A 120,988-nucleotide genomic window follows, 5' to 3' on the forward strand; every position below is an offset into this window, starting at 1 on the left:
TGAAAGAAAGGCCTTTTCAAATTCTATAAAAGCAAGACAAAAGGGTAGATGATACTCATTTGTTCTACTAATTATTTCTCGTAGTGTGAAGATATGGTCACCTGTGCTAAATCCTGATTGGAAACCAGCTCGCTCAATGGGTTGAGCCTGGTCGAGTGTAGTGCTCTATCTGGTAGTCAAGAACCTAGTGAAAACTTTTTCCACTGTGGAGAGTAAGCTGACAGGGCGATAGTTCTTTATACCTTTGGTACTACCTTTCTTATGAATTAGAATTCATTTTGCTTTATTCCTATCTCTTGACAATGTTCCACAGTGCAAACAAACTGAAAATATCTTAGCTAAAAGACTTATGTATTCCTCATCCATCAGCTTTAGAATATCGACTGTGAGGTCACCACTACCCTGGAGCAGTCCCTTTTTTCATATTGTCTATTGCATGTTTGACTTCTGATAGGAGTGTTTCTTGTATGTTCCAACTTTGGCGTTAAAGTCTCCAATTATGAATTTGTAAAAACAATCGTTGCCTTTCAGACATTTGTAGGAAGATTCTATCTCTTCATCTGAGTGAGTAGACATAGGTGCATATGCTTGAACTATTTGCATCTTATACTTGTTTGATATTTTTATGACCAAGCGTGTAATTCTGTTTGAAATTCCTTCTAATACTGTTATCTTGTCAACAGTGGTTTTGTTTACTAAAAATTCAACTCCATTGTATTTTCCATTTTGTTCTCCATAGTAACATTAGATATTCCCTGAACTCAAGGGAACGCAGTTTTCGCCTCTAAGGCGCACTACACTTAAACCAACAATGTCCCAGTTAATTTTCTCTAGTTCTATTAATTTGACATCTCCCACTAGCCTATGACAATTGTACATACATATTTGAAGGCTTTGTTTCTCTCGTTTTGTAGATTTAGGATTTTGTGACACTAAAGCAGCTCCCACCTGTAGATCCGAACGTGGGGCTATTTTAACTCTGGAAAATTTTACCTTACTGTCACACATCATGACTCAAAGGTGAGAAGTAGAATCGCCACGCTTGCTTCAAAACGAATAGGTGATATAACTTTCCAGGCCGCCCCTAACATGGTGTACAGACACCTTTGGCAGGCTGCTCCTCTGGAGTACAGACGCTGCTTATGCATGAGAAGTATTGGTTGGAAAATGAAAGACCCCCAACACTCGAAACCTAATACTGCCAGGGTTGGATAAGAACAAGAGTTGCCTGAGGATGGCGTGATAGTAAGTATAGACGTGAGGGGCCTGGCATAAGTAAGTGGAAACAATGCCAGGGCTCAGCTTGGGGCCCCATGGTCTCCAGCCATGTACTCAGTAGGTGTGAGTCCTCTGGGGGAAATGCCACATAATGCTATTGCAGAGTACAACTGAAAAATCTGTGTTAAAGTACCATATAGCCAAATATAAGGGTGCTTTGAGCTGTAGACTATGTTTTTGAAATGAAGATTGTGCCAAGGCCTGCTTTCTTATGTTGTGTTCCTTATCTGGGTAGGATATGATAAAATAATTGTCTCAAGTTCAGCAGCTCTGTATGGCGCCCTTGAACAACATTCCTTTATGCTGCACATGGTCCCATGATGCCCCAGTCTGAATGATATTCCGAACAGAAATGTGAATGAGCAGAGCAAACACCGACCACATGCTTCCTGTGTCATCATAGCTGGGCATGTGAAGTATCGATATTTGTGTGTCGATTTATTATATTTGTTTTCGATACTAAGGAAAAATATCAATGGGCACATGCTAGTCGTTTGAGTGATTGTTGTTGAGATTTTCTAACTACAAGCACATATTGTCTGTCAGCAGATTTTCCCTCACTTTCGAGAACATCGGCATCTGACTGTGATGTACAGCAGTCGCTCCAAGATGGTTGCTAACAGTTTAAGTAAACATTGAAATAATGACATTTCTTCAAGAAAAGCATTCTATTTTAAATGGACTATCGCGATCGTAATTTCGGTTCCAACTAATTATAAAGTTTTCATTGATCTAGTCATTTTATAGCTCACTTTACATTTCTCATATTTTTTACAGTGTTTAATTGATTTTTTGTCATCTTGATGATAACTTTTTAAATATTTTCGCTCATAAAATTCTGGACCCTGTTACACGTCTTATTTCATATTTGTACAATATATGAATTCTCACTAGGAGCCCCTACTGGCCATCCTCTGTCCATGCCCCATCTGGAAAAGAATCAATAAATTCTTGTTTGGCAACAAAGATACCAGAACTGAAGTCCAAAGTAAGGAACTTGTGGATCACATTTCAGGTAATACGCTAGTTAAGTGAGTTAGTAATTGCTACCCACCACCACTCACAAATCACAAAAATAGAAATTCTTCTATAGAAGGGAGGGACTGATCAAGGAGAAATTTCTTCTTTCTGTTTATTAAATTTACTTTGCTGTCTGTCAGACATCTTGTATCACTGGGTGATCAAAATTTTTGGTTGCAGCATTGAGTCCCCTGTAAGTGGAGTAATGAATGTCATTTTTTCCTTCTGGTATTGTAAATATGTACATCATTGTTCCTTTTCACTGCAGTGAATTATTTATAACAATCTTAATGAGAAGAATAAATACTCTGTGAATTAATAGTCATAATGCCGAACTACTTAAAGAGATGCCTACAAGTTGATCATATGTAAACAGCACTTGTTATTCTTACAGAATGTCTTTTAGCAATGAAGACTTTCTTTCTTTGAGGGAAGTTACCCAAAACACTATTCCATGTGACATTATTGAACGAATGTATGTAAATCATCTCAACTTATTGATGTGTATCTCCCCAAGATTTTCTAAATGCAAATATGATCAACCTAAGTTGTTTTAGGAGTTCAGAAGCGTGGTTTTTTTTCAGTTTACATTCTCACCAGTGTGTACTGCTCACAAAATTATAAGTTTAGCTCTATTAACTATTATTTCATTGTGGGTTACAAAATAATGCCTCCAAGAACATTATTTACCATTTATTCCTTGGCTTTATGTATGCTTGGATTGATTACAATAATACTGTCATTTGCTAAAGAAGTAATTCTCCTTAAATGGAAGGTCATTTATGTAGTTCAGGACCGACAGTAGAACACCATAAATGATTTCTCCCCTGATTACATTTATTGAATTATTAGGTAAAACTTTCTGCGTTATTTTGGTTAAATTTGACATTATTCGTTAGTTGCCTATACCATCAATTCCATTAAACCTCCGTTTATCTATGAGAATATAATTATTCAAGCTGTCAAATGCCTTAGATAGGACACAGAAAATACCGAACATTCTGATTTAATTTAAGGCTGGTAAAATTTGGTGAGTGATTGTGTAAATGGCATTCTCAATTGAGCAACACTTCTGAAACCCAAACAGTGATTTACTGATGATGTTATTGTTGCACAAATGGGATACTATTCTAGACCTCAACCTTTTCAAAAGTGTCAGTAGTGTCTGTAGTGAAAAGGGTCAGTAGTTCATTGACATCTCTCCTATCACCTTTTTGTGGAGTGTTTAACAATGGTATATTTCTGTATCTCTGCTACTGTGTCCATGATAGTGTGCATCCTTTTCACTTCGGTACTTATCAAAGCACATGCACGAGTACGATATATGAGAGAGATTTGTCAGAGCATGTGCTTTTATAAGTGCTGAAGTGATAAGGAATACCACTCGATCCGTGATAAGAAGATTGCAGATCTGCATTGATGCCAATGGTCATCATGTCGAACACCTTCTGTAAATGGACGTTCATGCCACCTTTTTGACCTTCCTTGACCTTCAAAGACCTTACTGTTACTCATCATTGGACTTGTCTCCACAGCCACTATCAGAAAATAGGCAACAAACTGTAGCATGACATTAAAAAAAAAAAGATGTTGAGCTGCATATCTCTGACGCGACGCCACCTAGCAACAAAAGACCAACATCACATTATATGGCCCCCATTGTCCCATGCAACTTTTGTCCCAGAAACTTTCCAACTCCTATTATAATTTCAGAGTTATTCTTCGTGGCAATAGCTAGTGACTCACCCTGTATATATATATATATATATATATATATATATATATATATATATATATATATATATACTCCTGGAAATGGAAAAAAGAACACATTGACACCGGTGTGTCAGACCCACCATACTTGCTCCGGACACTGCGAGAGGGCTGTACAAGCAATGATCACACTCATGGCACAGCGGACACACCAGGAACCGCGGTGTTGGCCGTCGAATGGCGCTAGCTGCGCAGCATTTGTGCACCGCCGCCGTCAGTGTCAGCCAGTTTGCCGTGGCATACGGAGCTCCATCGCAGTCTTTAACACTGGTAGCATGCCGCGACAGCGTGGACGCGAACCGTATGTGCAGTTGACGGACTTTGAGCGTGGGCGTATAGTGGGCATGCGGGAGGCCGGGTGGACGTACGGCCGAATTGCTCAACACGTGGGGCGTGAGGTTTCCACAGTACATCGATGTTGTCGCCAGTGGTCGGCGGAAGGTGCACGTGCCCTTCGACCTGGGACCGGACCGCAGCGACGCACGGATGCACGTCAAGAACGTAGGATCCTACGCAGTGCATCATGGTGTGGGGAGCGATCTCCTACACTGGCCGTACACCTCTGGTGATCGTCGAGGGAACACTGAATAGTGCACGGTACATCCAAACCGTCATCGAACCCATCGTTCTACCATTCCTAGACCGGCAAGGGAACTTGCTGTTCCAACAGGACAATGCACGTCTGCATGTATCCCGTGCCACCCAACGTGCTCTAGAAGGTGTAAGTCAACTACCCGGGCCAGCAAGATCTCCGGATCTGTCTCCCATTGAGCATGTTTGGGACTGGATGAAGCGCCATCTCACGCGGTCTGCACGTCCAGCACGAATTCTGGTACAACTGAGGCGCCAGGTGGAAATGGCATGGCAAGCTGTTCCACAGGACTACATCCAGTATCTCTACGATCGTCTCCATGGGAGAATAGCAGCCTGCATTGCTGCGAAAGGTGGATATACACTGTACTAGTGCCAACATTGTGCATGCTCTGTCGCCTGTGTCTATGTGCCTGTGGTTCTGTCAGTGTGATCATGTGATGTATCTGACCCCAGGAATGTGTCAATAAAGTTTCCCCTTCCTGGGACAATGAATTCACGGTGTTCTTATTTCAATTTCCAGGAGTGTATATATATATATATATATATATATATATATATATATATATATATATATATATATATTGTGTGTATGTTTGTGTTTGTTTGTTTGTGTGTCTGTCGACCTGCCAGCGCTTTTGTTTGGTAAGTCACATCATCTTTGTTTTTAGATATATTTTTCCCTCTATTATATATATATGATTAAGGAATTTGTTGCTAGTGCACTCGAGTAGATGTAATTTCGATGGATTGCTCACGTGCTGTCTGCGATATGTAAGATATAAGAGAATCTCAGACAAGAGAGCGGCGTTGTATGCAATAGGAACTGTGTAGTAGTATTTGGTAGCGAGCAGTCTGGTGTATCGTGTTGGCTGGGCCGGTCGTGTGGAGCGATGGCAGAGCCTGAGCATTGTAGTGTAAGGTAAAAGCAGCGTCGCGCATTTGTAGTACTGTTGTGTCAAGTCCGATATAAATGTTTAAAAAAAATCTCTTAATAATAATCTTTCTCATAATGAGTAACATTTGACATTCATTCATTTCAATTTAAAGAATCTACTAATTTCTCCAATCCATGGTCATGCCTTTTACTGTAAGGAAAAAGCAATTGTTTCTTTTTGTACATGACAAATCTATCGGCCAGCATTGCACTGGACTGTGCCAGAAAAATTTCTTATAGGAGCAGATATATATGCGTTATCCGGCGACCTTACTGAGGTAAGAATTTCCAATTTATTCAGAGTGATCTTTCAGGGCCATGACGCAGCGCTGCTGACGTCCAAAATTTAAAAGTTTAAATGTACAGCCAATTAATGAAAGGTTATAAGTGAGGCACAGTTTTATTGAGAGATTAGTCACATTGTGTTAATGGTAGGTTGCGGAATTTACCTGTTGGTAGGTTACGCTAAATGTGAATATTATTCATATTATTTTATTATGGGGAGGTTACACTTGATGACAACCAGCCAGAATCGTATTTTATTTGTGAATTTCTGAGAAGAAGTCAGTTATACTATATCTGCTCTTATTTACACTACTGTTAAAGGTAGTTTGCATCTGGCGCAACGCATTTACTAATTTGTCACTCTTTCGTTCACAGATCATCGGCAATTTATTGCTCTTGGTTGTCACTGTAATTGTTCCATTTTGCTTTGTCTTTGTTTGATTTTGTGCTTATCGCTGACTTGTCAAAATGCTGCGAAAAAGTGCTAACAGTACATCGCGTTCCATAATGAGTGAAAAAGACGACTTGAATAATTTGACTGATAATACTAGCGACACTCAGTGTCTTAATGATAATCCTCCAGTTACAAACAATCAGCGTCTAATCTAAATGATGAACAAACAAATTCAATTGTGTCCACTGTAATGGAATGAAAAACAAGATAACAATTTCAAACAACTTAATGAAAGTTTCAAAGAGTCAAATTAAAACCATGACAGGTCGTTCCAACAAATTAATGAAAAACTTGACACCTCTATTGAACAGATTACAGGCGTTGTGGAGCAATGTAATGAAACTAAAAAAAATTACATCAGTAAATTAAGGCACGCGCCAGGAATAATAATGAAGAGATATGCAATACACATGGTACCACAACTAAATTACTTAGAGATGAAATTAAAAAAATTGCTCTGACCACTATAGGACTCAACTTCTGAGGTTATTAGTCCCCTAGAACTTAGAACTAATTAAACCTGACTAACCTAAGGACATCACACACATCCATGCCCGAGGCAGGATTCGAACCAGCGACCGTAGCGGTCTCGCGGTTCCAGACTGCAGTGCCTAGAACCGCATGGTCACTTCGGCCAGCAGTCGCTAAACAATGTTCTGAAAAAGCAACACAGCTACGTGACGAGTTTAAATTAATGTCATCAGAACTTTCATGCACACTGGATGCGAAAGTAGACACAAAATTTGACCAACAGAACAGCCAAATTGACGAATGTTTTAATCACCACCTACAAAACGCGTTACCGTAAATTCATACAGGAAGAAAACAAAGTAAAGAAACAAGTCATGGAAACAATTACTGTACAGAGACATGAAGATAAGCGTAAGTTATTTACGAAAGCAAAAACATACGTAGACAACAACGTTGCTACAGTATCCGACGAAATCAATACTATCAAACAGTTGAACACTGAAATGCATGGTGAAACATCCGATCTAAAAACAAAAACAGATACTAATATTCAGACTTTGGAAAATAAATATAAAGTAGACTTTCAGACAATGACTAACAGACTCGAACAGTTAGAATTAATACAGGATCCCGATGCCATTAAAGCAGACGTTAAGAAATTAAACAAAACCACACGTAAAATGCAGAAACAATATAATGCTTATGACACTAAAAACGGCTATCTGGTAAAAGCACTGACTGAAAAATTTTATGAATTGGCCAGTTGTATTGACGTTATCGAAAATAACAATGACGCCAAATCAGATGATACGTCACCAGTTTCGTTTAATCAGACACGTAAATTCCAAAACATACAGCAAACAATCAGTTGGTAGAGCACTTGCCCACGAAAGGCAAAGGTCCCGAGTTCGAGTCTCGGTCGGGCACACAGTTCTAATCTGCCAGGAAGTTTCTCACACTCACACAGCCAGGATAATTTAGGTAATTTACAGAGAGTACGTGACTTAGAATCGGAACAGACACAGACAAATAGATTCTCATACACTCCTGAACCTGTTCAGACATTCAGAGACTATAATTTTGATTACAAGCACTTCCTATCCATGAGAAAATTTAAGGTATTGAAGAATGACAGAACACAGATTCACCCCTTGGACTGGATAGAAGAATTTAGCTTTGCTTTCCACCAACTTGGCCCGTAACATACAAACTTGAATTTATTTGCAGTTTTTTGGAAGGCGAGCCGGCAACTTGTATGAGAGCGATTCCGAGACAATGCTACTCAGTAGAAGAATTTCAGAATGCTTTTCTGTCAACATATTGGTCGAAGACGACACAGCGTGGAATCAAGGATCAAATAATTAGTTTACCGAATTATGAGAACCCAAATTTTCCCATTGTCACGCAATTTTTTGAACACATGGTCCAACAAAACCAGTATTTAAGTGAGCCATTCAGTGAATCTGCACTTATCCAATTGTGTATTTCTAAATTACCACGATCATTAAGAGTATCACTTTTAACAGGACAGCAGAAAGAAAATATTTCGGCATTTAGAAATCTGTTACAGCTTTTGGAAGTTCAGCAATCAGACTATTCTTTCATAAACAAAAATTTTTCACATCAAACCAAGGCCAACAAACATATACTCATTACGATCAACCACGCTATTTCAATAGCAAAGGAGATAGACGCTCCATGACTGACAATCACCACAATTTTAATAAGAGACAAAATTTTAATTATCAGTATCATCAAAATTATCAGCAACAGCAAACACATTTTGGCAACAATAGAGGCTTTTCCCCACAACAGCATCAAAACCAGCCGGATAACATACCTAACCAACAATGTAGTCTGCAAGGTCAACCAAGTTTTATGTTTCGCCGGCTACACGTATAGTGTTGGCTACACAATGCACAGCAACAAGGAAATCACTACGTGCAGAAGACACATCATGTCAATTCCTATCGCAACGCGCTGTATAGTAATGACTATCATTACAGACGTAATAGTAATGAGCAGAGTTTTCAGCGTAACAGTCGGTCTTACCAACAGCAGAATCATCCGCAACAACAGATTATCATGAATGAACCACACAGTCGGTATCATCCCGAACCTAATACGTCAGGAAGGAATAACAGAACAGTAGAAATAGTCGAAATGCCACAGCATCCTCCCGCAAATAACAGCACGTCAGAAAGAGTTTGACTAGATACAGTACAGAATGAATCTTCCAGCAACGTAAGCAATACTTTTGACAGACACACTCTTGTTCACGAAAATGTTATGACTTTTGACGACATCCAAGACACTCTTTTGAATGAAAAACCAGTTATTCAAAAAACAATTTCCCACCCTGTCATTGAAGTAAAGATTGGATTATCCAAATTTTCAGCAGTAATCGATTCTGGATCACCAATGTCAGTTATAAATGAAGAAACCTTCAACGAATGTAACAAAGAGAATATTTATCCTACGTTACCATTAGGCAAAACTAAAGTAAAAGGAGCAATATCTAGTAAAGGAGTAGATGTCAAATTACAGACACATTTATCATTTTGTATTGCAGATCATACATTCCACTCAAATTTTTGGTTTGTTCCCTTATCGACATCAGACGTTACTTTAGGTACGAATTTTCTGGTACAACATGACGCAATTATTGAGTCTCAAAATTCATATTTTATGTTAAAGGATGAGAATGTACAACTGGCATTAGAATTTCAGCACGCTTTATCTGCAGATGAACAGGCAATTAATCGAACAGAGGCCTTTTCTACATCGCGTAACACGGACTGTCATTCCACATTGTTCACAGATACGTACGTACACAACTTCAATACACCAGACGAAGCCGACTATGATGTTATGCAAATGATTTCTGAGAAGGTAAAACAGAGCAGTGCAAATACTGATGACGAACGTATTCAACTACGCAATATTCTTTTACAGCAAGCTCCAGTTTTTGACAACATCCCTGGTACTATGTCCGGTTTCATGTAAGAATTTCAAGTTAAACAACACAACACGTTTAAATCCAAACATTATCCCATCCCGTATATTCACAGAGAACAAGTTAAGAAAGAATTGCGAGCTATGTTTGACCAAGATATTATTGAAACGGCAGTTAGTCCGTACATAAACCCGCTCCAAAAGGATTAGATGGATCACTTCGCCTCGTACTTGATTCACGTCACATCAGTGACATTATTATTAATGAAACAGATCGCCCACAGACACTGGAAGAACTTCTACAGAAATTTTGTGGTGCTGCTATTTATTCCACATTACATTTGAAGTCGGGATTTTGGCAAATTCAGCTCCATCCGAACTGCAGGAAGTACACAGCATTTCTCTGTTTTGGTAACTGTTACCAGTTTTGCAAATTATCGTTCGGTTTACAATTTCTTCAGCAGCATTTATTCGCGGTTTGAATAGTATACTTCCGACAGAACTTAAAGACAGAATCACAACATATGTAGACGACATCCTTATTGCAGAAGCTAACTGGTCTGAACACAATTTGTTCTTGAACAACTGTTGCAAACTTTTCGTGCACAAAGATTGACAGTTAATCTTAGTAAATCGCACTTTGGCAAAACTTGTATAAAATTTCTTGGACATGTAATTTCAGCAGAAGGTATTGTGCTGACCTGGAAAAACTTCAAGCTTTACTTGACATTACTGTTCCAACGACGAAGAAACAACTATGCAGCTTTCTGGGATTAATTAACTTTTTACGTAAATTTATTCATTGCTGTGCTTTAGACACCTCTAGATTATGCCACTTGACAGGAAAAACGCTATATGGTCCTGGGATAGCCAAGCACAGTATGAGTTTGTTAATCTGAAACATGCCTTGTTGAATGCACCACTTATCACACCCAGATCTTACCAGAAATTTTTCCATTGCCACTGACAGTTCTAACACCGCTTTAGGCGTACACATTTTTCAGAAAATTTAAGAAGACGGTAATACAGTAATTAAAAACATCGCATTTTCAAGTCGCATTCTGTCACCTGCTGAACGCAATTATTCTGTTACAGAACTTGAAACATTATGTGTTGTATGGGCATTTACAAGATTTAGGCATTTTCTTTATGGAAGACATACTACCGTTTACACAGACCATAGGGAGCTATACAGTTTTCTTTCCACTAAATTTACACATGACAAATTAAGCAGAGGGAAACTTTATTTACAGGAATTTAATTTTACAATTGTTCACATTCCAGGTACCCAAAATATTGTAGCAGACGCACTATCCAGTTCTCTCAGCAACAATCAACAAGACATCGCAACCAACTTCTGCCAAGCTAATTCTAGCGTCCTGTATATTCAACAAGTTGCAGTTGAACTTTTCATTTCGGCGTCATTACGAGACATAGCACAAGAGCAGAGCAAAGACAACGTATTGAAAGAAATTAAACACCTTTGGCAAGATAGGAATAACGTTACAATTAGAAATCGTTATGCTGTACGCAATAATATTGTTTCGCCGCTCTCATCCTGACAGCAACAACTGGCTGTTGTGTATTCTTGACGATCTTGTTAACAAATTAATTTGGTATACTCATTTAAGTTACGCACATTATGGAACCAGGAAATGTTTTCTTATACTGAGACAGAACTGTTATTTTGCCAACACGGAAAAACGTATTCGACGAGTTTTAACGTCATGTAAAATCTGCCAGAAAGCTTAATCAGACACGACTTCACATATTCCTCCATTACATCCCATTATACCCGTTAAGTTGAGACACATGGCCGCTTTAGACATTTTTGGTCCAATTCCCAGAACTAATAGAGGTTTTTGCTACATCTTTGTCGCTGTTGAACTCACTTCGAAATTTGTTACCTTCACTCCCTTACGCAAAGCTACTGCTAAGCATTTGTAAAACATTTTCTATTTCATGTAGGGCATGTATTGAAAGTAATTTCTGACAATGGACCACAATTTCGATCTGTGATATGGACACTATGTTACGAGCTAGAAACATTTCTCCAATCTATATATCCAGGTATCACGCTTCTTCGAACCCTTTGGAAAGACTGATGAAAGAAATTGGTAAACTATGTAGAATATACTGCCATAAAAAAACATATTGATTGGGATACACATATTCTCTCATTCCAGGATGTAATTAACTCCATACCAAATGAATCTACGATGTTATATTGAAAAATGTTGAACCACCCAACAAAATTAAAGAATTACTATCTTTTCCTACATCTCGTCGACTACACCACCATGAAATAATCGACATTGCACTCAACAACATTAAACGTGCAGCAGAGCGCCGGAGAAGACAAAAAAAACAGGTATGTACACGCCGTGACTTTCACATAGGACAGAAGATGTTAGTACACACACATTATTTATCCAACAGAGGAAAAAGTAAATGCAGTAAATTTGAGCTTATATACGCAGGTCCATATAGAATTCGCAGCATTCCTCACCCTAATGTAGTACACGTCGAAACTTTGAGAACCAGAAAAAGCAAGGGCACTCACCATATTTCCAATATTAAACTCTTTATTGAATGAACATACTTTATGGTTTGTCGCACTGTAATGCCATTTGCAGATATTTATATGAACACTTACTGATGATAATCATATTTTTTTCCTGGCAAGTTCCTGGCATGGTAAGGTTAGCAGGTCGCTTTTCTTGTCATTATATATCAGACCGTGCACATTTTCCATTTTTTGTGTATGTATGATTGTTTTCCTATCGAAAGTAGAATTTATCTCTGTATGCACTATGAAATCTTTAAGATGTAAGAAACACCAGTTGATTTTGAGATTTTTGCCTTATGATATCTCAATATCTTGACTATCCTACATTTTTTGCTGCTACATTACGATACTGTGTGTAAATTTTTTGTACTTATTGTCTAAGGTTGTGACCTATTACCTTTTCTGTCATGCTATGCTGTATGCTTAGTTTATCACTAGAAACAAGTTTTTATTTAATGAGTATATGATTTAAATGCAAGATATTAATCCATATTCATCGTTTTCAGAAAACAATACTGTGTGAAAGAAATAAATTAAACAAACCACAGTGGTTTACTATGAAATGGGAATTTCACCTTAAGAATGAAAGAAAGAAAATGCAATAACTTGTCATGAAGTGTAAATGGATCAGAATTGACAAGCATTAACAAGAATATACTATACACACTGTATAACAGCAGTCTTAACTAATTATTTTTCTTTCGAGGCGATTTATGCAAGCTGTCAGACAGAACAACACATGTTAGTTTTAGTGATGAAATATGCTAGAATTAAGAAACTCTATACTATGAATAGTTGTATGAAGTAAATGGTAATATGAATGATGAATAATGAGGTGTCTGTTTTCTTGCAGATGATACAAAATGGTGCTGAGTAGTTATATGAAGAATATGGTAATATGAGTAATTAAGTTTTTCTTTGCAGATGATGATAATGATGAAGTTATGGTAATATGAATAATGAAGTTTTTCTTTGCAGACGATAATAATGATGAAGTTTAATATATTTTCTATTAGTTAAGAAATGCTATGTAGTTATTTAAGTATTTGTTGCAGTTCCTTTTGACAGTATGTCTTATGTCGCATAGTATAATGACTGAATGTTTTGGGAAAGACAGCTGGAGTACATACATACTCAGTACACGTTTCATTACCTGTTAACCCAAAGTTTACTACTTTTCAGCATAAAATACATTTTTTTTTCAGGTCAATAATCCATTTTGTATTTTTTCCAGGAGAAACTTTTCATGGTATATTAATATGCTCTAAGTAGTTAATTATAAAACCTGTTCTAATACTTGCATTTTTTTACCCAGTTGTGTTTATCATTTATGAATATGATCACATGTACTGTACTTGTTTCATAACCTTGCTACAGCTGACTCATGACGAATGACATTATCAATCCTTATTTCCAGCAATAAGCCAAAAGCAAATATTTTCATGCCCCAGCTAATGACTATCGATCCCAATCCAATGCATTGCTAGCACAAAAAAGAAAGTATTACCAGTCCCAACTATTACCAGTATATAACCAAATAATGCTACCAGTTTAAGATAGATTTCTAATCCTAAATATAATGCAAATTTCTCTGTTGTATTGAATCCATTATATCTATGTATTATTGGACTACAGACCTTGAGTAATAGTTCCAATGTGTTACATTTTAAATATGTCTTATGTCACTTGCATGATATCTATAAACACTAACAGGTTGATGCTACTCGAAATAACTCTTATTTTGAATGATGACTTCTGAGTAATACTGAATAATGTTTTGTAATATGCTATGCCAATAATTACTGTAATGAGAAGACATGATGCTAATAATTAATGTAATGAGATGAAATACATAAATGAATACCAAAGATTACTGTAATATGATGACTTATGGATAAATGCTATGCCAATAATTAACTCTTGTTTTGAATGATGACTTCTGAATAATGCATAAAAATTCTTTGTAATTGGTCAATGAGTGCCAATAATTACTGTAATGAGATGACTTATGATGCCAATGATTACTGTAATAAGATGACTTATGAATAATGTTCTGTAATACTCCATACATTCATAGAAATGTTTAGTATCTAGCCAATGAGTGGCAATAATTACTCAAATCGGTTGATACACTAGTGTAATTCTGAATTATGACTAGCATAAGACTTAATGTGTCCTTCACCTTCTGACCTAATTACCACCAATTACTGCAATATCTGTAAGTCTTGTCGATCCTCATGATCATGGAGCACTATATTTGGTTTTTGCACTAATTCTACGTTGATGTAAGAGAATGGATTCTACAAGAATGTGGTGTTGACATATCAAGCTGTCCACCACCTTGAATGATGGAGATATTATTATGGTCCTACTGTTTGGTGTACCTAATGTACTACCAAAGTGACAACATACAATATTAATGCAATATTTCAGTGTCTTGGCTACACTGATAAATACTTCAGGGAAGAGAACGTCAGATTGTCTTACTTGTTGTTGTGCTTCTGTAGAAAGATATGGACTTTCAGTGCAGCTACATGCAACCTACTGTGCTACAACCATGTTGCTATCCTTCCCCATTCCTTTCTTAGTTCTCGTAAAAATGATTGACTTTTACAGTGTGTGTGCACTTCATTTCATTTTTTAATATGGTCAGTTGTCTCAAATATGCTAAAGACTTTTACAGTGCATGTGCACTTTACTTCTTTTCTTAATGTATCCAGTTCTTGTAATATGCTAAAGACTTTTACAGTACGTGTGCACTTTATTTCATTTGTTAATGTATTCAGTTCTTGTAAAAAATGCTGAAGACTTACAGTGGGTGTGCCCTTCATTTAATTTGTTAATGTGATCAATTCATGTAAAAATGCTAAAGACTTATACAGTGCATGTGCACTTTATGTCATTTGTTAATATATTTTGTACTCATTGTGTAATCATTTTGTTATTTCTTAGTATGTTCTGTACTCAGTCCGTGTGCACTCTATTTCATTTATTAATATGTTCTGCTCTTATCAATAATGTATATACTCTGTGACTGTGGACTTAGTAACTAAATACATTATAGGAAAATTTGTTGCTCATGACAAGTCCAATTGACTCACCATCGCTCCCAAATTTTTGCCTTCCCAAGGGAGGGTTATGTAAGAGGTCCATGATTAAGGAAATTGTTGCAGATGTAATTTCGATGGATTGCTCAAGCACTGCCTGCGATATGTAAGGTATAAGAGAATCTCAGACCAGAGAGCAGTGTTGTATGCTGTAGGAACTGTGTAGTAGTAGTTGCTAGTGAGCAGTCTGGTGTATCGTGTTGGCTGGGCCGGTCGTGTGGAGCGATGGCAGAGCCTCAGCATTAAGTAGTAGTTGCTAGTGAGCAGTCTGGTGTATCGTGTTCGCTGGGCCGGTCATGTGGAGCGATGGCAGAGCCTGAGCATTGTAGTATAAGGTAAAAGCAGCGTCGCGCATTTGTAGTACTGTTGTGTCAAGTCCCATGTAAATGTTTAAAAAAAATCTTTTAATAATAATCTTTCTCATAATGAGTAACTTTTGACATTCATTCATTCATTTCAATTTAAAGAATCTACTAATTTCTCCAATCCATGGTCATGCCTTTTATTGTAAGGAAAAAGCAATTGTTTCTTTTTATACATGACAAATCTATCGGCCAGCATTGCACTGGACTGTGCCAGAAAATTTTCTTATAGGAGCAGATATATATGCGTTATCCGGCGACCTTACTGAGGTAAGAATTTTCAATTTATTCAGAGTGATCTTTCAGGGCCATGACGCAGTGCTGCTGACGTCCAAAATTTAAAAGTTTAAATTTACAGGCAATTATTGAAAGGTTATAAGTGAGGCACAGTTTTATTGAGAGATTAGTCACATTGTGTTAATGGTAGGTTGCGGAATTTACCTGTTCGTAGGTTACGCTAAATGTGAATATTATTCATATTACTTTATTGTGGGGAGGTTACAGTGTGTGTGTCCGTGTCTGTGTGTGTGTGTGTGTGTGTGTGTGTGTGTGTGTGTGTGTGTGTGTGTGTGTGTGTGTGTGTGTGTGTGTGTTCATGAGTGTGGGTGGGAGGTGTTTGCACATGTATATGTGTATATAATCTAAAGGATGCCAATAGGGTATATATGCTTAAATATGAATAACAAATAAATGATACTAATAAAAAATTTAATACAATGACACTATTGCCTGCAGCAAATATGTCTATATAAAAAAATCAAATAATATTTAGAAGGTTATGCATAAGCCTTTCTACACAGAAGTGCCAAAGAAAGTGGTATAGAGATGCACACTCAAATACAGTGACATCATACAGCCAGAATACAGCACTGCAGTCTGCAATTCGCATATAAGACAAGTGTCTAGCGCAGTTGTTAGATCGGTTACTGCTGCTACAATGGCAGGTTGTCCACAGCTCGTGCTCTAGTGGCTAGCATTGCTATCTTTGGATCACAGGTTCCTGGGTTCGATTCCTAGCCGGGTTGTGGATTTTTTTTTTCCCAGGGACTGGGTGTTCGTTTTGTCCTCATCATTTCATCCTCATTATCATCATTAGTGACAGTGGCTTGACTAGACTGTGTAAAAAATTAGACTGTGAAAAAACTGGGACTTTGTATGGGCACTGATGACCGAGCAGTTGAGTGCCCCACAAACCAAACAAATAATCACCCACAGTGGCAGGTTATCAAGATTTAAGTGAGTTTGAATGTGGTGCTGTAGTTAGCGCAAAAGCAATTTGACACTGCATTTACGAGATAGCGATGAAGTGGGAATTTTCCCCATAAGACCATTTCATGAGTATCGTGAATATCAGGAATCCAGTAAAACATCAAATCTGAGGCGAGACAAAGATCTTGCAAGAATGGGACCAACAATGACTGAAAAGAATCGTTCAGTGTGACAGAAGTGCAACCCTTCCGAAAACTACTGCAGATTTCAATGTTGGGCCATCAACAAGTAACAGTGCACAAACCATTCAATGAAATATGATCTATATGGGCTTTTGGAACCGAAGGCCCCCTCGTGTGCCCTTGATGACTGCACAGCACAAAGCTTTACGCCTCACCTGTGCCTGTCAACAGCGAAATTGGACTGTTAGTGACTGGAACCCTGTTGCCTGGTAGGCCGAGTCTCGTTTCAAATGGTATCGAGTGCCTGGACTTACACGGGTATGGAGACAACCTCATGAATCCATGGACCCTGCATGTCAGCAGGGCACTGTTGAAGCTTGTGGAGGCTCTAATGATGTAGGGCGTCTGCAGTTCGAGTGATATGGGACCCCTGATATATCTAGATACGACTCTGACAGTGACACATACATAAGCATCCTGTCTGATCACATGCATCTGTTCATGTTCATTGTACATTCCGACTGACTTGGGCAATTCCATCAGGCCAATGCGACACAACACACGTCCTGAATTGCTACAGAGTGGCTCCAGGAACACTCTTCTGCGTTTAAACACTTCCACTTGCTACAAAACTGCCCAGACATGAACGTTATTGCGCATATCTGGTATGTGTTGCAACATACTGTTCAGAAGAGGTCTCCACCTCCTTGTACTACACTCCTGGAAATTGAAATAAGAACACCGTGAATTCATTGTCCCAGGAAGGGGAAACTTTATTGACACATTCCTGGGGTCAGATACATCACATGATCACACTGACAGAACCACAGGCACATAGACACAGGCAACAGAGCATGCACAATGTCGGCACTAGTACAGTGTATATCCACCTTTCGCAGCAATGCAGGCTGCTATTCTCCCATGGAGACGATCGTAGAGATGCTGGATGTAGTCCTGTGGAACGGCTTGCCATGCCATTTCCACCTGGCGCCTCAGTTGGACCAGCGTTCGTGCTGGACGTGCAGACCGCGTGAGACGACGCTTCATCCAGTCCCAAACATGCTCAATGGGGGACAGATCCGGAGATCTTGCTGGCCAGGGTAGTTGACTTACACCTTCTAGAGCACGTTGGGTGGCATGGGATACATGCGGACGTGCATTGTCCTGCTGGAACAGCAAGTTCCCTTGTCGGTCTAGGAATGGTAGAACGATGGGTTCGATGACGGTTGGGATGTATCGTGCACTATTCAGTGTCCCCTCGACGATCACCAGAGGTGTACGGCCAGTGTAGGAGTTCGCTCCCCACACCATGATGACGGGTGTTGACCCTGTGTGCCTCGGTCGTATGCAGTCCTGATTGTGGCGCTCACCTGCACGGCGCCAAACACGCAGAAGCGACTCTCATCGCTGAAGACGACACCACTGGAGGCGGGCTGCACGATGTTGGGGCGTGAGCGGAAGACGGCTTAACGGTGTGCGGGACCGTAGCCCAGCTTCATGGAGACGGTTGCGAATGGTCCTCGCCGATACCCCAGGAGCAACAGTGTCCCTAATTTGCTGGGAAGTGGCGGTGCGGTCCCCTACAGCACTGTGTAGGATCCTACGGTCTTGGCGTGCACCCGTGCGTCGCTGCGGTCCGGTCCCAGGACGAAGGGCACGTGCACCTTCCGTCGACCACTGGCGACAGCATCGATGTACTGTGGAGACCTCACGCTCCACGTGTTGAGCAATTCGGCGGTACGTCCACCCGGCCTCCCGCATGGCCACTATACGCCCACGCTCAAAGTCCATCAACTGCACATACGGTTCACGTCAACGCTGTCGCGGCATGCTACCAGTGTTAAAGACTGCGATGGAGCTCCGTATGCCACGGCAAACTGGCTGACACTGATGGCGGCGGTGCACAAATGCTGCACAGCTAGCGCCATTCGAAGGTCAACACCGCGGTTCCTGGTGTGTCCGCTGTGCCGTGCGTGTGATCATTGGTTGTACAGCCCTCTCGCAGTGTCCAGAGCAAGTATGGTGGGTCTGACACACCGGTGTCAATGTGTTCTTTTTTCCATTTCCAGGAGTGTATTACGGACAGCCCTGCAGGATTCATAGTGTCAGTTCCTTCAGCACTACTTTAGACATTAGTTGAGTCCATTCCACGTCGAGTTGCGGCACTTCTGTGTGCTCGCGGGGCCCTATACAATATTAGGCAGGTGTATCAGTTTCTTTGGCAATCCAGTGTACCTTAACGAATATGCTTTGGTTTCCCTGTTAAGTAGAAAGTAATGTTTAAAAAATCGGTTGTTTGTTCTGCCTAAGCAAGACTTTTATTGTCAAAAATGTTTTGTAGTTAAAATTGTGTTATCAGGTTCTTTTTATACACAGGTAGGCCTTTTCTTTGATCAGATATAAAGAAACCTCAATAATTTATCACTCTGTAGACCACTTGCAGAATTATCTGTGGTGTAAGATTTTTCAATGTGAGATTTCTGCCCTCTTGTGCGGAAGAAAACACAGATTTCGAATCAAGAACAAATGCCAACATAAGTAACTTCAAAGTAGATACCCTCGCTGTAGCAAGGGAGCTATACAACTTAAGAAAGGCAGTGCTTACAGACTGTATACTAGTCAGGTTCCTTTCAGACTGTGCTGATACCATAGCTCCACATTTAGCAGTCATATACAATTGTTTGTACTTAGAAAGATCCATACCCAAAGACTCGAAAGTTTCCCAAGTCGCAATAATATCCAAGAAGCGATATAGGAGTTATCCATTGAATTACGTACCCACATCACTAACGTCAAATTACAGTACGATTTTGGAGTGTATACTGTTGTGCCGGTCCTTTGTGAAAGAGAAACATTTATTTATGGTTGACATGAAAACGAACTGTTATTCTGTGTACAAAGGAGTAGTTAAAAATATTAATTATCTCTCTGCGGCCTACATGAAAAGCACCATCGATTTTCACGATAATCTATGTGTTTTAGTAAAGATACTTTAATAATTAAAACAATAGAAACAGATTTTCATAATCTTTTTCCTTTGATTCATATCTACCTAAGAGATGTATGTGGATGGAGAAGTATGTATGTTGTATTTCTGGCAAATATATGTTGATACTAATAACCAAACTACTTATTTCAGTTGAATTGGCATCGCTACATGTATTAGAAATTAACTGTTCATTTTTTCAGACATTAATAGTGTTGTAGAGCCCGAGTTTTAGTTACTTTGTTGGCTACAATTTGCAAAATGGTAAATTATTTTTCAAATTGCCCCAATACTACATGGCGTAAAGTTAAAAGGAAAAGGGCTACAATTAATTTCTTGCACAAAACAGACTAAAGTCAAGTTAATTTCATTCGTTTTGCAAAAAGTGATGCCGACATAAACACAGAGTCTTCTGGTCGCTTGTTCATGGCTGTCTTTTGTTGAACTGTCAAGATTTTCACAGTTAAGAAGTGGTCACCTTTGAAATAATAGTAACTGTACACACAATACTTATTACTCCATGTGAACCTGCGAAACTAAATTATTATTCATGTGAGAAGACGTTCTATTACAACCCTTAGGTATTTCTAAAAGGAAAAGACTAATGTTCTTCATACTGAACTATTCCTAATTTATTTTATTTCATATAGGTACTCCAAAGTAATTTATTTATCGAACAATTGAATACAGAAAGCCTTATAGTCTTAACACTATGAAAAATAAAAACACTTGCCTGTGAAAAGAAGTTGTAGTGAATATGTACATTATAAATCGCCTCATAGGAAACGATTTATTGACAAGCAGCCAATGGAATTCAGTAAATATCGTTTTGTGAAAGACAACTAGCTCTTTATTCTCATGAAGTAGTGAGTGCTATCGACAGGGGACATCAAATTGATTATATATTTTTATATTTCCAGAAAGCTTTCGATATCGTTCTTCATAAGCGACTTCTAATTAAATTGTGTGCCTCTGGAGGATCATCTCAGTTATGTGACTGGATTCATGTCGTGTCAGAGAGATCAGGTAATAACTGATGGGAAGTCATCATATAAAACAGAAGCGATACCTGGTGTATCCCAACGAATTGTTATAGGCCCTCCGTTTTTCCTGATCTACCTAAGTGATTTAGGAGACAATCAGAACAGCCCTCTCAGACTGTTTAAGATGATGTTGCCATTTACCATATTGTTAAGTTTCAGATTATCAAAACGAATTGCAACATGATTTAAACAAGATATCTATATGTTGCAAAAAGTGGTAATTGACTTTTGGCCACGAAAAGTGTTAGGTATTCCACATGAGCAATCAAAATACTCTGCTAAATTTCAGTTACACGGCAATTCACACAAATCTAATGGCTATAAACTCAACTAAATACTTAGAGGTTACAATTATAAATAACTAAATTAGAACGATCTAACACATAATGTTGTGGCGGAAAGAAACCAGAGACAGCGATTTATTGCCAAAACGCTTAGAAAATGTATCAGGTGTAGAGAGTCCTTAAACTACACTTTCCCACACTCTTCTGCAGTACTGGTCTGTGGTGTGAAATCCGCATCAGGTAGGAACTATGGAGGACATCGAAAAAGTTCAAAGAAGGGGAGCTTGTTTTGTATTATGGCTAAGAAAGTGAGAGTGTGCCATGGTTACGATACATGAATTGGGGTGGAAGTCACTAAAACAAAGGCAGTTTTGACTGTGACAGGACCTTCTCATGAAATTTGGATCATCAAATTCTTCTTTGGAATGTGAAAATATTTTGTTGGAGCCCACCTACATGGGGAGAAACGATCATAATAAAATACGATAAATCAGAGCTCTCACAGAAGCAATGTGCCATAAAGAAACCTTTATTATGAGTTGTGATGAACTGTATTGGATCTCATGTAGATTGTCTTGTGGCAATGTCACAAAGAAAAACAAACCATTGGAAATAGTAATATGGGGCATTTCACTGATTTAACAATTCTCCATCAAAACATGCAACCAATAAAAAATAAAATATAACTATTAGAAGCTGAGCTCCAATCTTTGAACTGCATTGTAATTTGTATTACTGTGCACAGGTTCAGAGACACAGAAATCGAACATGTATTATCATTGTATGAAAAGGCAAACTTTTACTGCAGAACTACTTCAAGGTGTGGAGGATCATGCATTTATATCAGAAAAGACACGACCTCAGTACGGTAAGTGAAGACAAAGCACTTCGAAATATGAGCTATTGAATTAACATGGCTTGATATCATCAGGAAATGTATCATTTTGTGTGTGTATAAATCTCCCAGTGGTAGTGTGGACACCTTTTTCAGTAAATTAACAGAAGTTCTATATACAGTCTGAAGTTCAATGGTCACCATTAACATCAACACCGATATCATGAATTAATCCTTCCTAAACATCCTTCAGAGTTTTGGCATGTCCTTATTGGTCAATAGTGCAACAAGGGTTACTACAACGACTACATCAGTAATTGACCATGTTGCCATAAATATGACAGGGAAAAATGTAGCTGTAAAAGATCTCAGACTCTCTCTGTCAAATAACACCAGTAAAACAGGCATTGAATCAATCCCTTAAACTAGAAGCCTACAAATGATATCTATCAAAAATCAAAATATAAGATTTTTCAAAAGAACTAGAAAAACAAAGCTGGGATTAAATGTATAAGGAAACCAATGTGAATATGAAATTCTCTCAATTCTCAACATAGTGCATTAATTAAATATAATGCAAATAATTTAATTTTAGTAGCTGTATGTGCGGTTACGCAGTCTCGTAACCAGTTGGCCCTGAATAATATTTGTACGTAATCTGACTGCATAGAATAACAACAAAGAATGGAAGGAAATTTGTGTTAACACAATTAAATAAGTCCTCAGCAACTATAAAAGCTATGAAACAAGAAAGCATAAGTGTAACTGTTCTGTGTGTGGAAGTTTGATTCAACGTACACATCTGGCACGGTTCTTCCTCAATATGACAAGATGCTTTAAACGCCATTTACAATGAAGTAATTAAAAAAATAGAAATACTTTGATTGCACATCGAAACCAGAATTACACTCTAATACATGAACACAAGCCAGATGCTTTGTTGACTGAACCTATGACCAAGAGGCATTGTTATTTAGGACTGAAATAAAAAATTTCTTTACCTTCATATATATTGGTGAAAAATACACTCTGATCATTACAACATTCCCAATCGAATAACATATGGTGTCTTGCCCAACAGAACAACTAGTACTCTATCGACGTCTCAACAAATACAGATCACGACTACCTCAGAGCTACTACTACTCTCAGCAACTTCTCAGCGGCGACTGCCAGTGGAGGCGGCTGAATAATACTCTTTGGCGCAATCTCTGGCGCTGTGACTCAGTGTAACCACCTTTCATATGCCCCTCCTTCATGGGCTAGAATTTGATGGTATTTTTGCCAGCATTGGTGGTGAAAATACCACCAAATTCGTCAAAAAAAATTCAGACAAAAATAAAAGATAATATTAAATAAGTAAATAAATAAATTTTGGCTCTGCACTGACCCTTCAATAACCTAATATATAAAAAAACAGTAAGGAATACACATGCATGCATACATGTGATTTTACGTAATAGTTTACAGAAGTATCATGTGATTAAACAATTCAATCAGTAGCGTCAGCAATGACGAATAGGTGCAGGTAATAGTCTCATAACATTTCATAAAGAGTAAACACAAAAAATCAGTTTATACAAATATTCACATAAAATCCTTTCAATGGTTCAATAAACAAGTATAGTACTACATCTACATCTACATCCATACTCCGCAAGCCACCTGACGGTGTGTGGCGGAGGGTACCCTGAGTACCTCTATCGGTTAGTCGACAGTTCCAGCAGTAGCACACAGCAATGGTCAACAGGTGGAAATAGTCTCATAACATTTCATCAGCAGTATTTAAACAGCTCCAACAGTGGCGCCCAGAAATGGCGAGCAGGCACAGACAACATCAAGTGACATCATTCCAGTAGAAGCAGTTCCATCAGTGGCACCCAGCAATGTTGAGCAGGTGCAGACACCAACAAGTGACTTTATTTCAGTAGAAGCAGTTCCATCAGTGGCACCCAGCAATGTTGAACTGGTGCAGACACCAACAAGTGACATCATTTCAGTAGAAGCAGTTCCATCAGTGGCACCCATCATGTTGAACACAGGCAGGTAACAGTCCATAACATTCACTATCATTAATTAGACAGTTCATCAGAGTTCATTAGCAGAAATTAAACATTTCCAAGTGGCACCCACCAATGTTAATACGTGTAAGCACGAACAACAGTTTGAATGCACACACAATTGCTTTTACAAAATCATTATCAATGCTCTTACACTAAACATACAAATTATAGCAAACACACAAGTGATATCAGATAATTGTCATATTAACTATTACAAAAACACAAATGTCAGTAAACCTACAATATTTATGGGTGTCACTGCAAGCCACAACAATAAGTAAAATAATATTTATGAGGTAGGTCGGTACCAATTATTTGGGATTGGGAAAGGAAAACACACAAAACACACTCATCTTTCATCCACATTTAAGTACTACTGTGTAATTGAATAGTGTTAACTGTGTAACTGCAATTCTGTCAAAACTTGATGTTCAACATGTGTATCAAGTAGTAGTTGTACAGTGTATAACAGTCAATAATAGTTAGTCAACATCATAGTCATCATGTCAAGACCAATGTTTGCAAAGCCAACTTTTTCTGAACAACTGTCAGTGTGCCATGATATGCAAATACTTCCTTTCTCCAAAAAAAGTATATACTGCTTATTGATTTATCAAAGTGTGTGTTTGTAGACAATCTTCTAGTGTTCTAGTTTGCCATCTTCATCCTCCTTGTTCCATATAAACCAACAAAGAAATATGCTCCTCACTTACCTTACTTCTTATCCACCAAAACTCCAATAATCATCAGCATCACATAATCTTAATACTTTAATAATACCTCTTGAATACATCGACACATATAAACCTTATCACCAATATCATTTACCTTACCTCTTGTCCACCAAAACTCCAATAATCATCAACATTTCACAATCTTAATACTTCAATAACGCATCTTCAATAGGTCGATACATATACCAATACCATTTCACTTCCATAACAACTCTTTCCTCTAGTCAGTCTCCTCGAACAAGTACAGATAAAATCCTAGTGCAAACTTCAATTTATCATCCCATACAATCCACACACACAACCTCTGTGTAATCCATCTGACCCAAATCTTCTACTCATTATGAATTATAAAATACATTTTGGTGACCTTGTCCATCATTAAATAAAAGAAATGCATACATGACCTCTAACAACCTTTTGTTTGAATAACTTTCAGTAAGTAAGTACGAGTACGGAGTGTGAATGATCGTAATATTTCACAGTGTGTACACCACTTCAAGGATCAGGGCAAAACAGAAGCAAACATGTGGAGTATTTCTTGTGTCAAGTGTCACTTGCTATTTCAGTTGCTCATGAAGAATGCAGTGTAATAACTGTCAGTTGTCTAAACCTAGTGTTGGTATGTCATGTCGTTAGCTTCCTTCCTATTAGCGTACATTTATACAGCTTCCATGAAAACTCCAGCTCATGTGATTTCAATGATGTTTGTTGCACCAATGTCGTTCGTAGAATTATAGCAGTTCATTTTCTTATCTTAAAATATAAACCACTGAGCGTAAGCAAAACATGCAATAGCGAGTAAATTTACCAGTATAGAACAGAATGTTAGCAAGTGGATGTAGCACAATCCCTACAATGAGGCTCTGCCAAGCGAAAAATCTATAATTAATACCATAGTGTGACCTAAACTCCATGTTTGTACACTGTACATCAGCATTTCTATATACAAAATTAAAGAGTAGTTATGACAACAAAGCAAATGTGTAAATATGCAATCCATGCACAAAGCAGCAAATATATGTCTTACATAATAAACAGGTCATTAGCATCATATCAGCATAAGCAAATAAATGTTCATATGTAATCTTGATAAGTAAATATGAAGGCGTAAGCAGGAAAATCACAAAGTATAACCTACATACATAACCATATCAGCACGACCAATCAGATGGCAATTATAATTTAAATAAATAAGCACAGCAGGGACATAATAAAAAACGTGACATCAGTGAAAAAGCAGAGCAGCCAGGCGATGCATAATATACACAATTAACAATCCTGTTCATTAATCAATCATTGTCAAAATCAGTTAACACAAAGTATAAATCACGTAATCGTGAGCAGCAAATTACGTCGAAAGTATGTACCTAAGTGGAAATATGTTACCTGAAAAATAAACTCAATTAATAGTTACCTTTTTAGTTTATTACTTTCTTCTTCCTCCCCCATGAACCATGGACCTTGCCGTTGGTGGGGAGGCTTGCGTGCCTCTGTGATACAGATGGCCGTACCGTAGGTGCAACCACAACGGAGGGGTATCTGTTGAGAGGCCAGACAAACGTGTGGTTCCTGAAGAGGGGCAGCAGCCTTTTCAGTAGTTGCAGGGGCAACAGTCTGGATGATTGACTGATCTGGCCTTGCAACATTAACCAAAACGGCCTTGCTGTGCTGGTACTGCGAACGGCTGAAAGCAAGGGGAAACTACAGCCGTAATTTTTCCCGAGGACATGCAGCTTTACTGTATGATTAAATGATGATGGCATCCTCTTGGGTAAAATATTCCGGAGGTAAAATAGTCCCCCATTCGGATCTCCGGGCAGGGACTACTCAGGAGGATGTCGTTATCAGGAGAAAGAAAACTGGCGTTCTACGGATCGGATCGTGGAATGTCAGATCCCTTAATCGGGCAGGTAGGTTAGAAAATTTAAAAAGGGAAATGGATAGGTTAAAGTTAGATATAGTGGGAATTAGTGAAGTTCGGTGGCAGGAGGAACAAGACTTCTGGTCAGGTGACTACAGGGTTATAAACACAAAATCAAATAGGGGTAATGCAGGAGTAGGTTTAATAATGAATAGGAAAATAGGAATGCGGGTAAGCTACTACAAACAGCATAGTGAACGCATTATTGTGGCCAAGATAGATACGAAGCCCACACCTACTACAGTAGTACAAGTTTATATGCCAACTAGCTCTGCAGATGATGAAGAAATTGAAGAAATGTACGATGAAATAGAAGAAATTATTCAGATAGTGAAGGGAGACGAAAATTTAATAGTAATGGGTGACTGGAATTCGAGTGTAGGAAAAGGGAGAGAAGGAAACATAGTAGGTGAATATGGATTGGGGCTAAGAAATGAAAGAGGAAGCCGCCTAGTAGAATTTTGCTCAGAGCACAACTTAATCATAGCTAACACTTGGTTTAAGAATCATGAAAGAAGGTTGTATACGTGGAAGAACCCTGGAGATACTAAAAGGTATCAGATAGATTATATAATGGTAAGACAGAGATTTAGGAACCAGGTTTTAAGTTGTAAGACATTTCCAGGGGCAGATGTGGACTCTGACCACAATCTATTGGTTATGACCTGTAGATTAAAACTGAAGAAACTGCAAAAATGTGGGAAATTAAAGAGATGGGACCTGGATAAACTGAAAGAACCAGAGGTTGTACAGAGTTTCAGGGAGAGGATAAGGGAACAATTGACAGGAATAGGGCAAAGAAATACAGTAGAAGAAGAATGGGTAGCTCTGAGGGATGGAGTAGTGAAGGCAGCAGAGGATAAAGTAGGTACAAAGACGAGGGCTGCTAGAAATCCTTGGGTAACAGAAGAAATATTGAATTTAATTGATGAAAGGAGAAAATATAAAAATGCAGTAAATGAAGCAGGCAAAAAGAATACAAACGTCTCAAAAATGAGATAGAGAGGAAGTGCAAAATGGCTAAACAGGGATGGCTAGAGGACAAATGTAAGGATGTAGAAGCTTATCTCACTAGGGGTAAGATAGATACTGCCTACAGGAAAATTAAAGAGACCTTTGGAGAGAAGAGAACCATGTGTATGAATATCAAGAGCTCAGATGGCAACCCAGTTCTAAGCAAAGAAGGGAAGGCAGAAAGGTGGAAGGAGTATATAGAAGGTTTATACAAGGGCGATGTACTTGAGGACAATATTATGGAAATGGAAGAGGATGTAGATGAAGACGAAATGGGAGATACGATACTGCGTGAAGAGTTTGACAGAGCACTGAAAGACCTGAGTCGAAACAAGGCCCCCGGAGTAGACAACATTCCATTAGAACTACTGACAGCCTTGGGAGAGCCAGTCCTGACAAAACTCTACCAGCTGGTGAGCAGGATGTATGAGACAGGCGAAATACCCTCAGACTTCAAGAAGAATATAATAATTCCAATCCCAAAGAAAGCAGGTGCTGACAGATGTGAAAATTACCGAACTATCAGTTTAATAAGCCACGGCTGTAAAATACTAACGCGAATTCTTTACAGAGGAATGGAAAAACTGGTAGATGCAGACCTCGGGGAGGATCTGTTTGGATTCTGTCGAAATGTTGGAACACGTGAGGCAATACTGACCTTACGACTTATCTTAGAAGAAAGAGTAAGAAAAGGCAAACCTACGTTTCTAGCATTTGTAGACTTAGAGAAAGCTTTTGACAATGTTGACTGGAATACTCTTTTTCAAATTCTAAAGGTGGCAGGGGTAAAATACAGGGAGCGAAAGGCTATTTATAATTTGTACAGAAACCAGATGGCAGTAATAAGAGTCGAGGGGCATGAAAGGGAAGCAGTGGTTGGGAAAGGAGTGAGACAGGGTTGTAGCCTCTCCCCGATGTTATTCAATCTGTATATTGAGCAAGCAGTAAAGGAAACAAAAGAAAAATTCGGAGTAGGTATTAAAATTCATGGAGACGAAGTAAAAACTTTGAGGTTCGCCGATGACATTGTAATTCTGTCAGAGACGGCAAAGGACTTGGAAGAGCAGTTGAACGGAATGGACAGTGTCTTGAAAGGAGGATATAAGATGAACATTAACAAAAGCAAAACGAGGATAATGGAATGTAGTCAAATTAAATCGGGTGATGCTGAGGGAATTAGATTAGGAAATGAGACACTTAAAGTAGTAAAGGAGTTTTGCTATTTAGGAAGTAAAATAACTGATGATGGTCGAAGTAGAGAGGATATAAAATGTAGACTGGCAATGGCAAGGAAAGCGTTTCTGAACAAGAGAAATTTGTTAACATCGAATATAGATTTATGTATCAGGAAGTCGTTTCTGAAAGTATTTGTTTGGAGTGTAGCCATGTATGGAAGTGAAACATGGACGATAACTTGTTTGGACAAGAAGAGAATAGAAGCTTTCGAAATGTGGTGCTACAGAAGAATACTGAAGATAAGGTGGATAGATCACGTAACTAATGAGGAGGTATTGAATAGGATTGGGGAGAAGGGAAGTTTGTGGCACAACTTGACTAGAAGAAGGGATCGGTTGGTAGGACATGTTTTGAGGCATCAAGGGATCACAAATTTAGCATTGGAGGGCAGCGTGGAGGGTAAAAATCGTAGAGGGAGACCGAGAGATCAGTACACTAAGCAGATTCAGAAGGATGTAGGTTGCAGTAGGTACTGGGAGATGAAGCAGCTTGCACAGGACAGAGTAGCATGGAGAGCTGCATCAAACCAGTCTCAGGACTGAAGACAACAACAACAACTTTCTTCTTAAAAATTACATTCTTCCTGAAATTTTCTTGATAGCAAGTCCTCTTAACATCAGACACACACAGAATTTACCTGAAGTTCTTAAAGGTTTTATACAACCGTATCCTGAAAAATACTGAACGTTAATAACATAATTCATCAAGTCACTATAGCTTTATACTGACTTGAATCAGAGAAATTAGACTGTGTATTTGTTTACGGCTGTCAGTGCATTCACACTGAGCGCTCGACCAGCTGTAGGTACGCGTGACGTAGGAAGTAACTGTTTACAGTCAACGACTGCCTTGTGCGGCGCGCAGACTTGACTGTTGCTTTGAGTATGTGCCGCTGCCTGAACACGCCGCGGTATCCTTGTATTCTCTGCGTGTTTATGTATAACTGTTAGTTTCTCAAAAGTATGTCATTCCACAAACGTTTTAACATTCGATATATGATGTATTCCCTTAGAGCGCCGTGATTTAAGAGTTTCTACTTCGACAATGTTATCATGAATAATTTTGCGAACCCTATATGGACCGTTACAAAGTAGAAAAAAATTGCGACACAAGCCTTTTCCTTTGTGAGACAAACGATGAGACGTAATTAACACCTTTTGACCAACTGACAAGGTTTTTAAACGACCAAGACGTTTCGCTGATTTCTCTCTTCTAGCAGCCGCAGATGCAATATTTTGTAGAGCCAGGTTGACAACTTTAGAGCCGCAGTTTCCGTGAAGGCGGAAAAGGAACGATTTCAGAAATGCGATTTGTCGGTGCTTTATTTTTTAATATCAATATAGGCGGTAAAGAAGTTGAATCATTAGAGAGTTCATTCAGAATGTTTTGAAAAATATGAAGATACTGATCCCACGTTCTGTGATTCTGATGACAATCAAGTCGACACAATTTATTGATTTCATCCATTTCTCTGAAGCGTTAGATTGAGGGTGGAAAAGTGAAATGAAAATTGGTTTAATCCTACGACGCCGTAAAGCACGAAGCGAAATTATAGAGCGAAACTGTGATACATTATCTTATATAACCTTATCAACATGTCCCACTTCTTTAAGAAAATGTTTGATGAAAGCATTAGATACTGATGAGCTGTTGCTTTGCGTAAAGGTGTAAAACACACATTTTGATGTCAATTCAACTGCTAGCAAAATGTACGCAAAACCATTAGTAGAACGAACCACTGGAGCGAACAAATCGGCTGCAGCCATGTCCTTTAATGTCGCTGGAATGATAGGAAACAACGGTGCTCAGTGAGAAATATTTGGCGGCTTAGCCTTTTGACATAATTTGCATTTGGCAAGAACAGATCGAATACGTTTTTCCATATTACTGAAGTAGCAATTTTGTCGTAATTTATGAAAGCATTTTCTGGGACCAAAGTGTTCATAACTGAAATGTGTATACCAAATCAATTTATTAACCCACTCATCACGAATGCAAACTAACCAAACAGAGTCGTCGACCGATTTTCGTTTAAAAAAGAGTATCATTGCGAACTAAATAATACTGTCTAATCGCTACGCTTTCCTTCCTCCTCCACTCCTCCTTAATGTCCTTCCAGATTGGATCCTTATTTTGCTCCTTAGCGATGTCCTGGAGCGAAGACGAAATAAAATTTTCAAACGCAACACCTTGAATATACATCAAACAATAATTGTTTTCTTTGCAGTCCTCCTCATCACTTTGTTTCAAACCAATAGGTGCATGTGATAAAGCATCAGCAATAATATTTGAAGAACCCTGTATGTAAACAATACTAAAATTAAATTCCTATAGATACAGTGCCCATCGTGACAATCTTCCATATATTAAGTTTGCTGACATAAGAAATTCCAGAGCTCAATGATCGGTGTATACCTTAGTATGTCTGCCGTACAAAAAGATGCAAAATTTGGTGAAAGCCCAAACAACAGCTAAGGATTCAAGTTCTGTAATCGAATAATTCTTTTCTGATTTAGAGAGAACACGACTTCCAAATGCAATAGTTTTCTGTACTACAACGCCGTTTTCTTCTATCTCTTGAAATAAGTGTGCACCTAGGCCTTTGTATGATTAGTCCATCGCCAAACAAAAATCTTTAGAGAAATCCGGATATGAAAGAAGTGGAGCAGCAACGAAGTTGTTCAAATTCTGATTGAGCTTCCTCATCCCAACATCAATTAGAATTCTTTCCAGATAGTTCACATAAACGAGGTGTGGCCAAATTGTCCAATCTAACAAAGCGTCTAAGAAAATTACAGACACCAGGAAAACGACGAACATCACGTTTTGTAGTAGGAACAGCATAATTACGAATAGCGTCTAGTTTCTCTGGATCAGGAATAATACCTTCTGTACAAATAAAATGACCAAGAAATTTCACCTGAGAACTACCAAGTTCAGATTTTTCCAAGTTCACTGTAATGCCAACTGTTGCAAAAATACGTAATAATAAATCCAAAATTTTGTTGTGCTCACTCCAAGAACGTTTAGCAATACGAATATCGTCAACATATGAAGTAATATTGTCACGCAGATGAACAGGTGAAATTTCGTTTAAACTACAAATGAATGCTGCTGAAGATACCGTAAGTCCAAACGGTAATTTCCGTCATTGATAACAGTTACAAAAGTCTAAAAAGGCAGTGTATTTTCTACAATCAGGGTGAAGTTCTATTGGCCAAAAACTTGCGCGCATATAAATCGTGGATAAAACTTTAATTCCATGGAAATGTTGAAGTAGTTCATCTAGATTTTGTGGACGGTCAGTTTCAGGAATGATGATATTATTTATCTGTCTGGAATCCAGAACCAAACGAATTGACACATCCTTTTTAAGAACGTCGTGTAATGGGCTGGTATAAGGACTGACTGCTGGCTCAATAATGCCTTGATCTAACATGCATTGAAGTTCACTCTTAACCTGGTCTCTATGAGCCAGAGGAATAGCGTACGTTTTTCTCGAAATGGTGTGTGTTCTTTTACTTTAAATAAATATTGAAAGCCTTGTATAGTTACTGTGTGATGACTAAATACTGTAGCATGTGACGTCAAAATTTGGAGCAGTTCTCTTGCAACGTCATCTGGCACTTCAGATTTAATTTATTAATTCTTCACTATTAATTATATCATCCATCGCATCTCTGTATCTATTGTTGTTGTCATGAATGAACACATTGTCATCATAATGCTCAGAGAAAACATCAGAAGTAAGAAACCTTAAACATTTTGCGTCTGATTCATATTTCGTTAAACACTCGAAAAATTTCAAACATCTCGGCATTCCGGCAACAGTCAAGTTCACACTTCCTACTTTAAAGTTTAAAATTGCCTTATGTGCGTTAAGAAACTCCATTCCTAATATAATTTGTGTACTGAGTAATGGAACAATAATAAAATTAGCAGAAAATTCGTATCCTTGACAAATGAAATTTAAGTTGGTCTGTTGTTTGACTTGCACACTTTTTCCAGAAATAGCTCCTCGAATTGTAGTTTTAGAAACAGGTAACACAGGACAAGCAATAGTTCTTACACATATACGAAAAACTAATTCACTAATGACATTCAATGGGCTCCCAGAATCTAAAACTGCAGTGAACTTATCCTTACCCACACATACTTCAATAACAGGATGTAAAAATGAGTCTACATTATTTTCCTTTTCATCTAGCAAAATGTCTCATGTCTTCCAGGCATACGTAGTGTAAAGTCGTAGTGTCATTACTTTCTGAACCGTCTATATTGCTGCCAGAAGCCGAAGCTACAAGTCATTGTCGATTGTTCGCATCACGTCTTTGATTATTCCCGTGATTTCGCGGATCAATTTCTACAATTTGCACTTGTCTCTCTGAATTTCTGTCACGCGGAGGATGCCAATTAGGTCCCTCCTGTCTGTTAGATGTAAATTCTTGGTTGTGTCTATTATTAAAATTTCTATTTTCCTGTCTATCTGCATGACTGTTTCTTGTGTTATTTTGAATGTCACTTCTGAAATTATTGTTATATCTACTACCCTGGTTATTTCTGTAGTAAGAATTTCTATTATTGTATGAATAATTTCTGTCTTGATGATACCGATTACTGTTTCCGTATGATTGATCATTCGGGCAGGAATTTCTGTTATTATAATTGTCTGTGTAATTTCTGTTAGACCGTCTGTTATTGTCATAAGGCTGGTATCTATTGTCCTGTCTGTTACATCTGTCATTTTCAAAATTACCGTTATAACGGCTGTTCCGATCACTATCCCTTTTCTCTGAAAATCTATTGTAATTACTGTTACTAAAAAACTTACAAGAAGTCCCGTCGTCGTTGTCATACTCAAGTTCTTGTAGCAACGTCTTAAAAGACTCAATGTCGTTTTTACATCTTCCGGCTAAAGCAATTTGTCTTATCGATTGTGGCAACTTAGTTAAACAAATGCGCGTTAATTCAGTCGGGCTATAAGGGTTAGAAAGGAATTGATTCTTTCGAATCATGTCTTCAAAGTATTCTGCCCGCGTGTGGAACTCAGACTGTTTAAAATTACCCTGCATAATAATATTATGTTTGACTGTCTTGCGTGTTTTCGGACCAATATGCCGATAGAAATGCATGATAAAAATCATTTACATTATTGAAATCTCTAATAAGTACGCGCATCAGCGTCGCCGGTTCGTTTTCTAAATATCCACACATAAATTACAGTTTGTGACTTAGTGGCCAATGTGGTGGAAGTGCGTACATAAATTGATCTAACCATGAACAAGGATGTATGTCATTCTTAGAATTGCGAAAGATCTTAAGTTTCCGAACAGTTAAAAAGTGTTTATAGTCAAAGTTTTCGCCTCGTGGCGACAAAGACCTACCGCGTCTGTCCCAGTCTGAATGTCGATTATTGTCAAGTTCGCGCGCCTGGCGCTCTCTTGTTGCTTCTCATAAATGAAATAAATTATTTTCTTCAAAGCCCTCTGCTATCTGTGATTCTAAATTTCTTCTGCTGTCTTTTCCTACGATTTCGCTTTCAATTTGCTTGACTTGCTTTTGTAACGCCTCAAATTCCCTTTTAACGCGTTCATTAAATTTTCCCTGATTTTCAACGTGTTTATTTATGCTCTGGTACTCTTCGGTTTCTGCAAATGGCAATGGAGCTGTATCGTCTGAATCTCTGTCCCCATTTAAACTAAGACTTGTCAATTTATCTGAAATCTCAACTCTTTCCGATAAGTCACCTATTTGTTCTTTCTGTTTATTTACGTGTTCTGTAAGTGTCGCGACTCAGGTTTTAGTATTGACACATTTAGTAGTTAACTGTTCATACTGTTGTGTTAGGTTATTTATTCAGTCATTTGGTACGGATTCCTCGATTCTTTCAAATATTTCTTCCTTATCGTGTGCGCGTTGTAATTTTAACTCTGAGAATTTTTGTACTATCACGTGATCTCTTTCTTCCTGTTCTGTATGCTGTTCCTTTTGTCTAATTTCTATTGAAATTAATCTATTATTGTGAGAATTCAGAATCGGTTGTACTTCTCTAATTTCTTTCTTTAGTTCATCTTTCAGGTTTTTAAAACATATCCCTATTCATGAGCCTAACCATGTTTCCATTGTTCCCATATCAGTTTCTAACTGTGTTACCAATGTTCCCATCTATATTTTTAATTCAGATCCCAACTGTTACCCCAATGAGTCTAACCGTGTTTCCATTGTTCCCATATCAGTTTTAATTGTTCCTGTTTGTGAACTCACTGTTTGTAATTCAGATCCTAACTGTGATCCCACTGTTTTAAATTCAGATCCCAAATTGAATATTGCACTCATCAATTGCTACATATTAACTGGTTCGAAATTCTTTTCGACCCTAAAATTTCCCGTATAACTAACTTCCTTCAGCATAGCCGTAAATCTATATGTGTTAAATACTATTTCAGAATCTTCTATCATTGATCTCGTATTCTGTGTATTTTTTGATTGAGAATAATTTTGAACTGGTTCTGGACTATTTTCCCGACTTATTAAACTGTTTTCTACTTCATTGTTCATTATACTGTTCTCATGCGTTGGCGAGTTCGCCATGTTAACAATTTCGTCATTCTCACTATCCATCATTTTTGCCTTTTTCATCGATTGCATAATCATTTACAAAACATACAAAACTCGTCCCTATACGAAAATTACACACAATATGACGCTTTATCACCAACAGTACTATTCACACAAAATGCTTCCCGACAAACACGATTAAATAACAACTGAAATCTTCATAATTGCACAAAATTGTCAAACCCCTATACCAGACATCAAAAATTAAATTCTGCCAAAATAACATTAAAAGGATGACAAGAGAGCTACAAGTGTTCAATTACCAAATCTACACATGCAATATAGACTACAATTACTAAACTACAAATTACTACAACAATATTACTGTCTGCTGTTTTTACTATCAAAAGAATTCCAAGGGACGATCCTGGCAGGATTAAATATAATGCAAATAATTTTAGTTTTAGTAGCCGTATGTGTGGTTACGCAGTCTCGTAACTGGTTGGCCCTTAGTAATATTAGTACGCAATCTGACTGCATAGAATAACAACAAAGATTGAAAGGAAATTTGTGTTAACACAATTAATTAATTAAGTCTTCAGCAACTATAAAAGCTACGAAACAAGAAAGCATAATTGTAACTGTTCTGTGTGTGGAAGTGTGATTCAACGTACACATCTGGCACAGTTCTTCCTCAATAAGACAAGATGCTTTAAATGCCATTTAAAATGAAGTAATTAAAAAAAAACAGAAATACTTTGATTGCACATCGAAACCAGAATTACACTAATACATGAACATAAGCCAGATGCTTTGTTGACTGAACCTGTGACCAAGAGGCATTGTTATTTAGGACTGAAATAAAAAAAAAATCCTTTACCTTCATATATATTGGCGAAAAATACACTTTGATCATTACAACATCCCCAATCGAATAACATATGGTGTCTTACCCAACAGAACAACTAGTACTCTATCGATGTCTCAACAAGCACAGATCACGCCTACCTCAGAGCTACTACTACTCTCAGCAACTTCTCAGTGGCGACTGCCAGTGGAGGCGGCTGAATAATACTCTTTGGCGCAATCTCTGGCGCTGTGACTCAGTGTAGCCACCTTTCAATAGTTTAAGTTGAACTTTGAAAAGGCATTTCCAAACGTATGCATGTCTTTATCAAAAACTCACAAAAACAGATGGATAACAGCAGGTATAAGAAGTCCTCTCAAACACTGAAACACTTCAGTTCCATAGAGAGATTCGCAATGATCCAGAATTCTTAAATTTCTATCACAGATATAGGAAGTTACTGATTGCTGCGAAAAGTCATTTAATGAGAAAATAATATATAATACAGAAAATAAAAGCAAAATAACATAGTGCTAAGGGAGGGGGTTAAGTTCATAAATGATCCACAACACTTAGCAAACTATGTAAACAAGTATTTTACAATTATTGCAGAGACTTTCCAGCAAAAAATCCCCAAAACAAATATAACACCTGTAAATAACGTTGCACTAAATAAAATGATGTTACTTCCAACTGCAGAGAATGAAGTCAATAAAACTGTTCAAAAACTAAAAAATAAAAAGTCAGTAGGCTTAGTGAAGGACTAATGTGTGTACTGAAACAATGCATAGGGATAATACAAGGCTTCTTAACTAATATAATAAATGAATCATTCTCCTCAGGGACATTTCCAGAGCAGGTAAAAAACCCAAGAGTTGTACCTTTGCTTAAGAAAGGTAATGCAGTAGACATAGAAAATTACCGGCCCATTTCCCTGCAGTCAGCATTCTCAAAAATAATAGAAGCAATTATGAAAGACAGATTAATGAATTACCTGAATAAATGCAATCTTAAGTGAATCATAATTTGGTTTCTGAAGTGGCAACAATACGGAGTTAGCTATAGTAGAATTGACAAAAGTTGTACTGGATGCTCTTGATAAAGATGAGTCTGACACAGGCACATTTTTGGATCTTTCTAAGGTGTTTGATACCATCAACCATAAGATTCTATTAAATAAATTAGAAGCATTTGGCATAATTTCGGTAGCCAATGACGTGTTTCCATCACACCTAACAGATAGGGTACAAAGAGTAGAGTTAACATACTTCAAATAGATCTAAACATTTAGTAAAACACTTATCAGAATCAAAATACATTAATATAGGGGTTTTGCAAAGCAGTGTATTAGGACCAATACTGTTCCTGATATATATCAATGACTCTCCCAGTAGTGTTATTCACGGTGAAACAATTCTCTTCACTGAAGACAGAAGTATTATAGCCACTGAAAAAACAAGAGAACTCCTTGCCGAAAAAGCAAATGAAACTCTCAAGGAAGTTTATGATAGGTCAATAAGCAATAAGGTGACATTGAAGATAAAGAAAATTAATGACATGAATTTCAGTTTGAAGAGGAAAAATGATAATGTTAAATTAAATGTAAATGGCACCTCTATAGAATGTTTAACAAATGCAAAATTTCTAGGAATGAATATTGATTCTCAGTTAAAGTGATGCGAACACACAAAGGTACTTGCAAGGAGAATGTCATCACCAAGTTATAGCCTCAGAATCCTATCATCAGTGTGTAACATGCAGTATTGTTTAGTGACATATTATTCATATGTACACTCAGTTCTTAGCTATGGCATTCTTTTTTTAGTTAACAAATGCATAAAATATGAACACAATTTTCTATCTCCAGAAAAGAGCCATAAGAATAAAAACCAAAAATACTCTCGGGCTCATTGTAAAGATCTGTTCAAAACACTGGGATTTTTAACAGCACCATGTTAATACATTTACCAGTCAGTTGTACATATAAAAAATAACATTGATAATTACTTCACAAAGAGCTCTGTCCATGACAGGCAACAAGAGATAGGGTCAACTTAGATTTACCAAGAAAAAATAAACATGAAACTCAAAACAGCATTTTCTGCAAGGATTAAAACTGTACTATAAATTACCAAAAGATATTAAAGAAATTGTAAAAAATACACTTATTTCAAAAGGCAGCTAGAAAGTATTGTTATGCAATACATTTTATACATTGAAGTTTTGAGAAGGTTTGAGTAAAAAAAAAGTTATACAAATAAATAATAATAGTAATGATTATAAAATATCCAACATTCCCCATAACACTTTCACTTTATGTTTTTTCCTTCTTCTTTCCTTGCTAGAAGTACTTAGCCCCAAGCTATGCATAGCATAGTACTGACACCTCTTTCTCTTTCTCTTTCTGGGCTCAACATCTCACTCATTATGGAGGGATGCTGACTCAGTTTTTCAGGAAGGTAGGTGGAATGTTGTGGTACGGAAAATGGCCCAGAGATCACCTGTGTGTTTGTGTGTGTGTGTGTGTGTGTGTGTGTGTGTGTGTGTGTTGTATACCAGCAGCAAATCTAATGGTTGTCTCTAACAAGAAGTCTTTAAATATATGGGTATACGAATTAGATTCTTTTAAATTGATCTATACTTGTAAACACTGTGGCATTAATAATTAATGTCCTTTTGACGCTGCCTTTGGTATTTACATAATTGGCTATGACTGACCCTACAGCAGATTTTCGACCTTTAGAATTGATTATACATACATATTTAGCGATAAACGTTAAAAATGATAAGAGTAAATTTATAGAATTAAATATTTCAAAGATCTGTTTATTATCTTCCCAGTGGACGCATATCTGTGGATCTTGTATCGATAGTGTTTGATCTGCGTAGTTGAAGCACAAGGAAGCCGGGAACGAGAAACGGTTCCGTCTTCCGCCATCTTTCATTGAAGAGTTAGGTTGAGTGTTTACGCGCTGGTAGCCTGGTGTGGGAAATACGCGACTTACAGCACTTCTGAAGGTACGTAGTAGCTTGTTTTATTTAGAATACTTACTTCTCAATTGTTTAGATTTGTATTCATATTTGATATTAAGTTAATTTCGTTTTTTGGATCCACTTATTCGTTGCACGCGCCTTATTTTCAGCCGCTAGTTTGTGTTATCGGAAGTAACGAATCTTTGTTAATGAAAAGTAAGTTTCGTTCCACAAATATGTTTGTTCTAATCAAATATTCTAGTTTTATGATTTTTATGGTACCAGCTTAGTAAGATTGATTGACCTTGGATAGTGAACGAGACGAACTCACGTGATTAGGCAAGTTGAATGCAGTGAGATGTTGGTCCGCTTGCTAATAATAGTAAAAATACTGTTGCAGACAAATTATTGATCGTAAACGGAATAGGGGTATAACGCTCTTGCGCTGACTTCGTAGGCTTAGCTTCAAGTTGGCACTTCAGTTTTACTGAAAAAAGCTATAGGAACACGCTGGACAGTTTTAATAACTTACTTAGTGAGAACAATTGAAAGGTGAAAGTAGTAGATTCGATATCATTTTCGGCGGTTTTGTTATTTTAAATTCGCGTTTTTTTCGGAGACTTAAAATTATTCTTTGTGATGTATTGTGTAAATGATCGGGTACGCGGGTGGAGGAGAAATTATCTAATATAGCTTGAAATCCAGAATGAGATTTTCACTCTGCAGCGGAGTGTGCGCTGATATGAAACTTCCTGGCAGATTAAACCTGTGTGCCCGACCGACAGAGTTAGTCTCGGTCGGGCACACAGTTTTAATCTGCCAGGAAGTTTAGTAGCTTGAAATGCTATTATGGTGTCGCTCCGAGGTTCCCGTTATTAGTTTCCTTCCTTGGGGAATCTGCTTGTAAGCACGATTTCGATTCTCATATCTAGGTAAAGGCATTGTAATTGTGCAGCTTTAGTTGGATCTAATGTGTGTTGAAATTCATATGGGGCATTGTGCAAGAGGTGATAAATTTCCAGCACTGTTACAAGCAACGTGCACTACCTTGTTCTGAGCTAATGTTCAGATTTCGGCTATTGTGAAAAGAGTATTTATGATAGTGTCATGAACTTTACAATTGTTGTGCTTTAAGCGTGTTATACCTATAATGTGCTTTTGGAACTAGCAAACTCTGAAATGCAACAGACTTTTTGTAAGGGAGTTCCTTTCACAAGCCTTGTGGCAAAGATGGGTGATCGCTATGGTATTTTCACGGAATATAAGTAGGCTATGGCATTTGTATAGTTTAGGCTTTGCAGGAAGGTAAAGTTCTGTTGTGAAAGGCTCTTTTATTATTGATCTTGTTTTCTTACAACCTAAATTCTGTAGAACTATGCTGTCCTCACTCAAGATTCCTGTGATGAAGGCTACAATAACTCATAAATGATTGTACTTCGTGCTCCTCTCAATTATGTATTGTCAGGTGTAGCCTCCTGCAGTCTCCAGTTCTAGTGGACAAGTGTGTGCAGTGGTAATGAGGTTATTTTGTTGGGCCACTGTCACAGTAACAATACTTAATAGAATTGCAATTAAGGTAAGTGATTATTGTTGTAGGGCTTGTACATTGCAAAGCAATCTGGGCTCGTAGGGTGTAGCAGACTCTTAATAGGTTCGATACTGAATGAAAAGGGGAAAGTATCCCCAAAATGCTGTTACTAGCACCTGATGTGTTGTAGCATGAGGTGAAGTGCCATTGATTCCAGAGCAATAATTGTCTACATTGAGCAGTTGTGCAGTGTTAATAGCTGCAGTGACATATTTTGGTATTTTCTTTTTTCTATGTTTTCAAGTCAGTGAATGTAAAAACAGAACTGGTTGTAGTGACATGTTGAACTGTACTTTGGCCTGAGATGTAGGTTAGATGGAAGATGAGTTGAAGCCAACAAATGCGTAATTAAAGATAAAAACACTGGTTGTGGTGACTCATTTGTAGCTTAGCCTGTCCAAAATGGTCCCGGCTGATACCATTGTATCCTCGTTAATGTTGAAAGCTGATGAGTTGTATAGTATATTCCTCTTTATCTGAGATCCTGATATAGGTGGATCTTGTTTCCCATTGATTACTACTATATAATAGTCTGTGACAGAGCATGCTTTACCTGCTCCACCCTCTACAAACACATGGGAACTAAGCAAGTATTGCATTGCTTGTGGAGGGAAGTAATTTGTTGACATTAGGTTCGTTTGAGCAGTTACCAGTTAATGCACATGCACAGCTACGATGTACGCAGACCTTTCTTGGTGCTTGCTCTGCTAATACACTTTTCATGGAATTTCGTACGTGGTGTGGCATCATGTGACCATGTGCAGCTCTGCAGCATGTTGGGAGATTATGTACTTCGAGCAATTGTTTCATAATATCCCACCCAGATAAAGGATGCAAATCAGGAAGCAGTTCTTGGCATACTATTATTTGAAAACTAGACTCCACAGCTCAGTACCATAACATTTTGCTGTGGGGTGACTGACAGTTTTTTTACTCTGCAATATTATGTAGCATTTTGTCAGGTTTACATCTACATAGCAATACACCTTTCTTGCAAAAAGTTTGTATAGCCAGAATGAAGGACAATAAATTTAAAGACTGTTCCAAAAGTGTAAAAAATTAACAAGGTTGTCTTTGAGGCAAAGAAACTGTACCACTGACAGTTTATATTCTACTCTCGGAATAAATATAAAGCCATGTGGGGAGTTAAAATGATATCGTACGCTGCCAGTCTACAATTTAGCATAGAATGGCATTCTATAAAGTTAAGGTGTAAACACAAAGTAAGATTACTTCAGGCCTAAAGGAAGAACTAGGCAAGTGCCTTGTGATTGAAAAACGCTTTCACAGAAGGCAGGTTTGTAAATTTCTGCTACAGCTGTCAATATATTTGAAGCAAAGTATTTAGTTCAAAACTACTGACCAAATCTGCCTAGTCAGCTTCAAGTCAGTGTTACATATGTTTGTACATATGTAGCATTAAGAAATCTTAGTATCATAAAAGGAACAGGACATCAGACTACTCCAGCACCATCGGAATTTCATAAACCACACAGAAATGCTTCATTTCACTCTAGTTTTACGTTTCTGTCCAGAAGTACCTGATAGCTTTTCTATGTGGTTTTCATGATAACCAATTTTCTTGGGGGTCTAGTATTGTATTCTCATGTTTGGTTTGTTCTTATGTCATTTGTCCCAGAAAATGAAAATTTGCACTTGAAATGGAACGAAGTTGAAAGTAGCCAATAGTGCAGAATGAAACACTTGGTTTAAAGTAAGCTGCCTCAGCAGGAAAAAATAGAAGCAAATTTCTCTACAAGAGAGACAGGATTGTCTTCATTAAGACATTAATGGTTGATTGCTAATTGTGTGGATATTGAAACTACTTATTTTGGTCTTTCATGATTATGAGAATGTATATTATTTCACTTGATAGCTCCGTCACAGAAATGTTTAGTTTTAATTTGACAGACTAGCAATATCATCATCCCCCCCCCCCCCACCACACACACACACACACACACACACACACACACACACACACCTTGCTCTGCACATGTGTGAATCAGGCAACTCGGGCATGGTAGAAAAGCTTTTCTGGGTAGTATCTGGCTACTTGCTGCTACTGCTCATGTTAATTCAGGTCTGGGCATGTGGATGAGCCTGCTGGCAACTGCTCAAATGAACCTATGCCTTCTGTTCAGGTGTTTGTCTGCTTGTGGATCTGCTCATTTGGAACTAATACACATTTCATTGTTTTTCCCAACTACTTTGATTTTGTCAGTGTCCATTGGTAAAACTTATATTGGGGTGATACTAGTTGGGCATAAGGATTTTTGTATCTTCAGTGTAGTATGTATTGATCATGTATAAGCAGTGTAGCTCAATTTTGTCATGAGCTCAGTGTAACTGGAGTGAACTAAAAGTTCTTAACTGCATAGCATTGCTGTATCTGGATCCATATTTCATACTTTCAGGTGATGTTCTGGATTTGTTAGGTCAGTGTCAGCCATGGTGCTTTCACTCTGTGGCTCTTAGGTTAGAACCAAAGTTTGTATAGTCCATCAGACAGTTCAATGCAATGAGGGGTGTTGAAAGTGATATTTTGTACTACCTGGATGATTCATTAGCAAGTTTCTCACAGCCTTAAGCACATTTTACATAATTGACATTGGCTCAGTTGACTATAGACAAGTGCATCTTCTGCTGTGCCCCTGTTGTTTCTCTCTTGTATAGTCTTGTCAGTTTTTGAATGGTCATTTTTGTGTACACATTAGTGCCGAATTGCCAGATAAATTTTTGCTGTGCAGTTTGGCATCTGAATGGTGAAAGTGAGGTATTTTCCTTTCTATGGAAAAACTGAAATGTAACAAGAAAATTGGGAACAAGCAATAAGAGCCTCAAGAAAAGATATACTTCATGCTGTTTTGTACCCCTTTTAGGTTGGAACAATTCTTTGAATAAACACAAACTTAGGGAACTTTTCAGTGTGCTTTGAAAACAAAGCAAACAAAATAAGGTTAAGGCCACAAAGTATAAAATCCTTTTTTGTTATAGAACTGAGATCTATCAGAATAGATTATCACACACACACACACACACACACACGTTGGCTGCTGATTTACATGCAGGAACAAGAGATTTTGAACAGGTCACTTTCACAAAGCAGGCTTTATGAAGGCTGCAGGATAACTTGAGTTGAAGACAACAAATATAGACTAGCTCATGCCCAACTGGATTTGCTTAAGTTTGTAGATGGAGGGGAGTCACTGGTGACAATTTTTTACATTACATTGACAATTCAGCTTACTTGCCACAAATTTTACTGGTTTGGCAACTGCTGATTTTTGAATGCACTAATGTTTAGTTTACATTGTCAGAATTTGGGATGTGGGCTTACTTTCTTGTTGTGGAGCATGTCTACCTGTTGATCACATTAGCTACTTACAACCAGTTGCTGACACCAACTAGGTCCATCAGAATGTGCAGAGGACTGTGCATTGCACATAATATACATAAAAGTATTGCTTCTATTTGTAATGATACAAGTTTTCTGAATTTCTTGCTGTAGTTGTAAGTTTAGCCGATGCTATAAATCAGTTACATTTCACTGAAGATCTTTGATGTCGCTGACTTACAACTAAATTGTCTTCCTTTAGGGTATGTGGGTAATGTAAGCAAAATTAATAAAAGCAAGTTAAATTTTGTTTACAGATTATTAACATTGTTTTATATGGAACATAAGGCACTGGTGCTAATTTTCAGCCATGTCACCTGGTAACTGCCCTCCAAATGACACATAATCAGTTGTATGTTATGTTGATATGACAATATTAGTTGGTGGAGCTAATGAATATAGAGGTCAACAGGGGTGTCCAATCCCACCTGTTGGCTTTGACCTGTGACGTAAGGGTGTTGTGGTGTGGAGTTCAGTTATGAGTGTGTTGTGATTGTAGATGCCGTCTTGTTGCTGTTGGTGGTGTGTGTATGGTCCACGTGTTATATGGTGTATTGGGTTCATTTGGATGTCTTGACTGTTGAACAGAAATTAATTTCAGTCAGTTAAAAATTAAGTTTCCATTTGTTATTGTTTAATGTTACTGGTTTAATGTTTGACTCGCGGTAAGTCTTTTAATGAAATTTGCGAATTCTTTTGTTGGGTATGGATATGACTTCAAAGTTTGATTGTGTATCTGCGGGCTGAAATGGGGGACAGCATGTTGTCTGTCATGAAGTTTCTACAACTTTTTGGGCTTGTGGCGGAGATAGTGAAATGCAGCGTATGCGAGGTGTGTGTTGGTGTTGGATCTTTTTTGTAAGTAGTCGTTTTTTGGGTCTGTTATCCTGTTCTGATTGGTGGGGTTTTCATGTGTTCTTGGATCAGTGTTATTTACTGCTTGCGTTGGTGATTGATGATTTGGTATCGGCACTTGTGGTTGATTTATGTATCTTACAGGAAGGACTCAGTTTAAATTTTTTAGGTATTGTCAGTTGTATTTGAGCTATAAAGGTCATGGGAAGTGACAGATTCCAATTTGTCATTGTGCGCTTTGGTATTGAGCTACTGTTGACCTGTATAGATCAACAGAAGTGTCAGATTAGTTTTAGTTGTTTTGTGGTATTGACAGTTTCGGTGTGATAATTTTTGGAGTAGTCTGTTTCTATTTTGTGGTATTGACAATTGCAATTCAGCTATATAGGTGAAGGGAAGTGACTGAGTGGTGTCAATATTGTAAGTGTAGAAGAATTTGGGAATTTTGTGTTTTTGTTTTGTGTGGTTTTGGGTTGTGTTCATATTCAGTTTGTCCCCACCCAAAAACCCCAATTTTGCACGTTGGTTCTGTTAGCTTGATTTTATTTTTGGAGGGAGATGTGTAGAGTATAATGTAAAGGTTATGGTAAGATTGAGCTGTAGCATAGTGTGAACACTATTAAAGGCTAAAGGGTAAATAAAGAAACCACATATTGCAAGAGATACGGCTTTTGTTAATGTTAAATAAATTACATTATCTGAATGTATGGGGTCATTGGTTTTCCCAAAGACATTTACATTGCTAAGGCTAATTAGATAAAAATGTTTCTTTTTTGAGATTGTTAGGTCTGATAGTATGTCTCCTTACACAGAAATGGATTATATGCATGTTTCTTCTTGAATATACTTGCTGAGTATAAATTTGTTTAGCATTGACGTGACGTGCTGCCTGTACGTCTACTACATGCTGCAGTGCTAAAGGACCTGTTGTTGATGTGTTAAACTTTTTAAGTTACATTCCATGTTATGCTTGGTTTTTAATGTGAGAGTAATACATAACACATGAATAAATTAAAGTATGGCTTACCTAATTGGAGTGCCAGATTGCTTTCATAGAAATGGGACCCGTTTCTTCCTCAGCCCAAGCCTGTACCTAATCTCATTAACAATTTTGTGGTGGACAGTAGTATATTTACATATTGTAGTTCTTGTAATGTCACAATATGATGCAATTTCCTAATAAAATTTCTTATTTATTGAGCTGTTCTGCAAAATTTAAAGTGAAGGAGAAAGGAAAGCTTTCGAAATTTAGGGAAGTCTATGCATATTGAAGAAAAGCAATTAAGGGAACTAGTCTATCCAGGAAGCCTTAGGTGACAGTATGAAACCTGCTTGACAGTGGGCAATGTTAATATTTTTTCCGTAGTCAGTTAAATGTGTGCAGAAGTGGTAACATGCAGTGTAAGCTGTTAACAAATCCAGTATTCTGAATATAGTATTGAAAATATGTAAATACAAAGTGTACTGTTGTCAGTATGTTATAAATAGTAAACAGAATTATTTATTGGTGAAATCATAGAGCTGAATTGGTAAATGCAGTTTTTTGCAGCAAAGTGAAAATTAAAATTTGTTTTAGCTTGAATTTGAGGAAAATACTGTATCTTTTGAAAAATAGTTAATACAGACCATCAGTGGCAAACCCAATCAGCATAAGTTTTAATGTATACACGCATGCACCCATGTGCCCACTACTGCTTCCAGCTAGAATTACTGGGACACAGGTCAGCAAATCCTGTGTGAAGCCCTGGATAGTTCTTCAAAGTCTGCACGAATTTTGTTCAGTGCTTAATAATAATTGTTGTCGGACTTGAATTTTCTCTCCATAAACTCTTAGAAGCACAATTTCTTTGCTGGCCATTAAGTAGCTTATCTCATGACATGTAGTTCTTTACAAAATAAAGTTCTCGTAAAAGACTTGGCTGGCTTTTTGTTGGGAGAAGAAAAAATACCCTTTGCCTTCACCAGAACTTCTATTTTTCTATGTGATTTGTTGCATTAAATTCCTTTCGAAGCTTAACACTTTTACCTAAAATGGTGGGACTTTGTTTACTTTGAGATGTGGATGTACAAAATTTTTCGGCTGAACAATCTTAATTCTGAATGAGCATTTGACTCACTAGAAGGCAGCAACAATACTTTCCTTTGGATTACTGAAGTTTCTTGTATTAGCTTATTAGGATACTTGACAATTTTTCTTAATTTGTGATTTAGACAGGCTGCAATAGCAGCAGTTTGTCATTTTTGACCTAATAATGCTATATTCTAGTTTTCTATGCTAGATATATCAAACTCCTACATATGAATTTTTTTCTGGCACTTGTCACAAACTGTGACTTCATGTTGCAAAGGTTTTATATCATCCATTGGGAAACATTGCCAGTTTTTCTAATGAGTATTGTGACCCTTTCTATGAAAAGGATAGAGCTGAAATTTTAAACATTTTGTAATACTACTTGTTTAGTTTCCATGTGTATTTATATGGCTCAAAAAGCCCTCAATACACAACAAAATATGTGTAACTGTGTACAGTGGAATTTTTCCTTGACCTATATAGCTGAAAAAAGGTTTCACTACAAAAAACCAGGCTCCAGTGTCATAATCTTGATTGAATACTTTTGTTAACAGTTAAGTATTCACAACCTATCTTTCCCAACTATTATATGATAAAAAGCATGTGGCACAACAGTACTACCCTCCTCAAATAAGACACTAAAGTTCTCTTGACTACAAAGCCCTGAAAGCACAATTGGTATACCCATTCCCTAAAATAGCCCGCACATTCTCAAACCAACCTGAGGATTACTGTACACAAACTGCTTCTTACAGAACTGACTCATCAGTTTAAATGACAGCAGCAAACCCACCCATCTTCCCCTATACTCAAAATACTCCGAATATGCAACAGAAAGAAAACCAGTGTAGCACAGCTCTGACTTGTGTGCACTAAAACTGAGAGATCTTACAACAAAAGTAATTTGTAAGCAACTAAATCTCTCTGCCAAGATTTCTTGAACCAGGTACCATGCCATATTGATTGCCAGATGTTGTGATGACACCACCATTTGTATATGTCCCTAATCTGATGCTGGAACTCTTCTCAACTTCCCAAACAAGGCACCTAACACTATTAACCCAGAAAGGTGCAGAAACTTTATGGGTGACAACATACTGTTGCCCAAAGCAGTATTTAACAAAAAGCTGATAATCTGATAAGCTATATCTATTGCTAGCAAAAGACCATAAAAATGTCTATCATTCTGCATAGCAACCCTAATGCAAAACCTGTAAAATACTGGAAAACCAACTCCCAGAAAACAAAGTACACTCTACCAAATATGTAATACACCACTGACTACCCAACTCAAACCCATGTTACTACAGTGATGACACTCAAATGAACCCACTAAAACACATTACACAAACAACTCCACATGCCAACATTCACCACCAGGCTGTGCCACCTAATGCATTACCAGATCTACACAATCAAAAATACTGCACCAGTGATGTCACCCACTGAAATGTTGTTGTGGGGTGGGTCAAAGCAGATGGATGGAATATGAAGTGTCCAATGATCAAACATCTGCACAGTACAGATATCAAACCAGTGCTGTCTTGTTTTGGAAAAAAAACTTGTTCAATACGCTTACCTGTACATGGTAACAGCAAAATCCTACTTCTGCACTAGCACTAGCTTTTTCTCTGGTTTGGTTTTCAGCAGTGTTAATTGTACAGTGTCATTCATCAGTATGAATAGATTTGACACATCTTGCATGTGGATCACTGAATTCAGTGGAGAAATGGCAAAACACTTGTTTTTTCCCAGTGTTGGCAACCTCAGTAGTTGCTGTATCTATAGCCTAATTTTAACTAGTTGTCGTGTGACATTTAATCTCCAAAGTTGGGCACATTGTTGCATCTAGCACTGTCTGCAGACAGCTGCCACAGGCAGTGATCTCTTCTGATAAATTGCTTTAAAGCCTCCATCTTCCACAAAAATTGTGTAAAAAAATAAAATTCATGTTGATGTTGGCCTCTGTAGTGTTTCACTATGTCAAATCTGTTCATAATTAGGAAATAGTGATGCTAATTAGATTCAAACAAATTAATTTTTTTACATTTATAAACAGCTTCAAACTTTTGTCACTTTGAACTAGTTCTTTCACAGTAATACTTTCTTCATCCATTACTGAAATCTCGCTTCGCAAAAAATATTGACACTTTCGTACTTAATTGTTCTGAAGGTAGCACTTTTATGCTGTTTCAATATTTATCTCTTTAACAAGCATGAAGTTCAAAGTATCTCCCGTATAAAGTTGTGTAAATTCTGAAATTTACATGTAATGTTCTTGGAATTGTTGAGCATGTCAAATTTTCTTATTTTTAAAAGGCCCAGTGATATGTTGATTAAAACGGAAATTTTTGCATTCAGGAAAGTTTCCTTCTACTTGCGTATCTCAAACTTATGCTCATGAAATAAATTTCTGTACACACAATGAAACACATTTAGTTGGGCTTAACTTGCCACACAGATGATGGGGGTAGCTGAACAGTATTTTGTCACAACAGGAAAGAGAAATTAATTGAAATAGTGAAAAACAAAGTAGTAAGCTTTTGTTTACAAAGTAGTAAGACGTTCATTAAAGTACACTGTACACTGCGTAGTATGAGTGGGAAGATAACTGCTTAATTCAGTTGGACAGTGGAACTGTAAGTGTTGCTCTTACTGACAATGACACACTATAGTAACACACCTTAATTGTTCTGTTGTCACAATGGTTAGGAAGTAATCTGAGCCCTTTGTGCCCCCTTCCTGTTTGTAATATATTTATCAGCTTTGTCCTCACATCTGGAAGTCTCAGGGAATTCTAAGTTTGAGTAGCCACTCTGTCACAGTATCTTAAATTTCTCTAGCCAGCAAACTCCTTTTTCCACACCTCACCCCCAGTTTACTTTGTGGTACCCTTGTCTTGTATAACCTAATGATAAGGAGTACCACACAGGACAGATTCTTTTCATTAACTTTTGAAGCAGTGTCTTTAGATAAAAATGAAGCCTTTTGAATTTTTAGTGTATGTGCTACAGTTAATTTTCCCACTGCCGATCACAGCTTCTATACTACTGCTGTTGGTATTCTGTCCAGCCCTTTCTAAATTGTGTACCACATCCACCCATTTTTCAAGCCATTTTATCATCAGACTTTGTTCCTACAGTCTCTAAGAAACTGGCATTGCCAGGCTGCAATATCTTTTTGGTCCATTAATAACTTGCAGCCAGAAATGGATTAATAGTGGAATCCTAACTTTATCAACTTTTTAAAAGTAAAATTTACTACCCTGAAATAGCTCTGAATTTGATACTCCCTGGAATAATAGGCATATATCAGATGACAAATCTAATCTTCCTGAAGAGATGAGATTTGTGATTTTTTTCTCAAGACTCCTCTTATTTGTCAGTCATTTCCAATTTGGATGACTTGCTTAATTCTTATTTTGTTAATTTGCCCTTGCAGTTTTTCAGACAGTTAAGTGACCCCCCACTCTCTCTCTCTCTCTCTCTCTCTCTCTCTCTCTCTCTCTCTCTCTCTCTCTCTCTCTCTCTCTCTCTCTCTCTCTCCCCCCCCCCCCCCCCCCCTCCATCCCTCCCTCATTATTACACATTCACACTGCTGATGACTTTTGGAAAAATTTCTAAGAGTGTGCGTCCTTAGTCTTTTTGACTAATTTCGTCTGCCCAAGAATCTGAGGACAGGCAGGCACAATGCTTTCGGCAGGGCAGTGCCAAAGTGGCAACACAATGCAGGCAGATCAGGCCCTTTTGGTGTATTGGTGGTGGGAGCTGTGCAGCACACTTATTACCTGTCAAGTAACAAGTTGAAACCAGACTGGAATAGTTGTTTTGATGATTGGATACAGTCCACAATGTGCTGAAATACTTAATATTGATTGAAGTGGTTACAGATCACTCAAGTACCTCTTTCAGTGATCTATTAATACTGGAGTGATGTATTGGGATCCAGGAGTTGCTAGTGTTTATTGTAAACACTATGTAATTGTTTATTAGGTAGCGGGTGAGGAAAGCCAAATCAGCAGAAGGGTTTCCTTAGATATTCACCAGTCATAACAATTTTAATAAGATTATCTTGTTTTATTCTGTACATTTTCAGGGTTGCACAGGTTCTGGGAATCAGGGAATTTCAAAGCCATTGTAAAAATTTGAAGACATTGGAAAATCTTTTTTCTCAGTAGATGAAATGGTTTGTTTACTGAGGCATTGTGCATCATTGCTGCCAGGATGCAGCTGAGTACATGTGTTGTTTCCCAACTCTCTTCCTACTGTTTCTCCCCTTCCTACCACTCCCCTCAGTTTGTAGTCAATGCTGTCTTCACTTCTTGCCACTAGCCTAGCAGCTGCTGATGAGAGGCAGGGAGGCATGAGTGGTTTGTTCGGCTCTGATTCCGAGACTGTAGACGGAGTGGTCGGAGACAGTGGCCGTGTGCATGTGCTGTATCTGAGTGAGTCTGCAAACGTGTGTGCTCTTATTTTCTGACAAACTATGGCTGAAAATTTAGTTGTAAATGTGACTTTCTGTGTGCCTGTCTGCACCTCAGCAGTCATCTTTATGGTGAGTTGCTATTTATCCTTGTTATTGATTCTCAGAATATTTGAAAAAGTTATCTGTTGCATAGATTTATCACTGGTCTAATTTCATCAAAATGCTGTCTGTGGCTTGTGAATATAGTGGATTTCCATGACAGGCCAAACTGTAGGCCATTTCTGTGGGTATCTAATGGCTTGGGTCTGCGGACCTGAAGCCATTTGGTTCCCAGTAATGTGTAGGCCTTGCGCGTGAGAGAGTTTCACTGGTTTTCCTGTAGGCTGGGTCCGTTTTTGTGTTGCCGATTTTTATGGTTTATCCATGGACCCAGGACTATGGTGCTCATCAGCAGGCCAGAGACCTTGGGTGTTGGATTTCAGGAATTCTTCTCCACATTCTTCCAAGAGGCCTACTTTTTTGAGGTTATTTCTGAAATTAGTGAAGGTATTTTAGCTCTAGTCTTGCGATTCCAAGGAAATGTTTTTTTTTGTCACCGTGTTTTATTGACATGAAATACTAGTGGTTGCAATGAAACACATCATTTGGCTTGGTTTCTTGATCTGAAACATTTCATTATAAAAGATGTTGTTAGTACTAAAGATTTCTCACATCAAGAAATGCCATCTGCTTGCAAGTTTTAGATATTTCCTTATTTGCACTATTATTTCTTGTACTACAGTTGCAAAGACATTAACTTACATGTTATACTTGAGATCCCTAAATTTGCCAGGGAAGTGCTAAAACATACCTGCAAATAAGGGAAATATCAGAATTTCACTTGGGTCATTCCAAGTCAAAGGGAAAAGTGGTTCCCAATTGACCATCTCCAAATCTAATAGAAAATGGTTTGGATGTTCCATATGTCCTTGGTGATTTCAGTTCAGTATCCTCAGTGAATTCTTAGGGGCTTTCAAAAAGGGGCAGTCACCTTTGAATCACATCTGAAGGTGCAAATGTGCTAAGTTTGTTAGGCCTTTTTTAAAGTTCTAGCAAACATTGTCATTTGCTTTAATATACACAGACAACTTTTATGCTGAATCACACCACGGTGAAAAATAAGGATTTATTCATACCTAAATATAGATACAAGCATCTAAAGTTTGTTAAACTATTGAGAGCCATGGTTAAACTATTGCTACTTTTCATATGACCAAATCATACCAAACTTAAGATGGTTATTCATATCTGATGTCTATATTGACCAGATTTAATTAAAATCGGAGGCCAAAATTTTCTACTTGCAAATTTTAGGGTAGTTTTGGGGCAATATCATTTTTGTCTTCCAGGCAGCTGGTGTGCTTTAAGCTTTCAAAACAATATTAAATATCTTTCATTTTGACAAGTAATAATACATTTCAAAAGTTATAATTTTAACACTTCGATGAGATTGAAAAGTGAAACATTTTGCTCAAGTCCATAATTTTTTATTGGAGTGTACATCAGTTTCAAACATTAATTTAACACATAGTATAAAAACAAGTATTGTACAAAACACAGCAAATTTGCAGAACAAAAATACTGAAGTCAATTCCATTTTTGGTTAAAACTTCTAAAATTTTGTTGGGCAGATTATGGATATCTGTATTGTTTTCCTGGTGATGCAGATAGTGCTTCTAAAATCGTGAAGATGTTACTCAGGAATCCAGCAGGTGTCTGCAGCAGTTGGCCAGTGGCAGGAACAAGCAGAACTGTGTGGGTCCATAAAGCTGAGGACATTTTCTTAATGTGAAGTTTCCAACCTACCAAAAATTGCCATACATACAAGAAACATACTGTCCTTGTTGTAAACTTGGACTTGAGACTGCTGGAATTTCGTCTACTTTGAAGATGTTAACTGTGAATGTTGCAGCATCATTGGAAACTCTTACTCTGTGAATACTGTAATATCATTGGAAACTGCTTACTCGGAGCAGATTACAACAAGATTCTCTCTTGTTGCAGATATTGTATCCCATGGTAAACTTTTGTTTCTTGATTGGGATAGATTTTTAAATTTCTCTTGTACATGAAGATTTACACTGGAATATTACCATCAAAAAATTTGAATAAATCATATGGAGTCAATCATTGGTTATCTAAGGCCCTCTGCACACTAGCACAGGCTTAGTCCTTTTGCTGTTCCCCAATGCCATCACAAGGCAATTTACTGTTTGTTCCACAAAAATTCCATTTGGCAGTGATGGCAAAATCCTGTTTCTGCAGGCATAAATTGATGCAACAGTTCTGACATGCCTCCAACATGTTGGTGTAGATCCATTGCGTGTATTCTTTTGGGTCATAGTCTTTAGAAGCCTCAAAGAAAAGCTTCTAGTTGCAGTTTTTTCTGGAAACTCCTCACTGTTGCAGCATGCAATTTCATTTCAAACTGCACACAGTTGTTCCATCGCACCCTTCTAGTAGCCTTGGATGGATGTTGCTGAATCCAACATTAATTTGACATTGATGAATTGTACACATACACAGTGAATGTGATCCTGAAGCACCAACTGTAATACTGTTTTGGCCTGAGCTCACAAAATTTTTAGAACCCCACTTGATTTCCATTTCACTTATAGTAAGCAATGAATATTTCTTTGTTACCATGGAGCAGGTGTTTCTGTTTGTGAATATTTCCCTATTTATTCTTACTGCAACACAATTATTTTTGCCTGGGTATAATGAGAAAACTCATCTTCAAAAAAGTGAATACATTTACATCATTGAGGTTTTCTCCTTTCTGGTTTGCAGTTGTTGCCAAATCCCATCTTTAGTTTCCAAGCCTCCTTTACCATCTTTGCTGAAACAGCAAATTCTTTAGCCATTTTTTCAATAATGCAACTATTTGGGGCCAGGGCCAAAATTTGAACTTTACTGCAATTGCTTGAAGTGTGAAGCTTTAAGTTCAATTAAGATATCCATACCTTTACAGGCACTCTTCTGTTTGTATCTGAGCAATAACTACTTCGTTCGCACCAACAACTGTGGCAATTGCTTTAATATTGCTGCCTTGGGCTGGCTTTCAGAACTTTACACTTTTTAGCAGTAAAGCATTATCCATGTCTTCAGTTAATGGTAATTCTTACCTAGCCTGGTGGATGATTCTTTTTGGGCTTTTCATGTCTAAACTTGGTACAAATTTTCTGACCAAGTTTAAAAACTTGGTCAGTCAGTAACTTCAACCTGTCAGGCATTGCAGTGGTTACTGGTGTTGAAGCTGCCTTGGTTACATTTTTTAGTAGCATAGTTACATTCCCTAAACCACAGGAAAATCTTACACTGTTAACACTCCAATTACACATTTTTGATTCGCAACTTTAAATTTTATTAATTTTTGTATTAATCAGTAATCCATTTTCCCTGTTTTTGATAGGTATTACTCACCAATATGACACACACACACACACACACACACACACACACACACACACACACACACACACACACACACAAAATAAAATCTTCACATATAAATTTTGGCCAGCTTTGCAAATTTATATTTTTCCATCTGAGCATCCAGTGATAATTACATTTGATATATAGACATCATAGGTAAGGAAAACTAGCAATGGTTGGTCAAACCATGACTCTGAATAGCAATTTTAGAGGCTTGTATCTGTATTTAGGTGTGGTTAAATCCCTAATTTTTGCCATGGTGTAATTCTGCATAAAAATTTGTCTGTACATTAAAGCAAATGGCCAAATGTTTGCTAGAACTTTTCTTTCAGGTAAACAGAATTTGACCAAAAACTACTCCAGAAGTACATGACTTTTTATTGTCAAAAAATTGTATAAGCTTTGTCAAAATTGAATAAACAACATATTCATAATAGAATGAAGATAAAACCACTGTTGGTCACAAGGTGGTGGTTCATTTTCTTGTAAATTTGTTTCCCTAAACATAAGAGGGACCTTATACATACTACACATCTAGTCAGGGTGAATTTGTTGTTTCTTGGAACTACATGCTGTGGATCTCCATTTAGCTCTTTCTGGCTGATATGAAATTTAGACTCAGACTTCTGAACAATAGGTTTCTTCTTCTTGAACTTCATAATGCTGCCCAGAGTTTGCTATTTTCCCCTTGAAGCCTCCAAGGCTGAAGCCACTAAGTCCTTTAACAATTTGAAGTATGATGTCATTAGTCACCTTAGGCAACTTCTTTATTAATGATGATAGCCTTCGCCACCATTTTCTGCTCTTTCACATACTCCCATCAGCTGGTCAAATTTATCGACTCAATTCATGCTGGCATTCTAATTTGAGAGCAATGGAGCAAGATACTTTAAATTTCCACCTTCCTTTCTAGTAACCTCTGCTGTTGGGTAATGAAAGCTTGAAAGCTGGTGGACAGATCTCTCATCTTTCCACTTCATCATACTCAGGCGTGTGTTGCTATTAATCCAATGAGTCACCCCATTTTATTTCCTTGTCACTTTTCATCATAGGTCAAGACATTCTACTAGGATTCACTGTACAAGTATGTGTTCTCGCAGATCTCAAAGGAGATCTGGGCTAGTGAAATAATTAAGTGAAATCTGCAGTTCTAACCTTTAATGTTTTCAGTGAAGTCTTTTGCAACATTTTCTCCTTACTTCTTTCCTACGACATTATCGTTCTTTCCACTGTAAATTTAAAGTTTCCCGGCATGGCCAGATTTGCCCGCTAGTTCCCGCAGCCTGTAGCCTTTTGATAAGCTTCATTGGCAAGCACTGTTTTAAGAGAAGATATTCCTTTAAATTTAATCATGGATTTGTCCACTGCCATACATTCATTTGGATTTAGTGCTTTCTGAAAGTTGTACAATTTTTATTAGGAAAGGATGCAACTTACAAAGTTTATTGTAGTTGGTGTGTCCTTGTGGCATTTTACTGTTGTCATTCAAATGTAAGTTGGTGAGACACCACTTGAAATGCCTCCTTGACAGCAGTTGACTCAGGTAACTGTCATGTACATAAACACCTGAACTACAGTTACCTCTAACTAGGAAGTGGTTTTAAGTCCAAGATATTTCTCTGAGAAAGTTTTTAAGTTTTCCATGGATGCTGTTACATAAGAAACTATCAAGTCAGATGACTGTTGCGCATACAAGTTTGCCTGAAACAAAATTAACTCCATATATATTAACTGAGGTGGTAATGGTGTACTTAACTCCACGATAAAATCACTGGGATCACACTGGGAAATAAATGCAGGGTCATCATCAGGGCATTGTTTTGCTCCAATTATGTTCAGTCTTAGTTTGATCAGCAATCTTAGATGGGTCTGATGCATTGTGACAGTTGGTGGTGCAATCACTGAAATGGAAGCTGGGCACTCATCCTCAGAATCACTTGATGTATCAGAATCAAAGAGAACATTGTCTGTAGTTCAGACAATACAATAAGAACTCACTGCTGTTACCTTTGTCTCGAGTATCTAATGATGTATACTCTGCAGGGGCTTTCACCATTTCAGACTTGGCTTCCTGGCCCCCTCATTATTACTGAAAAGTGGAAGTTGATGTATGGTGGTACATATTTTGAACTGATGAATCTACAATTTTAATAATTTCTCATTAATCTGACACACAAACTAATAAACAAATGCAGTTATATATTACATATGAAAATTTGTTGGAAACTTCCCTCAGCAGCTAACAATTAACAATGTGACATCAACAGTGCCTTCAGTGTTCTTGAGTTCACCTGGTGTAGGTATATGAAGTACTACTGCTGTTGCAAGAACCCAGTAACAACTGCCATCTGGTTAATACATCTAAGAACATGCCCTGCTAGTAGTTAATCTGCCACAAGGAACAGTTCTATGCATCCAGAAACCAGACTTGATAGTTAAGAAAGCCTAGAAAACTTGGCATATTTGCAACTTCATAAGTGATGTGGAGGTGAGTAGCCTCTTTCAAATCTGTTAAGAATTAACCACTGAAGATACTGAACTGAAATTTGGTATATAACCATGGACTACAGAACCTTCACACAGTTTCATAATGTTTGAAGATGGTGGAGTAGGGACACTTTTTAATATTGGTCCCTTTGATGTGGAGTGACCCTTGGGGAAATACGTGGCTACTGTGATAATGTGGTTTCCTTTAGTTGATTACTAATCCTCTTGTTTTTTTACTGTTTCTGGCCCATATAAAATTTTGCAACAAATATTGCTTTGCTAAACTTTTGTACTTCAGTGATCAGTGTACCATTTTGAAACAACTTTCTCTTTCCATGGTGTATAATAAATATAGCATTCATTTTTTGAATAGTTTCAAAGAATAATGTTGGCAGTTTGAAATTTTGTATTCTTTATACTCCTAACCACTGGAAAGGTTGTATTTGGCAAATGTTTTCAGTTTACAAATTTAGTGCTTTCCAGTGCAATAAATTTCAGTTACCTAGTTCATATCAGCAACTAAACTATTGCATAATAAGTTGTTGCAAAGACCAGTGGGAAAAATATTGTAAAAAATGTTTAGAAGTATGTTAAGGCATGTCCACAAGTAAAACTTTTGTAAGTGCTTCTTGAGCTGTTTACATTAGGGAAAACATGGCTGAGCACTATGGGACTTAACTACTGTGATCATCAGTCCCCTAGAACTTAGAACTACTTAAACCTAACCAACCTAAGGACATAACACACATCCATGCCCAAGGCAGGATTCGAACCTGTGACCGTAGCAGTCGCGCGGTTCCGGACTGCACGCCTAGAACCGCTAGACCACTGCGGCTGGCTTTACATTAGAACACAAACTTCAGCTGGTTTATGCCTGCAAGTTGTTGGGACAAGTTTGTCAGTAAGTTGCTGCAAGTACATGCAGAAGTGTTTCCACTAGATGAACCATAAGCTAGGCTAGTGGATGTTAAGTGCTGTGCTAATAATGAGGGCAGCTGCTATTGTTTATTAGGAAAACAGATGAAAATAAAGTTGAGAAACAAGAAATGTGTGGGTGAAGAAAGTGTTGTATGTATTAATCAAACTCTTCAGTGAATTAAAAATCTGAGGACCTCAGATTAAAAACTTTGCAGTTATTAAATTTGTCCATTGTATAATAAAATATTAGAAACCATGATACAAAAATTGACATCACCAAGGGATCAATTTATAATTCCAAGACTTCTGCAAACAGTATTTTTATTGCAAATGCAATGCATTTGAAAATAGGATACAAAAATGCTGCAAGGTATACCATAAAGAGGTGGCATTTAAATAGCTCCTTGATTTTTGCAAGCAGTCTTTATTGCAGATGTAATGCATAAAAGATAAAAATCAGCTAAAATTTATACACCTCTACTGTTCTGATGGAGCAGTCATCAGTTGTTTGTTGCACTTGTCTGACTGAGCAAATATATTTTTACATGCTTAAATTCATATTTGTGCCATTCTTTTCCACAGACATTTACACAAGTTGTCTGAGTTTGAGCAAAACTGCTGACAACTGGCAGTTTGGGTGGGAAGTTGTGGCAAGGTTAAAGACAACCTTTTCATTAACTCATAGAAGGTACTTAAAGTAGAAGGAACTTGCAACAGTTTGTTAGTTTACATGCATTTTTAGACCATTCCCAGGATACATTCTTATAGCTCACTGAAAAGCCCCCCCTGCCAAGCCAACTTTACCATTTTTCTATAACTTGGACCTCTGTCATTAGCCTTCAGTGTTTCTAGGCTTGTAGTATTTAAAATATCATGTTCTGTTACTCTAATTTTCTTGTCCTTATAATTGTTTGTCAACAGCCTAGCACATCAAAAGTTCTGGTTTCAGGTTCTCCTGAAAACAAATTTGATCCTCTGAAAAGTTTTCTCATTTGACTCAATATTGTGAGCAATGGCTGTCGCAATGAGTTTACCTCAATGTTGTACTGCATTGTATTTTTCTTGAGGCTGAGGACTGACTTCCTTAGTCTTATTTTATAGTTACTTTTTTAATATGCTAAAGCTATCAGTGCCTACCATGTAATCCTACCACTTTTTCTGAAGTCTTATTACTCTCAGCTTCTTTTTTTTTGTGTAGTGTGCCTCACATGTTCTTTCCCCTCATCCACTGCACTCATTCTTGTAATAAGGACTTGTTTCTTCTACAAAATGAAACATTTTATCATGCACTATTTGCCTTTCTGAAGCTGCATCTTCACACATGTTGGGACAAGTTTAATGTCAGTAATTGATTTTCACATCTTGGTTTATGTATGTCTTGTAAATTGGTGTACTTGTTGTAGTTCTCAGTTTTTTGTGTGGCTGGTACAGTCATCTTTGTAGTTTCACATTCTTCCATTTCTGCAGTTTTTGCATGTCTTGTGATAAATTCCTTCTTAGCTTTCTTGTATCATCTCAACTTCCTGTATTTTACTGGCATTTCATTTTCATGTGCTCCTTACTAACATGGTGATATAAAGAAAATTCATTTGGATATTAGATGGTCAAAAATGTTCCATTATTTTCAGTATATGGACTAATGCTCAGTATAATTTCATCTACATTCACATGATTACTCTGCAGTTAACAATTGTTTGGTAGAGGGTCCATTGAATGACCTTAAATCTATTTCTCTACCATTCCATTCTTGAACAGTGTGCAGAGAAAATTTAACACTTGAATATTTCAATGTGACCTCTGATTTACTGTATTTTATCATTTCTCCTTATGTAAGTGGCTGCAAACAAAATATTTTCAGTTGGTGTGGAGGTGGTTTAAGTTGGTGTTAGATGTTTAATGAGAACCTACCAGAAAAGCCTTTTTTAATTAACATTTCAATTTTGTGAGAAACAAAACAATTGGCTCTCCTTTGAATGTTTTTGATACCTTCTGTCAATCCTGACTGTGATCCCACGTTGCATAGCTGTACTCCAGAGGTTGAAAAGTGTAGGGCATAAAGTTTCTTTAGTATTCTGGTTGCATTTCCTACATCCATAATTGTGATCCATCTGCATTTTGTTAAATGTGCAGCTTTTTACAGATTGTTGGAAGTTGACACTTCATGGTTGCACTTGAATCCTGCTTGTAATATCTTCACTTGTTAGGAAGATACTTTCTTTGTAGATATAAGCTATTCCATTTAACATTACTGTCCATACCTAAACCACCCAAATTGCTTGCTTTCTGGAAGATGTCCATAGTTCTGCACATAAGGTATTTTCTGACATCAATTCTTTGTGGTAAAGATTGATGTGCAGTCTGTTTGGGAGCAATGATTGTGCACAGGTTTTTTGGCACTATTTGCCTTTCTGAAGCTGCATCTTCTCACAATTTCTCATTTTCTGAGCCTGTAATGCTGTTTCAACCACGTTGTAACAATCACCTGTGCTTTCATTTTTTTTGTTCATGAATCTTCATTTAATCAGCAGCTGAAAAACTCTTCAGCAGTTCTATCAGCAGCATGTTGACAGATCTTTAATTTCATTGCCAACACTCCTTTACAGGCCTTTAAACTGGTTTATTTCCATAATTGTCTTTGTAATTTCTTTCATGACTATTGTGTCTTTGTCATTCTCTTCTCCATTTTGTTGAGCTCAAGGATGCTTAGGTTGCTAAATTCCTGTAACATTTCCACCTGTTCTGTTTGTAGCATTCCACTTTTATACTGGTAAATTTGTCATTTGTCATCTATACATATATCACCTAACATACAGCCAAATGGGAGCCAGATTGTAGAACTGTGCATGCTTCATTTTCTGTGAAGGAATTGGGAGGTGGTAGTTTGATGAATCACACATACTGGTTTCAAGATTCTCTTAGGTAATTGATTATATCCATTTTTTGCCTTCAGGAGCAGTTTACTGCTGCTAAGATGAGTGTTCTTTCACCACAAGATAAACTAATTTATTCCTACCATAGCAGTCTGCTTACTTTCTGCTATGTGTAGGTTAGGAGTTCCTTGCTTTTGAAATGTGGTCAGGTCACAAATAGATTCTTGTGTTAATCTATGTGAAGCAATGTGACTAAGATATTTAAACAAATGGAGGGGAGATGTAAAGAAATGGTACTGTTTGGAAAGTTATTGTATTATGAATGAAGATGCTCATCCATGATGTCAATAGTTAGCTGCTTACTTAGGCTCCTAATTATAGTTTGTCAAGATTGTGTAACAGCTACATTCCCATCACTGGTTTGAAAAACTATTGCCATGGGAAGATGGCACCAGTGTACAAAATTGATAATGTGAATGTTTTATTAGTTTATCTTGATATAATGCTCTTATATAAAATAGGCTTTATGTACATAGGAAATCACCTGGCATTTTCTGAATTGACAGAAAAATTGAAAAAGTAAATTTGTTGGGTCTGGTAGGAATTTCAGTTGTTGCTTTCAGTTCAAGCAAAAGTGAAGTACTATTTTGACTCAGATGGGCCAATTAGGACTGACTGAACATGGTCATCTGTGTAATGGGACATTCTTTACCAAAGAATTTTTCTTAGGATGCAACATACATCTATTTCAGCAGTACAGTGAAGAATTCTGGCGTTATATTTCGTTCAACCCCGATAAATACGGAAATAATTTTGGGGTGCTAGAATTCGAACTTGGAAAAGGAGCTAAGTATACAAAAGCCTTACCAATAAATTTGACAATAGAGGAACAGATCATGACCATCTAGTGCAGAGCTCTTTTGCGTCGTTGGTAATGACGTCAAATAACAGTTCGGAAAAATCGTCCTTAGCAGAAAGTATGTTTTAACGAGGAGTGTGATAATGGCCGCTCTTGTGTTCAATTTTTTTCGTCAGAGGTTAAAAATTGAATTATATGGTTTTCGTGAGTGTTCAGTGTCGGCTAAGAAATCGATAAAATTTAGGTGTAGTAGACGTTGCCAAGTGGTGCTGTCACGCTGTACCTGCAAACAAAACCGTTGCTGTGGAGACAGTTGCTACGACAAAGCTCGGCCCTGCCTATTCTATTATTCAGCTTCGGAATGTCCCATTGCTTCACGAGGCCACGTAATTCGAAAATTCTGCTTCATTACGCTCTTTGTCCTGTAACATTCTATTAAGGACACTGAATTTTTATATCAAGTCACGTCATATTTCTCAGTTTAACTATGATTGTTGTAGTAGCTTAAGTTCGCTAAGTATTTCGAAAATAAGGCTAAAGTGGACAAACATGTGGGAAATGTATATGACAGCTAAGTCATAAACCGCAAATTTTTCGCATTTAGGACAATGGAAGACTGGACGGACAGCTAAGAAAAATAAGGTTCGCGGTGTTTTTGGTAAATTAGATGATGGTAATAAAGAATCCTCTATCTGAAATGAAGTTTACAGTTGGTGTGGACACTTTTCCTGTCTGTCAGAGGCATTGGAAGGTTTCTAATGCAGAAACATGCAAAATAAAGTCGTACTCACAGTAGTAATGAAGGTTGATGGTGACTAAGTGACGGGGAAGCTAATGTCAGATGGAAATGGAAGTGGTAGTTCTGATAAAGGTGTAGATATAGTGGGTGGTAGAGGACCGTGGAAATTCTTTGCTGCATACTAAGACACAGACGACGATCTAATGAAAGATAGGTTATGTGAAACTAAATTTCAGCAGTCAAGACGTGTTCCACTGTTTCAGATTAGATGGGATTAGATAGGTATTAGAACAGTTATTTTGAAAAGTACCTGAGATGTAGCCTTCTGGTTTGCGTGTATTTTAGTTGTAGACATCATAGGAAAGTGTTTTCCTCACCACAAAGGCTCCTCTTTGGAAAGTGCACGAGATACAAAATAGCGCCACCAACACCAGCAGCAGTTCAGAAAGACGTAATTATGTCCGTATTTGCAAAATAGTTTTGTCTTTGAACATAACTACTATTTGCAGAGACGTTACAGAAAGTATTATCTTAAATCCCCAAAAAGAAAATTCACTCATTAGCTAATTAAGTGTTTAAAAACTGCCCATACCACAATCTATTCTCTTTGAACCAACGCTATCGACTCGAACAACTTCATTGTTTTTTTTCTCTCTGCCCTCTCTCTGCCCTAGCTTGCACAGGCAACTAAATTCCATAAACATTCTTTAAAGTAAACCTAATTTTCAGCCCAAGACAAGCTACAGTAATAACTCCACTGCTGTGCGTGTGCTTTGTGTACTCGTGGAGTAAGTGGCTAAGGGTCTGGTCTGAATGGTCTCGCTCGGTAGCAACTTTTCCAGTGCGTCCAACTTACGTAAACCAAAATTAGCAGACGACAGTGTATTCAGAGATACAGATTCGCAAACAAAAGCAGAATGGCGGAGTTAATTATAGAAATGTCTAGTTAAATTGGAGTTAATTATGTTCAGTGAATGTCGGTCTAAAGTCATATACACATCGAAACAACCATGCCCGTTAACCTTCGCGCCGTGACTTCATAGAGGTTCATGGAAAGAACAAATATTTTCTAAGGGCTTTTGAAACACGTTTGGGTATTGGTGTTACCAATCTTTGTGCAGCGTCTTTCGATGATTGCACTCTCGTAACTATGGTATTTGTTCAAAGTTAATAAAGTAATTCATTATAAGCAAACATGACCAGATAAGATAAACAAGCTGGAATACAAATACCAATGCAGACTGTTTGCTTATACATATTAAACACTTCAGAAATTCACGAGGGAGACCATTATGAAAATATTTTACTGAACATAGGTTTTTGACTCTTCGCTTTGGGTGTGGAAGGCAGATGTTCGAATAATGTCGTACGATCAATGAATTGTGGCGTAGAAGGCGTTCTTATTGATTGTGCGTGTAGTTAGGCAGTGTGTAGCGTTTTTCGAACTAACAGTTGTTTGCGTGCGTGACGGCTGAGTTTGCCCTGTTGCCATGACGACCGACTGTTGTCGCTTCCTAGCGGCGCACGGCCAGAATATTCCTTCGCTCGAGTACTCACTAATTAATGATCCTCCTCCCTGTCAAAGGAAGTTGCCTAGTTATTAGACATTGGACGACTTTCCCAGAGCTGCCTGTAAGGCCATTACAAAGTCGATGTGCCACATAGTTCCTACAAAATATCTTCCCAAAATCCGTAGTTTCGACAGGAATTCAATCCAAATGGTTGTATATCCTTCGCAGTTCTCCATTTCCATAGCATTTTCTTCAGTTACAGGAAAGAAATTTGTTCATTATCGAGAACAAGACTAAGTAAATTATATTTCACGCACACATCAGTTATGCTAGAGATTGTTGCTCGAGTATGAGGTGGACTTTGATAGTTGCTTAAAATGTAGCTGTACTTCAGGAAAGTGGGCTACTTAAATTTTTACAAGGCTTTTGTTCATAGAATTTAGATTTGGTAGGTCCATTAATAAGCCATGGCTATTTTGATATGAAATACATCCGAATCGACTTCAGTTCTTCTGCTGCTTATCATAGTTGGCAGTGGAACTTCCGTTTTGAGTAGGCCTTGCTCCGAAATCTTCAAATTGTCTCCAGTATTTGATGCCACCATTTGATTCGGAGAGCGTAGATTTGCCTGGCTGGTATGGACACAGGATAAGGCGGAGACGAAGCCTGTTTGCTTGGCATGCCGGATCGATGTGGAGCACGGCTCGCGTGACACCCGACCCTGGCCGCCGGCGCCACAGTGGCGGCCCAAGCGCATCAAAAAAGCCTAGCGGTTTGCCCGCGTCTGCTAGACGAAAGCACTGTGGACTTTCCCAGGGCTACAAAAACCAGGGCGTAGTCTTAAGATAGTCGTATGTCGATACATAAAGAAACGATGAAATGCGCTTCATAGTTGTCGGTGTAATTTTTTTTTTAAATTGACTGTTTACTTACCCATGTATAAAGCTCTAATTCGGCCTTAGGCGATTGTAAAAGTTTCCAGCCATTTGAAACATAGTATGGGAATATGCTCCAGGCAGTCAGCGTAACATTTACTCTTAGAGCGTGCCCTTATCCTTATTGAAAGATAATACTAGAAACAACCTGGGAGCTTTATTATGAATTAAATATTTCAGATTTTACAGGAAAAATCAAATGTAGTTACGAATCAAATCTTCTGTTTCATAGTGGATATAAGCTAAAGCATTTGAATGGGAAGAACTTTATAAATGTGTAGTCTGTTTGGTAATTTAAATCCTTTAAGTGTGAAATGTCACACTGTGTAAGTATCATGCTGTATAGAAATAAAGCCATCAAATAGATCCAAAGTTTCTTATTGTTCTGAGAGAAATCACGCTTAACTTTGTATGTAGAATCTGTTTTCACTTAAAGATGAGTGATAGTTTGCATTTATGAGCTGTGGTAATAGTAACTAAAAAAATTCCCCTAGATGTTCTGCTGAATAAAAAACTCAATTCCATCATCCATAATTATCAAAACACTCTAAGGTAAAGAAATTCTACACCTTTTGAAGACTAGTCAGTTTGCTGAACTTGTGAAAATGGCCCAATGGTATTTACTTCTATGGTGAAGTATGAATTTGGCCTGAGCATTTGTTAATGTTAATGAAAATAGAAATCTGTGGTGTAATACTAGCTTCTGGGGATACGCTGCTCTCTACAGGAAATCGCTTCTGTATTTGAGAAACTATTTAGGCTTTCATGGCTGCTCAGTACTGTTCGGCGATTTTTCTGACGTGATGTGCCAGCACGAGTGGCTGGCATTGTCACAACTCCACCCTCTGTTGCTGGTGCCAGACGTCGGCTGAAGAGCAAGACACAGCACTCAACAGGCAATTTGTCAAATGAGTCATTGAAAAATAATTTTGAATATTTACCTGAAGTGGTTGCTTTCAGCCTTAGCATGAGGTGCCCCATTGTTACGAACGCTTAAATGTCGTTTGCAAAACAAGATCGAATTTTACAGCCACAAAGACATGTCTGGAGCCTATTTGGAGAAAAAGTACAGTATTGGCATAAAATCGAATGTGCTTGTATTAATAGGTTGAATATAGATACAGATTGCAGCACTCAACGTGCTAACATTACAGTAGTTACGGTTTTCTACAGTGCAATGCCATTCTTACCTCTTTGAGGTAGAAACATTTGAATATTTTGAGAGTAAATATTTCTGCATAGTGTATAACGAGACTTCAGCGATACGCAACAGTACTGAAATGTGCAGTCGCCCATTTACTACAGATATATGAACTTGGAAACAAGAAGTTTGCCTTTTAACTAACGTAACCGAAGCTAAAGAAAAGCTACGGACTTTGCAACTGAAGCGAAAAAACTTCCAGCATGATGCTAGAGGTTCTCTCCCATCGGCGAATACATTTTACATTTCACTACAGTGCCCTCGCACAGATTTAGTGTGATGAATGTAGGGTTTCGCGTTTAGTGGCTTCGGTGATTCCAGAATGCAGCAGTTGGAAAGCTATTTAGAGTAACAAAACATCTGAAGTGTTGACGTGTTCTGGCTGTCAGTTTGAAGCATGTAAGTTGCGAGTTAAAAGCTCGGGCCACGGTTCGCTGTTTCCAGTAAGGCGTAATCCTTTTGATTTTTCCGTACATTGCCCAAAATCTTACCCTTTTGTGCGAAAAGTTAAACTTCGAACGGATATGGTGCTTTTTGAATAATATAATGGAAATGGAGTGAGTGAAATTTGGTGTCGAAGTTCATTATTTCCTGTTTGTGGTAACTATATGGGCCGTTCCAGACTTTGTTTGGAAACCCACCCCAACTCGTTACCATGGAAACTGGCGTATATAGAGCACAGCCCGCTAAACAATCAATCCTATGAGACGACGTTCCCCACCACTCCGCTCTGAAAGTGGTTGTACTTCGGCCTATCAGGAGCTGGAAAGTCGCCGGTTCGACCAATAAGAGTGCTGCGTGTTGCTGTGGAGGTGGATTGTGGCAGCACATTCGCCGGCAGAGCATTCTGCAGGTGGGAGTCGTTGTTTGAGGTGAGGTGTGCGATGGATGAGGAACATATCCTACTGTAGTGTGCACTGATGACGATGATAGTCAGGTGAGTTTCTGGAATGCAGTCACAGGCGAAGATATCCTTTGTCTTTGGCACTGAAGGAAACCTGTAGTTAGTTCATCAACTAAAATTCCTTTACAGTATTCTACGAAGAAAAAATTTGTTGACGCAGACGCTCGGTACTGATCGAATTGTGAATTGTTGGGTATTCCACTATGAAATTATCATGGTGTTACCACTGCTGAGTTTTAGACCCACCCTAATCTGCTAGTCATTAGATAAATGAGTGTTTAAAAAATCCATTTACTGCAAAGTTTCATTGTTGCAGATTCACATCTTCGACCTTCGGCAAGACGATTCATTCCTGCTGTTACTTTACAACGGAGTAAGTTGGTAAGTTACCTTTATAGAGTGCATTCAAAGTTTGCTTCATTGCTTAAATGTTCCCATCAGATCACTGCACTCACAACTTTAAAACTTAGAAACTAAAGACAAAGTAGTAAATGCAGTTTAGTTTCTGAAGCTTCATTTCTATTCATGGACACTTGGCTGATTGCCCCCCAGTCATTTTAACTGTTTTATACCTTGTTTGCCAGGCTTCTGCTGTGCGTTAAAATTCCAGTTGCACAGTCATTTAACCACTAAATTCTTCCCTATCTGGTCACAAATGCGAAAGAGGTTCCATACGATACAAATGCTTGGACATGTCTGTTTGCATATGTCCTTGATTGTATGTTGTGAAGCTCATGCTCTAAGTTTTTCCTTTGTATATTTTAAAATAAAAACTAGAAAGCTAATTAAATCTGTTAAGTTTCACATAATTTATCATGGAATAATTTGTCAACTACGGCATGAGTAACAGTACTGTCCGCAACTTGCGCATTGTCAAACCTCTAAACTTAGTTGCTCACGCAACAGTCGAATTTATGTGCGTAATTGTTGGAAGAGTACCTTAGTTTTTCTCCTCGACGGTATCGACTGCGGTTAGGCCGCATACAGGGAGGGTCAGCGCGCGCACAGTGTAGTGGCGGTAGTGTACTGAACACTAATGGTCTGAGGATAAAAGCTTTATCGTTTAGACAGCACACATGAATCTTAATTCTGCTGTATGAGAATCCTGACGTTAAGTGCCTCTTCATCCCGTTCCAACTAGATTGCAAGACACTGCAAGTTAGATTATTAACCAAACATATTCCAGTATTTGCTACTTGTACTGGTGTCAGTTTTCAGTGACTGGACACCGTTAAGCCGCCTCAGATTTGCGACTTCCCCGATAGACAAATACAGCTGTGCATTAATGTTAAAATTGTAAAGTTTTGATGAAATATTTTCGCACAGCACAATTCTGGGCGAGGATGACGTTTCATCTGTTTTTTCATGCGCAAATAATATGTGGTTATTGGAATAATGGATGTTTAATGCGGACGTCAGAAGCGTGTTACACTTCAGGTTTGGCGTGTGAAGGTGCTTTAATAAGTCCAGAAAGCGAAGGTTTTCTTACATATATACGATATACTAATCTGAAACTAGATTTCGGGTTTTTGCTTTACCGTAATTTTGTAAATCGACCCTTTACTTAGTTACTAAATCACAACGGGTTTCCTTACTGAATTTTGCACCCATTCAATGCACCTTGGACAAAGAATTTCATATCACATATTTTAAGCTTACGTATTTCTTATGCAGCATTGTTTACTGGTGGCGAGTTCTTGCTGCGAACTACCTGGGAATAGCGCCGTGTCATATAGTTTATATAGAAAACTACCGTAACGGTAGACGTCAAAGCTTTCCGAGCGACCATAATTGTTCGCCTCGCCGATAATTGCAGGCGTTTGGTATTTAACTAGCGTCATATTGTAGTAATAAATTGATAAAGAATGTAGTTGTCTACTTGATTTTACTAAGTGCCAGCGACCCGTAGGCAAGCATGCTTTTCGTGGCTGGCGCATTTGCGTCTGCGCGTGGCGTAGACTGATCAATACTTCTGCGCCGCGCCGTCGCCTCTGCTGTTAGTATTGGCGGGAAATGAGTGGTGGGGGGAGCTAAGGGGGCGGCACACCTGGCGCCGTCTCCTCTAGCTGGTTTGTCCGCTGACTCAGCCTTCGCCCTTGACAATCGGCCGCAGTCAAGGCACTTATTGCGCTTAGGAAGGAATAATGCAAAGCACTTACCAGTGCTCACTCCTTAATTATCGGCAAAAATGATAATGAACGCTAGCGAGTGAATTAGACTTGCTGGACGATTTTAAAATATTGTCTCAAAAAGGGCATAGTTTTTAATACCACTAAAGAGAAAAAGTTCTTGTGCACGTACCTGCTGCACAAATCACATCGCTTGTAAGAGTAATTTGCTGGCAACCTAATGCATTGTTAGCTTTTCTTTTGGCTGGCAGGTGAAACCCGGAGTAAAGTTTTTGCATATTACACAAGTGAAGTAGTGTTGTATGATGAGTTGACATTCTGATTAGGTATTTTTAACTTTGAAGATCCTGTTATATTTAAAATTGTACCACTATCCAGCATCAATGTAAATCCTGCCATACTTAAAGGGAATTGTGTTTAAATGTTTTTGCTTCAGTGGACTTCAGTGTTGAAGATCAGAAATTTTAGTACCAAATTGAGTATTCTAAATTAAGATGAAATGTGTACTTCTGCTTAAGATGCTTTGTGGATTGTGTGTTATGGATGAGTATTGTGTATTTGGTCTAGAATGGTTATTGGATGGAAGGTGAAACTTCAGTTAATTGAGAAAACAGTTGGATACACAGGGACTGTTGTACTAAAACACATAGTATCCACTTAAAGGACATAAACAGTGGATCTCTGAGAGAATAAAAATAAATTCCTAGCAAAAATAAGTTAGTGCCATAACTTTTTTCACATTGACTAGTTTTCAGTGATGCTGCCCAGGTTGATAGTAACCTTTGTTGCATTGTGGTTGCCAATAGCTGAGGCTGTAGGCAAGCCTTGTCATTCCAGATGTTAGAAACTTGAGTGTATCCAGTTCTGTGCATAGCTATTTAACACTGCAGGGTAATGGATACATAAACAGGCACTGACCAAATTTGTACAAAATACTTCATACATCAGAGGGGATCAGCAGTCCTGTGTTCCCACATTTAAAGACTTTTCATTGTGTTTGTTCAATAATGTTTCATTTGAAATGCTGTAGTAAAAATGGAGTTACTGCACATTTGTTAATGTACATGCTGCATTTATTTGGAACAGGAAATTTTTCACTGTGGCTCACTGCAGAAGATTTTTAATTTTTATGATTTTTATCCAGAAATCATTCACCCAAGTCTGGCTTCTTGGTAGTTGATCTCATATACTAGGTACTTCACTGAAAATTGAAGGATCAGAATTGAAGCATGCTGCTATCCTCAGTTCTATTGGATTTTGTCTACATTTTTAAGCTTTTTGATGTTTTATATGAACAGTGTCATGTCACAAGTCATACTTAACTGTATTGTTGAGGTTATAGATGGTTTTCTGTGCAGCCCAGTTGAGTAGTTAAACAGTTGCAATATTAAGATAACATATGTAGGTTTGCCACATTCCTGGATGCCTGTCTGGGTGATTACATTGAGATAAACAGCTGCAAAGGATTCCTTCCATACAAAACATATGCATGCCCTGGTAGATGTACACAACTAATAACAGTATTTTTAGAAGATGCTATCTGCCAAGTGATGCTGTGAACACATGAATGCTAACAAGAAATCAGATTTTGGTCCATTGTTGCCAACAATGTCAATAACACACATCAGTAAGATAATACTGAAAAAGGTTGGGGTGTGAATGTGTGTTGAATAGCACTGCAGTATTTATTGCCAGTAGGATTTAAGGTACTTCTGGTAGGTGTATGGATATGATGCTGATGGGTTTTGTATAGACATGTCAAGGAAGTGTATAAGGATACTTAATAAGAAACACCAGTGTAACTATTCTGCTGTGATACATATGTCATGTTGTGGAGATAAATTAAACTTTTGTCACATTTACTGCATTGAAGCAAACAAGAAGAAAAACCTTGAAACAGCTGCAAAGTTTCATACTTCATACTTTCTACTTTCATGACATTTTTCTTAAGTGGATACTCAGTGATCTTAGAAATGTTGGTGTTGGTAAAAGCTGCTGATAGCAGATGGGAAACTTAACCATGATCTTTATATTTCATGTTACTATAAACTTCACAACACACCTCTTAAATAGCATTTAAGGCAGGTAAAACTAAAGTGGTTTAAGCAGATAGAGCCCGGAGGAAAGCCAAACAGTTTGTGAATGTGATGGCAGTAGTATGCATTGTGATTGATAAATGAGAATAAGACTACCTGAAACATAATGAATTAACTGAGATATTGTGGGAAAAGTGAAATGATGTAAATATGAGATAGGCTGAAGTTTCAAACAGGCCAGTGTAAAGAAGATAATTTGTCTTTAAAGAGGAAATGTCCACGCTAGCTGCAAGAAGTCTTCAGTGACTCGGTACAAGATGAACTACCTATTTGGAACTGGGCAGTACTTCTCAGAAAGCAGCATTTGGATAGTCACTTGTTCTTTGTCATGTGCTGCTGTGTGTAAAGTTTGTGAAATTGCTTGAATTAGTATTTATTCGTAACTAGTTTTTACCATTACCCAAAATTTTCATACATGTTTATTTTTGTCTGAAACTTCATGTCTCTTGACCTGATGCTTTTAGCAGATTGAAAAATTTTGTTTTGTAGTGGTTGGAAATACCTGTCAGAGGATTGTCATTTAAAATTCCTTGTGATGCCTTTGTGAAATTCTTAACACTTGAATGCTAACTCAATAAAAGCTTACCATACTATAGACATCAATACTTCGGACCATCAAAAAATGTTCCATGAACCAGAAAGGTTACAAACTACCTTGTGGCAAAATAAATACGGAGGATTACAATTGGCAGTGTGTAATACACTTGTGTGCCAGATCACTGCATTAATTTCTCGCTGAAGTAACTGTAGAAGCAGCTAAATTTTTCTTTTAGAGAAATTTTTTGTACCATTACTAGTGTGTTAAAGATGCAAAACGACTCCAGAACTTGTTTTATAGTGTATATAACCCCTTAATGTCAAATGTGAAGTATCCATGAAATGTCAAGTTTTGAACCCATAACATTTCTTTTGGGGTCTCCATGATTTTGGGAGAAATGTTTCTTAGAATGTTTGTACAACTTAACCACATTTCAAATGCTTTCTCTGTAAGAGCTTATCAAGTAGGTTCAGTGAAGTGCTTGACTTCACAAATTGCAATCTTGTCTCTTGTCCCTGTAATATACTTTTCTAACTTTCAGTGGTTGGAAAGCACCAAACAGTTTTAACATATTGATGTCTAGTGAATTATTGCCATGAAAATGTTTTGTATAATAATGAATGAGATTTCTCATAGGAAAAAGGTACATTGAGAACGCCTCAGTATCCATCGATGATAATAGTACACATGAAAATGTTTCCCATTGTGGAACATTGTTACAATTAACATTTTTGCGTGTGATCTGTAGGAAGTTGATAGGGTTAATTAACTTAGTCTCTTAACATGATGCAAATCTTGTTATTCAGGCATGAAGCGCGAAGCAGACGGTGACATGGGTTCCCCACAAAAGAGGTCCCGCGGTGGGGACGATACAGAAGTGCGACTCCTGATCCCCAGCAAGGTATGTGAGCATTGCCTTTCTTAGTGCCTTTAATTGTGCCACCATTCTTGTGAACTTGCTCCACCCCCATTCCTCAAATGATAGTCAATATTATATTTTTTGTTCTGAAATCTGAAGTTTGGATATAATTTTAATCTAATTTTTGCATGTGAGAATTAATTTATATTTTAAATTTGGAAGATATCTAGTCACCAGTTTTATATGATCATACCCAAAACAGATTTCACAAACTAGTATGCACCCCGTGGTAGTCAGTTGCCTGTTTAGACTGAGGGGAGAATTGAATATTTACCATAAGGCAACAATGTTGTCGTGCTACAGCTGTCTACAGTAGTTTTGTGTAGTGAAGGTTTCTGGTCATTGTGGGTAGTAATATTGTGAAGTAATTGAACTGTAGACTGCACAAGTTATTCTATTTGCTGTGCTTCTTGACATGTGTGAAAATGAAAACGTAACTCAAAGAAACAAGAGTGGATTCTAATCCCACAGACATTAATGTTAGGATGATACTTTATTTTAAATTTGTGGTATGTGATAACATTTAATTTTAGATGAACTACCAGTTTCAAATATGAGAATGGTGTTAAGATCTCAGAACAAGAATGCTTGATAGCTCAACAGTGTTGGTTCATATTCTCTCCCCAGGTGAATAGGAGAGCATTTATTAAAATTCAGGAATAGATAGCCACATACTGTCTTTATGTTAAAAAAATTTAAGTTGTTCATGTGACCAGTTCTGTATCTTGCATTTTGATCATTGAAAATGGGTGAAGACTAATTTGCTGCAGCTGTGTACAAATGATTGTTTTGATCATGTGCCCATGTATTGCAGAGAAAAATGTACAGAAAAGCAATAAAGTTTGAAGCATTTCAGACAGTATGTATGTGGTGATAAATAGTTACTGATGTTGGCCCATTCTGTTGACATATTTCGGTTGTCTTTCATGAATTCCTGTCACAGTACTACCAAAAATGGCTCGGCAATTATCCTGTTTTTATTGTACATAATAGCAACTGTTGATAAATGCCCATTGAATATTTATAAATATTTTAAGTGGTTTTCATTTTTACTGGCTTTGGTTGAGGATGGGCGTTGAAAAATGTGTTTACAAGTTATGTTTACATAAAGATTGCACTTTCTTCTAGAGAGATTAGTCCAGAAACTTTGGAAATACAGCAGCCTGGAGTACTGGAAAAGCAAAGTTTTTCCAAACAATAGTTATTGCAGCTAATATTCCATCAGATTAGGGGAATTCTGTCTGTAATTAAAGATTTCCATTTGTCATTGTTCATAAATTGGAGAACACACAGGGAATTTAATTTCTTTGTTACTGATTTTATGACTGTTTCATTGAACTTCGTAAGTAGATAGGATTGAGAGGAAAATACCTCAAAGTTTGGATCAGTAGATAAAATATTAATCATTCCTGATTGTTCTGAAAAATTCTTCATTTGTGAGTTATTGTTCTCTAAACTTCTAACATTTGTGATGTAAAAGTTAAGTTTTCATTGGTGCTTTCATTTTGCCACTGAATATTAAAATGGGGATTGAGATCTTCAAACCTCAGGTTGTGTAATCAGTGACAAAATTTTCTCCTTGCTCAATATGAAGAGTTGGATAGTAATTTTAGGTATGAACTAAAACTGCAGTGTTTCAAAAGGGTGCAGATGTGACTTAATCTGATGCCTTAAGCACTTCAGCTGTTAACCTTAGTTTGGCCAAGTTTTTTTGATTTTTTGTTCTTGTTCATTGGGTTCTTCATGGCAGTTTGCCTCACTGGAAAGCAGCATGTTACAAATTAAAATTTTCGAACTGTTGTCAATATGAGAGTTAAGTTTTTACAATACTCAGGATAGTTGCATTAAAAAGTCGTTATTTTACAGGCTGCGGGATCCATAATTGGAAAAGGTGGTCACAATATTACCAAGCTAAGGACTGAGGTAAGTAGTTTGAATTCCTTTTGATTGTAAGCTTAAAACAATGTCATTGAAATTGGTTATTGTTGCCCAGATTTTATGTTTTCTGTTCATCTTCAGTGTAAGAAGGTACATACTGGGGGGAGGGGGTCACAAATAGACTTCAATGGCGTTCTTGGTGTAGCATCAGTTCTTCACTGTAACTGTTTTCAAGTGTCAGAATGTTTGTGGCTGTATATTGTTGTGTGAACAGTTTTGTGAGCATAGAAATTTGTTGCCCGATTCTTTGTGTCATGGCATAAAACTAACTAATAGACGTTATGCTTTCGAGATAAACATAATCATTGCCAGTATGTGATACTAACTTAAAACTAATAGACTTCCCGCAGTTTACGTGATACAAGGTGACGTTGGTGTGATAGACCACAAGTGCCTTTGTTTTGTGTTTGTCCAAATGTTACTGGCATTGCAGTATTATGGTATACCAGTTGCTCTATTATGGTATGTCAGTGGCTGGCTACCATAGGTATTACCATTAGTGAAATGTAAAGAACTTCATGAATGCACACTGTGGAGAGAACTTTATTTATTTCATAGAAAGTCATTACGTCTACTTTCCTAAATTTTGCAAGCAGAAGCATGAATTGCGGGAAGTTTTGCATTAGTGTGCTGAAAAATATGAAAATTTTGTTGGAAACCTAAGATCTGGGTTACAATAAATTTCAAAGTATTTTCCAAATTTGTTGTTAAACTGATTTTCAGTAATCTTGTGTGATTGTTCATTTCAGAGATTGAGGGTACATAACAAATACACCTCAACCAAAACACTAACTTTAAAGCAACACAAGTACTTCCCACTTACACCCACAATTTTCAAACAAATTGTATTGTATTAAATAACACAATGTAATATAGGTACCCAAAATCATGTTTATTTTATGCACTCACTATTTGTTATGCACACATACTTTAACAATAATTTTATTTAACATGTTCTGCCCCTCGTTTACTCCTTCCATCGCCCTCTGAATGGTTCATCGTTGGCCCTTGATTGGTCCCATATCTGACCAATGGTACACGATGGCCCCGCCCTTGCCCACTCTGCTGCTCAACGCTGCCCCGTCGGATTGAATGCCCGCCCGCCCGCCCTGCCTGTGAATGGGAATAATGTCCCCGTCGAATGATGGGAATGGGCTCCTCCAAAACGCAGTACAAAGCCTCAATTACAGTCCCTGATTGCCCTGGGCCAGAACGGTAAATCCATCACATATTTATATTAGGTTCAGTTTTGTTAGATAATCTAATGTGGCTTGTCCTTTAGGCATTGTCTTGAATATTTATTGCTCAGTTTGGGGTGTGAACCTGTATACTTAACTGCTGTTAAAAGATTTTTGTGTATTTTAAGGGGAAGTTCAGAGATTCTCCCCTCTGAGATATAACTGCAAAGTAATTTCTATATCTGCATTCATATCTCACTTTGAATTTTATAAATAATCAGGATACAGGCCATATTGAAATTAAACTAGTAAAATAATGTTTAACAGAATTTTGATGGTCTCAGTGTTTTTCCATGTAGTAAAAAATGTTATGGTTGCCATGTTTGAAATTTCTGAATTGTTACGGTACCACCAGTACCACAATTCCTTCATTACAGTATATGGTACTCTATTTTTTCAACTAGGATTTGTAATTTGGGACAATGCTGGGACCGCCCAATTCATGTGTGTATTATGAAGTCAGTCCACATTGGTCTCTAAAAGACATTTTGCAATTACTGATTGGGGTTACCTATTAATGTGACTGACAGCTGTTTTCTTATAGTCAAAATTTGTTACATTGTATTATTAAATGCATAATGTTGAAATCCAATTTGAAGTTGAATAATCACGTAGTATTAGACACGTTAATTTTAAGTCTGGAAGGCCATTATGGAATTGTGTAGTTGTCCTTTAACACAAGTCATAAGTTTCATTAGGGTAACAGCTGTTGACATAGAATTTGCAGAAAGTCATTTTGAATGGTTGACATGCTTTTTTTTGTGGGATTGCAATTAACCTAATCTTGATAGGTTTTGGAAACCTCAGGGCAAAATAAATTAAGTTTTATTTGGATTATATATATTGATACACCTGTTGCACAATACAGCATCAGTGTACACTCTAGTCTTAAGCCTTATGTTGGTACTGCTTATAACTTTGTTAGTGTGTGTTACTTGGAAATTGTCTGATAAGTTAAATTTCTGTATGCCTTTTACAAAAATAGTTCACACCTCTGAAGAGACTTGCAGTTCATAATTTTTGCAAAACAAAATGTTTGAGGTTAGCTTGTCATTACAAACTGAAAACAATAAATCTAACATTATAAAATAACAGATATTATCATTTATGATGAACATTGCATTGTGTGAAACGACTTTATAATGTCTATTAATGGTTACTTAGTTTTCTGTTTTAGGAATCCTGTTGGTTAATTAAGTTGCCACAACTTTTTGCTGATTAGCAGACTCAGGATTTATAGGTTTTGTAATTCATTGTAATTATTTATCCTTTGTGACATTTTTCCTTATAATTTGCCCATTTTTACAGCATTTTGACAGTTTACTCAGATTTGGACACAGTACTAAATGTGGTTAATGAAGTTATCCCAAATATTGATGATGTAAGTATTTCTTTGAGAGAAGTAATATATTTAACATAGTAATAACATTATGTGTAAGCAGTGTTTGAACAAGTAAAATTTTATCACTTGGTTCTGTACAAATGTAATTTTCTATTGTTATTTTGTTCTATAACTTAGTTCTGGAACTTAAGAGGTATTGTTCACTAAGAATTTGTGTGTATCAAGAACATTCAGTACTTTTAGAATTATTTGAAGAAAAATGGCTGTTGATTAGTAAAGAGCCTTGTTGCAATTATGTTGCCTAGCTAGTATGTGGGTTGTTAGAAATGAATTTTTGCAAAAATAACATCCCACCTCCATTGTATATGAGACCTGACTAATATTTACATTGATAATGGAAGCCCAAAGCAAGTGTTCTTAGCTTTCGCAAAGTCAATTTTGTGGACCCTTGCAGCCAGGTCACGAATTCGAAGCTTCCACATGGGAAAAATATATTAAAAACAATGATTCCAAGACTTTACCAAGCGGGAAAGTGCCGGTAGACAGGCACAATGAAAACACACACACACACACACACACACACACACACACACACACACACACACACACACACACAGAGAGAGAGAGAGAGAGAGAGAGAGAGAGAGAGAGAGAGAGAGAGAGAGAGAGAATTACTAGTTTTCACAACTGATGGTTCCTTCTTCGGGAAAGAGGGAAGGAGAGGATATATATATTAGGGTATCTGTGGGAATTCTGGACAAATTTTGGCTCTCAATTGCAACTTATCCTGCTTGATAGGTGTAGAACTTAAAATTATTTATACTAATATAGAATATTAGTGAAAGGCTCAGTGGTTTCCATTAAGATTTTCTTTTTTTACACAATACAAATAAAAATTTTCATGACAATTTTTGTTTGTTTGAATATTGTCTTAACTGTAAGAACTAAAGAACTAGTTTCCCAAACTACCAGTTAGTGAAAGGACAACATAAAATTGACCAAACAAAAGATTCAAAATAAATTGCAATGACTTTGAGTGCCTGAGCTGAAGCCCTCTTTCTTAATCCAAACAGAACATTAATCTAAATTGAATGGCTAAATTGATTGGGATTGTTTTTATATGTGGTATGGAGAGACCTCTCCAGCTGCAGTATTTGTGAGGATAGTAGCTTCAATGATGATGATGTCTTAATCTTAAGAGGGGTAGCACAACAAAATTTTGCACGATTCTGATTCGCAGTACTCTAATCATAAGGTATAAAAATTTTAACATAGTTTATGGTTTAAACTGGTAGTGTGAGAGAAAATGCTGTATTTTGAAAATGGGTAGCTCTTCCTTCCTCAGTCAATTTAAGTGCTTAAAAAAGGATAGATAGCCAGTGTCATTTTGAATGTGTACTAGAGTATTGTGAAAAAAGTATAAGTAAATTGGTCAAGAACTTCTAGAGACCCTTGCTGATGTTTCTGCTTTATATATTAGTATCACTTTTTCACTTGTTAGCAGTATGTTACGGCAAAGAAAGGAAACAGTTTACAGTGCAGAGACATAAGTGTTGATGGAAAGTTTTCTGAAGTCAAGACAACACCTTTTTTGCAGAATATAAAGATTTAGTGTAGTACTAGATTTGTCACCTGAATTTAAAGCCACGATTCTTGTAAGTGCCCTTACTGTTATCATGAAAACATGGTCATTAGTACTTTCTTGCTAATAAATTAAGGCCGTAAACTTACGTGAATTACATACACATTGCTGAAAACAGTATGAATGCTTGGGAAGTAAGGCACCACGATGGAGTTAAGGTGTTTTAAGTATTGTCAGACATGTGATTTCACGTAATTTTTCAAACTGCATATAAAAAGAATTGGTTCTCTGCTTTTGTGTAAAAGTGGCTAATATGTATGTGTCATGTCAGATGGTATCTTGCAATATTGTAGTGTGCTGTAAAATGTGAGTGGGAATCCAAACAGAACATAGTGGTGCAGTACAAACATAACTCTTTAATTTAAAACAAGTGAGGTAATGCTGTTTGACCAAACAGAATTAAGTTTGCGGTAGTTTACCTCAGTTAAGATGAATGCTGGGTGATTTCTTTTTCTTTCTCCATTCTTAAGCTTCCTGAACTTGTGCTCTGTATTATTGGTTTTAGCTCAATAAAGTGAGCAGTGTTAACTTCAGATACATACATTTTGTAATTTGCTTCTTATAACAGTTCTGCCTTTCTCATTGCATAGGCATCATCCCGTCAGGGATCACGCAATGATGATGTGGACTTGCGCTTGTTAGTTCATCAGAGCCAAGCAGGTTGCATAATTGGCAAGTCTGGATTCAAGATAAAGGAACTCCGGGAGGTAAGAACATTTAAGCTGCCTTGTGTACATTGGTTCATGAGTACTTAATTTGCTAGTATTGTTCTGTAACTGGTTTTATTGCAGTTTTTCCATTAGCATATCTAGAAATGTTTGTTTAAATTTGTTGAGGAATTAGTGTCTTCAACACAGTATTATGTATAAAAATTCTTAATATAGAAAATACTAATTATAGCTTTTGATTTGTTTTTCTTTTTCTGGGAGGGCAGAGGGAAGGTTAAGAAGGATGGCCATATCATTAAAACTTTTGTAGATACCCTCACATTTAATGGGGATGAGGGGGCAAAGCTGAAAGACAATAGGTCTAGTGAACTGGAATGGGGAAACCTTATGTGCTGAAAGAAGTAGCTATTTGCCACTTCGTCATATGGCAGTACTACAGCAGAAACTGTAAATATTGGCTAAGTTACTGTACTAATAATGATGCTGGTGATGATGCTAGCTGCTAGGAATTGGCTGTGTATGTTAAGTACACTCAGTGTGTCCTCTCACCCTTCTGACATACATCTTGTGACTCAACTGAAGTAGTCTAAAAGCATAGAACTTTTGCATGCTTGCCATGTTGCTGTTACAGAAATTTGTTTGGTCTGTATGTGATGCAGGAGTGTTCATTTCTATTTATCAATCTCATCATTTTAAACTGTCTGAAACAGCTACCAGATCAGTAGATAACACCTACAGTAGAATATACTAAAAAATGGAAAATTCTGACTGTGAATTTCTCTTATGGTTCTGTTCTTGCAAATAAAACAAAATGGAGCTCCAAAATATTTCATTCTTGAATGTTGCGTTCTTCTGTACAAGCACAGGGTCCTTCTACAGATCTCTGCAAAATTATTACATCAGGTATACAGTTTCCTGTTTACCAGTCGTAGCGTAGGTTTCTCCAAAATTTCTATGCACTCTTACTCCATTACAAAATTAACCATCCCATGATGTCTTTAGGTTGTCTGCCATGAAACCTTCCCTAATGTCATTGAAGTTCATCAGGAAAGCATTTTATATCCTCTTCAGTTATGTATAATTTTGTTGTCCAAAAAGAAAACTTGTTGCAGCTTTTTGTGTTTAATTTGTTGATTTAATTTCCTTCACATCACACCAGATTTTCAGACTAAATTACATTACCCTTGTTTATATTAGGTGATAGTAGCTGAGTATTTATTCCAATCTTCTATTAGTCCATCTCCTTCTGCCCTCAGTCTGTTAATCTCCTCCCGATATCAGGCTCATCCCATTAAGAGGCTGGTTGTTCTTACTACTACAGTGTTTCTTCCTAGATCAACATGCAGGTCATCCAGTATGGCGTCGAATGTAATAAGACCTTCACCAAGGCGGCCGGACGTGCCCCGTAAGAGGCCTCCCGGCCAATGACGCCAAATGCTCACTTCATTTCATTGCTAATGTGTACCACATTTGGTTCAAACTGTTCCAGGGGTATAGGATGAGCCTTTCACACATGATTTTGCCTGTATACACATATCCAATTAATTTCACATAAGTTTCACATACATTCGTCACATGTATGTGTACACATTTCAGATGTATATAGCGAATTTTGCTGAACAGTGTGCTGTACAAGGACATAATTTGGCAAGTACATCCAGTGGTATGTGGCTACTGTCTGTGGAATGTGTTCAGAATAGTTACCAACAGTGAAGCAATAAATTAAAAAATCATGCTTTATGCATAAACAGTGAAAAGTAGTGATAAGCTTTGAAACCTTTCCTTACTGGGTGGGGATTGGCAATAAGATGATTTTGTCAAAGTTTGAAATTATGTGCAAAATTCGTTCGTGTAACTTAGTGCTATTTCACAAATAATGGATAACTAAAGTATGGATATTGGTGTGTCATGGGCTACAATGCCGTTTCATCTCCACCATTTTGATACGTAGGTGGTTCTTACCACCCCTCCTCCCAATAGTCATTCTTTCCAGACAGTGATGTGTACAAAGTGTGGTTGGAAATTGGTCTAGTGGTTTAGGAGATTGTGGAAAATATAAACACCCATTTATATAGTGTGTGTAGATTAACCTTGTGCCTTTGCAGAAACCTGTTCTGTTGAACCTAAGTCTATGATTAGTCACTTTAAGATTTGAAAGTTCTTATTTCTTCTGAGCATCATTCCCTTCCCAAATTCCACCTTGGTTTCCTTTGCTATTTGTTCAGTGAACTGATAACCCCTCTGGTATAGACTAAACTTGTCATGCCCTTCTAAACCATGGCTTCCCTTTCATGTCCTTACTCCTACAGCTGCAGACTGGTTTCTGGATCCTCTGCTATGTACATCTTACAAGAAACTGACACATGTAAACAACACTTTTCTGGAAGTGCCTCCATGTATGTATCTGCTGTCAGGTGTTTTTTACTACCCAGAAGTGCTGATTATTGTTTTGAAATGTGCAACACCCTGTTAAAAATCTGTAGCTCTTCTATGTCTGACAAGAATAGAAACAAATGCCAGCAGAAAGTCTCTCCAGGATTCAAGTAGGTAATTAAATTGAAAAGATGCCTTTCACTTCTTATTCCTAATGTCATGTCTGACAAACGACAACTTTGTTCAGTAGGCACTTCCATTGATGCTGGATTTGATTCCCACTTGTTTTCTGTAATTTATTAATTTCTACTGAATCTTTTGGTGTTTCACACAACCGCTGTATTGCTGAGCAAATTGTAAGGTAACTAGCAGTATCTGGGTTGTTGTGAAAATCACCCCTTTCTCCAAAAATCTGAAACATTCTATATAAGGAGTTGCTTTGGGCATAAAAATTGAAATTCTTTGTAATGAACCAATACTGTTTACTTACAGAAATCGAATATCTGTGGCAGGCATGCTCACTGTGGCAGCTTGATATCCATTTAGTATGGAGACCACCGGGTGCTTGAGGAAGTCAAAAGATACATTAGTTTGCACTGTCCCCTTGTTTGATCAGAGATGAGAGAATAGTGAAATGGAAGGGCCAAAAGGAGATAATAATAAGAATAATGGAGCTTGAAATATTGGGAAAGGGAATTTACCTTTGGCACTAGTATGAATGTTAACATTGGAGCCATTCTCAGCAATTGTGAATTATCTACTGTTAATGATCAGTGTTGATGTCGATAAATGTACCTCCACAAAATAATTAATACTAATCATAATTGGGCAGGAACATTTGGACTTTATAGTGATGTTAAAAATAGTGTGTATTAGGACTTGTGCAGTAGTTAAAGATTATGGCTTCATTTCCAACCATATGTTGTTTAATGAAATTGATTCAGGTAATCAGTATAAAAAGTTCTGTCTCTAAACACATCAGTTTCAAAATTTTCCTTTTTGTTGATTTTTATTTCCTGTGAAATTGTAGTATAGTTTTGTTTGAAAACTGAGTCTCTTTTTCTTCAGAAAACTGGTGCAAGGATCAAGATTTTCTCAAACTGCTGCCCTCAAAGTACTGACAGAGTATGCCAGATATCAGGAAGACCAAGCACATGCATAGATTCAATTCGTGAAATAATGGAACTATTGAAATCTGTAAGTTTTGTAAATTATCCAATATAAATGTGTGCATAGTGTACATAAATTTAGTTAAGGATTATGTGTATTAATTGTGAATATCTATTACAGTCTCCAATAAAAGGGTTGAACAATCCATACGATCCACATAATTACGATGACTACTATGCCCAAGAATATGGTGGTTTTGGTGACCAAGAAGCAAAGGGCGGTCGTGGCATGCCGGGTGGTATGCGTGGAGGCATTGGTGGACCACCCCCAATTGGTGGCCGTGGAAGATTTCCATTAGGTGGTGGAGGTGGTGGTGGTAGCATGGGTCCTGGACCACGTGTTGGTCCACGCGGAGGAATGGGATTATCGTAAGTTATTTAGTTCCCAGAGTTTACTCTCTAGTGGTAAAATGTTTTTTCTGGTGTGGAATTTGTGCAGTCAGGCATTAACAGTTCAGGAGGCTTCCTGTAAAAATGTTAAGATACTACCTGAAGTATGATAAAAATTACTGTCATACACGCCTGCTGTGGGTCTTGTATGTGTTAATGGTGATTTTATCATCACTTTTGTTGCACAGATTACCCATACAGAACCTGTTGGTGATCCAATGTTTACACATTGATTCATAATGGTTTTAGACTTCTTGAGCTGTTGCATGAGGCTGGGATCTGAGGGAGCTGATTAGTGCTACTGTGTGAGGTGGGGAGATGATAGAATTCATTGCTTTGAAATTTGCACTTGCTACAGATCAGCTACTATGGTAGAAATACACAGAGGTAATAAGTTTTGTAAAAGCGTTTTATAAACACATTCACGTTCAGTTTAGTAAAATGTCCAAAAGTACTTCTGTAACACTTATCTATCGGCTGTTGGATCTTTGTAGTTGGCAGCAGTCGAAAAAGATCTGTCACAGAGTAATGACTTGCACTTACAGGTATTGATCAGATCTATGGGACTAACGATTCCTTGACAGTGACACTGACATAATATTATGAAGGAAGAAGTTAAAGCTAGCAGTTGGTTTTACCGTTAGGTAACCCACGATCTTGTCGATAAGTCTGTAGCCTGTAAATGTAACCTTTAGTAGTTGTTAAATTAAATGAAGTTTTTTGTAACACAGTTATTCACACAGGAAATTGAAATTTGTAATTCTTATTTTGCAGCATTTACACAGTGATCGGTATAAAGTAGTTATTCACCTTTCTTAAATCTAACATTCCTGTTAGCATTTTTCCATTTGCAACACGGCGATGTTTATAATTAATTTTATCGCTTCACCCTGTGTTGATTGAATCGTAGATATATGGGTAGACCTAAAGCAGCTTCATCATTAAGTTTTCCACTACCGCACCTGCATGGATGAAGTTGCGAAACAAATGACTGATTACTGCATTCATTGGAAGTCACTAAGTGCTCTCATTCATTGGAAGTCACCAAGTGCTCTCATTCTCAAATGTGGGATGAATATAGTCTGGCTAATTTGTGTACTGTGAGTTAAATTGTCAACAATTGAACAGGTCTCGACCAAAGGCTTTGCTGATTCTTGACAGTTTCGGTTTGCAGATTTCTAGATGTTATTGTGTGGGGATTTATAACACAAGGATGCGCTATACGAAGGAAGCAGCTACTCAGGTAGTGTTCACTGAGTGCGCATGAGGGTTTTTAGGTTAGTCAAGTGGCATTCGGAATACACTTAGTGTCAGGATTTTATCAGCAAACTGTCAAAGTATTAGTAATAAACGTCCCCAACTTATTGCCCTCTTGGAAAGTTTTTGCCCTCAAATTTTTCTTGGTACCAAGATCTAACTGAAACCCAAAGTGGAAAGCTCAGATATTCAGCAAATTGTGGAATGTATATTGGAAAGACAGATTAGATTAGAGAGGAGGGGGTGTGTTTTGTTGCTGTTCACAAAAACTGTCTCTAGTGGGATTCACAGTGAATTAAACTATTTGTGTTTAACAGGGGTAGGTGAAACTAATTTGTTGAAAAGATTCCAAGACTTACCAAGTTGGAAAGTGCCGGTAGACAGGCACAATAAAATTTGGAAATTTTGTGTGTGTGTGTTATTTTATTGTGCCTGTCTACTGGCACTTTTCCTGCTTAGTAAGTCTTGGAATCTTTGTTTTTAATATATTTTTCCCATGTGGAAGTTTCTATTTTATTTACATCATTAATTGTTGGGTGTTTTTACCTGCCATTAGATTGTGCTGTGAAAATCCAGGGTGTGTAAATATCCAGATCTTGCAATCCTCATTGAGGGAGACTTTAGCCTACCAATGTAGATAGGTATGTCTATGGATTCATTTGGGGGGGGGGGGGGAATTTGAAATACTTTTGAAAATATTTCCTGAGAGAGCCTGACAACCCACACACAATGGAAATATTGTAACCACAAATAGGCTGGACCTTATTGACAATGTCAGTATGGAAACAGGGATCAGTGATCATGATGATGTAGCAAATATAATTGCAAAAGTTAATGAATCACCCAAGAAGCCGAGGAGTGTCTGCTATATATATATATATATATATCAGATAAGCAGTTGGTAGCATATCAAGTAGAATGTCATTTAGTTTCAGTAAAATGGATGTATAGGAATTATGGGGCAAGTTCAAGCATATTGTACATTGTGGTCTAGAAAGTTATATGCCTTGTAAGTGGATAAAGGGTGAAAAACCACTATGATTTAATAACAAAATTCACAGGGTGCTGAGGAAACATTGTTGTCCTGTGGATTCAAAGAGGAACACACAAATAACAAGTGAAGGTTAGCAGAGTTTTGGGTGTATGTGAGATCAACGTGCAAAACATAAAATTAACACCACTGTCACACCTTAGAAAAAGATATGGTAGAGAACCTGAGAAATTCTGTCCTTGCATAAAATTGCCAAGTTTGCCTAAGGCTTCCATTCAGTCCCTTGTTGACCAATCTGGTGTGACAGTTAAAGGCAGCAAAATGAAAACTGAAATGTCAAATTTCATGTACAAGAAATTGTTCCCATAGGACATCGGACAGACTACTGTATGTATGAAACAGTAAACAGCTGAAATATTTGAAAGTAAATCAATCACCAGATCAGAATGGAATTTCTAGATTTCTGGAAAGCATTTGACACTATGCCCAATTGCAGGTTGTTAACAAAGGTGTGAGAGCACATGGGGAAGAGGCACTTAGCAGATGATAAAGAAACTAGCAGGAGTCAACTTTGGAAGACACAGGCAAATATGAACATACTTCGGAATTTCTTAAATCATTGAGGAATGGCAGCCAAACAATGTTACAGATTTATTTGTAGAATCTGTGTGTGGAGACTCACTTGCAGAACAATATCCACAAATCCCAAAGATACAAATGACAGACAAGGGTGAGCAAATTTTAAGCAAAATATTTCTGCAAACCAAAACCTGGCAAGAATCAGCGAAGCCTTTGGTAGAGACCTGTTCAATTGTAAATTTGTAGACCTAAAAATAACAAAGTAAAATGGTAAGAGATTAGAAATCCTGAAGATGATGGTAAGCTTTAGGGAAAGATGTGCATTACTAGATGTATAAAGGGATTTGGGGGGGGGGGGGAGACGAGACGGAAGATATTCATTAATCAGGTTACATGAAGACAAATTGACTGCTTCAGTGCTGATTGGGAACTTCTTGATTGGAATGTTTGCTTGTGCAGAAATTTTTACCAGATTTTCTTTCCTTTAAACTTGCAACAGGTGATAGTTCTGTTGAAAAGCAGGAGCATTTTCCTATTAGTGAATGGAATGCCTCTGAGTAAGGTGTTTCTCAGCCTTACTTATGTTTTCATCCAATTCCATGATTACAAAATCTGCTGAATTTTAATATCGATCTTTCTATGCCTGATGCCACAGATCAAACTGACAAATCTTAGTGTAGAAGTAGGTACTAAAGTAATTGAATGTTAGGGGAAGAATTTTGATGCAACTGTTAAGCATGACTGATTTTGTTTTCCCATCACTACAGTGCAGTGTTTGCACACTGTTTAGTGGTGTATGTTCGTCAACATAAAATAGAATTTTAACTACCAGAGGGGAGGGGAGCTGTCCGAGAAAACAAGTCCTACCTCCCTCTTGCAGAACAGCAGTGTAAATCAGTGTTCCACAAAAGTAGAACTGCCACATTGCAACAGGGATTGCTGATCTCCTCTGATGGTGAGGGCTGTAATTGAAATGCTTGATAAACGATGATTGATAGCTTCATTCATTTCAAAATAGTGACGAAAACTAACACTACACAAGTGCTCAGGACGGACTACTGTAAAATTGCTTTAAGTTGGCAGAGTATTGTTAATAAATGTAGTTCAGGCCTGACTTATTGTGGTATTAGACATAACCAAAGTTCAGAACTTCTGCCACCTAATTTGCTATGTCGCTTATGTGTTATTCCAACTTCTGAACTCAAGCTAACAATTGTTTTCTGAACTTTAGCTATCAAAGAAATGTGTCCGTAGTTATAAAATAGGTCCCACAGCTCTGAATACTGTGTTGTATTAGGTAGCATGTATCTTACTTGTTACACTGCCCACAATTAACGTAGCACCAGATATTGCCATTACATTGTTGCACTTTCGTTTTGCAAACTGGTTTTTAAGCACATTTGTCCAAATTGGGCTTCACCAGCTGTACAGTACTGGTGAGTGGAAATTGTTTAGATTTTTGATACTTCTATGTGCATCTGTTTCACATTTATTGCAAAATGTGAATTTTATTCTCTACTGATAACATTGCTATCCCCACTAAAAGTGGAAAATTATGGAGCATATTGAATGAAGGCTAAGTAATAATCTATGAAGTGAGAATTAAATGAATAAAAATGAGTTGCAAAAATGAGATTAGGAATAAACTTATCAAAACTCCAGATGGCCACAAAGTAGAAACAGTTAAGGAATTGATACCTTAAGAGTGAAATGACACATGAAACATGGGCATAATAAGACTAGCACAGCCTGGGCACATTAGTAGGCTAGAGAAGTGTTCTAGCATCAAACATAAGTTTCAATTTGAGGAAGAGTTTTCTGAGAATGTTCAGTTTGTAGCAGAGCATTGTGGGGTACTGAATCTTTTTCTCTGAGAACTGGAAACGAAGACAGTGTTACAGATGTGGTGCTGTAGAAGGATGTTGAAAATCAGGTGAACTAGTACAGAATGAGGTTTTCTGTTGGATTAACAAAAAAGGAATATATGGATAACATTGACAAGAAGGGATGGAATAATGGGATGTGTTTTGAGGCATCAGGGAATAATCCGCATTGTACTAAAGGAAGCAGTAGGTGGTAAAAACTGGTTGGAAAGACAAGATTGGAATACGTCCAGCAAATAGAGGACATAAGGTGCAAGTACTGCTGTGAGATGGTTTGGTACAAGAGGAAAATTCATGGTGAGCCACAAAAGCCACTGCTCACTGTATGCCACTGCTTTTTGCCAATAGGCCACATGACACACTCGGCAATAGTGGACAGCAAACATGTGGGATGGTCAAACAAGTTGCTGTGTAGCTTCTGTAAAATTAGGCTAGTTATAGAGTGAGCTGACAGCCCAATGATGTTATATCTGCAGTGTGTGGATAGTATTGTTCAGGCTACAGACGAGCATTTTAGAGGGTGTTTTCGTACTATATATTACCTGATTTCATGTTGTGTAAGCAAATGGTGTTTGAGTATTGATAAAGTTCGAAAACGGTAAGATGGCTTCAATTTAGTAGTGGCATCAGCACCAAGCTAATACCAACAATGAGTCTTTAGAAAATGGTCCTACAACCACAATGTGACAGAACACTCACTCATCCTTGAAGTGTAGATTTTCACTTTGTGTCTTTCTTGCAGTGGCCCACCAGGAGGTATGGGAGGACCACCACCTCGAGGTGGTGTTGGCGCATTTGGTGGTGGCCCTGGTCGCCCTGGCTTTGGAGGTGCTAGAGGTAAGGTGAAAGATTCACTAAAATCTATATTAAGCTTAAAATCCATGGTATTCTTTATTCTATGGAGCCTTTTTTCTAACAGAATTAGCTGTTAGTTTAAAGTTAGTCACAGCATTATGTAAGAATTAAATGCTTGAAGTAAGTGTAAACATTTGTCTAAAGGTAACTAGTTTATGCAGTGAAATTTTTAGTGCCATATATGTCATGAATATTTCATTAATGCTTTGATGTAATTTTTAGGTGCAGCAAATGGAATGATGAACAGTAATGCTCTTGGGCTTGGTGGAGGTGGAAATCTCATGGCTGGAGGAGCTAAAAGCTCAACTCAAGTGACCATTCCAAAAGAAGTGAGTGTTGGAATGTAAATGATTTAGGTTTGAAAATATTTAGTGTCAGAAACTAATTGTATAGCTTAAATATTTAACAAGATTGCATTGATTGGGCTCACTGCAGTATATCATGGCACTGCAAAGAAAGAAAAAAATGTTTGTTATTCATGGATATAGTTATTGGTGACAAGGTGTAAATTACTGGTATAGTTAGGCTGCATGCCTTTATTCTGTTACAACTTGAGACATTTGAATTCAGACATTGAATCTAGTTGCTGCAGTATGTGCGACAGTGAGAATGACAGCGGAGTGTCGTCTTGGCAAAGTGCTCAGTTGGATCTGCTGGCTGCTATGAAATACTTATCAGATTTTAAGAAAATTTGGTGAAGAAATTTCCTACAGCTTGATATCTTCACCCAATGAACAATGGGATTTCTGTGTTTGGCACAGTCAATGTTCTCCACGAATCCAATGAATGACAGCACGAAATTTTTGAAAGATCAGAGTTATTGCTTATAGTTGGTTCTAGATTGTACATACCTGTGTATGAAGTATAGCCAAAATATACAAAAAATGTTATGAACAAAATACCTCAGTTATCCACATTTTGGATCATAATGATGGACCTGTCATGCATGGCGTGCTCATATCCTCCCCTCTGCGTCACGTATCATGGTTGTAAAATTAATATGTATTTCATAAACGGTGATTGTCGTCGTCGTCTTCAGTCCTGAGACTGGTTTGATGCAGCTCTCCATGCTATCCTGTGCAAGCTTCATCTCCCAGTACTTACTGCAACCGACATACTTCTGAATCTGCTTAGTGTATTCATCTCTTGGTCTTCCTCCAAGATTTTTACCCTCCATGCTGCCCTCCAATGCTAAATTTGTGCTCCCTTGACACCTCACAACATGTCCTACCAACTGGTCCCTTTGTGTCAAGTTGTGCCACAAGCTCCTCTTCTCCCCAATTCTATTCAATACCTCCTCATTAGTTATGTGGTCTACCCATCTAATCTTCAGCATTCTTGTGTAGCACAACATTTTCAAAGCTTCTATTCTCTTCTTGTCCAAACTATTTATCGTCCATGCTACTCCTTTTCTCAAATGACAGCACACAATGGAAATATAATTAAAGCTCAATGTTTTGTGCAAGGTTTGAGCAGAGCAAAAATTATAATCCTTGTAAATTACATAATTGTCCGAATTTTCATAGTCTGAGAAATGAGCAAATGGGGTGTCAGTGACTGTCAGGTCTAGCTCTGAAAAAAACACAACTTTAAGATGATTTGGCTAATTTATGAAACTTCTACGATTTGAGGGAAAATTAAGCTATTTCATGAATAGCTACTGCTTCATATCTTTCAGGCCTAGCTATTTTGTGTACAAAAGTACATTAATGTACTCAGCATCTGCACTATATGGTGAGTGGTAACTTTCCTTCTCAGAATATTGGTACAGTGATATTTAAGTGCCAAAAGGCTTCCTTCAAATTGAGTACGAAATTTAGGACATTTCAAGAACAGAAGGTGCTAGGACAGGGCTTCACGTGCTCGCGGAGCAAGTTGTGTGCAGCAAGGCGCGAGCACTCTACTCCCAAATAAATTATGGATAATCCGCCTTGATTGCGAAAATTCCATAATTTACTTAGATAATTAAGATTGCTGACGTGCTGCAATGCTGAAAGTTCTTAAACTCTACTCCCACTACCAGACCAGACCGGACCAGAGCAGAGTGGGGAGAGTCACGTGGAGCGTACAACAGCTGCCACCAGTGAATGCAAATCTGCAGCCAGCTGCAGGGATATCACTCAAGAATTATTACTGCGACAAATGAAACAAATAAAGGAGAATGTACATGTGCCCCACAATTTTATTAGCTTAGTGTGTGCCTCTACATTTGTATTAATTTGTGAACTGTTACACAATAAAAGGTGTGCGATTCTCGGTTACCTTGTACTTTTTGCTCTTTACTATGTTCGGAGTAATTGTTCTTGGGCATTGTAGGTGCAGTGTGCAGTTTAAATTTCGATCGGACAATGCGTTCATTGCAGAGAACAGTTGTTCACAAACATACTTGGAACTGAACATCGCACAAAACTGGCGGCTACAATATCATCAAACGAGGAAATTTATCCTGGAGGAAGTGTCTGTAGAATTTGAAAATGTTTTTCTTGTTCTGAAATTTCTCTGTATTCTCTTGTCGTGCTGCAGGCCAATAATTTCTAGTTGCAGTTCAGGACAAATCTCTTCAATATTTGCTGAATTTGGAGAGAACAGATCAATATCACTATCTAGTGCTGTCAGATCTTTGAAAGCATTGATCAAATTCTTCCTTAAGGGCAACTAAACTATGTGAATAACGTTCAGTCTTTGTGAACATCTTGCACGGATGATAATATAGGAAAATGGGCTAGATGTCCTGTTTCCAGCTGACTCACCCAAAGTGTCAATTTCATTTTAAAAGCTCGTATTAGATCTATGAAATGAGTAATTAGCAGATCTTTACCTTTTAGTGAAATGTTCAAAGCATTCAGATAACTAGTTAAATCTGCTAAGAACGCGAGATCACATTTCCATGAAGGCTCTTTCAATTCAGGAACATATGTTATTTATTCCCATGAACATATTTATCTCATCTAATAGGCAAAAAAGCGATTTAATAATTCGCCACAACTAAGCCAGCGGACCTCGCTGTAATAAGGCAGGCTACCAGACTGGCTTTCTACATCCTTGAGAAAGCTTCTAAATTGCTGTGTTGTAGCCCATGCTTCCTTTTGTAATTGGTTGTATGAACAACACTAATCACATTTTTTAGATGATACTCTTTGCACACAAGTTTTCCTGGTGGATCACACAGTCAACACTCCGTATTTCATTCGGCATGGTCAATTTTTGCATTTTCTCCTGCAACAGTGCAACTAAACCTGATTTCTCCACCCCCCCCCCCCTTCCTGACACTGAAACTAAAGAATTCCACGACAATCCTATATTTTCAACACTTTCTTCAACACTACGTAAGATATCACCTCTAGTTGTAGTGTTCATGGCTACAACATCGAGGAGCTCCTCCCTCACCTGAAGATCTCTATTAACACCTGTAATCAATATGGCAAGCTGTGCTGTTCCAGTGATATAAACACTTTCGTCCAGAGCTAGAGAATAAGCTATAAAATCTTCAGATATTTCCAAGCTGGCTCTGCACATCGTCTATGTCCTGTAAGCGACACATAATGGTCATGTCCTGTAAGCGACACATAATGGTCATTTCCTGTAAGCGACGCATAATGGTCATGTCCTGTAAGCGACGCATAATGGTCATGTCCTGTAAGCGACGCATAATGGTCATGTCCTGTAAGCGACGCATAATGGTCATGTCCTGTAAGCGACGCATAATGGTCATGTTAGATAATGGCACAATCCGAAACGCTTAAACTTGAGATGGACACATGCTCTGCTGCAACTACCAAACATTCTTGTAATAAATCGCCATCAGTGAAGGGGCGCAGGGATTTTGCTAAAAGCAAAGCAATTTTGTAACTCACTCCGAGGGCTGCCTCAGTTCGTTTTTCATCGTCTAGATCGTCCTCGGATAGCTTCCTTTTCAGATTGACTTTCTGTGCACGATCTGGTCCATCACATTTTCCACTTTTGTAGTCTTTTGTGTGGTACAGCATATAATGTTGCTGCAAATTAAATTTCCTAAAAGAATTCAGCGTTTTGTGACATACTAAACATTTTACGCTGCCATCTTTTTCTGTAAACAGATAAAATTCCTCCCAATGGGGGTTGAACTGCGAAAGCATTATTGGGATTGCAACAACGGCGACTTGACATGATTCTTAACCAGCGAAGTGACTGTTAGAGGTGATCGTAGTACTTTAAATGTTACAGTTGACGCAAATTCAATAGGCACACTGCGGCCCTATGGAAACGTGCGTGCACATTTCCCCTCCCTACTCGGAGACCTTGCACCTGCTCGTGAGCATGTGCTTGAGCAGATGAGTACTCACGCTCAAAACTGGCCAGTTGTTAAGCCCTGTGTTAGGAAGACAAATCAGGTGTCAATAAGACATGCTTTCTGAATGAAACTTATTAAACTGAAAGATGTCCTATTCTAGGCCCTACAGTCTGGAACCACATGACTGCTGTGGTCGCAGGTTCGAATTCTGCCTCGGGCATGAATGTGTGTGATGCCCTTAGGTTCTTTAGGTTTAAGTAATTCAGTTCTAGGGACTGTGATGACCTCAGAAGTCCCATAGTACTCTGAGCCATTTGAACCAGATGTCCTATTCTGTGACATAATTTGTTTAAAGGAAATAGATTATAGAAACATTAGACATTTCTTTGAATTATGCTTGAAATCATCTAATGCAAATGAGGTGCATAAGATGTTTCTCGACACTATTTTGTTGCAAAGTTTGAGGCAAACGATCTTGCTGAAAACATTTGACCTTAGTTTTTGAAAATGTGTTTTTCATTTATGAATACTATTTAGATTAAGTGAAACATTTGCCATTAACATAGATGGCTGAATATTCCCAACAATCAAATAACCATAAAATTTTATGGTTGATCAAGGCAAGACCATAAAAATATATGGTGTAAAGAGGATAGATAAAACTTAGCAGACAGAATAGATAAGATTGTAGTTGCTAGTTAAAAGATGACAGTGCTAGTCCTGGGACACAGTAAGATTCAGATTACAAGTCAAAAACATTAGCATTATGCCACAAAACCTGTCTTGGCAGTAGCCATTCATTTTTACCTATTTACATTAGTGATTCTTGTTCACTCAAGAGCTATTGAAAATTCATGATTATATAAACTGTAGAGTTCAACATATCTGCCTGTCCTTGTGTATTTGAAGCATTTGTCTGGTGGTGTTAATGATATAAATTATAAAATTCTCCAGGAAGATCCTTCCCTTTGTATGTGGTGTGCAAATTGCTTCTTTTAGTGTGAGCACATGCTGTGATAGGTGCCATTTTATAGAAGCAGCTGGTTGACTTCAGTAGCAATCCTGTAGCAGAAGTTTGTCCCTCACACGCAGGATACTGACACATACTGCCTGGTGTTGCTGCTTATGGATGGAGTGTTGCAGGCTGTTGGTATCTTTTTACTTGCATGCAGGATGTGGCTGTAACTAACTAATTGGCCAGTTAAATGTTCTGGAAGTATGGTGACTGGGCGACTGAAGTTTTTGGTTGAGCCTGTGGTGGGGAAACAAGTACCACAAGAGGTGCTTTCCTTGCAATTGTACAAGGAGTCAGTTTGTAAAATATTCTTCTAAATAAATTCCATTACTCTGTATGTTGTATTCGCAAATATAAAGCCAGAAATACGAAAGTGGTATAAAGCATAATGAAATTTGTGGAAATTGACTATGAAAGGGGTGTACTCACAATAATTCAATGGAGTTAGGACAACGCAAATTGACTTCGTAGTTAGAGTAATTAACAGCTGATTTTTAGGTTTACCAAATCAGCCATATTAGACGGTTAAAGGTTTTTAGTCAAGATGAAGATGTTCACTTCTATTGTGTTTGAAGTGCCATTTAATTTCACATTGCAAACTACTTAGTCCTTGAGCACTTAGATTTGATTGTTTTGAGGTGGAGCAACACGCTGCCAGCTTTGACATAGTGTGTATTTTTTCAGAAGTGAATCCATTGAAATATACGGATGAAATAATGTAAGAATGTATTGCAAAACACGGCTAAGTTTATTTATGTAATATTTGTTTAAAAGGCCCTAGAAATAGTTAAAATTGACTGCAATAAATGGGAGCAAAGGTGTGGTAGCTTAAGAAAATGGCAAGAAATTGATTGGAAGCCACCATTAGGCTGTTGTTTCACATTTTGTTGCTAGTTTCACTGTATGGAGATGAGTGGTATTAACTTTTTGTTGATTAATCCACATCATGTACTTTGCTCAATAGTGTTGTGGTGTAGGTTTAACAAGGTTATAATTAGAGCAACTTCAAATAAGTAGTGATAAGTCACCAAACCTTTTTCATTTTGAGTAGAAGCTTTTATCAGGATGTCTCCTTAGTTGTACACACAACCTGGATGATTGCTTCAATAATTTGGGAATAGAAATCATAAGTTTAGTTTTTAAAGTGTCCTGATGCAGGAACAAGCAGGTTTTGCATTGGTCTCTAGCCACCAATGTTGATTAAGAGCATTATTCAAAGCAGAGAAATGTATGCTTCAACTAATAGAAGGCAGAGCTAGAAGAGCAGAGGTATGTGTGAACTGTGCTGAAATTTCTTGGTGCTCCAATTTCCTGAAACTTTGTATTTCAGACCTTTTAGGTATAGTTCACTCTGCAGCTTGTGGTAGGAAGCCAGAAATTATGCACTTAAGAAACTCACTTCTTTGAAAGTTTGTTGCTTATTTCATATATTGGGGGAGGATTTTGATTCACATATGCAGAAAAAGTAAATAGTGTGCTAATTTTATTGGTTATATTTTATGTAACGTTTGTGTGTTAATATTAACTTCATGTACAAAGTGTTTAAAAAATTACTGGCTGGTCTGTTTCAGACAGACAATTTAAGCTGGATGTTTCATTGCTTCTCAAACATCACAACAGAGTACATGTATGGCTGCAAATCAGGTGCATCTTAGTTGAGTAGGAAAAGAAGAAAAGTTCTGTGTAAATCTTTAAAAACTAGGAAGGTAGATTGTGTGCTTAAATGGTGTCAACCTATTTGGAAAAGCTTTTACTCATGGTTACTTAAAATGTTTAAAGGAACTTAGAATGCAGCATTGTTCTCACTATCTGCACATTCTTCTTTGCAGTTGGCAGGTGCAATTATAGGGAAAGGTGGTGCCAGAATTCGTAAGATACGATCTGACTCAGGAGCTGGAATAACCATTGATGAGCCACTTGCAGGATCAAATGACAGAATTATCACTATAACTGGTACACCTAACCAAATACAGATGGCTCAGTATCTTCTGCAACAGAGGTGAGTTACTTGCTTTGTTTCATTAATCAGCATGTCTAAAATATTTTTTTTAATTTGCACGGGGAATGCATGCAATGGGTATAACTCATTTTGTGGTCATGTTTGTTACTTGGGGAATGATTAATAAAAATTACTTGTTTAAGTTAAAGATAACTTACCTGCTGTCTTAAATCAAGCATAAGAAATGTTTCAGTATCATTCAAATATGTGAAAATGGTAAAGTTACCCTAGGTTTCAATATGTATGTGTTTATAAGACTGGACAGAATACTAAAAACTAGACAGCCACTGCAGTTACTGCCATTTTGGTCCCCATGCACAAATTTTCAAGATACTGAGTAGGGTTTCAAAACTTAAGGAGTTTGGTATACAACACAGGCCTTATTTTGTACCATTTATCTGGGCAATAACCATTTTGTGTGTAACAGTGAATAGAGGTGAGTCAGCTGTGACCTGTTAGTGATCCCTTAGATTTTCACATGGTCATACAAACAGTTTTCATAATTTTCATTCTCTAAAAGTTCTGGAGTTCACTTCCCAATTGTGGCTATTGTGAAGTGTTACTGTTCAAAATCTTTTAAAAATGGTTGTTACTGTGCAGTTAATGTTTTAATGTAATGATAAAGTACCTATAGGCTTTGAAGGAAATGATGACCCAAAAATTTACTTACAGTAATTACTCATGAATGGTCTAAGGTAATAAATCTATAGTCCACATATGGCATTGGGAGAATTGCTGCATATTATCACTGTCTGTTCTTAAGCAATTTTACTTAAACTTGCTTATGGTGCTGTTTTAGGGCTCTTGGTTGGTAAAGGAACAATTAAACAACATTTAGTGCTGCATTCTGTACTCAGCTTGGAGTGAGTTTGCAATCTACAGCCCAGCTTGTCACCAGCTTACTGAGCATAAAGCTTGTGTTCTGTGAATCAGCTCATCAGCAGTGTTTGGTCAATTACCTTGTGTTTGAAATGAATTTTACTTTCATGATGCTTAACTTCAATATTGTAGTTTATGTGACAAGTACTAATGTACACAATTGGAACTGCTGGGTTTATTTTTTGGGTGTATGTATTTTTTGTTCATGTGGAATCAGACCTCTGTGATGGTGCAATTTATCTTAATTAGAACCTATTTCTGATGCATTGAAGTGTCAGTTTAAACATTTCACTAGCCAGTGCTGCACTCATGGTAACAGTATTTAAAGGACTAAGAATTCAGTTTTTTGTATAAGAAATTGTAAAAGTTTGTTTTTGTCATTAAGTGTAAAGTTGTAAGTCCATTTAAAATATTAAATACAGTTCAATGATTTTCTGATGTTTGTGTTTACTTGGTCTGTAACTATGCTTGCTCATTAAATATATTTACTAACAACCTTAATACACAGCTTCTAAAATTATTTCATTCTTAATAGCCTGGGAGTTGAGTTTCAAATCATTTGACCCTGTATATAGTAAAATACTGAATCTCTCTGAAAGTTGTAGAACTAATTATCACCTAACATTTTGCCTGTAATGCTTTCCTCTATTAGTGTGGGTGAATAATTCAAAGTTTGGGTGAATGTCTTCTGGGAATATTGCTTTTGTGTGGCATCTACATTTGGAAGAGGAGTGATTATCAATGCAACCAACTAACACTGGCTATTGTTGTGTGGAAGACTAGTGATTTTGTTGTTCTTTACATGAGTAACAAGGAATCACTAATCATCCTACAAAAGTAGCTGCATGCTTCAGTTAAGTCAACGGAGGACGCACTTGTAATGAACTTGAAGGTGACTCAGCTAATTTACATTTTTTGTGTATTACTTGTCTGGTTCTAGGAATATTAATTGGTATCGTCCTTAAGTGTCCATGGATGCAATCATAGTTTCTACTGTTGAGATTATCAAAAGGCGATAGTGTTCTAAAAGCACACACACACACACACACACACACACACACACACACACACACACACACACACACACACACACACACACACACACAAGTGTGCGCGCATGTTTAGGCATTTGGTTAACTCTTCACTTACCCTAGATTTTGATAATTATTGCAGTATAGCCTCTTCTAATACTTTAATTGTGCTAGAAAGTATAATGTAATGGATTGCTGCTGAGGCTATGAACTAGTTTCATACAAAGTTAAATACTGGGAGGTTTTAAAGTACTTCATTTAATCAGCAGACAGGCATGGTGTTACAAGTGTGTTCGAGTAAACATCTCTGAAAAATACCTTGTCAAGTAGTATCAAAAGATTGTTACGTATCTGAAATTAATGGTGGTAAATTCATGGACACTTGCATGCCAGTTGTGTGTGATACTTGTATTGCAATTTTTTAGTTGTTAAATACAGTAAATTGTTTCAGCATGTTCGTGAAAATTGAGGGTACTGTGGAAAATTTATTCTAGAATAACAGTTCAGTTGGTGGGCTAATTTTGTGGTCTTATAATAGCTATGTATTTGTGGAGGGGAATCTCTTTCATAGACTAATCAGGACAACAATAATGCAGATTTTGAACTGTTTGTTCTGGCAATTTATCAATTTTAATCTAACATTATTTGCTTGGAAGGTGACATTTAAATTATGTTAGCATTGACAGAGGTGACCTTCCAGGTAAATAATGTTGCTATTTGCAATATATAACTAACATTTTGTCTACTGATGCTATAAATCTACTTACAACAACAGCATGCATAATTTAAAAGATCGATTTTGAACTCATTATTTACAAGACTGTACAAATAAATGAAACTAAACAAAACTTTTTTTAGCTGCCAGACTGGGCCAGGATCAGGAAATTACTAAATGACGAATATTATCTACTACTAAATGAAAAGGTGAGTTTACTCAAATATGAATTTAATGTGTAATGGTGCTTAATCATCTACATAAATGCTGGTGTAAAGTAGGATAGTAATTTTAGCTAATTCAACTCTCAAATTTTGTGTAATGGAATCTTCTGTTGCAGTGTCCAAATTTCTGAATATTTTTGAAGAAGTTATTGGCTGATGGTTAAACTGTGATGCTTTCGTCAGGTCAACAAGTCATCTGTGATGATTAAATAAAGGAGTGTATTGGACTGTGTTGGTTCTTTGTTACTTTGAAGATAGTTATTTTAGTGTAGCATTTTAGTTCAAATGCAGTTTTTTAAAATGTGGTATGAAGATTTTAGTTAGTAATATGTGAGCTGATGATGCAGAAGAGAACGAGTGGTACTTCGACTTTTGTACCTGCATACAGTTTACATTACATCACTCTTAAGATATGTGACAGAAGTAATTGTAGTTACAACTGAATTTATCATAGCACATCTGATCCCACAAAAAGAAATCAGTAATGGAGGATTCCAAAGTGCATATTTGTCTGTTACCCATCTTTAGAAATTGTAGTGTCCACATCATTGCAAACATAAATTAGTGTTATTTACATAGTGCATAAGATACAAATGTAATTGCATTTGCAAGTCATAAGTTGACAGTGACTATTATACATCTTCATGTGTGAAATTTGATCGTACTAAACAATGTTGCCAGTAGAATTCAGTTTCAGGGATTATATATAAATATATATATCAGTACAAATCACTGTTTAACTATAAAAACCATACAGCATTCATAAGTCCCATTTATTGGTAAAGTGTGTATTAACTATTAGATTTTTGTAATGTAATGATTCCATTGAACCAAATGTATTTAGTTTGTAGGCTTTTTATGTATGACCCTTTAAGCTGACACTGGAAACTGAAAAACGCACAATTGTACGTGTAATTGGGACTCAGAAATAAAAAAAGTGACTTAAACTGTTGCAATACAATAAATTCAATTTAAAATTAATGGTTTTCATATACATGACGTGATTTCAGTGAAAGCAAGTATAAAATATGTGAGCAATTTGTTCTTTAGCTTAATAAGAATAAAGCAAGAATGTAGATGTGAATTTACAAAGCTTATTTCACAATTTTCACTGAAGAAATGTTTTAGTTCAATTATGATCACTTCTTAAAAGTTGTCATTCATATTTTCAAGGCAATAAACAATAATTGAACACACAAATCATACTTCTAGAATTACATGGAATATTTTTAAAATCGTCACAAATTTTTATTTTTACTACGGGCGTGTGTGTGTGTGTGTGTGTGTGTGTGTGTGTGTGTGTGTGTGTGTGTGTGTGTGTGAGAATTGTCATGAGAGATTCTTACAAACTTCTCTAAATTTTTTGTATGTAAAAGATTTGATCAGTGCCCAGGCAAATTTTCCCAAAGCAGTATAATGCAGTCCTCAAAAATTGAACAATTATTATAGTTACATTTCAGAGTAGATCTGTACAAAGAATTCTAGTTAAACTTTATCAATAGCTAACTGCATTGTGGGTTTGTATAATGTAATTGGTAATCTATTCAAATTCCACATTAACAAATCAAAATGCTACAAAATATTGAAGCAGTTTTTAAATGAAAATTATTAATTACTAGACACTGAAAGTAAATTGATACAGGCATGCAAAGTGTGTTACTGAACAGAGAAAACATACTTCAATAACAATTTTGAGATTGAAGTATTTAATTTTCTATTTGACATTTTGGCAGTAAATTGTAAGCTGTTGACACTTGCATTTTGATATGAAGAGTAATTAAAAATGTCAGTTTTTCTGAACACTTCAATTTGTTAATAAAACTGACAAAGGCAACACTTCCATAGATTTCTGTAAAACTGGTAAGTTGCTGCAAGAACTGCTTCGGGTAATTCAGAAAATATTTCTTAGATTTTGCAGCGATTGGTATTCGTATAATTGGGAAGCTTCATACTATAGACATCAGTGTTACTGCAGAATACAGTTCACACAAAAACCCAGGCTGAAAATCTGGAACCTTTTAAATTCACCTGAACACAAGCTACCATGAGAAAATACTATATAATTGGGTTAAAATTACTTCATAATTGCCACTTTATGTATTGGAGCTGGTTTGGTTTCCTCTAGTCTTACAGAACTGTCACAAGTTGGGCACTGTTTGCTTGAAAACCACTACTACCTCGTGTGTTTAAAAATTTGTGTGTTCAAATTTAGTTTAATGTGAATATTTACTGGAAGTATATACTAGAGCAAAAGCCTAATAAAAATTGTCGGTGATATTTTTGCTGTTAGTGGGCAGTAAATGTTAAATAGGGTCCCTCCTTTAGTTATGATCTGCTGAACACGCCAGAAATGAACCATCTTGTGTTAAATGTTGAAAACCATAAATATCTACAGGTAACCGTCCCTGTGATTTGAAGGCATTTTCCAGATTTGTGCCTTGAAAATGGGTTTTCTTGGTGCAAATATTAAGTTCTTGGGTTTATTCAGTCACATTCCCACATGTAACTGGAGTGTGCTAGGCAAAGCTTAACTTGGGCAATGTTGATTATAGTCTGCATACTTTATACAATACGAATTCATGAGCAGTAAAAGCTAAGCAATTATCATATAGTATGTGCACAATAATTGATATGTTGGCAAACATTTTAAAACCACAAGTATACATGCAATGCCACTGATCAGTCAAATGTCCAAACCATCTGATCGTAAATTTAGGATTGAGGCTTACATCAGTCTTCACCTACCTACCTACTCATGGACAAGTGTTTTAGTATCTCACCTCCCTGCAACAGCCATGAATCTGTGCCTAAATTCCGACAGTGATATGTCTGTAAGTGCAGGACTGTTGCTACGTTCAATTACAAGAAAGTCAAATTTGTACATTCTTTTGCACGACTTGTACACTGAGCTGCAGTTTCTCTGCAGGACATTTTTGTTGCCCAGAGCACAATATCTGCCTTCTTGATGTTTTCTCTGTGACAGGTGAATGATAACCAGCATGGTAATGGGGTATGGAAAGAATTGTTCAGTGAACTACTTGAAACTGACCACATTCATTTCTAAATGGTTATCACTTATTTTTCTTACACCTAAATACAAGTTTAATCTCACGAGTAACCTAGATAGGCAGTGTGCAAAATATTATCCCAGAACCTTTTCTTATGGGAACTTCAAAAATGCCAGTCAGTCACTCATTTTCCAGCAGGTATTTAGGGCATGATCACACTTGTTTGATCAAGTTAACACTGTTTAACTGCCTTCTCATGAATCATCCACCTTTGTAAGGGATATGGCTCGTGATGCACCTGTCACTTCTTTCAGTAAACTTGAAGCCAATGTGTCTTAAAATTCCTAATGCATTTATGAAGTTCTAACTTTGAAGACAATTCTCTCATGCATAAATAACACATTTTATGTCACTTATTCATTAATAATATACAGTTCAAAACACAGAATACGTTAAAATATAGACATCAAAACCATAGATTTGTAATAAGTTCAATGATTTGTAACCCAGGCCATACAGAACAAAATTTATGATTCTTCAACTGAAGCTTTCATTTACTATTCTCTGCAGTTTGCTCTTGTTTTCAGAATGTCAAAAATAGGAGTCCCACTTTCAGATGCATATTTGAAAAAGGCATTAAGCACCTCACCTGCTTTTGAAACACTCCCCCCCCCCCCCCCCCCCCCACCCTTCACATGACATTTGGAAATCACACAAACATTAACAGACAAATTCATAACTATGCTGCTACAAGAAAGTAACATGGATATCTGAATGAGTAACTGTGAATGAAGCTGCATTGTCACGAAATATTGCAGCATGTGGGGGAGATGTTCTCAGTCTAGCTGCAACTAATGGGTAGCTGCTTGGAGAATCTAATTGGCTGCTAGCTGTTAAGAGCATCCACAGAATGGCTGCAAATTTGGCCACTAAATGGAGTGAACTATGGTTAGTTAGGAGAGGGGTATAGTGTAGGGACCCAACTGTTGAGGGATGAAGTAAGAGGTAATTATTGAATGTACTGTTAATATTGCTGGAAGGCAAAAGAAAATTTTGCTAAATTTGAAAAACAAATATCAAAGAAAATTTGTCTAAAATGGGGATAAACTATTGAAACATTGACTATTTGACAAGGGAAGTGTATAGCCTAAGTTCTTGTAAAAGTAAGACCACTGGAATTTGTATTAATGGTGTGCATTGCTGAACTTACTCATGCCAGATCTTTGTGAGTGCTTCAGAAATATTTGCTGGGCACGAGTAGGATGTCAGAAAAGCATGGTCTGTATTGTGTAAACTTTCTTGGCCATGAAAAATAGTGCATTTTGGACACCTTCCATTTGGTGGTGTATGCATCCTTGAATTAGTCACTAGTAATCCCCTGATTCTTTAACACATGCTGTCTTGTCATAATGCCCTGGCAGTAACACTATCACTGTGCATATGACAATGTGTTACAGAATTCAAATTACAAATGGAGTTAAATATTTGATGTCAAATATGAAAGTCACAATTCTCAAATACTGGTATTAAGTTTTTGCAGACAGGCTTAAGCTGCCAAGAGAGAGATTGTATCTGTTAATGAGCAAATTGACTTTAAATTCATTCAATAATAATACAAAACATTGAAAATCAATTTTTAAAAATATAATTTAACTGGACAGAACATACCCTTATAAACGTTGTATTCTGCAAAATCTTGGCACCATTGGCTGCACCTGGCAGAAGGGTTCAAGGGAAAAGAGGGATGAAGAAAAGACTGGCAAGATGCTGTTAAATAGGTAATCTGCAATTGGATTGGGTGTCTCCCGAGTGTTAGCTGTTTAATCCAGGGTGTATACGACCCGGGAATTTTTCGGAATTCTGGAAATTTTTCATTGTTTTAGCTTTCGGTTAATTTTTTGTACTTTTGACTGCAGAATTGATTTTCTAGCAAAGAATGTTATTGTATCCTGCTACTGGAGAATGATACTGCAGCAATACAATATAAACGAGGGGGGGGGGGGGGAAACTTAAGTGGCAAAGGAAATTTGCAATTTACAACAAAACACCGTGCACGCACAAGTGTCTGCAAATAGCAAAATATGTCAAATGCCGTAGAGCGCAGACTATAATTATTCATAACAATGAACTGCTTGCTATGAGCATGTCACAACTATTCACATTAGGTTTGTTTGACCTAGTGTCCAGGAAGTTCTACACGATTGTATAAAACGTTAACCATTCAAAGGATTGATAAGTTTTACAGTTCTGAGGGGAAAATCTACAGAAAACGTACTGTCACTTAGCACGAAAAGTGTATTTTCGCCTGGGAAAAAGCATATTTTTTAAACGGGATATCGGGAATTTTTTTCCCTGTCCCCGTATACACCCTGTAATCCTATACACAAGAATATCACCTGATTTAGCTGAAACTTAAGTGTAATTAGTTTCTAATTGTCTACAGCTTAGGTTGTTTTTAGATCAGGGTGTCCTAGGTTCAATTCCTGACCAGGCTTTGATCCACTTGGGACCTGGGAGTGGTATTGTCATCAATATGCACATTGCTGAAGTGGCATCAAAGGACAGTGGCCAAATAGGATCTCTTGGCTAATAACGCGAGATGTCATTCTCATCTAGTAGGTGCCTCATAAGGCCTGTGAAGCAATGTTGTACTCTTGAACTAAGTAAACTCGTTAAGTGTACAACTTGCACATCTCACTCATACCTTGTGGCTTCATTTTTCTTGTGGTGTTGTGCACCACATTTTGGGAAAATTCATGTACAACTCATTTTAACACATGGCTGTGGGTACAAGTATGGCTATTAACCCTAGAGTGGGTGACTCTATGTATAAATGTGCAACTCACAAATACTGTTCCATTGACAGTGGAGCCCATATATATATGCTTCAGCTAACGAAGTAATACGTTCTGTTGTCATATACCGAGTGAGGTGGCGCAGTGGTTAGCACACTGGACTCGGACTGGATGATGACTGTTCAATCCCACGTCCGGCCATCCTGTTTTAGGTTTTCCGTGATTTCCCTAAATCCCTCCAGGCAAATGCCGGGATGGTTTCTTTGAAATGGCACAGCCGACTTACTTCCCTAATCCGATGAACTTGCTGTTTGGTCTCTTCCCCCAAAACAACCCAACCCTCTGTTGTCATAGGTCCAAGTGAGCAGCAGTAATATAAAAGAAACAGTAAGCTAGCTGAGAAAATTAACTGTTGGTGCAAGAAAATGACCTTGATTCAGAGCTTTCGGCACAATCAGGCATTTATGTGCAAGATAATTAGCAATAAGAAAAGTGATTTGGCATCTGATGCAACTGGGCTGTTTAATGCTTAGAGAGGATCATTACTGTGAGGTAACGTGTGTGGCAACAAAGTGATAAAATTGTTGAAAGGTGAATTTGTTTGATTAAACAATGCTTTAGCCCATATTACTTGATCACTCACAGTGGAAAATCCAGGATGGAATGTAACAACATTGTGGGGTGACAAATCTGTTTGTTGTGCCAATTTGCGACTCAGCATCTCCACTGTAGGGCGAGTAGAAACTTGTATTTCATTGTTGTTCAGTTACTAGGAGTGAACTGTAATCTTATTCTTACTGTTTACCTCGGTAACCTAAATACACCTATTCCTTACATGTGTACAAAGTACACCTGATTGTGGTGTGAAAAACTGTGCCAAGAGAATGCTACCAGCCAAATTCATATTCAGTGACCTGTTGAAATTTGGTGTTCTGTACCTACTTAACACTGATTGCTAACCCAACACACACATTAGTTTCATTTGAGTTATGTGATATGTTCATGTCAAACATTATTTCAATCTCAGAAACCTGTTTTATTGCCACTACAAACAGCACTTCAAATGAGCAAAGTGCATCTTTGACAAAGAAGGAAAAAAAATGCCTTTGAAAACAATGAAACAAAACACTAAGCACATTATATGAATTAAAATACATCTCACAGTAAAAATTACCTGTATTCATTGAGACAAAAATACTAGCTAATTGTGTATAGTTGTACAGAAGTTCAAAGAACTGAGGATTGTTTGGACAGTCACTACATTTGGCCTGCTTTAGTGAACTTTCTACTCACTGTTTCCCTTTGGACTGTGTGATTCACAGTAAGTAGTCCCTTCATTACTTTTATTCTGTAATCATACAGCATTCATTTTACTACTTTGGTATATGTTGTATAGAGAATGCAAATAGAAAGGAATCATGTCAGTTACGCTGGAACAAGCTTTCTAGACTAGCAAATGGTCTTCTGATTACATATGTGAAGATTCTGTGACGAGCAAGGATGTGGCTTCCTGGGCTTGTGCACTACAAATCAGAGCCTGCTACTCATGTAGCTGACGGGGGGGGGGGGGGGGGGAGGGGAGGGGGGGTGCACACAAGGTTTTTGTTGTAAATTAGGCAACACTAACCAATCCAGATGATAGCAGTAGGAAACCTGAAAGCTGAGAATACTAAAATCCTTATGGTAAAGTGCCAAAGCATTTGCAACTGTAGTACCGGATTTCGAACCAATCATGAAAACTAGTGATGCTCACATAACAACAGAACAAAACTGGTTGAAACCTGAAATTGATAACGTGAGACATCTGGGGTAAATTTAAGTGTATATTGAAAGGACACACAAAAGGGAAGTGGAGGTAGGGATGGGCTATGATCGCGCTCGAGAAACGCGCGACGCGAAGGCAATTTCTCGGGTACGCTCGAGAAGTTGACAGTGCTGCGCTCTCTCAGAAATTGTGCAAACCTTCGGTACACGAAGCACTGAGCCGCAGCGGTCGTACTCGTCGTACGTACGTGCTCGGAAAACTTTGAAATTCTATGATTGATATCAACTGTACTACCGTTATTAATGTTTACTGAAGTATTAGTATATGTCTCATAAGACAAAAATCATAGAATTGTTTAAAACAAAGCACAGAATTCGCATAAAACAGAAGCTTTATTCTTACAAAATAAATTACCTTGTACATTCTGCATGTATGCATCAACGTAAAAGAGAAGTGCTATAGCCTTTTAATGTACAAAAACTGCGTACATGCGTTTACTTGCTGAAGAAAGAAAGGAAACAAAAGTTGTTCAGCAGAAGGCATTTTTACATCGCATTGCTACACTGCCGTCGATTTTTGTTTAGAAATATGATTTTATTAACCCATTGGCCTTTTAGTCTGCTTCTTTGTTTATAAGCAGTCCTGTTTTCGAAAATATTCTTTCACTGGGAACAGAAGTTGCAGGTATTGCAAGATATTTTTTTGTCATGACAGCTAGACCTGGGCAACTTTTCATTTTTTTTCCCAGTAGTGTAAAGGATATCCGTGCGTTGTAGGTACGGTTCTCCCAAATATCTTTGTACCTCCAGGTCTATGCTATCACAACCGCTTTTCATTCGATTTTTATTGGAAACCTCTTCATGGAAAGAAGCCCATAAGCAGGAACTATTGGCGTTTTTTACGACATGGTGCTCGCAGCCGAATGAGTAGATCGTACGGTCTCTATCACGTTTGTGCACTCTGCAATTAGGCTTGCAACGGCATGTTTTGAATCAATGGGATTCGTAAATGGTAACGTTTTGAATCTTGGGTCGAGAACTGTGGCAACGGCATGTACTTTGTTTCTATTAATCCTAGATGTTGCTGTAGCTCTTGCGCTGTCTTCCCATTGCATACGGTTATGATTAGCAGTCTGATTATCGGAATAGCTTTCGAAAGAGAGGTGTAGTTTTCAGCTGAGATTTCACTTGTTACCACTTCAAATAGCTCTAGTAGACATAAACATTCGCCACCGTCAGGTTCTCTACACCTGAATACAAAGTTGATAAACAGGCTGCAATGCATTCCTTTTGCTCCACATAGCATATAAAACGTACTGTTCCATCGGGTTTCCTGAATCAATTTATGAATAGGTTCTTTCATTAGATCCTGGATCTCATGGAGTTTTTCGTTAGCATTGCAACTTGTTTTAAAATAGCTAAAAAATTTTCTGGCCTTTTCCCGCATTATGCAGGGCTCACTGTTGCTGTTCAAAAAACTTTTCACAACTAAATTGATAGTGTGTGTTAAACAAGGCACATGTTACATATCTATGTTGCCACTGTGAATAAGTTGTACGGCCGCCGTCACGTTACTGGCGTTGTCAGTTATGATGCTTACAACTTTGTTTTCAGTGTTACATTTTGAAATCACGTTATCTAACGCCTCACTAATATTTAGAGCTGTATGCTTTTCCGGGAAACGGAATGTTTCGAGAGCTAAAGCTTTCAGGCACCAATTAGTGTTAATGAAATGACCAGTTACAGCAATATATGCCTCACTATTGAGTGAGATCCAAATATCGGTCGTTAAAGAAACACAAGTAGAGTCTTCCACGGCCAAGTTTACAGCCTCTTTCTGTTTATGGTAATCGTCCTCAATCATGAGGCGCAACTTTTTCGATTTGATGTCGATTACTGTGGGTCCAACAGGGAAACAAAATGTCGAAAACCAGTGTCCTCGACGATTGAAAATCGTCTTATCATGGCCACTAGTGCTTCATCTAGCTGTTGTTGCCGTTTACTTCCCTCTATGAAGAGAAACGTAAGATTTAGATTAGTGCACCTGCGAGGGGATACGTTATGCTCGACAACTAGTCCAATAAAATTACATATCGTATGGTGCAAAAGCTAGGATAGCATAGGTTTGATTTTGGGGTATGTAGTAGATTATCGGAGTACGATTTTTTTTTTTTTTTAAGCGTGGCGGACCGCTTCGGACACTATCCGAACTTTTGCACGGAATTCACCTTTTGTACCACACGTACCTGGATATTTTGTCTGCCTCGCACAATTGGAAGAGTGAGCCTCTGTATCGACGTATTTTTTGATTCATTACGGAGATTTTTACGGCAAATTTTGCAAGTAACGTTATCTCCATCCTCCGTAAAGTATTGCCAGCACCATGACGTTCGTTTTCGAGTGTCCATATTGATTTGTATAACAACTTTACTCGAATGAAACCTGAGACATACTACTTAGAGCACAGCGAGCGTGTTTGTCTAGCGGCGGCATTCAATTCATAAAACAACAGCGGAGCGGCGTATGTTGTCGCAGCCAACTGGCGCGCAGCGGCACACGCCGCAGAGCCATTTCTCGTGAGCTTCTCGAGAATTGCTTGAGAACTAGAGGCTCGAGAAATTCTCGAGTCGCCTCGCCTCGCCTCGCCATCCCATCACTGAGTGGAGGTGGTGTATTTGTCGCAGTAGACAAGAAACTCAAATCCACAGAGTTAGAAACTGAAGCTGCATGCGAGATTGTTCGTGCAAGACTCAGTATCGTGTGTGGATGTAAAAATAATGATTGGATCCTTCTATTGCCCTCCAGACTCATGTTCTAATGTAACTAAACACCTCAGTTCAATTTACATACATTCCTCAGTCGTACTGTAATCATTGGTGGAGATTTTAAACCTTCCACAATTATGTGGGAAAATTACAGTTTTGTTAGTGGACATACTGTGAAACTTTACTAAACACCCTCTTTCAAAACTACCAAGAACAGATAGTCAGGAATCCCACCCAGAAGTGAAATACAGGGTGCGGGCGAAGGTTTTCCACCAGTTGCTGGAGGTTATTCCTTAGGTCATTTGGAACAAAAAAATGTAAATACAGTGATGTGATCAGACCCATAATTAAGGTGCTACAACAGAGTTCTGAAACATGCCACGGTGTATGGAGTGCTACATTTTTGTTCACAGGACCACGATCAGTCTTAGGTAGACAAGTGCAGCGAGTGGTATGTTTGCATAACAACCACGTTGTTGATACTGCAGTCACTATTTACTGTTGTTGTCTCCTGTGGACAGTACACTTTGCAATGCCATACATTTTGAGCTTCTGTGATGGTAATGCGAAAGCTGCTTTTGCCGAATATCAGTGTCTGTATCCTAATCGTAGGATCCAGAGTGCCAAAACATTTAGTGAAACATATCGAACATTGCCAGAAACCGGTACTCTTCCCAGTATTCGTATTCACTACGAAAGACCCGTGGTCTAGGGGTAGCGTCTTTGATTCATAATCAAAACGTCTAGACGTACCCCCACCCTTCTACTACTTCGGGAACTTTTACACTGAACACAGCTATATCCGTATCGCAGTAGCACCGACGAAACAGGCGTCGGCGCGGGATATATCTCATGTCCTACAAACCAAAAGCCCTCAGATTAATTGGAAGGTGGTGTGGAAGACGATTCACGCGGTTATGCTGGACACAACCATTCCATCCACATGGTATATCACAGTCAATGGTAAACAGATCATGCCTCCACAAGATAAACATGGCGGAATCGCCTCTCTGCGTAGACTGCGGGATACCAGACACGGACGAACACCGTCTCACATGTGGCGCGGCAGAAGACGTATGGCACTTGGTGCGATTGTCGTATTTTCTACGAGTGACTCGGGAACACATTACACTATTTCCGGATCAGCAGTATTTCCCGCGCGCCAAGACCAACGCTGTTACGTGGATCCGTGCGCATGCGGTACACTACTTATTTCACGATGGACCTAAAAATGTATTCGACTTTTGGAACTACCTACAAGAACGTCATTGCAAGATCGTACGGAACCCAAAATACAGACAGTATTTTTCTAATTACTTAGGGAGTGCCCTACGCGACCCTCCACGCAGCTGGATCATCAACAGGTAGGAGAAGACACCCATTGAATGAGCTGACAAGACTAAGTTCAATTCACGGTGGAATAACATGATATACGTGAAGACGTACCTGGATGATGAAGCGTATGGAGAGTAGCGACACACCCTTGTGCATCCTGTATAAAGCACTTACTCGGAGCACGATGCGGTGCTAGATACATTTATTTTTGTTGTGGTATAAAGTAAAACCACATTAACTTTGTATTAAAACAGTAAATAAATAAATAAAGATTCCCACAAAAGATTTCCGCTTCCCATCCCTGATTCCTTGATAGACGAGGGGGACACTGTGACCAGGCCTCGGGTTACGACCCCTGATCACTCTGCCTTCCCCGCCCTCCCCCAACCTAAAAAAAAGAAAAACGTCTTTGGCCCCGGGTTCGATCCCCGCCACTGCCTAAATTTTGATAAATAGTTAGCATTGGCGGCCGAAGACTTCCGGCATAAGAAGTCAGCCTCATTCTGCCAACGGCCTTGTCAAAGAGGGCAGAGGAGCGGATAGAGGTTCAGAGCACTCTCTTGTCCTAAGGGTGGGAAATTGCCCTTAAAGGCGGAAGAATCAGCAATGATCAACGACATGGGGATGCAGAAGGCAATGGAAACCACTGCATTAAAGACACGTAACATGTATCCACAGGACATGTGGCCTGTAGTTGAAGAAGTGTCATGATGATCTCTCCATTGGCAAAAGAATCCGGAATAGTCCCCCATTCGGATCTCCGGGAGGGGACTGCCAAGGGGGAAGTTACCATGATAAAAAGATTCAATAATCAACGAAAGGGTAACGTTCTACAAGTTGGGGCGTGGAATGTCAGAAGCTTGAACGTGGTAGGGATACTAGAAAATCTGAAAAGGGAAATGTAAAGGCTCAATCTAGATATAGTAGGGCGTCAGTGAAGTGAAGTGAAGTGGAAGGCAGACAAGGATTTCTGGTCAGATGAGTATCAGGTAATATCAACAGCAGCAGAAAATGGTACAACAGGTGTAGGATTCGTTATGAATAGGAAGGTAGGGCAGAGGGTGTCTTACTGTGAACAGTTCAGTGACCGGGTTGTTCTAATCAGACTCGACAGCAGACCAACACCGACAATGATAGTTCAGGTATACATGCCGACGTCGCAAGCTGAAGATGAACAGATAGAGAAAGTGTATGAGGATATTGAAAGGGTAATGCAGTATGTAAAGGGGGACGAAAATCTAATAGTCATGGGCGACTGGAATGCAGTTGTGGGGAAGGTGTAGAAGAAAAGGTTACAGGAGAATATGGGCTTGGGACAAGGAATGAAAGAGGAGAGAGACTAATCGAGTTCTGTAACAAGTTTCAGCTAGTAACAGCGAATACCCTGTTCAAGAATCACAAGAGGAGGAGGTATACTTGGAAAAGGCTGGGAGATACGGGAAGATTTCAATTAGATTACATCATGGTCAGACAGATTCCGAAATCAGATACTGGATTGTAAGGTGTACCCAGGAGCAGATATAGACTCAGATCACAGTATAGTAGTGATGAAGAGTAGGCTGAAGTTCAAGACATTAGTCAGGAAGAATCAATATGCAAAGAAGTGGGATACGGAAGTACTAAGGAATGACGAGATACGTTTGAAGTTCTCTAACGCTGTAGATACAGCAATAAGGAATAGCGCAGTAGGCAACACAGTTGAAGAGGAATGGACGTCTCTAAAAAGGGCCATCACAGAAGTTGGGAAGGAAAACATAGGTACAAAGAAGGTAGCTGAGAAGAAACTATGGGTAACAGAAGAAATACTTCAGTTGATTGATGAAAGGAGGAAGTAAAAACATGTTCCGGGAAAATCAGGAATACAGAAATACAAGTCGCTGAGGTATGAAATAAATAGGAAGTGCAGGGAAGCTAAGACGAAATGGCTGCAGGAAAAAGATATGATTGTCGGAAGGACAGACTCAGCATACAGGAAAGTCAAAACAACCTTTGGTGACATTAAAAGCAACGGTGGTAACATTAAGAGTGCAACGGGGATTCCACTGTTAAATGCAGAGGAGAGAGCAGAGAGGTGGAAAGAATACATTGAAAGCCTGTATGAGGGAGAAGATTTGTCTGATGTGATACAAGAAGAAACAGAAGTCGATTTAGAAGAGATAGGGGATCCAGTATTAGAATTGGAATTTAAAAGAGCTTTGGAGGACTTACAGTCAAATAAAGCAGAAGGGAGAGAACATTCCATCAGAATTTCTAACATCATTGGGGAAAGTGGCAACAAAACGACTATTCACGTTGGTGTGTAGAATATATGAGTCTGGCGACATACCATCTGACTTTCGGAAAAGCATCATCCACACAATTCCGAAAACGGCAAGAGCTGACAAGTGCGAAAATTATGGCACAATCAGCTTAACAGCTCATGCATTGAAGCTGCTTACAAGAATAATATACAGAAGAATTGAAAAGAAAATTGAGAATGCTCTAGGTGACGATCAGTTTGTCTTTAGGAAAAGTAAAGGGACGAGAGAGGCAATTCTGACTTTAGGGCTAATAATGCAAGCAAGGCTCAAGAAAAATCAAGACATGTTCATAGAGTTTGTCGACCTGGAAAAAGCGTCTGACAATATAAATTGGTGCAAGCTGTTCGAGATTCTGAAAAAAGTAGGGGTAAGCTATAGGGAGAGACAGGTCATATACAATATGTACAACAACCAAGAGGGAATAATAAGAGTGGACGATGAAGAACAAAGTGCTCGTATTAAGAAGGGTGTAAGACAAGGCTGTAGCCTTTCGCCCCTACTCTTTAATCTGTACATCGAGGAAGCAATGATGGAAATAAAAGAAAGGTTCAGTAGTGGAATTAAAATACAAGGTGAAAGGATATCAATGATACGATTCGCTGATGACATTGCTATCCTGAGTGAAAGTGAAGAAGAATTAAATGATCTGCTGAACGGAATGAACAGTCTAATGAGTACACAGTATGGTTTGAGAGTAAATCAGAGAAAGACAAAGGTAATGAGAAGTAGTAGAAATGAGGACAGCGAGAAACTTAACATCAGGATTGATGGTCACTAAGTCAATGAAGTTAAGGAATTCTGTCTGCTACCTAGGCAGTAAAATAACCAATTATGGACGGAGCAAGGAGGACATCAAAAGCAGACTCACTAGGGCAAAAAAGGCATTTCTGGCCAAGAGAAGTCTACTAATATCAAATACCAGCCTTAATTTGAGGAAGAAATTTCTGAGGATGTACGTCTGGAGTACAGCATTGTATGGTAGTGAAACATGGACTGTGGGAAAACCGGAACAGAAGAGAATCGAAGCATTTGAGATGTGGTGCTATAGACAAATGTTGAAAATTAGGTGGACTGATAAGATAAGGAATGAGGAGGTTCTACGCAGAATCGGCGAGGAAAGGAATATGTGGAAAACACTGATAAGGCGAAGGGACAGGCTGATAGGACATCTGCTAAGACATGAGGGAATGACTTCCATGGTACTAGAGGGAGCTGTAGAGGGCAAAAACTGTAGAGGAAGACAGAGATTGGAATACGTCAAGCACATAATTGAGGACGTAGGTTGCAAGTGCTACTCTGAGATGAAGAGGTTAGCACAGGAAAGGAATTCGTGGCGGGCCGCATCAAACCAGTCAGTAGACTGATGACAAAAACGAAAGACATGACATTCAAGAAGAGGAAAACAGTCTTAATTCAGCAGAGTGCAGTCCTCGTTCCAGTACGAGATGCCTTGCTACCTGACTGAACGTTTCACGATGTAGGATTCTTCATGAGAATGGACTGTATCCTTTTCATGTGCAGAAAGTTCACCACTTAGAGCCACTTGATTGTGCCAACCGTTTGCACTTTTGTAACTGGTTAAATAGAAATTGACAGCTCTATCGCTTCATAATGTTCAGTGATGAGGCAACCTTTACAGGAGATGGTAGTAACAACATGTATGCCTGAGCAGATGAAAATCCCCATGCCTAGGTAGAATCTCAATTTCAACTCAGATTCAGTGTCAATGCCTGTTGTGCTGTTGTGTGTGACCAGTTACTGGGGCCATTTATTCTCTTGGGACATTTAAATGGTCAGACATACAGTAACTTTTTTTACGTGAAGACTTAACGCAGCTTTTTGAAGATGTTCCTCTGGAAACAAGATGCCACATGTACGTCCAACATGACGGGGCACCTGTGCACACAACCACCATGTGGCAACAGCTTATCTTAATCAGCAATTCCCACATCGATGGAGAGGTCGCGAGACCCTATCAACTGGCCTGCCAGATCCTGAGATTTAACACCCCTAGATTACTGCATGTGGTGGTGGATGATAAGACATCATGTATGAAGTTTAGGTGGAAACACAAGAAGAACTGATATAATGCATTTTCGATGCCACAACGTCAATAAGGAAAGCATGTAAAATTGCAAAATGCTACTCACACGGTTCACTTCTGTGCAAATCTTTGCCTTCAAATGCAGGGGAAAAAAGTCTCACTTTCTTTAAATCCACTCTGAATGCAAGAGACTGTTACAAAATTGTGTAAATTGATTATTATGTGCATTTTTAATAGTGAAATCCTACAATAAAATCTTTTTCTGACATTTTCCTGACTTTTTCAATTACTGTAGCTCCATAATTATGGATCTGATCCCATTACTTCATTAACATTTTTTGTTCCTAATTATCTAAGGAATACCATCCAGAAACTGGGAAAACCTCCTGACTCATGCTGTATATTGAATCTAATGGCAACAAATAGACCTGATACCTTTCAGGATGTCCACATCGAAACTGGTGTCAGTGACCATGGTGTGGTTGTGGGAACAATGATCACCAAAGAAGAAAGGACAACTAAAACAAGCACAAAGATATCAGTAAACTAGATAAAAAATCAGTAGTGTCATATCTCTTATGAGGAACTTGTAACTTTTAACACAGGCCAGGAGCATGTAGAGGAACTCTGGCTCAAGCTTAAAAGAATAGTAGATGATGCACTGGAGGGATATGTACACAATAAAACCATTCATAATGGGAGGGAACCTCCATGGTACACAGTCACTGTAAAGTAATGTCTAAAGAAACAGTTATTATTGCATAATAGCTGTGAAACAAAGCGTAGGGCTACAGCTAAGAACGATTAGATAGAAAGATGCTGTATGAAATCCATTTGGCTGCCAAGAGAGCAATGTGTTGTGCCCTCTGTGAGTACTGTAGCAGAATGTTTAATTACATTTCACAAAATACAAAGCAATTCTGGTTGTATTTAAAGGCTGTCAGTGGCACCAAAGTTAACATCCACTTCCTAGCGAATGAGAGAGGAACTGAAATTGAGGATAGCAAAGCAAAAGTGGAAATGCTTACTGCATTTTCAAATGTTCAAAACCCAGGAGAATAGGCCTCAATTTAATCCTCATACCACTGAAAGGATGAATGAAATACTTATTAGTGTCAGTGGTGTTGAGAAACAGCCGAAATCATTAAATTGAACAAAGCTTCAGGCTATGATGGAGTTCCTATCAGATTTTATATTGAATTTGCAGCAGAGTTAACCCCTCTTTTTAACTATAATCTACTGTACATCCCCCAAACAAAAAAACATGCTCAGTTCTTGGAAAGAAACATGTGTCCCTGTCTACAAGAAGGGTAATTAGAATCTCAAACATAATGAAGTATCTTTAACAGAATGACTTCCTCAATCCGAAAAAGCACAGATTTCAAAAATACTGATCATGTGAAACCCACCTCACACTTTTCTCATATGACATACTGAAATCTTTTGATCACAGCAACCAGGTAGATGCAGAGTTTTTTGATTTGCAAGAAGCATTCAACTCAGTACTGCACCTACACTTATGTCAAAAGTACAATCATATGGGGTATCAAGTGAAATTCAGTGACTGGATTGAGGACTTTTGGTAGGGAGGACACAGCATGTTATCGTGGATGGAGATTCGTCGTCAGATGTAGAAGTAACTTCAGATGTATCCCAGCGAAGTGTAAGGAGACCCTTGCTGTTGATCTTGTATATTAATGACCTTGCAGACAATATTAATAATAAAATCAGGCTTTTGCTGATGAAGCAGTTATGTATAATGAAGTATTATCTGAGAGAAGCTGCATAAATATTCTCTCAGATATTGATAAGATTTCAACATGGTGCACTCTATGACTATAATATCAATGAGTCACTGTTGGAATTGTGAAACTCCTACAAATACCTGGGAGTAACACTTCATAGGGATATGAAATGGAATTATCACATAGGTTCAGTCGCCAAATGGTTGACTTCAGTTTATTGGTAGAATACTGGGGAAGTGCAATCAAAAATGGTTCAAATGGCTCTGAAAACTGTGTGACTTAACATCTGAGGTCATCAGTCCTCTAGAACTTAGAACTACTTAAACCTAACTAACCTAAGGACATCACATACATCCATGCCAGAGGCAGGATACAAACCTGCGACTGTAGCGGGCGCGCGGTTCCACACTGAAGCCCTAGAACCGCTCAGTCGCACCGGCTGGCAAAGTGCAATCAGTCTGCAAAACACTCATGTGACCAGTTCTAGAATATTGCTGAAGAGTGTGGGACTTGTACCAGATAGGATTAACAGGGGATATTGAACATATATAGATGAGGGCAGCACAAATGGTTACAGGTTTGTTTAATCTGTGGGAGTATGTCATGGGGATACTGAAGAAACTGAACTGGTAGACTCCTGATGACCAGCATAAACTTTCCCGAGAAAAGTTTGTTAATAGTGTTTCAAGAACCAGCTTTAAACGATTACTCTAGTGATATAGTACAACCCCCCTACAAATCACTCACATAGGGATCATGAGGATAAGTTTATTCCCATACATGAATGGAACAGGAAAAAACCTTAGTAACTGGTATAAAGGGACGAACCCTCTGCCATGTACCTCAAGGTGGTTTGTGGATTGTAGGTGTTAGTAGAAGCCTAAAGAAGTCCATTGTATTCCTAGCAGGATTCGTGAATCTTGTTTTGTAAATGAGATGTTGGGATACGGTTCATACTGTCTCACCTGATTAACTAATGCCATTGTCTAATCAAATATTTCAAGTGTTTGTGTATCTTCATGTGCTACACTGCCACGAAACGTATTTGAATTCCTTGCAGTCATCACTGAAAGTTTTTGCATTTGAATTCCAGCTATCCCCCTGAGTTTAATTATCTTCAAACTCAAAATCACTATCTATTAATATCTTTAGTAACTTATCGGCAGTGAATTTACTGTTCTTTCTACTGTTTTTAATGTTGGTTGATCAGTTGCTGTTTTGAGTAATGTGTGTCAGATGACTCAATAAGAAAACAAAACTGCAGGATAAGGTGTTCATGGAGACACTTATTTGTATAAACACATGTTCACATCTAGATTGATTAATAAATGAGAGACTGGCTCATTGGTTATGGGAATGCTTGTAAGCATTAGCAGCATTGGGAAGCAATACAAAATCAGTTCTTTTGCAGTGTCAAGAGGTTGTGAACTGATGACTGTAAGTGAACATGTCTTGATACATGAAATTCTTCCCGTCAGAGATGACCCAAGTTTGCAGCCAAATAATCAGATTATTTATACAACTCACAATTAAAGAGTACATGTTCAATGCTAATCTAAGGTCAATTGATTCTTAGAGGGCTGCCACAGTGTTATTAAAATTTTGAGCATCTTCTGAAGCATGCTTTATGAGAAATTCTCGAGGCATACCTTATCATTTCTCTATCCCTACAACTTATTGGACAACTCACTAATCACTTCCTTTCCCCAATATGTAACGCTAAGTTGCCCTGACAGTCCAAAAAGTTTCAACAGTGCATAAATGAATTAGGGTCTCCTTCACGAGTATAACACACAGAACATTCACATAAGATGTACAAAAAGTTTCGCTACCAGTCACATTAAACGGTTATTTATTTGTCACACAACCAGTTTTGGGCTTGTGCCTATCCTCAGGTGTTTATACATTCATGTACATGTTTAATATAACAGAGGGAAACATTCCACGTGGGAAAAATATATATAAAAAACAAAGATGCTGTGACTTACCCAACGAGAAAGCGCTGGTAGACAGACAATATAAAAAAACACACAAACAAATTTCAAGCTTTCGCAACCCAAGATTGCTTCAACAGGAAAGAGGGAAATACGAAAGGGTGTGTGTGTGTGTGTGTGTGTGTGTGTGTGTGTGTGTGTGTGTGTGTGTGTGGAGAGGGGGCGCTAGTGTATACCTGTCCCTTTTGTCCTTTTCCCCCCCTAAGGTAAGTCTTTCCACTCCCGGCATTGGAATGACTCCTTACCCTCTCCCTTAAAACCCACATCCTTTCGTCTTTCCCTCTCCTTCCCTCTTTCCTGATGAAGCAACCTTGGGTTGCGAAGCTTGAAATTTGTGTGTGTGTGTGTTTTTTATTGTGTCTATCTACCAGCACTTTCTCGTTAGGTAAGTCACAGCATCTTTGTTTTTTACAAGTACATGTTTACATACAAGTGGGACAATTTCAAGAGGTGAGGCAACATTTGTCGAAAATATAGCTGTACTTGTATAACGATGAAGCATCATTATTATAGTTACATTGTGGTGACAGTTTTTCCACTTAGTTGCGCATTTGTTATCATATTTACGTCCAAATTTCAGTTTTATAAAGCAACAAGTGTAGTACTAAGTGGAAAAACTATCACCACAGTGTAGCTATAATAATGATGCTTCATCTTTGTGCAAGTATAGCTGTATTTTCGACAAATGCTGCCTCGCCACTTACGGTTGTTCCACTTTTATCTGTTTAGTCACCAACAAATAATTTTTTTGTATTTATACAGTGATTGCCAACAATATAAACATGTCCATCAATGTATAAACACCTGAGGATGGGCACAATCCTGAAACTTGGTTGTGTGACAAATAAATAACCTTTTATTCTGACTGGTAGCAGAGATTTTTCTACACCGTATAAAGGAACAGTCATGTAGTTCAACAGCCTCCACTATGGATAAAATTAACATTCATATAACTATGTGAGACTGCCGGAAAAGTCTTTTGGAATGTTATTCAATTCCTGTGTTGCATTGCTTTGAATGTCAGTTATGTCATTTTAGTATTGACCCTTCATGTGAGTTTCTGCACTTGTAGTTTTGTGATAGGTTCGTATTCACAGCACCCTGTCTTGTTGGACATTATGTTCTCCATCCAGAACAGAACTGTTTTCATTTCAATTAAATCCCAGCAGGTGTCCAC

The 120,988-nt window shown here is 37.8% G+C and overlaps 1 protein-coding gene across 2 annotated transcripts; it reads left to right on the forward strand.

The window, feature by feature from the left end:
- The first annotated feature begins 39,611 nt into the window (after positions 1-39,611).
- Positions 39,612-101,145, forward strand: LOC126272210 (heterogeneous nuclear ribonucleoprotein K-like). Of its 2 annotated transcripts, XM_049974895.1 has the most exons (14): positions 39,612-39,732; positions 68,238-68,302; positions 73,491-73,585; positions 75,470-75,526; positions 76,713-76,756; positions 78,088-78,160; positions 80,354-80,470; positions 83,873-84,001; positions 84,095-84,342; positions 89,816-89,910; positions 90,151-90,257; positions 97,043-97,212; positions 99,981-100,046; positions 100,178-101,145. In XM_049974895.1, exons 3-13 carry the CDS (start codon positions 73,493-73,495, stop codon positions 100,012-100,014), a joined length of 1,167 nt encoding a protein of 388 aa, XP_049830852.1. In that variant the 5' UTR covers positions 39,612-39,732; positions 68,238-68,302; positions 73,491-73,492; the 3' UTR covers positions 100,015-100,046; positions 100,178-101,145. The 2 variants fall into 2 exon arrangements, with proteins under 2 accessions (XP_049830852.1, XP_049830853.1); XM_049974896.1 differs by lacking the exon at positions 100,178-101,145 and having other exon boundaries at positions 39,621-39,732; positions 98,012-100,045.
- The last annotated feature ends 19,843 nt before the right edge of the window (positions 101,146-120,988 follow it).

The sequence above is a fragment of the Schistocerca gregaria genome, chromosome 5 (genome assembly GCF_023897955.1).
Source record: "Schistocerca gregaria isolate iqSchGreg1 chromosome 5, iqSchGreg1.2, whole genome shotgun sequence".
NCBI classification, from domain to species: domain Eukaryota; kingdom Metazoa; phylum Arthropoda; class Insecta; order Orthoptera; family Acrididae; genus Schistocerca; species Schistocerca gregaria.

Excerpts from the sequence above, each read along its gene's own strand:
- LOC126272210 (XM_049974895.1), top strand. The coding sequence starts at position 73,493 with ATGAAGCGCGAAGCAGACGGTGACATGGGTTCCCCACAAAAGAGGTCC. Across the intron at positions 80,471-83,872 it reads AGATAAAGGAACTCCGGGAG|AAAACTGGTGCAAGGATCAA; the intron begins GTAAGAACATTT and ends CTTTTTCTTCAG. Across the intron at positions 97,213-99,980 it reads CAGTATCTTCTGCAACAGAG|CTGCCAGACTGGGCCAGGAT; the intron begins GTGAGTTACTTG and ends AACTTTTTTTAG.